Source organism: Vombatus ursinus, unplaced genomic scaffold (genome assembly GCF_900497805.2).
Source record: "Vombatus ursinus unplaced genomic scaffold, bare-nosed wombat genome assembly UNPS02011916.1, whole genome shotgun sequence".
Classification (NCBI taxonomy): Eukaryota; Metazoa; Chordata; class Mammalia; order Diprotodontia; family Vombatidae; genus Vombatus; species Vombatus ursinus.
Genome location: NW_020951694.1, coordinates 840,013 through 961,935, shown reverse-complemented (window position 1 = coordinate 961,935; position 121,923 = coordinate 840,013). Strand labels below are relative to the sequence as shown.

Genomic DNA, 121,923 nt, shown 5'->3' with positions numbered 1-121,923 from the left:
AAAAAAAAAAAAAGGCAATACCATCAGCTAATTGACTTAGCTGATTCTTTAGAAATAAATATTCAGATGTCCAGACCTATAGAATTCTGCTGCAGAGACATCCTCCACATTGGTTCCATTAGACTATGCCCTCAGAAGCCAATGTGACAGCTGGTTGCTGTTTGATTCTCCAGTAACACCCCTTTTACCCCCTTACTTGGTGATGAAAGCTGGCTCACCAATGCTCCATCAGTGGAGGAAATCACTTGTCGTTCAGTCGAGTCAGACTCTTTGTGACCCCACGGACCAAAGCACACAAGGCCCTTCTATCCTCCACTGTCTCTTGAAGTCTGTCCAAGTTCATGTTTATTGTTTCCATGATACTATATATCCATCTCATCCTCTGCCATCCCCTTTTCCTTTTGCCTTCAATCTTTTTCAATAACAGGGTATTTTCCAGTGAGTCCCATCTTCCCATTATGTAGCCAAAGTATTTAAGTTTCATCTTCAGTATTTGACCTTCCAGTGAATAGCCTCAATTAATTTCTTTAAGCATTGACTGATTTGACCTCCTTACTGTCCAAGGAACTCTCAAAAGTTTTCTGCAGCACCACAATTTGAAAGCATTAATTCTGCAGTGCTCAGCTTTCCTTATAATCCTATTCTCACAGTCATACATTGCTACTGGAAAAAAACGTATCTTTGATTAAATGGACCTTTGTTGGCAAGGTGATGTTTCTGCTTTTTAGTATGCTGTCCAGATTTGCCATAGCTTTCCTTCCAGGGAGCAAGTGTCTTATTTTCATGGCTGCAGTCACTGCAGTGATCTTTAAGCCCAAGAACATAAAATCTGACACTCCTTCCGTTTCTTCTCTCTCTTTTTGTCAGGAAGCGATGGGACCAGTTGCTAAGGTCTTAGTTTTGGGGTTTTTTTGTTTGTTTTTTGTTGTTATTGTTGTTTTTTGGGGTTTTTTGCAAGGCAATTGGGGTTAAGTGACTTGCCCAGAGTCACACAGCTAGTAAGTATTATGTGTCTGAGATCATATTTGAGCTCAGGTCCTCCTGATTCCAGGGCTGGTGCTCTATCCATTGTATCACCTAGCTGCCCCTGATCTTAGTTTTTTTGATGTTAAGCTTTGTAAACTCTCCTCTTTCATCCTCATCAAGAGCCTTCTTAATTCCTCTTCATTTTGTGCCATCACAGTGATATCCTCTGCATAACTGAGATTGTTGATATCTCTCCTAGCAACCTTAATTCCAGTTTTTTATTCATTGAGCCTGGCATTGCACATGATGTACTTGCACGTAAGTTAAATAAATAAGGTAACTATATATAATCTTGTCATACTCCTTTTCCAATCTTTGTTGTTCCATGTTCAGTTCTAACTGTTGCTTCTTGGCCTGCATACAGGTGCCTCAGGAGACAAGTAAGATGATCTAGTACTCCCATCTCTTTGAGGACTTGCCACATTTTGTTGTGATCCACACCGTCAAAGGTTGTAGTGTAGTCAATGTCGCAGAAGTAGATGTTTTTCTGGAACTTTCTTGCTTTCTCCATAATCTGACTAATGTTGGCAACTTGGTTTCTAGTTCCTCCGCCTTCTTAAAAAACCTGGTTCAAATATTGCTGCAGCCTCGCTTGCTCATTCTTAAGTGAAATGTGAAATGAATTCAATTGTTCGGTAATCTGAACATTCCTTGGTGTTGCCCTTCTTTAGGACTGGGACATAAACTGATATTTTCCAATCCAGTGGCCACTGTTGTGTTTTTCAAATTTGCTGGCATATTGAATGCAATGTTTTAACAGCATCATCTTTTAGGGTTTTAAATAGTTCAGCTAGAATTCCTATCACTTCCACTAGCCTTATTGTTAGCAATGCTTCCTAAGGTCCACTTGACTTCATTCTCCAGGCTCTAGATCAGTAACCACACCACCATGGTTATAGGTGATGTTAAGATCTTTCTTGTATAGTTCTTTTATGTATTCTGACCACCTCTTCTTAATCTCTTCTGCTTCTGTTAAATTCCTATCATTTTTGTCTCTTGTCATGCCTGTTTTTGCATGAAACTTTCCCTTGATGGCTCTACCTTTCTTGAAGAGATCTCTTGTCTTTCTCATTTTATTGTTTTCTTCTATTTATTTGCATTGTTCATTTAAGAAAACCGTCTTGTCTCTCCTTGCTATTCTCTGGAATTCTGCATTCAGTTGAGTATATCTTTCTCTTTCTCCTTTCCCTTTCACTTTCCTTCTTTCCTCAGCTATTTGTAAAGTCTCCTCAGACAGTCATTTTGTTTTCTTGCTCTTCTTTTTCTTTGGAATATTTTTTTGTTGCTCCTTCCCGTACAATATTGCAAACCTCTGTCCGTAGTTCTTCAGGCACTCTATCTACCAGATCTAATCCCTTGAATTTATTCATCACCTCCACTTCATATTCTTAAGGGATGTTATTTAAGTCATATGGTCTGAGGGTTTTCCTGACCGTCTTCAATTTAAGTCTGAATTTTGCAATAAGAAGTTCATGATCTGAGCCACAGTCAGCCCCAGGTCTTGTTTTAACTGACTGCATAATGCTTCTCCATCTTTGACTGCAAAGTATATAATCAATCTGATTTCTGTATTGATCATCTGCCAATGTCCATGTGTAGAGTTGCCTTTTGGGTTGTTGAAAAAGAGGGTTTGTTATGACCAGTGAATTGTCTTGACAAAACTCTATTAGTCTCCACCCTGCTTCCTTTTGTACTCCCGGGTCAAACTTGCCTGTTATTCCAATTATCTTTTGATTTCCTACTTTTAGCATTCCATCCTCTATGATGAATGTGACACCTTTTGTGGTACAGTAATAGGCTGTCTTACCACTCAGAGTTGGTCCCAAGCCTCTTCCTCATATCCACTCTTATTCTCCTGCCTTATGGCTCTAATTTCAATGGGATGCAGTCCCTAGAGGGGCAATTGCTATCTCAGGTTCTGTATAACCCTGTGGGTGAATTCTTTATTCCTAATGTGAAGATCTACTGGTACATTTCCCATTAACAATCAACCAGTGGACTCAATTAGCACTTAGAAAATATATTTACTCAAACAACATAATAGAAAAATAGTTACAAAGCAGGCACCCCCCCAAACAGTTCTCCTACAAATATACATAGTCCAGGGGATAAGGACAGTGGGTGCGAATTTACAAGTAAAATAGAGTTAGACTCACTTCTGGGGAACACATATGGTCAAGGCAACTAAGAACTCTGGAACTGTATGGCCTAGTTGTCCTTTCTCTGAAGAGTCCTCACAAAGTTCACTAAAGAAATAGTGTTGTTGGGGGCAGCTAGGTGGCACAGTGGATAGAACACTAGCTAGCCCTGGAGTCAGGAGGACCTGAGTTCAAATCCGGCCTCAGACACATGATAATCACTTGCTGTGTGACCCTGGGCAAGTCACTTAACCCCGATTGCCTCACCAAAAAAAAAAAAAAAAGAGATCATGTTGTTGATAGATAAATTACTCTACTGATACTGTGGCATGGCTTCCCGTGATATCACCACTACACAAGTCAATCTGTTCTGGGCAAAACTAGGCAGGTTACTCAGTTGCCAGGCTGGCTCCTCACTGGCACGGTGTCTGCAAATGAGGTCTATGTGTTAGACTACTTCACCTGGATCTTCAATGGATTTCTGCAGCTTTCATCACCCGGGGATCAGCAGGGCACTGCTGGGCTCTTTCAGCAGGAGTGCTTTTGTGCTCTCTCAAGAAAGGGCAAAGAAGGGACAGCTAGGTGGCACAATGAATAGAGCATCGCCCTGGATTCAGGAGGACCTGGGTTCAAATCTGACCTCAGACACATAACACTTACCAGCTGTGTGACACTGGACAAGTCACTTAACCCCATTACCTAGCCAAAAAAAAAGGGCAAAGACTCAACCTAAGACTGACAGAAGCTCATGAAATAACACAAAAGTGAAAGGAGCAGAACCCAGAAAACATTGTATAGAATAACAACTATATTGTTCAAAGAGGAACTAAGCTATTCTGAGCAATATGATCATTCAAATCAACTAAGAAGGATTCATGAAGGAAAATGCTATTCACCTCCAGAAAAAGAGTATATACAGTACATGTGGAAGTATGTATTGTGTGGTTCCATGAATATATCAAAGGTTGGCCTTCTCTAATGCAGAGTTGGGAGGGAAGGAGGGAGGGAGACAATTCAAAACTCAAAAATGTAGCCTCCCCCCAAAAAAGACTGGCAAAAGTTTCTCCAATTCTGCTTCCTAAGCAATAAGTTCTATCACCTCCTGGGTTTATAGTAGGAGAGGCAGAACTTCTCCAGTTCAACAATTCTTCCTCATCCTAATTTATGGTTTCCATCTAGTACCTTTCCCAAATTCCTGTTGCATTTATGAAAATAAATAACTGAGGACAAAGATAAGCAGTCAGTAATCCAGAGAGAAGTTTCTAGTTTCTGCAGGCCTTTTTGCTTCAAGCAAAGAAGCCAAATCACCTTTTACCCTTCCTAATAAGGAAAGGATGTCCTTTTTAAAACAGCTTTCCTGATTTAACGTGGGGAATCAGCATTTAAGGGAAGTTCAGTAGCACAATGGATAGAACACTGGACCAGAAGTCAGGAAGACTTGAGTTCAAACCCAGGCTCAGACACTTGCTAGCTATGTGGACACTGAGCAAGTCATTCTATCTTTGTCTGCCTCAATTTCCTCAGTTGTAAAATGAGACTCATAGTAGCACCTATCTCACAAGGTTGATGTGAAAATCAATTGAGATAATATTTGCACAGCACATAGCATAGTGCGTTGGCATAGTGCACATTGTAGGTGCTTAATAAATACTTATTCCATTTCCCTGACCTGATGTGTGTATATCAATGGAAATCATACTTATCTGGAGCAACTGAACTTCAGGGTTCTTTTTCTCCATTCCCTCAAGACTTTAGGAGGAAGCATTTGTTTTCATCTTTAGAAGGAGTGGGGAACCTGTGGCCTCGAGGCCACGTGTGGCCATCTGGGTCCTCGAGTGCAGTCCTTTCAGTGAATCCAAACTTCACAGAACAAATCCCTTTAATAAAAGGATGTGTTTTATAAAACTTGGACTCAGTCAGAAGGCCATACTCAAGGACATAGAAGGCTACATGTGGCCTCAAGGCCACAGGTTCCCCACCCCTGAATTCTACAGTAAGTAGATAAACATCTATGTGTATGTATTTATGTGTCTATCTATGCCAGTTGGCACAGTGGATAAAGCACTGGGCCTGAAGTCAGGAAGACTCATCTTCCTGAGTTCAAATCTGATCTCAGATACTTACTAGCTGTGTGACCCTGAGCAAGTCATTTAACCCTGTTTGCCTGAGTTTCCTCATCTGTAAAATAAGCTGGACAAGGAAATGACAAACCAGTCCAGAATCTTTGCCAATAAAACCCCAAATAGGGTCATGAAGAGTGTGACAAGACTGAAAAACAATCTATCTATACATGGTTACTGTGTGCAATTCTGCCAGATGTGCTATCAAGACTAGGTTCACAGGGACTGGATCTAATCTTGAGGGCCTCTCTCAAAAGGTCTCTCTCCAGTCGGATCCTGGAATCAAACTTGGCCAATTGGTATGCCTCAAGAATCAGTATTAAATATCTTCTCTGTGCCAGACACTGAGCTAGGCACTGGGGATTTGGATGCCATGATCATGCTTCCTAGGAAATGACCCTCCTCTAACTAGGAGATAATTTTTCAGAAATAGCACTCTCAAAGTGAGCAGAACCAGGAGAACATTGTGCACAGTTAACACTAACACTGTGTGATGAATAAATATAATTGACTTGGTTCTTCTCAGCAATACAATGATCCAAGGCAATTCCAAAAGATTCACAATGGAAAATGCTATCCACATCCAGAGAAACAACTGATGGAGTCTGAATGCAGATCAAAGCATACTATTTTCACTTTTGCAGGGGGCAGGAGTTTGTGGCTTTTTCCTTTTGTTCTGTTTCTTCTTTTACAATGTGACATAATACGGAAATATGTTTTACTTTATTGCACATGTATAACCTATATCAGGTTGCTTACTGTCTTGAGCAGGAAGGAAGGAGAAAAATTTGGAACTCAAAATCTTCCAATGAATGTTGAAAATTGTCTGTACATGTAATTGGAAAAAATAAAATACTATTAAAAATAAATAGTACTCTCCTTATGGAGTACTCTCTTCAGTGTTTCTGATTCTTTTACCTCTTAGCAGTCTCCTTTGCTGGCTCACCTTCACCCCATATAACCCTCTCAGTTACCAAATCTTCTCATTTTTACCTCCACAACATATCTTGTATAGGACCCCTCCTCTTTACTCATACAGGCATTGCCTCAATCTTATCTCCACCCCAGACCACCCTCCACACTGCTGCCAAAGTTATTTTCCTTAAGTGCAAATTTGACCCAATCATTTTTCTACTCAACAAACTCCTGTGCCTCCCTATGGCTTCTTGGCTAAAATAGAAACCCTTCTATTTAACCAGTTCCTCTTCCCTTTCTCATCATATTTTACTCCCTTTCTTGTTCCAGCAGAACTGGGCTCTGCCTACACATGACACTCTCATCTCCCCTCTCTGTGCCTTTGCACTGGCCATTGCTCATGCTTGGTAGTCCTTCCTTACTTCCACTCCATTGAATCTCTAACCTCCTTCAAAACTTTTACACATCATCTTTTACACAAAGTGTTTCCCAGTTTTTCAACTGATAGTATCCTTCCCCAACTACTTTGTATTTAAATATCTTGAATTATTTGCATTCCTTCTGATATATATATATGTACACACACACACACACACACACACACACACACAAACACACATACTTTTTGTTGCCTCCCCCCTCACTTCCATTAGAACATTAACTCCCTTAACCCCAATTGCCTTGGGAAAAAAAAAAAGAAAAAAGAAAAGAACATTAACTCCGTCATACTTCGTATTTGCATGCCCAGCACCTAACACAATACTTGGCATGTAGTAGATGCTCAATGAATGGTAGTTTATTGATTGATTTAACACTACCCATGGACAATCATCCTGGGCCATGTTGGATAAAGACATACAGCTTCTCCTTGCTTCTCCTCGATACTTCATCACGGTCTTGACTAGAGTGGGGTGGGGGAGTAGTAAGAAGTCCTTTTCTTGGGTTGGGAAAATCCATCTACAAGAATTCTCCTCTTGATCTGACTGGTTGAGTAGTCTGTGAGTTAAATATATTAATTCCTATGCGTTTCTGTCCAAGGCAGCCATTGATAATTGCTAGGTATAGAGAAAAGATTATGTATGCACAACTTTCTCAGTCTTCTCCCTTCCTCCCCCACTATAGTGGAAATGTTTTGCTTTGTGATCATTTGATGTTTCTCTGACTCCATTGTTTTACTTGGGGCCTATCTTGTCACTCTGACTTAAGACACAATTTCAATTTGTTGTGGAATTTTACTAGTTGGCTTGCTGAAATCCCCCACATCTTGGCCTTCACTGTGTATTCTGATAAAGTGCTATCCTTTACCCTGTTCCTTGGCAGAAGGCTATCACTGTCAAGATGGGTGGAGTTAGAACACATGGGGTGGTCTTTTACCACCCCTGCATTTAGAGATAAGACCTAAGACCATTCAGATTCTCAAGAGGAAAGGCCTCTTTTTCACTTTGAGGTCAGAGGTAAAGCCTCTTCCTAGCTCAGAAGCTAGGGAAGAATGTCCTATCTTTGGTCAGATGGTTGAGAGAGTGCCCTAGAGAAACCCTATAAACCTCCCCCACTCAAATCTCTATCCAGTGGAGCAATCACTAACGGTCCTGGGACCATTTGATCTTTTCCCCACTCTTGGCTAATGGCCAGAGATCCACTCCCCTATCCCACAGGGATCACCCAGTCCCATGTACAGAACTCCTCTAGTCTCTGTCCTCCTCCGAATGCCTGTGCCCCCCTTTAGGTCGCACGGCTGCTATGCTGCTTGCTATGTTGCGCAAACTGCTCACCAACTACCAGTGTTCGTCAACACGCCGCCAATAAAGTTCCCTGCAATGATTCCTAAATTCTGGTCCTTTCTGATAGAATCAAACTGAACCAGCTTAATGGATAACAAGTCAAGTCTGGACCACAGATACCTCCATTTATTTCATGAATCACTGACCAAAGCTGAGACCAGGTGCCCTAGTGGCTAGTAAGGCTAGGTCAATGAACTCTGTGCTTCAATGGTAGGGAAACCCTCATTCATCTCTCCCCCTTAGCTCATAAACTGTTGCCCAAACCTGGGACTGCTTAGACAGTTGCCTGATAATCTTTTTTTAAATTTTCTTTGTCACTATCATATCTTGAGCGTGGTGCTGTGATTTAGGACTCCAGCACAAGGGCTTAGGTGAGGAATCTTGTGGTCCAATGGAAGGATGTTCTCTATCCCACTAGATCCATAAATCACTGACCAAGAATGGAACTAGGACCCTCAGTAGCCACTCTGATATCCTAATGAGCATGGTGCTATGATTCACAATCAGAACAAGAATGAAGGGTCTCAACCTCCTGCTTCAGCAATAGAGAATTCCTGCTTTCTTTTTAGATCCCTAAGTATTGATCAAGGCTGTGACTAGAACCCCTGGCAGCTGTACCTTCATGGACAGGACTCTCTTTCCTCACCAAAGAAAGCAAGAGCCAGAGGCTGAAGTATATACCTTTTTCATTAGACCCTTAGATTCATAAGCTACTGACCAGGGCCAGGATAGGATTCTGGGGCCACTGTGTCCCAGTGGCAAGAAACCTATTGTGAAGTCAAGGCTTGTAGTCATTAGCAACATGTTCCAGAATCCACAAACCCTTACTAGGTCCTGGTTTAGAAAGAGAGGAAGATGAAGAGAGAGAGAGGGAAGGAGGAAGGGAGGGGGGAGGAACAGAGAGAGAGAGGTGTCTGTCCTCTTTTATAGGCCAGCCAAGAAGAGTTGTTCCTCTGATGAGTTGTGGTAGCCAACCAGTTCATTCGGGGAATGGATAGCTAGTCACTAAAATTCAGTTCCCTAACAGTCACCAAAGGGGTTTCTACTATATACTATTGCTACCTATAAACAATTCTTTCTTAAAAAATAAATTTGTTGATGTCTTTTGTTCTTCGTTGCTTAAATTTCCTCCTTTATCCTTTCACCTTCCCCTCCAAAGAGCCATCCAATATGGCAAAGTTTTGGGGGTATTTTTTTTTAAGTAAAGAAAAAGAGGAAAAAGCAAAACTGATCAAAATATATTAAAAAACCTGAAAATGGATATAATATTCTACATTCATGGAACTCCTACCTCTCTAAACTAAGGTGACTCAGTGGATACAGCACTGGGCCTGGAGTCAGGAAGACCCAAGTTCAAATTGGGCCTCAGATGCTTACTAGCTGCGTGACCCTGGGGAAATCACTTAACCTCTGCTTTAATCCACTGGAGAAAGAAATGGCAAATCATTCCGTTATCTTTGACAAGAAAAGCCCACAGACAGTACTGGCATGCTGTGATCCACAGGATCACAAAGAGTCAAACATGACCAAACAACTGAACAACAACAATCTCTTCTTTTAGGGCCAAGTATGTTCTTTGTAATTTGTAACATTAATTTTTTAAAAATTATTTTGTGGTTGTTCTTTCCATTCCCATTGTTCTAGTCATTAAGAATATTGCTTCTTGCCTCTGCTTCACTTTGCATCAATTAATGCAAATCTTTTCATGTTTCTCCATATTTATCATATTCACAATTTCTTACAGCACAGTAATATTCCATTATCACAAATTGTTTAGCCATTTCCCATCTGATGGGTATCTACTTTGTTTCCAGTTCTCCATTACTACAAAAAATGTTGCTTTAAATATGTTGGTGTATATGAGGTCATTCTTTGTTATTGGTGACCTCTGTGAGGTATATGTTTACCAGTAGGACCTCTGGATCAAAGGGTATGAACCTTTTACCCTCTTTATTTGCACAATTCCAAATTGCTTTCCATAATGGTTGTACTGAATCACAGCTTCCCCAACAACTTATTAGTGTGACTATCTTTCCACAACCCCTTCAACACAGACTATTTCCATCTTTTTTTCATCTTTATCTGCATGCAATTCTAATGTGAATATCATGTGTCATGTACCTGCACGTGCACTGTGCTATGATTATAGGTAACTGTTAAGATAACTGTGCTAACATTGTCAATTATGTGGTCTACTAATTTCTGTACACTGCATTATATGATCCAGGATATCTTAGAGACTGCAAATTTTCAGAGAGGGAAGAGGAGAGAGTACATATACTTAAAGCCAAGATCCATAGCTAATTGCTCCAGCCACACATATATAATAAAGGGAGGCATTTACAACAAAGGATTGAGGTTGGAAGGAGAACCTTGAAGCAACTCCACTTAGGGGTTTTGGTTCCTTTGTTTTCCCCTTTCAATTCATTTAAACAGAAGACCAAAAATAATATTGGGGTGAAGAAAGATGTGGGTCCTAAGACTCAGAAAACTTTTGGTAGTTCATTAAAAGAGCAGGCCCTAAAATGATACTGAATAGATATTGTTTGACAATCAGACATTAAGTAGGATTTATAAGTATTTTCTTAATCAGAAAAGGGTTTAATATAGAGAGCATTCCTTCTGAGATTCTAGGAATTCTAGGAATTTTGTGTGTGTGTGTGTGTGTTTGTTTATTTTTTTTGTTTTCAACATTTACTTCCACAAGATTTTGAGTTCCAAATTTTCACCCCATCTCGCCCCTCCCCCCACCCCAAGATGGCATGCATTCTAAATACCCCTTCCCCTGGTCTGCCTTCCCTTCTATCTCTCCCCCCCTTCTATTATCCCCTCCCCCTTCAATTTTCCTGTAGGGCAGGATGGATTTCTGTACCCCATTTCCTGTATTTCTTATTTCCTAGTTGCATGTGAAAACATTTTTTTTTAAACATGTGTTTTTAAAACTTTGGGTTCCAAATTTTCTCCTTTCCTCCCTCCCCACCCACCCTCATTGATAAGGCAAGCGACTAAATATAGGTTATATATGTGCAGTTATGCAAAACACTTCCATAGTAGACATGCTGTGAAAAACTAACTCTATTTCCCTCAATCCTATCCTGCCCACCCATTTATTCTATTCTTTCTTTTGACCCTGTCCCTCCTCAGAAGTATTTGCTTCTGATTACTCCCTTTCCCAATCTGCCCTCCTCTCTATCATTCCCCTACTCTCTTCTCCCCTTCCCCCGCTATTTTCCTGTAGGGTAAGACATTTCCACACTCAATTTAGTGTGTATGTTATTCCCTCCTTAAGTCAAATCCTATGAGAATAAGATTCACTCATTCCCTCTCACCTTCCCCCGTTTCCCCTCCACTGTAAGATCCTTTTCTTTTCTGGTTTTTTTTTTTTTTTGTGGGATAATTTACCCCATTCTACCTCTCCCTTTCTCCTTCTCCTAGTATGTTCCTCTCTCACCCCTTAATTTTATTCTCCAGATACGATCCCTTCATTTTCAGCTCACCCTGTGCCCTCTATCTATCTATATCTATATATATGTACATATAATTTTTTCCCCTCCAACTACCCTAATACTGACAAAGGTCTCATGAGTTACAAATATCATCTTTCCATGCAGGAATGTAAATAGTTCAACCTTAATAAGTCCCTTATGGTTTCTCTTTCCTGTTTACCTCTTCATGCTTCTCTTGAGTCTTGTATTTGAAAGTCAAATTTTCTATTCAGCTCTAGTCTTTTTGTCAAGAATGCTTGAAAGTTCTCTATTTCACTGAATGTTCATTTTTTCCATTGAAGGATTATACTCAGTTTTGCTAGGTAGGTGATTCTTGGCTGTAATCCTATCTCCTTTGACCTCTGGAATAGTATATTCCAAGCCTTCCGGTTCCTTAACGTAGAAGCTGCTAAATCTTGTGTTACCCTGATTGTTTCCACAATACTTGAATTGTTTCTTTCTGGCTGCTTGTAATATTTTCTACTTGACCTGGGAACTCTGGAATTTGGCTACAATATTCCTAGGAGTTTTCCTTTGGGGATCTCATTCAGGAGGAGATTGGTGGATTCTTTCAATTTCTATTTTGCCCTCTGGTTCTAAAATATCAGGACAGTTTTCCTTGATAATTTCTTGAAAGATGATGTCTAGGCTCTTTTTTTGATCATGGCTTTCAGATAGTCCTATAATTTTTAAATTCTCTCTCCTGGATCTATTTTCCAGGTCAGTTGTTTTTCCAATGAGATATTTCATATTGTTTTCTAATTTTTCATTCTTTTGGGTTTGTTTTACAGTGTCTTGGTTTCTCATAAAGACACTAGCTTCCAATTGCTCTATTCTAATTTTTAAGGAAGTATTTTCTTCAGTAATCTTTTGGACTTCCTTTTCCATTTGGCCAATTTTGCTTTTTAGGGCATTCTTCTCCTCATTGGCTTTTTGGACCTCTTTTGCCATTTGGGTTAGGCTATTTTTTAAGGTGTTATTTTCTTCAGTACTTTTTTTGGGTCTCCTTTGAGTAGGAATTTAAAAGTTTAAAAAGACTTCATGTCTAAGGCAATATTTAGCTCATTTACTGGTCTGTGTTCCAAAAGAACTTGAGACCTATGGATGAGGACTCTCCTTTTGGAGAAAAAAAACCTATCACAGCCAAGACTGAGGGCTGACAGATTTTTCTTATCAGAAAGAAAGCTGCTAAGGGATTCCACCCCATCCCCCACCCCCAGTTCAATGCCTGGGTATATAAAGGCCCCTGCTTTCTGATACAGTGGTTAGGATGCCGGACCTGAAGATCTGAGTTCAAATGTGGTCTCAAACACTTATTAGCTGGGCAAGTTATTTAACCTCTGCCTCAGTTTCCTCCTCCATAAAGTGGGAATAATAATAGTACCTGCCTCTCAGGGTTGGAAGTCAGCTAGTAAGGGGTTGAGATGTGTGTTAGTAGGATGTGAAGAAGTAGAAGAAACCAATTTAGACAAACTTTTTCTAAGAGTTTGGCTATGAAACAGAAGAAGGATACAGCTTGAAGGGTAGAAGAATTAAGTGGATTTTTTTTAAGGATGGAGAGGATGGGGGAATTTTCAGAAGCATTAAGGAAAGAGCCAGTGTATAAGAGACTGAATATGATGAGGGAATGATGATCACAAGATTGCAAAGATGATGAGAGGGGATAGGGTCAACGGCAAAGGAGGAAAAGTGGTTTTGACAAGAGTCACTTTTTCATCAGAGACTGGAACAAAGAAAGAAAAGATGAGGGCTGATGTAAAGGGTTTCAGAAATATAGAATAGAGAAGAAACCACGGGATCATAAGAACATAGATCTGGTACTAGAAGAGGCTCAGAGGCTTTCCAAGTCCAACACCGCTCCTTTATAAATCAGAAGACTGCTGGGCTTGGTGACACACATCAGCAATCTCCGTTACCAGGGATGCTGAGGCTGGCGGATCTCTTCAACTTGGTAGTGCTGAACGATAGTGGGGTTGTGCCTCCTGGGTGCTCATACCGAGCTCAACTTTCATCTGATGAGCTTATGGTGGGGAGGGGGACCTACCAGGTTGCTAACCGTTCAGGTTGGAAACAGCAGATCAAAGCTCCCCTTCTGAGTAGAGTGAATCAGGCATGTAAAGGATCTCCTGCACTTCCAGCCTGGGCAAGGTAGGGAAAAAAAAAAAACTGAGGCCCAAGAAATTAAGTGACTCGTAGAAGAGGAACCACCCGTGGATAGTCTTTATGTTCTCAGTACAGTAGGAGGTGAAGAATTTTGATGAGAGGCAGTAGAGGCAGCTTGAGGACACAAAAGAAGTTTTGGAGCAGACTATGTGGGTAAAATAGCATAGTTGACCCGGGAAAAATAGTAAGAAGGGCTATGAAACAGTGAAGGCTCAGGTGAGATTAGATAGCAGACTTCTACTTGGCCCAGTAAACATAGTGCAACCTCCTCCATCAGTTTTCAAAAGGACAGTGGGAGACAGGGGAGTTAACCAGAGTTAGGGTTCAGCAGGCCATGAATGACATAAAACAAGGGGATTCAACTAGATATCTAAGAGGCCTTTCAAATCTATGATTTCATATTTATGGATTGTACTGTATTTATGTATGGATGTACTATGGGATAGCAACTGAAATAATTTCCAACGTGAAAAATTTGTGACTCTTTCAGAGTCAGGAAACTTTGATCTAGGATGAGAGTATGGGGAAAGATCCAGGGTGAGAGCCTAAGGTAGGAGAGAAAAGGATCAATGCCATCTTTCTTTGTCTATCTCAGGTCCCAGGCCATCTATCAAGTCTTCATCCTTCAACCCACATGGAACTTTTACTGCTCACTTACTATCACTACCATACAACATAACAAAGAACTTTAGTCATCCACTGCTTTGTTATCTTTGAAATGTTTATATCTCCCCAGTTCGTGAGCTCCTTAGGTCTCTTTTTATATCCTACAGTACCTAGCCAGCTCGTGGTAAGTGCTCAGCATATGCTTCTTAGATCGAATTGAACTAAATTGAAAGGGAAAGTGCCAAAGATAACATTCTCAGAATGTAGTTCATAATGTGCTTGGGGATAGCCCTGTTTGTTTCCTCCTATTGCAAACGAAATTAAATGAAACTCTAAACCAGGAAAGGGTCCCTTGGCTAGTACAGCAACCAGGAAAGTCAACAAAAGAAAGGGTATTGGCAGCATTAGGAAGAAACCACCAGAGGGCGAACAGCAGATTGAAGATGCTGGGACAATAAGGAGGGCAGCAATGAGTCAGGACGGGCAGTGTTTGGGCGACAAAGATAAAGGAGGTTCCCCGCTTCCCCCCCCCCCAGGATCTAGGGCAGGGAACCTTGGGTCGGAGAGTCAGGGTATGGGGCCAAAAATAGGGAGGATGGAGTGGTTTATGTGACAGAAAAAGAGACAGAGACTGTGTGTATTAGAGGGATGGAGGGAAGGAAGGAGAAGCAGGGGAGAGGGAGAGAGGGAGAAAGAGGGGGGAGAGAGAGGAGAGAGAGAGAGAGAATGTGTAAATGTGATATGTCATTTTGTCTCTTAACCCAAGAGATTTCTCTGTTATGCTCATACGTGAACTTGCTGTCTGTCCTCTGGGACATTCTTTGGCTTGTCCCTGCTAAAATATACCCCAAAATGGATCTGCTTATGACCTTCTCCTCAGCTAATTCTTTCTTTGGTGAGGTAACCTGGTCTCTGAAGGGAGCTGGGGATGGGGGAGGGGCGAGGGGGGAACAGAGAAACCTGCAAAAGAAGGAAGAGTTGTACCCTGAATCTTACCCCACTCCATTCATTCTCTATGGTCTTTCTCTTCACAGCAGACATGCACCACATTCTTACCTCAGCCCCTATGGTTATTCATGTAACCCCTCACCTCCACACACACCCCCCACCCCCCCACCCCTGTGTTTCTCTCCTATGAGCTTCCTCCTCTAGTACTCACTAGGATTTCCTGAGTCCTTTCTCAGTCCTTATCTTTGTTTTCTGCAGTATTTGACTATTCACCATTCCTTTCCTTCTCTTTGAAATTACTTTTCATTAAGTTGTTATTTCTTGGTTCTTTTCCTATCTGTCTGCTCACTTCTCAACCTCCTTTGCAAGATCAGTTTTGTCCTTCTTTATGCATAGGTGTACCTCCCTCCCTCCTGGTATCTCTTCTTTTCTTTTTTTTCACCAGAGGTTCTTAACATTTTTAACATTTTAACATTTCATGGATCCCTTTAGATGTCTGGTGAAGCTCCCTTCTCTCTCTATCAACAAGCATTTCTTAAGTGCTTACTCTGTGGCGGGCACTGCTTAGTACTGGGAATACGAAGAAAGAAAAAAATATAGTCCCTGCCTTCAAAGAGCTCATAATCTAATGGGGGAGACAACATTTTCAAATATGTACATCTGTAGTATACATTGTAAATACGTTATACAGAGGGTGGGCATTAGCAATGGGGGTGACTAGGAAAGGCCCCTTACATAAGGCAGAATTTGAGCTGAGAATTGAAAGAAGCTAGGGAAGCCAGTAAATGGGGATAAATAGGGGAAACATTCTAGGCAGCCGTTGTAAAGGCTTTGCAAGGAAGAGCAAGAAGGCCAGTGCCACTGGACTGGAGAGTTTGCAGAAGGGAGAGAGGTATAAGAAGACTAGAAAGGTAGGAAGGGGTCTGGTTATGAAGGGCTTGAAAAGCCACACAGAAGATTTTGTACTTAATTTGTAAATAACAGGGAGATACTAGAATGGCTACTGTGAACCCCAAAAATCCATGAACCCCAATTTAGAAACTGAGTCAGCTCTAAGAAAGACACAAATGAAATTGGGGTGTGTGTATCCACAATTTAAATTCTCTCAAGCTGGCATGACATGCATTGCTTGGGAATTCAGTCCAAAACTGGGCCTCCCTAAGGGGGCCAGTTTAGAACTGACTTGGTTTTGGGAGTACAGCCTTATATGCCCTTCTAAGAGTAGGTGTTCCCAAGGGATGCCAATCAACTCCAGGAGGTGGGCCATATTAAAATGAGAGTCTTTCAGTACTTGACACAGGTCACTCAATCCTGGTCAAAGAGACATGAATTTCCATATCACCTGTCTTGACAATAGGGAGGAATCAACATTCTTCCAGACCTGTCTAGGCAACCTAATGAGCAGGAACAGACTCATTTGGATTACTAGAAGGACTGAACTTAGAAAGAAAGGGAGATGGGGAAGCTCTGAGTTTCCAAGGTCATGGTCTAGTTCATGCCCATGGTTACATGGGAGTCCCCCAAGGCTCTGCCCTACTTCTCTCTTCCACAATTTCACTTAGTAATCTCCTCAGCTCCCCTGGATTCAATTATCGTCTCTATGCAGGTGACTATTAGATCTATTTATCTAGTTCTAATCTCTCTCCTAACCTCCAACAAGAAAAATCATTTTTCACACTACTCAATAGTAGGATGCAATGGGGGTCAGTTTTAGGAAGATCACTCTGCTGGCTAGATCCAGTACAAATTTGGGCTAAGTAATCTCAACCTGGTTCTCACTGTAGCAAGACAATCCCTTTACAACTCCGTAATATATTCACTCACATGCAACACAGAGGCTTTTCCAAACCTTTTCATCCTTTCTCAAGCCTTCCCTAGCTCCCAGCCACTCCAATGAGAATCTTGCCTTATGTTTCACATTCATCTAGAGCTCCCTCTTCTCCCCTCCTCATTTCATATGACTCAGATGATTTCCTCCACTACCTCCTTCACTTCTGTCTCTTTGGAAGAGTTAGCCCTTCTCCTTGCCAAGGCAGCACACTTCCCCACATGGACAAATGATCCTGTTCCATGCCATCTTCTCCAGCAGATTGCCTTTTTAATATCCTCACTCTTTCACTAATCTTCAGTCTCTCCCTGTCTACTGGGTACTTCCTTGCTGCCTACAAACATGTTTATGTCTATTGAATTCTCAAGAAACCTTTACTTGATCTAGCTATCATCTTACGTCTCTCCTCTCTTTTTGTGACTAAAATCTTTAAAAACGCTATAAACAATCAGGGTCTTCATTTTTCAACTTCATCATTCAACTGAAATTGATCTTTTCAAAGTCGCCAATGATACCCTAAATGGGTACTGCCTAAGTGTGCTACCTTGTTAATGTTGTTAATCCTTATCTGATCTTGGCTTCTCTGTAGCCTTTGACCTGATCAATCACTCTATTCTCCTTACAATCTCTTTTCTTGGGGTTTTCATGACACTTCTCTTTTCTGGTTCTCCTCTTACCTGTCTGATGGTTCATTCTCGGTCTCATTTACTGGATCATCATCTAGGTCATGCCCCTGGTTACCTGAGCCTTCACCCAAGGCTTTGTCCCACTTCTCTGTACAATTTCACTTAGTAATCTCCTCAGCTCCCCTGGATTCAATTATCATCTCTTTCTAGTCCTAATCCCTTTCCTAACCTCCAGTCTTGTATCTTCAGTTTCCTATTGGATATTTTGAATTTAAACTCAACATGCCCAAAACTGAATTCATTATCTTTCCCCCCCAGGCCCTCCCTTCTTCCTAACCTCATGCTTACTGTTGAGGGTACCACCATCCTCTTAGTCACCCAGGCTCAAAGCCTAGGTGTCATTCTCAACTCCTCATTTTCTCTCTCACCCCCCAGATCCAATCTGTTGCTAAGTCTTGTCTATTCTACCTTTGCAATATCTCTCATATACACTCCCTTCTCTCCTCTAACGAGATCACCAACTTGATATAGGTCCTCATCACCTCAGGATGTGACTATTGCAATGACATTTTGGTTGGTCTTCCTGCTTTAATTCCCCATTCCAGCCTATCTTCCATTCTGCTATCAAAGTGTTCTTCCTGAAGTGCAAGTCTGACCATTTCGATAAAATGACCTCCAAGGATCAAATATAAAACTCCTCTGATTGTCTTTTAAACCCTTCATAACCTAGCCCTTTCCTACTTTTTCAATCTTCTTATACCTTACTCCCCCTCCATATACTCTACAATGCAATGACACTGGCCTCCTTCCTTTAACACACTTCATCTCTCAACTCTGCATTTTTATGGGCTGTCTCCCAAGCCTGGAATTCTCTCTCTTCAATTCTACTTTTTTGCTTCCCTACCTTTAAGTCTCAGCTAAAATCCCACATTCTGCAAGAAACCTTTCCAGATGCCTTTTAATACTAGTTATCTCCAATTTATCACAAATTTATGGTTTGCATGTTGCCTCCTACATTAGATTGTGACCTGCTTGAGGGCAGGGACTGGTTTTGCCTTTCTTTATATCCCCAGAACTTAGCACAGTGCCCGGCACATTTAATAAAGGTTTGTTGACTTAAATTCACTTTGGCTGTTGAGTGGAGGATATATTTGAGTGAAAAGATACTTGAGGTAGGGAAAACAATCAGAAAGCTATTGCAATAACCCAAGTAGCTGATGAGGGCCAGAACCAGAGTGATAGCTCTGTGAGTGGAGAGAAAAAGACATATATGAGAGATTTTGTAAAGGTAGAAACAATAAGATTTGGCAACAATTTGGATATGTCAGTTGAGTATGAGAGAGGAGTTGAAGATGACATAAGAATTGGGAACATAGGTGACTGGGATGATAGCAATATCTTTGACAGTAATAGGGAAGTTGGGAAGAGGATAGGCTTTGTAGGGAGAGATAATGAACTCAGGAGGGAAGTTAGAGCTGGATATACGCGTTGGGAATCATCTGCATAGAGATGATAATGTTTTAAAATTTTTAAAATAAAAAACCAGGAAGGGCAGCTAAGTGGCACAGTGGATAGAGCTCTGGCCTTGGAATCAGGAGGACCTGAATTCTAATGTGACCTCAGGCACTTGACACTTACTAGCTGTGTGACCCTGGACAAGTCACTTAACCCTGATTGCCTCACCAAAAAACAAAACAAAACAAACAACAACAACAACAACAAAAACCAGGATTACAAAGGAAACCAATTAAACTGAAATACAATTATCAAAATTAAAAAACAAAAAGTTAACAGACCCCAGTGAAAAACTCCCTCCTCTATACTCTCACTCTTGGTGATCTTATCAGTTTCCATGAGTTAAACTATCACCTCTATGCAGACAATTCCCAAATCTATATCTTTAACCCCAGGTTTTATCCTGAATTCCAGCCCGAACATGATCACCACATAGCTATTTTGTTCATCTCCACCTGGACATTTCATAGGCATCTCAAACTCAAATAAGTCCAAAGCAAAACTCATTATCGTTCTCCCCAAACCCACCACACCATCACTCCAGTCACACAGATTTACAATTTTGAAGTCATTCTCAAATTTCTTCTCTCCCTTACTTACATCTAGTCAGTTGCCAAATCTTGTCAACTCTACCTCAGTATTTATTTCGCATTTGTCCCCTTCTCTTCTCTTTCCAATCTATTTTATGAATGGTTTCCAAATTAACATTTCTTTTTTTATTATTATTTACTTATTTATTTTTGGCTAGACAATGGGGTTAAGTAACTCGCCCAGGGCCACACAGCTGGTAAGTGTTATGTGTCTGAGACTGGATTTGAACTCAGATTCCCCTGAATCCAGGGCGGTGCTCTGTCCACTGTGCCACCTAGCTGCCCCCAAATTAACCTTTCTAAAGCTCTGGTCAGGTCAAGTCACCCACTTGCTCAAGAATCTCTAGAGGCTCCCTCTTGCCTCCAGGATCATTTACAAAATGTCCTGTTTGATATTGAAAGCCCTTTTCAGTCTAGATCCAAACTGCCTTTCCAGGCTCACTGCACATTACTCTCCTTCACGCATTCAAGTCAAACTGGCCTACTTGCTATTCCCCATTCAGGATATTTTGTCTTTCATCCCTGCGCTTTTGTATAAATGCTGGAAATGTGCTTCCTCCTAACTTTTTTGTAGAATCTCGAGTTAAACTGCCTCCAGAATTCTGCTTGTGTCACCTCCTACAGGAAGCTTAACCCGATCCTTAGTTCCTAATACTGTACATCCTCCCAACCAGAAATGATGTCTTCTATATTTTGCCTTTAATTATCTATGTACATAATCTTCCACCTAAACAAATATAAGCTCCTTGAACATAGAGACTTTCATTTATTTTCATATCCATATTGCCCACAGTGCCTGCACATGTTTATTGATTGATTGAGGTTGGACTTTCATAAGATGAGGGATTTAGTCCTATCACTAAAAATAGGTAGTGGAAATAGTGAGTTTGTCCCACTGGTCCTATACGAACTATTGCAAACACTTACTCCTCTCATCCCCCATCCTTTCCTTGGCCCTGGTTTCTCTAGGCTTGGTCTAAGGTTTTAGAAATGTAAAAGACTGCTTTGCATATGATATTTCATAAATTTATCACAAATTTGGCTTGTACTTGACCTCCAACCAATATGTAAACTCTGAAAGAATTTCCAAATATAATTCATGCCTCATTTCCTTATTAAAATTCTTATCTACACCCCAGATTCATGTGTGTCACAAGGGAAACGTCAACATTTATATTTTAGGTATGGTTTCCATCAGAAATTTAAAGATAATAGAAGATGTTGGGTTTTATTAGTATGGTATAGAAATGTCAATGATTTTATGGATTTGTTTCATATCTTGCATTTTGTTGGAACTATTGTCTTAAGCCATTAAGCTATTGATTCTCAACTGGTCTTTATGTACTTTCCCATTTTCCCTTTTTCCCCTGTGGCCTCTGTATTTCTCTACAAGACTTCTCTGTTTTCAAGTCATATAAATATCCATTTGCCTACTTTCCTGTCAAGGTTCCTCCTCCCCATTCCACACCCCTCTGGCAACTTTTAAGCCCTATAATGTCTACATATGTTCTCTCCTTCCTTCAATTTGTATATTATTCCATGTAGCCTTTGTCCTATCAGCCCAAATATCTCTCTACCCTCCGTCTCTCCTTCATCCCTCATACTTTTCCTATTACTTTATTTCCTCTATCAGCCTTTATATAATCAGTTCTGCAATAATGCTTGTTTTGAAAATGCAAATTTGTTCCAATGCAATTGACATATCAGGGAACAATTTGAACATAATGCAAATTTCATATTTGCTCATGTGTGATTTCATCCCTGTGAAACACTATGTGAATACAGAAGACTCCATCTTTCTGAAAGGGAAACTACATGAATACATAAAATGCACATGCTTCAGATATCCTCTAGATACCTTGCTTCACTGAGTATGTTTTTCTACAAGGTTGCGTTTCGCCATTCTTTTGCATTTGTGGACTTTCCTATATTAAATGTTTTTTATTTGAGTGTTTCTCATTCCATATCCCAGACATGTCCAAGCATCCAGGTTCAAAAATGCCAAGCAATGCATGAAAAAATAAAGCTTTAAGTATTAAGGAGAAACTTGAAGTAATAAAGCATTTTGAAAGAAACAAGAGAAATATGTTATCTTTTGAGCAATAGGTATAAAAGAATTTACACTGAGGACCACACTATGAAAATAAAAGAAACATCTATGGCTAGAAGTGTTGTGCTCCAACTCTATTTTCCCCTTATTGCATGATTTTGCAAAGTGCCGTGATTTTAAGGAGTGTATACTTCATGTTATAGCAGAGCCAACTCCATTTGTCCCCATCCTTCTCAGCCCCCTCTTTATCTGTGTAACCTGTGTCCCACAACTGAAGGATCTGGGTTTGCATGAACCAGGTTTAAGTTTGAGGATCTTTTCACACAAATCTGTTTGGCTTATGCTCCAGTACAGGCACAATGTTCCCCGGGGAACATATGTATTGACTCATGTTTGGTCTCTTTGACCAAATGGAAATGGCCTTAGATCTCATGCAAACAATTGGGTTAACACAACATAAAATCTAACATGGGCTTTACTTAATTTGTCAAGAAACACAAAACAGGGTTTATGTCATAATCCTTGCATAATCAAAACAATTGTCTTTCTGTCTCCAGTGGGCTTCTACCACTCTTAGGGTTCTACACAGTCCTAAAGACTTAAAATTCTGTACTAGGATTGAGGCTCACCCAAAATATGAAAAACACTTATGATCAATAAAGAATCAGCCTTTGGTTAGAACAAAATTTACTATATATCAGATGAATTAAAAAAAAAAAAGTAGGGCAGCTAGGTGGCACAGTGGATAGAGCTCCAGCCTTGGAGTCAGAAGGATCTGAGTTCAAATATGAGGTCAGACATTTGACACTTACTAGCTATGTGACCCTGGGCAAGTCATTTAACCCTGATTGCCTCACCAAGTAAATAAATGAATGAATGAATGAATGAATGAGTGAGTGAGTGAATGAATAAATAAATAAATGTGGGGCAGCTAGGTGGCACAGTGGTAGAGCTCTGGCCCTGGAATCAGGAAGACCTGAGTTCAAATCTGAACTCAGACACTTGATACTTACTAGCTGTGTGACCCTGGGCAAGTCACTTAACCCCAATCACCTCAGCAAAAAAAAAAAAAAAGGCAAAAGTTACAATCATGCTATCAGAAAGTAAAAACAATAATTCACAACATTAAAAGAAATAAACAAGGAAGCTACATTATGCTAAAAGGAACCATACACTAATATAAATGTGAAACTTAGGTGCTCCAAATGCCTTAGCATCTAGGTTCATAAAGGAAAAATTAACTGACTTACAAAAATATATAGATAATAATACAATAGTGGCAGCACATTTTAATATCCCTCTCTTAATTTTGGAAAAATCTAACAAATATAAACAACAGGGAAAATACAGATTTGAACAAATTATTGAGAACCTAGAGATACAGAGAAACTTAAGACATTCTAAATGGTACTACTAAAGAACACATGTATTTCTCAACACCACATGGAACTTTTACAAAAAATGAATATCTATTAGGGCACAGAAATATTGCAAATCAATGTAAAAAGGCAGAAAGAGTAAACACATTCTTTATAGATCACAAGGAAATAAAAATGATAAATCAGTTGTGGGAGCACAAACAAAAGACACAGATACAAATAAAGACTTAACAATGAAATCCTAAATAATGAGTGGGTCAAAGAACAACTCACTGAAATCATAAAAAATTTCCAGAAGCCAAAATGGCAGAGTAAGCAGTAAGACACTCTCACCCTCCCTTATGGACCTTGAAAAGCCCAGAGAATACTGCTCCAGGAAAAATCCTGAAATAATGGAGCCAGCAGAAAGATGAGGTGCAGCAGTCTTTAGTTCAGGAGGCTAGGGGGAATAACAGGAAAGGTCCCTCTGTGGCTAAAGAGGACCAGTATAGGACGTGAGGCGTCCTAGCAAGCCAGTGGCAAGCCCTGCCTGAGCAAACCAGTGGGGGATCCTGAGCCCCAGGGTAGTGGAACACATAAGTGCCAACACCAGGCACACACCAGCCACCACCACCAGCTCCACCTCAGCACCAGGTAAGCTACCAGACCCCTACAGCTTCCAGCTGTGAGCACCTGAGGCCCCAACACACAAAACCAGTAACCAAGCCCCTAGCCCCCAGCACAAAAAGCGTGGGACAGTGCCCCAAGTGCCCCAGAAGCAGAGATCAACTTTAAAAGTCAGAAAAAAGGCAAACACCATGAGCAAAACGAAACAAAGAAAAACAATGACCATAGAGAAATATTATGGTGACAGGGAAAATCAAAACACAAATTCAAGAGAGGACAACATTGTCAATATACCCACATCCAAAACCTCAAAGAAGAATATGAACTGGTCTCAAGCCCAAAAAAGCCTCTTGGAAAAGCTCAAGAAGGATTTTAAAAGTCAAATAAGGGAGGTAGAAGAAAAATTTAATAATTCCTTTAAAAATATAATTGACAAAATGGGGGGGAAAAGTACACTGAAGAAAACAACTCCTTAAACAGTAGAATTGGAAGGTAGGGAGAACAATGAGAAGGTATGGGAATAGTGAATGTGAGAGGCGAGAAGGACCTGAACTAGGGTGGTGGCTATGTGAGTGGAGAGTGGAGACATATAGGAAAGATAGAAAGATAGAAACACCGAGCTTTAGCCACAGATTAGATATGCTGTAACTGCAAGTGAGAAGGGAGAGACAGCATGGAGGTTGCAAGTCTGGGTGATTGGGAGTGAATGGCTACAAATCATGGAAGACCACAATTTCCGAGGAATTAAAGCTATAAACTATCCAAATGGCAAAGGAAATGCCCAAACTGCTCTCCTGGACCTCATGATCTCCAGAAAATCATCATTCTGAAGGGTTAAATCAGCTCTCACTTCCTCAGTAACCCCTGCCCTTAGGTCCTTCCCCATTGGAGAAGATGAAAGTTGAACATTGAAGACCTCCTCCCTGATCCTCTACCATTTAAGGAGGGCTCTCGGGGAAGGCTCTCGGGGAATTCACCTCATCATTTCCCACCCAGTTTCTTTCCTAGACTTCATGATTTCCATAAACTCATTAATCTGTGAGACAAAATCAACTCTGAAACTCTCATCTACTCAAATCATTTCCCTCCCAGGCTACAGGATTTCATTGTGCCCCAGAGCTAATAAAGTCTCCCCCACTCCACTCCAAGTCCCCCACTTTTTAGCTTCTTTTATGTGAGTTGTCTCTTCCACTGGATTGAGCTTCTTGAGGGTAGGAATCATCTAATGCATTTCTTTGTATTCGCTATAATCAATCAACAAGCATTAATTAAGCATCTATTAAGTGCTAGGCACTGTGTAAATCTCTGGAATTTGAAGACAGCTGCCCTCAGGGAGCTTACAGTCTGTCGAGGAAATAACATGGACACAGACAGATATAAAATATGTCTGAAATAAATACAAGGTAACTTTGGGGGAGGAGCATAAATAACCTTGGGGATGAGGAAAATAAATACCTATGTCTCCTCTCTTCCCTTCAAAGTCTGAGCAGGCGATCCATGGTCCTCACTAATCTGGGCCATTCTGCACTGAATAAAGGAATATGGTTCCAGGTTACCATCCAGAAGTCTTTGTTTGTTTGGAATTTCTGGAACATCCTGAAGAGAAAATATTTTAGAAATAAAAGACCATCTGGTTCCCGACAATTGTGATGCCCATTCCCTCCTCCTTCCCCTTGCTCCCCCCACTCCCTACATACAACTGAATGGGCTTTTGTTTTTTTTTTTTTTTATAACAAGATACATTTTCTTTAATGGATTGGTGAATAATAAACCAATAAAAGCTCTTTGGCAGCCTCAAAAAAAAAGTAGAATTGGCCAATGGAAAAGGAGGTACAAAAGCTAACTGAAGAAAACAATTCGTTAAAAATTAGAACTGGGCAAGTGGAAGCTAATGACTCTATGAGACATCAGGAATCAGTCAAACAAAATCAAAAGAATGAAAAAAGTAGAAAAAAATGTAAAATACCTCATGGAAAAACAACTGACCTGGAAAATAGATCCAGGAGAGATAATTTAAGAATTATTGGTCTACCTGAAAGCCATGATCAAAAAAAGAGCCTGGACAGTATCTCTCAAGAAATCATCAAGGAAAACTGCCCTGAGGTCCTAGAACCAGAGGGTAAAATAGTCATCAAAAGAATCCACCAATCACCTCCTGAAAAAGAACCCAAATTGAAAACACCAAGGAATATTATAGCCAAATTCCAAAATTATTAGGTCAAGGAGAAAATACTGCAAACAGCCAGAAAGAAACAATTCAAATATCATGGAACCACAGTCAAAATTATGCAGGACCTTGCAGCTTCTATATTAAAAGATCGGAAGGCTTGGAATATGATATTACGAAGGGCAAAGGAGCTTGTATTACAACCAAGGATCAACTACCCAGTGTAACTGAGCATAATCTTTCAGGGGAGGAGATGGACATTCAATGAAATAGTAGACTTCCAGACTTTTCTGATGAAAAAACCAGAGCTCAACGGAAAATTTGATCTTCAGGTACAAGACTCCAAAGAGGGATAAAAAGGTAAACAGGAAAGAAAAAAAAAAGACATGTTATTCAATAAGGGGAAACTGTTTACATCCCTACATGAGAAGATGATACTTGTAACTTTTGAGAACTATATCTTTATTACGACATTCAGAAGGGATATACATAGACAGAGGGTGTGGGTATAAGTTGACTTTGATGTGATGATAAAAAAAAACCTAATTAAGTGGTGAAAAGGGATTGTAATGGGAGAAGTGGAAAGGAGAAGGCAGAAAAGGGTAAATTACTTAACATGAAGATGCACAAAGACATATTACAATAGAAGGAAAGAAGGGAGGGAGATAAGCATTGTTTGAACCTTACTCTCATCAGATTTGGCTCAAGGAAGGAATAACATACTCCATAGGCAGCAGAGGGGAAAGGGGAAAGAAAAGGGAAGGGGCTGACAGAAGAGGAGGCAGATTGAGGGAGGCAGTGGTCAAAAGCAAAATTCTACTGAGGAGGGAAAGGGAAAAAGGAGAGAGAAAAGCATAAACAGTGGGGTGGAGTAGGATGGAGAGAAAGACACAGATAGAAATCATAACTGTGCATGTGAATGGGATGAACTCTCCCACAAAATAGAAGTGGATAGCAGAATGGATTAAAAACCATAATCCTACAATAAGTTGTTTACAAGAAACACATTTGAAACAGAGAGATACACACAGGGTAAAGGTAAAAGGCTAGAGTAGAATATATTATGCTTCAGCTGAAGTAAAGAAAAGCAAGGGTAGCAATCCTAATCTCAGACAAAGCAAAAGCAAAACCAGATTTAATTAAAAGAGATAAGGAAGGAAACTACATCCTGCTAAAAGACACCATAGACAATGAAGTAATAGCATTACCAAACATATATACACCAATTAGTATAGCATTCAAATTCTTAGAGGAGAAGTTAAGGGAGTTACAGGAAGAAATAGACCACAAAACTATACTAGTGGGGGACCTCAACCTCCCCCTCTCTGAACTAGATAAATCTAACCACCAAATGAATAAGAAACAAGTTAAGGAGGTGAATAGAATCTTAGAAAAATTAGATATAGTAGAACCCTAGAGAAAATTGAATGGGTATAGAAAGAAATATACTTTTTCCTCAGTGGTACATGGCACCTACACAAAAATTGACCATATACTAGGGCATAAAAACCTCACAATTCAATGCAGAAAGGCAGAAATGTTAAATGCATCCTTTTCAGATCATGATACAATAAAAATTACATGTAATAAAGGGCCATGGAAAGATAGACTAAAAATTAATTGGAAACTAAATAATTTAATCCTAAAGAATGAGTGAGTCAAACAACAAATCATAGAAATAATCAATAACTTCATACAAGAGAACATTGATAATGAGACAACATACCAAAACTTATGGGATGCAGCAAAAGCAGTTCTTAGGGTAAGTTTTATATCTCTAAATGCTTATATGAATAAAATAGAGAAAGGGGAGATCAATGAATTGAGCATGCAACTAAAAAAAACAAACTGGAAAAAAAACAAATTAAAAATCCCCAATTAATACCAAATTAGAAATACTGAAAACCAAAGGAGAAGTTAGTAAAATTGAAATTAAGAAGACTATTGAACTAATAAATAAAACTAAGAGCTGGTTTTATGAAAAAAACAATAAACCAGATAAATCTTTAGTTAATTTAAGTAAATAAAAAAGAAAAAACCAAATTACCAGTATCAAAAATGAAAAGGGTGAATTCACCACCAATAAAAAAGAAATTAAAACAATAATTAGGAGGTATTTTGCCCAAGTGTGTGTGAATAAATTTGACAATCTTAGTGAAACAGATGAATATTTACAAAAATATAAATTGCCCAGATAAATAGAAGAGGAAATAAAATACTTAAATAACCCCAACTCAGAAAAAGAAATTGAACAAGCCATCAATGAATTCCCTAAGAAAAAATCGCCAGGGCCAGATGGATTTATAAGTGAATTCTATTAAACATTTAAAAAACAATTAATTCCAATACTACATAGACCATTTGGGAAAATAGGTGAAGAAGGAGTCCTACCAAATTCTTTTTATGATACAAATATGGTACTGATACCTAAACTGGAAAGAGCCAAAACAGAGAAAGAAAATTATAGACCAATTTCCTAAGGAAAATAGATACAAAAATTTTAAATAAAATATTAGCAAAAAGATTACAGCAACTTATCAAGAGAATAATACACTATAACCAGGTAGGATTTATACCAGAATTGCAGGGCTGGTTCAATGTTAGAAAAACTATCAGAATAATTAATCATATCAACAACAAAATTAACAGAAGCCATATGATTATCTCAATAGATGCAGAAAAAACTTTGACAAAATACAACACCCATTTCTATTAAAAACACTAGGAAGCATAGGAATAAATGGAGTCTTCTTTAAAATGATAAGTAACATCTACCTAAAACCATCAGGAAGCATTATATGTAATGGGGATAAGCTAGAAGCATTTCCAGTAAGATCGGAGGTGGAACGAGGATGTCCATTATCACCACAGTTATTCAATATGGTACCAGAAACATTACCTTTAGCAATAAGAGTAGAAAAAGAAATTTAAGGAATTAGAATAGGCAAAGAAGAAACAAAGCTATCACTCTTTGCAGATGATATGATGATATACTTAGAGAATTCTAGAGAATTAAGGAAAAAACCACTTGAAATAATAAACAACTTTAGCAAAGTTGCTGGATATAAAATAAACCCACATAAATCACTGGCATTTCTATCTATTACTAACAAAGCCCAAAAGCAAGAGACAGAAAGAGAAATTCCATTTAAAGTTACTGTAGACATTTGGGAGTCAACCTGCCAAAACAAATCCAGGAACTATGTGAACACAATTACAAAACACTTCACACAAATAAAGTCAGATCTAAATAATTGGAAAAACATCAGTTGCTCTTGGGTAGGCCAAGCTAATATAATAAAAATGACAATTCTACCAAATTAATTTACGTATTCAGTGCCATACCAATCAAACTACCAAAAAAATTTTTGTAGAGCTAGAAAAAAATGATAACAAAATTCATCTGGAAGAGCAAAAGATCCAGAATATCAAGGGAATTAATGAAAAGAAATGCTAGGGAAGGTGGCCTAGCCATATCAGACCTTAAGTTGTATCATAAAGCAGCAATCATCAAAACTACTTGGTACTGGCTAAGAAATAGAGTGGCAGATCAGTGGAATATGTTAGGTACACAAAACACAGTAGTCAATGAATACAGTAATCTACTGTTTGATAAACCCAAAGACTCTAGTGTCTGGGATAAGAACTCACTACTGGACAAAAACTTCTGGGAAAACTGGAAAACTGTATGGCAGAAACAAGGCATAGACCAACACTTATACCATATACCAACATAAAGTCAAACTGGGTACATGATTTAGATATAAAGGCTGACACTATAAGCAAACTGGGAGAGCAAGGAATAGTTTACCTATAAGATTTAAGGAGAACAGAAGAATTCATGACCAAACAGGAGATAGCGAACATTAGGAAAAGCAAAATGGATAACTTTGATTACATTAAATTGAAGTTTTTGCACAAACAAAGCCAATGCAACCAAGATTAGAAGGAAGGTAGAAAATTGGGAAAGAATTTTTACAACCAGTCTCTCTGATAAGGGCCTCATTTCTAAAATATATAGAGAATTAAGTCAAATTTATAAGAATACAAGTCATTCCCCAATTGATAAATGGCCAAAGGATATGAACAGGTAGTTCTCAGATGAAGAAATTAAAGCCATCTATAGTCACATGAAAAAAAAATGCTCTAAATCACTATTGATTAGAGAAATGCAAATCAAAACAACTTTGAGGTACCACATCATACCTATCAGATTGGCCGACATGACAAAACAGGAAAACGGTAAATGTTGAAGATGTGGGAAAATTGGAACACTAATGCATTGTTGGTGGAGTTGTGAAATGATCCAACCATTTTTTTCCTTTTCTTGCAGCCAAAAACAAGGTTTATTGAAGATTTGCCATATTAGCTAGACTCTTAAGGAATCTGAGCATCTATGGGCTATTGGCTAGATTCTAAGAATTAGAGCATCTTAATGGAGACAAGATGGACCTTATATACAGAAAGACTGTGAGAGGGATCTAGGAGAGGCCAAGTAGTCCATGAGATAATAGAGATACCAAAGGTGGGAAGTGGCCTGGGACCATAGGGAGGCAAGACAATGGAGGGGAGATTGGGTGTAGCCACAATGAAAGGCCAGTTGATGGGATTATAGCCTCATGGGGAAGCCAGTGATCCAATCATTTTGGAGAGTAATTTGGAACTATGCCCAAAAGGCTATAAAAATGTGCATACCCTTTGACCCAGCAATAGCACTTCTAGGGCTATATCCCAAAGAGATCATACAAATGGGAAAAGAACCCACACATACAAAAATATTCATAGCAGCTCTTTTTGTGGTGGCAAAGAATTGGGAATTGAGAGGATGCCCATCAATTGGGGAATGGCTGAACAAGTTGTGGTATATGAATGTAATGGAATACTATTGTGCTATAAGAAATGATGAACAGGCTGACTTCAGAAAAACCTAGAAAGACTTGTTCACCTGTTAGATTTATGGAGAACAAAAGAATTTATGACCAAACAGATACCAAACAAGAGATAGAGAACATTATGAAATGTGAAATGGATAATTTTGATTATATCAAATTGAAAAGTTTTTGCACAAACAAAGCCAATGCAACCAAGATTAGGAGGGTAGCAGAAAACTGGGGAAGAATTTTTACAACCAGTGTCTCTGATAAAGGCCTCATTTATCAAATATATAGAGAATTAAGTCAAATTTATAAGAATACAAGTCATTCCCCAATTGAGAAATGGTCAAAGGATATGAACAGGCACTTTTTAGATATAGAAATTAAAGCTATCTATAGTCATATGAAAAAATGCTATAAATAACTATTGATTAGAGAAATGCAAATCAAAATGACTTTGAGGTACCACATCATACCTACCAGGTTGGCTATATATGACAAAACAGGAAAATGATAAATGTTGGAGAAGATGTGGGAAAATTAGAACATTAATACATTGTTGGTAGAATTGTAAATTGATGCAACCATTCTGGAGAACAATTTGGAACTATGCCTAAAGGGCTATAAAAATGTACATTCATACCATTTGACTAAGCAATAGCATTTCTAGGGCTGTATCCCAAAGATATCATAAAAATGGAAAAAGGACCCACACGTACAAAAATATTTACAGTAGCTCTATATGTGATAGCGAAGAATTGGAAATTGAGAGGATGCCCATCAATTGGGGAATGGCTGAACAAGTTGTGGTATAGGAATGTAATGGAATACTATTGTGCTATAAGAAACGATGAGGGGGCAGCTAGGTGGCACAGTGGATAGAGCACCGGCCCTGGATTCAGGAGGATCTGAGTTCAAATCTGGCCTCAGACACATAACACTTCCTAGCTGTGTGACCCTGGGCAAGTCACTTCACCCCACTGCCTAGCAAAAAAAAAAAAGAAAGAAAGAAAGAAATGATGAGCAGGAGGACTTTAGAAAAACCTGGAAAGACTTCTATGGACTGATGTTGAATGAAGTGAGCAGAACCAGGAGAACATTGTACACAGTAACAGTCATGTTGTGTGATGACTAACTGATAGACTGTGCTCTTCCAAGCAATGCAAGGATCTAAGACATCTCCAAAAGTTTCATGATGGAAAATGCTATCCACATCCAGAGAAAGAATTATGGAGTTTGAATTGCAGATTGAAGCATACTATTTGCTCTTTTTTTTTTCTTCTGTTCTGTTCTGTTTCTTCTTTCTTGTAGTTCCTCCTGTTGGTTCTAATTCTTCTTTACAACATGACTAATGTGAAAATGTTTAGTATGAATGTATATGTAGAGCCTATATCAAATTGCACGCCGTCTTAAGAAGGGAGGGGGAGGGGGAGGGGGAGAAAATTTAAAACTCAAAAGTTTATGGATGTGAATGTTGAAAACTAAAAATAAATTAATAAAAAAATTTTTTAAATACAAAAAAAATACAAGTCATACCCCAATTGATAAATGGTCAAAGGATATGAACAGGCAGTTTTCAGATGAAGAAATTAAAGTTATCTATAGTCATATGAAAAAATGTTCTAAATCACTATTGATTAGAGAAATGCAAATCAAAATAACTCTGAGGTACCACATCACACCTATCAGATTGGCTAATATGACAAAACAGGAAAATTATAAATGCTGGAGAAGATGTGGAAAAATTGGAACACTAATGCATTATTGGTGGAGTTGTGAACTGATCCAACCATTCTGGAGAGCAATTTGGAACTATGCCTGAAGGGCTATAAAAATGTGCATACCCTTTGACCCAACAATAACACTTCTAGGTCTGTATCCCAGAGAGATCATAGAAATGGAAAAAGGACCCACATGTACAAAAATATTTATAGCAGCGCTTTTTGTGGTGGCAAAGAATTGGAAATTGAGGGGATGCCTATCAGATAAAGAGAAATCTAAATTGTAAATATTTTCAGGTTATTTTTGTTTTGTTGATGTCAATTTTGCTGATCTATTTTTTCTCTTTGTTTTGCCTTTAAAAATATTATTGTTATATAATGTGAGGGGAGGTATTGGGGGAAATTATGGTGATATAAAAGAAAGCAAAAGATATTAATATAAACTTACTTTTACAATATTGTTATATGGGGTGGCTGTCTGGGAGGGGTAAGGAAAAGGGATACTAGAGAAATCTTGGTGATGTAAAAAATACACATACCAATGTGATGTATGTGTATTATACACATACATATGAATTTTTTTTTCAAAAAATAGTTTTTCCCTTTTCCCTGACCTACACAGACCACATATATACTACAGTAGTAATAAAGGGCAAAATCAAAGTTACTCTTCAATTTTGATTGTTGCTTTGTCCCTTGATACTCCTCAGCTACGGATCTTTGTTTCTGGACTACTTCCTTTTCCAAGAAACATGTATTGTCCTCCTGAGTGTCTGGAGAGTGAAGATGAATTGCAGAATTCCTCTAGGAACTCCTCTCTTGCTCTGCTATATCACCATTACCACTCCAATGTGTATGGTCTACTATTCTTCAGCACTTAACTTGCCCAGAAACTCCTTAAAAATTTGCTATTGCTTTTTTCTGGCTCCGCGATCGCCATGGCGCCTGTGAAGAAATCTGTGATGAAGGGCGGAAAAAAAAAAAAGAAGCAAGTCCTTAAGTTTACCCTGGATTGTATCCATCCTGTGGAAGATGGGATTATGGATGCAGCTAATTTTGAGCAGTTTTTACTAGAATAAATCAAAGTGAATGGAAAGGCTGGCAACCTTGGTGGCGGAGTCATAACCATCGAGAGAAGCAAGAGTAAGATAACCGTGACATCAGAGGTGCCATTTTCTAAAAGGTATTTGAAGTACCTGACAAAGAAATACTCAAAGAAGAACAATCTTCGGGATTGGCTGCGAGTGGTGGCCAACAGCAAGGAGAGTTATGAATTACAATACTTCCAGATCAAACGGGATGAAGAGGAGAAAGAGGGGGAGGATTAAACTCTCTTGGTCTGGAAACATTTTGTATATGATCTTGAATAAAACTTGAACCAAAAAAAAAGTTGCTATTGCTTCTGTCCTCTGCCATTTATGTGGCTTTCTGGTTTGTTCCTTTCTGTTCTGGGGCCATCTGATCCTATGACGGAGCCTTGCATGACTGCAGGGTTGTACATACTTCCCCTTCAGATAATATGTCTTTGTGCTTCCAACCACTGGCCCCAATTTCCCTCTGATTATCTCAGTTCTGGCTCTCCATGTGTCTGTGTTCATTCCTTGCTCTCCTGTCCTCCTTTTTAAAGACCAAGTCCAAGGGTATAGTCCAGGTATTAATTTCATTTCTAGTGAGGACCAATGGGATGAGGCCAAATTTGTATCTTGTTAAAGTTGAACAAATGGTCCAACTCTTACTTTGCCAAGCCCTGGCTTCACACAGACAGCTCCAATTTCCAAGGATGATCTAAAAGATTCATTTTCTCTTTTTAAAATATCATTGTGTCCCCTCTCTGCCCCAAATTTTCTGCAAGAGAAATTCCAAAGATAGCTTGTATCTAGGTTCCCATGAATGTAATAGGGATCCCTGTCTCCTATATCTTACTTAAGGTAGTAAATGCATCTGAGCAGAAGATAGTCATTATTTTACTCCACAAAAAATGCAGAAAGAAAACTAGTAGTTGCCTAGTAAATAACTGGAATCTAAGAGGTGCCCATTAATTGGAAAATGGCTAAACAAATATGAATGTAATAGCATATTATTTTCTCATAAAAAATGACAAAGGGACAACTTCAGAGAAAACTAGGAATATTTGGATGAATCAAAACAGAGTAAAGTGAACAAAACCAGGAGAATAATTATACAATTACAGCATTCTAAAGAAAAATAATCTTGAAAAACTTAAGAATTATCATCATTGCAATGACCAATCATAATTCCAAAAAGTTAATGATGAAATCTGCTACCCATCTCCTGACAGAGAGGTAATGGACTCAAGGTGCAGGATGAAACTTACGTTTTTGGACATGGCCAATGTGGGAATTTGTTTTGCTTGACTACAAGAATTTTTTCTTTTTTCCAATGGGGGAGAGAAGTTAGGATTAGTGTAAAGTGAGTAACTATAGAATTGCTAAGAAAAGAAAATAGGGGTCATTTGGAAGCATTTTATTAAAATCCACAGAAGAGATCAGAAAAAGACCAGAAGGGAACATAGACAAAAGGACAGCTATGAAAATTACATGTTAAATTTATTAAATATTTAAGAGAAAAAAACAAACTGTACATAATAAAATGCATAGTTTCATGACACAGTGGATAGAATGCTGGGCCTGGAGTCAGGAAGACCTCACTGATAACTCAAAGTAGTAGCAAAGGACAACAGGGTCCTGATTTCTTGCCTGTCATAGAACCACTCTAACCTTGATTTATTTATTTTTAGTTGTCAACATTCACTTCCACAAGATTTTGAGCTCCAAATTTTCTCCCCATCTTGTTCCTCCCCCCACCCCAAGATGGCATGCATTTTGAATACTCCTTCCCCCAATCTGCCTTTCCTTCTATCTCCCCCAACCTTTTCTTATCCCCTTCCTCTTCTCTTTTCCTATAGAGCAGGATAGATTTCTATACCCCATCGCCTATATATCTTATTTTCCAGTTGCATGTGAAAACAATTTTTAACATTTGTTTTTAAAACTTTGGGTTCCAAATTTTTTCTCTTTCCCTCCCGACCCACCTTCATTGGAAGGCAAGCAACTCGATACAGGTTATACATGTGTAGTCATGAAAAACACTTCCATAGTAGTCATTTTGTAAAAAACTAACTATATTTCCCTTCATCCTATCCCACCACCCATTTATTCTATTCTCTCTTTTGACCCTGTCCCTCCTCAGAACTGTTTGCTTCTGATTAACCTCTCCCACAATCTGCCCTTCCCTCTAACATCCCCCCACTCTCTTATCCCCTTCCCGCCTATTTTCCTGTAGGGTAAGATAGATTTCCATACCCAATTGAGTGTGTATGTTATTCCCTCTTTAAGCCAAATGCCATGAGAATAAGATTCTCATTTCCTTTCACCTTTGCCCTCTTGCCCTCCACTGGAAAAGCCTTTTCTTGTCTGTTTTATGTGAGATAATTTATTCCATTCTACCTCTCCCTTTCTCCCTCTCCCAGTATAATCCTCTCACCCTTTAATTTTATTCTCCAGATATCACCCCTTCATCTTCAACTCACCCTGTGCCCTCTATCTACCTATCTATCTATATACATATAATTTTTCCCCTCCAACTACCCTAATACTGACAAAGGTCTCATGAGTTACAAATATCATCTTTCCATGCAGGAATGTAAACAGTTCAACCTTAATAAGTCCCTTATGGTTTCTCTTTCCTGTTTACCTCTTCATGCTTCTCTTGAGTCTTGTATTTGAAAGTCAAATTTTCTATTCAGCTCTAGTCTTTTTGTCAAGAATGCTTGAAAGTTCTCTATTTCACTGAATGTTCATTTTTTCCATCGAAGGATTATACTCAGTTTTGCTAGGTAGGTGATTCTTGGCTGTAATCCTATCTCCTTTGACCTCTGGAATAGTATATTCCAAGCCTTCCGGTTCCTTAACGTAGAAGCTGCTAAATCTTGTGTTACCCTGATTGTTTCCACAATACTTGAATTGTTTCTTTCTGGCTGCTTGTAATATTTTCTACTTGACCTGAGAACTCTGGAATTTGGCTACACTATTCCTAGGAGTTTTCCTTTGGGGATCTCTTTCAGGAGGTGATCAGTGGATTCTTTCAATTTCTATTTTACCCTCTGGTTCTAGAATATCAGGGCAGTTTTCCTTGATAACTTCTTGAAAGATGATGTCTAGGGTGCAGCTAGATGGCACAGTAGATGAAGCTCAGGCCTTGGAGTCAGGAGGACCTGAGTTCAAATCTGGCCTCAGACCCATGAAACTTATTAGCTGTGTGATCCTGGGCAAGTCACTTAATCTCAATTGCCTCACAAAAAAAAAATGATGTCTAGGCTCTTTTTTTGATCATGGCTTTCAGATAGTCCAATAATTTTTAAATTATCTCTCCTGGATCTATTTTTCAGGTCAGTTGTTTTTCCAATGAGATATTTCACATTGTCTTCTATTTTTTCATTCTTTTGGTTTTGTTTTAAAATGTCTTGATTTCTCATAAAGTCACTAGCTTCCATTTGCTCCATTCTAATTTTTAAGGAAATATCTTCTTCAGTGAGCCCATTTGGCCAATTCTGCTTTTTAAGGCATTCTTCTCTTCATTGGCTTTTTGGATCTCTTTTGCCATTTGGGTTAGGCTATTTTTTAAGGTGTTATTTTCTTCAGTATTTTTTTGGGTCTCCCTTAGCAAGCTGTTGACTAGTTTTTCATGATTTTCTTGCATCACTCTCATTTCTCTTCCCAGTTTTTCCTCTAATTCTCTTACTTGCTTCTCAAAATCCTTTTTGAGTTCTTCCATGGCCTGGGACTGATTCATATTTTTCTTGGAGGCTTTGGATGTAGAAGCTTTGACTTTGTTACATCACTCTCATTTCTCTTCCCAGTTTTTCCTCTAATTCTCTTACTTGCTTCTCAGAATCCTTTTTGAGTTCTTCCATGGCCTGGGACTGATTCATATTTTTCTTGGAGGCTTTGGATGTAGAAGCTTTGACTTTGTTGTCTTCTTCTGGTTATATGTTTTAATCTTCTTTGTCACCAAAGAAAGATTCTATGGTCTGAGGTTCAATTACTTGAAGTTTAAACCCTTTGTTAAGGTTGGAGTCTGCTTCCAGTATGAAGAATGTACTGTCTCAAACTTCAGGGGTTTGGGCAGCTGTTTTCACAGATACTTCTAGGGACGTGTCAATTTTCAGTTCTTCCAAGGTGGTATGATCAAGGGCAAGGTGTTTACCCCTTTCCTGGCCTGTGCTCTGGGCTATCAGTGACCATAAGCACTCTTTTCTGCCCTGGAACTATGAGGAAGATTCCCTCTCCACCACCATTACAAGCTCCACCATGCCAGCACTCCATCTTGCCCCTGGACTGCCACCCAGAACTGTGACCCAGATCCAAGCATGGGCAAAGCAAGAGATTCCTGCCTCAGCACTAGCAAAGAGATCCCTGCAATCCTCCTCTGATCAGCCATTTGATTCTCCCTCAGTCTGTGGGCTGGAAGCTCTGGAAGCAACCGCTGTCCTGGGGGCTGCACCAGGACTAGGGCTGAAACTGAAGTTCTCTCTCACTGAGGACACAGACCTTTCTTACTGACCTTCTAAGTTGTCTTTGGCGTTTGTGGGTTGAGAAGTCTGAACTGTGCTCCTCTCTCAACCCGGGGCAATAGATCTTTCCAATCAACCTCCCAGGTTGTCTTGGACTGAAAATCGGTTTCACTCTGTCTTTTTGTGGGATCTGCTGCTCTAGAATTTGTTTAGAGTCATTTTTTTACAGGTATTTGGAGGGTTTGGGGGAGAGCTCAAGCAAGTCACTGCTTTTACTCCACCATCTTGGCTCCGCCCCCAGCTCTAACCTTTTCTCCATATCCTGCAGGGCGTCTGTGGAAGATCCTCTTCTTTCACTGAGAGGGATCCTACTCAGGAACTCCACTTCTCTCTAGAAGACCAGGTGTCCAAACACTTGAACTTAGCATTATTCATGACGTAACCCCTTGAGGTTGGCTTTACCCCCCAATCATGCTTTTTTGGACTAGAAAGCTAGGTTCTAGAATCATGATATCTAGGAAATCCCCCTTCTATGACTAGAAAGCTAAATTTCAGGACTCTTAAACCCTAGGGTTTCCTGTGAGACAATCCCCTGAAGCTAAGAATGTCCAGGTTTCAATTCAAATCAATAAACTCTAAGTGCCTATTATGTAGGGCAGCTAGGTGTTACAGTGGATAGACAGGTACAGGCCTGCAGGCAGAAAACTCATGTTCCTAAATTCAAATCTGGCACAAGACACTTACTAGCTATGTGACCCTGGGCAAGTCCCTTAACCCTGTTTGTCTCAGTTTCCTCAACTGTAAAATGAGATAGAGAAGGAAATGGCAAACCACTCCAATAACTCTGCCAAGAAAACCCTAAATGGGGTTACAGAGAGTTGGATGCAACTGAAATGACTCAACTGAAACGACTCAACAACAATAGCCTACTATGTGCCAGGTCTGAAGTAAGCTGGGGATACAAAAAGAAAGTCTCTGATCTCAAAGAACTTACCATTTAATGAGGTAAGATAATACACAAAAGGAAGCTAAAATGGTCAGGGGGCCACCAGAAGGAACCCAACTCCGGAATGTTGCTCAGTGTAGTCTAAACCAAGCTTGAACTGATGATGGAAAATGAAAAGTTCCCTAGAAAGTTCTGAGCCCTCTATAAAGCAAGGCTTTGAGAGGAGTTTATTGCTCTGTCTTCCAATTGTTCTGTGGAATTAAACCTAACAGAATCTCTTATGGAAAATACTCAGAAAGTGTCCTCACATTGTTCTTGGGCCAGCACATTTTTGCTTCTATGTGATTCCGTCATTGCAAAAAATATTATCATTGCTCCATCTGCTGCCATCTCGTGGGCTGGGGAAAGTTGACTGTCTGGAATCCTCTCCAACCAAGTGGGAAAGAAAATCATGGACCAGGGCACATAACTCCCTGGTACTTCTAGCCCAAGTCAGCTCTAACAATAACACCTTCTGGGCCCAAGGGGACTGAGGAAATCTCCTTGTCCATTATGGGTATCCTCTCACTGATCCCATTAACATGGTGAGCAAACTGTTCAGTCCTGGGGGAGCTTGGGCTCCCTTGTTTCACACAGTTTGAATCTAACAGTTTGCCCCCAGGAATGATTTACTTAAAGCTTAGGTTTTGGTTCCTATTTATCATCTCCCCAAAAGATAGGATAAAAAGTTCTCTGTGTACAATATGAATCAAGCATAGGATAGGTTGGAGAAGCAAATGGTACACTACTGTAGCATCTTTGCCAAGAAAACTCCATGGACAATATTGGCATGTTATGGTCCACCAGGTCAAGAAAAGTTAGACACAACAGAAGATCGCACAACAATAATAGGATAGGGACTTATTTCTTATTCATGAAAAATGCTAAAACAGAGAGGCTGAACCAAGGTGGTGGAGTAGCAGGAAGAAGTACACCTTCCCCCCTGCCTACACCCCCCTCAAAAAACCCCTAAACAACTCTCCTTCTGACAGATCTAGAAAATGCACTAGATATAATATCGATAAGAAAAAAAGTCATGTGAGTCCTTCTTCCAGCCCAGGTCAGCACAGGGAGACAGTCAGGGACATGCAGAGACAGGGGATGGGGTCTGGCTAGGAACATGCTTCATGGAACACTCCAGTACAGGGAGAGGCTGTGTACCAGGGCCAGGGGAGATCCCAGGTCTACAACAGAGGGTCTTCAAATTTGTGTACAATATAGGTGTCACCTGGTAGTTCTGAGGCTCACTACCCAGTTCTGAGTCATAGAACTGGGGAAGGGACCAGCTCCCAGAGGTGGTGTTTCAGAGGGAGGAGCAATTGAGAAAGGAGCGAGCTCCAAAGCAAGTGGCAGCTGAGCGGTTCAGACTCAGGAGCCCGGTCTGAAAACTGAAGCGGAGAAACAAGGGCAGGAATTGTAGACCAAAAGGAAGCCAGCAGTTCTGTCACTTTGAAGCCTCGGAGCTTTCTAGCTGGTTGATAGTAGCTGAACCCAGCAGTAGTCTACTGAGAGTCGAAACAAATGAAACCAGGTGAGCCCCAGATATGTTGTTTAGATCCACACTCACACGAAAAACTTGCAGAGCTCAGATCAAGGGGGCTAGTGATCAGACTTCACTTTGGATCAGGCCACTTTGGAAATACTGAAAGCTTGCAGGTCCCTAGTTTGTGCTGTCTCTGAGATCCTAGAATAATATAACATTAAGACTCATTTTCCTGAGTTCAAATCTGCTCTCAGAAACTAACTAGCTAGGTGACCCTAGGCAAATCATTTAACTCTATTTGCATCAGTTTCCTCTTCTGTAAAAATGAGCTGCGGAAGGAAATGTAAAATCACTCTAGTATCTTTGTCAAGAAAACCCCAAATGGGGTCACAAAGAGTTGGACGTGACCAAAAATAACTGAATAATAAATACGACAAGAAAGTAAAAAAAGGACCAGCCTAGACATTCTCTGCAGAAGTGCTTAGAACCTTCGCCTAACATAAAGTATGAAGTCAGGAAAGTAGACTGAGAGAATGAGCAAACAAAAAAAGAATCCCACCATTAAAAAGCTGTTATAGTGAGAGAGTACACAAGATACCAGCTCAGAAGAGAATGAGTCCAAAACATCTATATCAAAGAAAAACACAGCTTGGTCACAAATCAACTAGAATTCTTGGAAGAGATGAAGCAAAGTTCTGATTTTTTTTATTTAAAGGAATATACATACATACATACATACACATACATACATATATATACTGGCTAGGCAATGGGGTTAAGTGACTTGCCCAGGGTCACACAGCTAGTGTTATGTGTCTAAGGCCATATTTGAACTTGGATCCTTCTGAATCCAGGGCTGGTGTTCTATCCACTGCACCACCTAGCTGCCACCTAAAATATTTTTATAAATGAAATGAAAGCACTAGAAGAAAAAAATGGAAAGAAATGAGAAAGGAAGAAAGAATTGGAAAGGGAATTAATAGCTTGACACGAAGTACAAAACCTTCCCCAAGCAATAAAACCCCTAAAAATTAGAATGTATCAAATAGAAACTAATGGTTACGAGACAGCAAGAAATATTAAAACAAAGTCAAAACACTGGGGACAAATAGAATAAAATTTAGATACTACATAGCAAAAATAACTAACTTGGAAAATAGATTGAGATGAAAAAAAAATTAAGAATTACTGCACTACATGAAAGAGGTGACCAAAAAAAACCAAGTCTAGACATCATGTTTCAAGAAATTATAAAAGAAAACTGTCCAGATCTCTTAAAACCAGAGGGCAAGGTGGAACCAGAATCTACCACTTATCGTGTGAAAAAAAAAACAAACCTCCAAATGGAAACTCGTAGGAATATTATAGTCAAAATCCAGAACTTCCAGGTCAGAGAAAAAAATACTGAAAGCAGTCAGATACCAAGGAGAAACAATTGGGATTAGCCACCAAACAAAGGATTAGGAGAACTTGGAACACAATATTCAAGAAAGCAAAAAATGATATAGGCTTATGACAAGAATAATTTACCTCGCAAAACTGAGCACATAATTCTACAGGGAAACAACTGAATCTTTAATGAAATAGAAGATGTTCAAGCATTCTTTATGGAAAGACCAGAGCTTCATAGAAACTTTGAAGTACAAACATAAAAGTAAAGAGAAACATTAAAATAGTAAATATAAGTGACTCATTAAGGATAAACTGCATACATTCTAATAAGAGGAGAAGATACATATGTCCCCTATGAACTCTGTCATTATCAGGGCTAGAAGTCATTCGGTTATGTCTTGATGATCTTTTTTTCCAGACAGTTCAAATGAGAAGCTAGAACAGAATTTATAACCGATTCTGTTGTACTTCAAGAAAATTTTAAAAATCAAGGATAAGAATTATAATCTCAGTTAAAGCAATAGCAAGAATGGAGTTAAAAAAAGCTAAACATTGAAACTACATTTTATTTAAAGGCATCATAGAAAATGAAATAATATCAATACCTAGTATATAAACTTAATGATCTTAAAAGAAGAAAGGAAAAGGAGGCAAAGAGGAATACATTGGGCTAGAGGGGGGAAGGGAGAGGAAAATTAAGGGAAATTATCTCACATAATCAGGTCTGGCAAGTAGAAGTCTATACAAGCAAGGAGGAAGATGTGGGGCAGGGGGAGGAGCTGATACTTGAACCTCATTCTCATCTGAACTGGTCAAAGGAAGGAAGAATACATATATACATTTATGCAGGGTACAGAAATACATTTCACTCATCAGGGAAATATGAGGGAAAGGGGAGAAGGAGGAGTAGATAAAAGGAGGGATTAGTCCTAAGCAAAACAAAATCTAAATAAGGATATACAAAAATATTTCAAGCTCCTTTTGTGGCGACAAAGAATTAGAAACTGGAGAAGGAGAGTGCCCTTTTATTGAGGAATAGCTAAACAAGTTATACTACATAAATATGATGGAATAATAATATGCTGTGAGGAATGATGAAGAGGGTGGTTGAGTAACCTGGGAAGACTTGTATGAACTGATACAGAGTAAAGTGAGCAGACCCAAGAGAACAATTCATACAATGTTAATAATATTGTCAAGACAAACAACTTTGAAAGATTTAGGAACTCTGATCAGCATAATTCCAGAGGACAAATGACGAAAAAACATACTATCCACCTCCTTATAGAGAGGTTAAGGCCTCAGGGTATGTAAGACATATGATATGATATGAATTAACATGGACAATGTGGAAATTTGTTTAACTTGACTGTACATGTTTGTAACAAATTTTGTTTTTGTCTTTTTTTAACTGAGAGCAGGGAGTGGAAAGGAGAGAAGGCAGACTTTTGCTAATTAAAAAATTAAAAATTAGAAAAAAAGAAATATTAAATATATAACCTTCACAAATATGTATTTGACAGAAATAAATTCAAACAAGAAGCAGTAATAATTTCTGTTATATTCACTTCAGAGGCTAATACTTAAGCCTCATCTAAACAAGACATTTTCAATTCAATTAAATTCAATTAAGAATTAGTAATCTCCTACTATATGCCAGGAATTGTGCTAAGCACTGCAGATACAAATAAGAAAAAGAAAGACATTCCTTGCTCTCAAAGAATTTACAATCAATGGGGAAAGACAATAAACAAAGGAAGCTGAAAAGATGGGTATGTATAGCCACCAGGGGGCATGATGTTCCATAGAGTGAAAACAAAGGAGAGGTGCTGATGGAAAATGGAGAGTTACCAGTAAAGTTCTGAGTCCTCTACAAAGATATGGGGAGGAGTTTATTGCTCCACCCTCTAGCCCTCCAATCAGAGGGGAAAGGCAACTGAGGGACTGGAGAAGATGTTAAATATAAACAATTGAGTCAATCAGCTTGGTGATGAGATTACAGGTGATCAGTTTATCCTGGTGAAGGCATGACGTTCTGTGGAGTGAAAATTTCACCTCAGCTTTGCATTGTTCCCTTTTCTGTAAATAAGCCAGCAAGATAGATGACATAGCTTCTACCAAAGGAGGAGCATTGAAAGCAGAATCTCTTGAACTCAGAGTGGCTTCCAAGTCTAGACACATTCACAATATTCATTCACCTATGATTAGTAAAGAATAAACACAGAAGAGGCATCCCCAAACTCAAAATCAAGTGCCTAGACAGGACATGTGCTTTAGCTGTGCTCAGAAGTTCAACATTTTTGTTAGAGTACAGTGAAGGGCAACCCCTTCTCCCAACCTCTCCTGGGAGAGCTACTTGCCACATGGAGAGTAGGGTCAGATTCATTCCCTTTTAAAAGGACCATGGAGTTATCGGCTCTTCCTGCTCATCATCTCAAAATATAAGTGTCCTTCAGTCCTGAAAAACACATGCTGGAAGCCACAGGTATCATCATCACCAAATAATAACCTAGCACACTGTTAGCTAGAATCAGGAAGGGCAGCTTTATGTATGTCATATTCACCCTTAACTTACATAGCTCTTACTGGTTCCCGGGAGGAAACTGAATGCATACATAGACTTCCTCCCACTTTCCAGAAACACAGGTCTCTGCTGCATTTGAGTTTGTTCTCTGAACAGGAACTGGACTCAACCTCTGGAACCCTGGGCTCTGAGAGATGAACTTTTACTGTATCTTGTCTGGAACCAGGCCACCATACCACTTCCTGGCTATTTCCAAACCACATTGCTCCTCCTCCCTCCTAATCTAGCTCCCTGTTCTGAGTAGTACTCCTCTATTAGAATATAAGTTCCTTGAGAGTTAGGGACTTTCCTGCTGATGTTTTTATCCTCAGTCCTTTGCCCAATGCCTGGCTATAGTGCTTGATTAATTTTGCCATTCATTCATTCAGAAGTGAAAAAGGCTGAAAAGGTCTATCTGCTTACTTTTATATGGAAGTGGGGAGAACAGCTCTTTAGCCAAAACTCTGTCCTGCTCAATCATCTTTAGCATAACCTGGAGTGTATAGGGTGTTCAAGAGAACTAGAACCTCTGAGTCCTTTTCAGGGCTGCTCATCTACCTTTGCCATCTACCTGATGCACCCAACTCTCACCTATAACAACAAGGTATGAACAGCACAAACAGCATGAACAGCAGCCACATCCCACTAAAACTTTCTTGGCAGATTTGCATAAACCAGGTTGAGGGTGACCAATGGGCCTCAAACCCATCAGTGAATTAGGGTGATGTCTATCCCAAGCACATGAAGACTTTCCCCTGGCAGAATAGGTAGATGAGAACAATTTGTTCCAATAGCCATGAAGGCAACTGAAGCAGGCACTGTGGAGCACCCAAGCGTGGTCAGACATCAAAGACACCAAGATCATCATCATCCTGTGCATCCCAGACCATCACCAGTGATCTTGACTTTTCTTGCCATTGGACTTCTGATGACTCAGGAAGACAGACTTGTGAAACTGCCTCACTTAAATCCAATACAGGAGCAAGTCAAGATATCATCCATGATGTCACTGGTCCTCTTTGAAAATGAAGAACAAACAACAGTGTAACCTCAGGCTCTGAAACTCACACAGGAGTAGTCCCTTCATTTTCTCAAGAAGGTACCAGTGGGCATACCCACTTTCTCTATACGGAGAGGCCATCAGAGCCCCAAAGACTCACTGCTTTGTAATTTCATCAAGTTGATTAGAAAGTTCACTAAATTGGTCTGGGAACTGCCTTAATCAGCACTACTCCCCTCCCCCTTCTCCTTATGGAAAATCTAATATCTCCACAGTTGGGTATCATCGACAAAACTCTTTGGATTGTTATCTTTGTAAACAATGGACTTACACCTTTGAGTTAGCCTCGACTGTGGGATTTCACTTATCAAGAGAGATTAGGAAGGTTTTGGTCCCTCCTGAGTTTAATCTCTTTGTCTATATACCTCTCCCCCCTTGGTCCCTTTACCACTCTATTTGCTGTCTGCCTCCTCTTTATCTCTGAAAAACTCAATCCCTTCTAAGAAGTAACTCTTCTTCAAGTACTTCGGCTGGGGAAGGCAAAAAGAATTAGCTTTTATATAGCACCTACTATGAGCCAGGCACATAGGTCTTTTAGAAATATCATCTCATTTGATCCTCACAACAATCCTGAGAGGTAGGTGCCAATAACTCCATTTTACAGTTGAGGAAAATGAGGCAAGAGTAACTTACTCAGCATCACAAAGCTGGTAAGTGGGTCTTCCTAACTACAGGCCCAGTGCTCCATTTACCATGGCACCTAGATGCCTCTATAATAGCTAGTTTTATATAGTGCCTACTGTTTGCCAGCATATACTCTGTGAAGTATTTTATAAACATTATTTCATTCTCCATTCACCCCCTCTGCTTCTTCACGAAGTCTATCCCCTCTTAGATCCTATCACTCACTTAATGCAATTTAACAACCATTTGTTGTGCTCTACTGGATATACAAATACAAAAACAGTCCTTGCCTTACATTTTATATTTACAATCCTTGAACTTACATTTTATGGGTGGGGGGGCAAGTTCGAGGGAGGTAAGGATACAACATGAACATAGATAAGCAAATACAAAGTATATACATGGTAAATACAAAATAATTTCGTGGTAAAGCATTAACAACTACACAGGATCAAGAAAGACCTAGAGGTGGCGCCTGAGCTGATCCTTGGAGGGAAGCTGGTGATTTGAAGAGGCAGGGAAGTGCAAGAATGGCGTTACAGGCATGGAACAGAGGTAGGAGATAGAATTCAAAAAACGAAGAACATCAAGTACATCAATTTTTGACTCCCTGTTACCTCTGTGGGAGGCAGCTAGGTGGCTCCAAGGATAGAGTGCTGGACCTGGAGTCAAGAAGACCTGAGTTTAAATCAGCCTTCAGACACTAGCTATGTGACTCTGGGCAAGTCACTTAACTTTGCCCTAATCCACTGGAGAAGAAAGTGGCAAACCACTCTAGTATCTTTGCCAAGAAAACTCCATGGACAGTATGGTCCACAGGATCACTGAGAGTTGGATACAACTGAACTAAAACATTGTTGTTGGAGTTTTCTCGGCAAAGCTACTGGAATGGTTTGCTATTTCCTTCTCCAGCTCATTTTACAGATGAAGAAACTGAGGCAAACAGGGGTAAGTGACTTGCCCAGAGTCACCCATTCTGAGGTCAAATTTGAATTCAGGTCTGACTCCAGGCCCTACACTTAACCCACTGTGCCACCAAACTGCCCATAACAACAACATTACCTCTATAAAAATGCAAAGTCTAGCATTGAAAGCCCTTCACAGTCTGGTTGAAGTCAGAAACATTTCACATTATTCCCCTTCACATACTCTACATTCTAGAAAAACTGACCTATTTGCTGTTTCCAATATACAACATTCCATCTTCTGCCTCTGTATCTTTGCCCAGACTGTCTTATGCCTGAAATGCTCTACCTCTGCCTCCTGGTATCCCTAATTCAACCTTCAAAGGTTGACCCAAGTACTACCTCCTACTGAAGGCTTTTCCTGATCTCCTCTTCTAAAGGTTAGTACCTCACCCTTCCCAAACTACTTGGATATCTATTGTTTTCCCCGGTTGAATGCAAGCTCCTAGAAGGGACTGTTTTGTATTAGTCTTTGTATCCTCTGGGCCTTGCAAATGCTTGTGGAACATTGTTGTAACTATAACGATCAAGTTTGGCCCTAAAGAGGAAAGAAATGCACTCCTCACCTCTTTTGCCCAGTTGGGGGCTATGGGTGTGAAATATTGCATATATTTTCAGTCTTCTCTGATGTATTGCTTAGTTTTGCTGAACTACACATAGTACGTGATTTGTCCTTTTTATCCTTTTTGTTACAAGGAAAATCTCTCTGGGAAGGGGGAGGGATATACTGGGAAATGAAAGGTATAAAAATAAAATATGTCAATAGAAAAATGTAAAGCACAAAAAATACAAATGAAAATAATGAACATTGAATTAAATTGACTCTCAGGTTTCAAACTTGAATGACAAGAAAGATGATGGTGATCTCAACAGAAATAAGGAAGTGTGAAGGAATATTAATGTTAGGATTAGATCATGGGTAGATTATGAATTCCATTTCAGATAAGTTGAGTTTGAGATGCTTTTGAGACATCTAGGCAGAGACGTCCAGCAAGCAGTTAGTAATATTGGATTACTCAAGAGAGAGATTAGGGTTAGATATATAGTTTAGTGATTTATCTGTGTAGAGATAATAATTGAATCTATGGGAATTCACCAAGAAATAGACTGTAGAGTAAAAAAGGAATCCAGTCCAAAACACCTAATATTAGGGGATGGGATGTGGGCAATGATCCAAGAAAGGAGACTGCAAAAACAAGGTAAGAGAACAAAAAGAGAGCAGTATGACAGAAGCCAGTGGTTAGTAGTGTCAAAAGTCTCAGAACAATTAAGTAGAATGAGGCTGAATAAAGGCCTTTGGATTTAGCAGTTGGAGAGAGCAATTTCAGTAGAGTGCTATGATTGGAAGTTGGGTTGTAAAGAGTTAAAGAGTGGAGGCAATTGAACATAAATGGCTAGTTTTAGACCCATGGCTGTGAAAAGAGGAAGATAAAGGGAGATACCTTAAGGAGGTGTCAGGATCAAGGGGAAGTTTCAGAATGGAGGAGATTTAGAAATATTTATAAACAACAGGGAAGGAGCAATTGAAAATGAGAAAGAGAACACTTAAAGGGGGCAAACAATTCACAGAGGAGAGAACTCATTTGAGGGCCTATGTAGAATGGGTAGCCTTGGCACCTCTTTCTCAAAAACCAGAGTAAAGGAGCAAAGAACATAGGATGATGCAGAAGGGTTTTTGAAGTGTAGCATAAGGTGTTCATAATATTTGATTCTAAAAAGAATAAAATCAACACATAGCAATGTAGGATTTAGTTGAAATTTGACAGTTGAGGTTAGATTAAGCACAGTTGTGTGACTTTCTCCAGAGGCATTCAGCAGCACAGGAGTATGCATTAGTGAAGAATGCTGTTAGTTGGGGAAACATAAGCTTGGGGTTTGGCAATATAGGAATGGCAAAAGAACAAAGCAAGGGATTTAAAGGTAGATGACAGCGTCTAGTTGAATTGGTCAATTCACTGTAAAGACTAGGGGAAGAACAGTTTTCAGTCACATCAAATGTTTGTACTAGAAAAACAAGGAGGTGGGAGAAACTGGATAAAAGTTTATCATAAAAAAAGAGGAATTAAAAACTCTGAATCATGAAGATATCACAGTTTGGGTGATGATATCAAGAGTAGGACTATATAGTCAATGAAATGGAGTAAAGGTATAGTTCATCTTAATTGATGTTGGGAAGCCTCTATATTGGAGGAAACATCAGCAAGTAAGCAAGAATGTATGCAGTATTTGGGTTGGCAAGGAAGATCCTGAGCCAAGTCATTCTCTCTTCCTCTCTCTAGAATCTAGTAAATGACAGCAATAAAGATCTAAAGTAGGTAATTAAAGATGGCTTGAACTTTAAAGAGAAGTTGCTGACAATAGCGGCAAGGGGAGAGTCTGGAAACTTCAGAGAGTGTGATCACTCTCTGTGTCTCCGTGTCACCGGGAGCATGAAAAAGCATCGAGTACCGTTGAGGGTTGACAGAGCTACAGAGGCTTCTAGAGTGAGCCAGGTTTCGGTTAGTTCCAAATTAAATGTACGGCTGAAGAGCGCTTGGCTAAAGGCGGAGTTTGTTAACAATGCACCTGGGATTCCTGAGGGTAAAGGAAGTTATTAATTGTGTGGGCTGAGGAAGAAAAAGGGGAGAGTATCTGGAGCTCTATCAGTACCTGAGTGAAAACATTTTCGCTGGCTGCAGTAAACATTTACTGAATCACAGGGACGGGAGACGCAAAGGCAGAAGCTGGGAGTTTGCCAGCGATAGGATGGAGGAAGAGTTAGTTGTCAGCAACCCACCCCAAATCTATTGGGTCCTGGGGGGTGACTGAGCATTCCATGGAGGGAGCAAGGGACAGCTTCGAGGGCTGGTCACTCCAAACCCAGAGGCACCAAGGACTGCAGGCAGTGGATGTCAATCTCTGGAACGAATCCGGTTCCAACTAGCATGATTAATTTAGACAACTTTTGGTGCTTGGTCAACTTTCTTCAGCTAACTGATCATGATTCTTGAGCAGCGTTACTCTAGTCCGAAGGATTTATTTTTTGTTTTTATTTTTTGCATTATCCGAAAGTAAGAGCTTCGGTGGCAGGACATTCATTCTCCAGGTCCGTAAATACCTCGTGCTCCGGTCTTCCAGGAAGCACCCCAACGTCTCTAAGCTCCACCCTGAGGTTCCCCACACCTGTTCCACGGCCCCAGTCTCCTTTCCTTCCATCTCCTGGGCACAGCTATCAAAGACCAGTCCCTGGCCCCGTTTGGAACGTGCAACCTTCCTCACGCATCCCGCCCCCGACTCCAAGAAGGCAGCGCTGAGGTGCCCAGGCGCAGGTGGCAGGGGCATGGGGACTACGGCCACGGGTCCGACGCTGGGAGGGCTGGACCCGAGAGACCGCGGAGCGAAAGGGCGTGTCGGAGGCGCGACGCGACTCCAGGAACCGCATCCACAGGTAGGGCAACGCGAGCCCACAGAACACAAGCGGCAGCTTCCTCTCTCTCTTCCGTAGCCAGGGGTAACGGAGGAACTCGCGGAGCCCCGCCCCTCACTGGGCCGGCAGGTGGCGGTTGGCGTATGACAGGTCGGTTTGATTTCCCATGGCGGGGGGAAAGGGATGGAGCGGGGAAGGAAGAGGAGAGGCGGGGGGGAGGGGAGAAAAGAACCTACCAGCCAATGAACCGGACCCACCCGAGCCACGTGACCCAGTTCGGTGGGCGGGGCCAAGGCAGGGATATAGTCCTGGGTGCGAGGGAACCGGCCTCACGTGCGAAGCCTGGGGGTGGGAGCGGTCTGGACTACCGCGTGGGCTGGGCTTGTTGGTCCTGTATTGGCTGGGGGGGCGGGGAAGAGGGAGTCTTCACGGAGCCTCTCCACAAGCTTCAGATTGGCTTGGCCGGCGGCCGCGGCGAGGAGCGGGGAGGGGGCGTGGTGCTAGGGAGAGGCTCGGGGCGCGAGGACCGGGCAGGGAGGCGGGGCGCAAGCGGGCCAGGCGAGAGTGGGAGCGCGCGGGCGGGGGGGAGGGGCCGGGGCGGCGGAGGAGGAGGAGGCGGCGGCAACGGAGGCGGTGGGGGCCGGTACCGGACCCGGACCCGGCGGGATGAGCGAGGCGGAGACGGCGGCAGCTGCCCCGGCGGCGGATGCGGCGGGGGTCGGGGTGGTGTCGCCCGGGGGTGACCTGCAGAAATCCGGCGTTGGCGGTGGCGGGATGGGAGGGGGAATGGGAGCCGCCCCCGCCCCGCCCCCCGCCGGGATCCCCGCAGCTCCGGGCCCCGCAGCCCCAGGCGCCCAGACGACTGCAGCCCCGGGGACACCCGCACCCCCCCGCCCGAAGCCAGGCGGACAAACCGGTGCTGGGTGAGGGAGCCGGGTCTGGGGGCCTGACACCTGAGGGGGCCTCGGGAGGAAGGTCTGGTTGGATGGGTAGAGCTGAGGGTGCAGGTGAATGAGGGGCCAAGGTCAGGAAGAGTCAGCAGCCAAGTGAGCCCAGGCTCGGAGGAAGGCGGAGCCCCGCCGAAGGACTAGGGCGAAGCAGCTGGGCGCAAGCGCCCCCCCCCCCCGGGGCCCTTGTCCCCAAGGTGGGGGACTCTGGAAGGGCAGGGGCAGCGATGACTGTGAGGGAGGGGCCTTGGAATTGAACGTGGTGGAGCTTAGGACCTCTGTGGAGCACCAGGTCGGGTCATTTGGAAGTTCAAAGAAGTAGAATTGGTTGGAGATAGTTCCCTGAAGCTAAGCAGGTGTGGCTGTCCTGCAGTGAGTAGTTTTAGGAGTGGGGCTGGACTTTGATGTGTGCTCAGAACTGATTTGAGCCTAACTCCATCTCTCTTCCCCTGCCCTATTCTCCCTACTTGGACCTCCCCCTGGCAGCAACCCAAGTTCTGGGCACTGTCAAATGGTTCAACGTCCGAAATGGTTATGGATTCATCAACAGGTACCTAAGGCAGGGAAGGGGTGGGGATGTCCTCTAAACTGGGCTGTGTGGTTGGAGGATCCATAACTTCATCCAGACCCTTTATTGAGGCACATGGTTGCCCCAAATGTCAGCTGAAGCGGATTTGAACGTCTTTAACCACTGCACAAATACCACGCCCTTATATGGAAGATGAAGCCTTCCCTACTCGAGCCCGGTCTTCCTATTTTATCCTACAGCAGAGGGTTAATTCTTTAGGAATCCACCAACTTGGCTGCGAGTCTGCCACACCCCCTTGGAATTGCCCAATTGCCTCTTATTTGCCGTGCCTTGGGGGCAGGATAAGTGTGAAGAGCTTTTCCTACTCTTGGAGCCCTGCCGGGAAGATCCCCACCTTCCCTTAATTTCCTCTTGGAGGTGTTCCTTTCCCCTTTTCAGTAATCTCTAGAAGGAATGATTGGCTCAGTATTAATTCTACGATACACCTTCCTTCCCATCAGGTGAAAACGGGAGGTTATCTACTCCGCCCCCTTTGAAACTTCAGTTAAGACTCTGAATGTTAAATACAAAGGAAAGTCAAAAGTGAGATCTCCCCTAGTAGGCTCTCCCCCAACATCGGCACCCTGCCCGGTTTGTCTCTCGGGAAGACCCCGAGAGACAGGCAGCCTCTTAGCAGTCTGACCTTTGGCAAGCTCAGCTGCCTTAGAGCCTGAAACATCCAGTCTTTGGGAAGGCCTAGAGATAGAGTATATTAGGATTATGGCAAGGGTAGGGGTGGACAATGGATGAGTATTTCTACTTCCTCACTTAAATCTCTCTCCAACTTGTTCTCACCAGGGTTTCCAGTCAAGTGGGAATGTCCTGACCCTGAGATCCATCCACAGACCGGGGGTCAGGGGGGGGGGGGGCAGTGGTGTAAGGGTTCCTGGCTCCTTGTCCCCCCCCCAAAAAAAACCTGTTCTGCATCTCCTGTTCCACCGCCCCCACCTTTCTCCCTCCTCCTGCAAGGAAGAAGGAAGGAGGCAGAGTGGAATTTTCCAATCACTTTGAAAGGGGGAGGAGGAACAGCTTCACCCAGCACCACCCAGTTCTTGAGTTGCCCCTGGGTGTAGAAGGTGGGGCAGAAGCAAGCAGAGAGCTGTCCCATTTCTTGGGCACCTTGGCAGGTTCAAGGTGCCTTTGCTTGTTTCCAACAAGGCTAGTTTTCCCACCTGAGTTGTAGATTTGTGCCCTTTCTCTTTCTGGCCACACCTTGAGCTGACTTTACCCTTTCCCACCTGGAGCCCCAGACAGCTGCTGATACTCTCCTAATGCCTGCAGCGACCACCCCCCCCCCCCCCAAAAAAAACAACCCCTTTGAGAAACACTGGGTAAGAAAATAACAGTTGATTGGTCAGGCAAAGGGAAGTCATATTTGGAGTATACCCTCAAAGCCTCAAACATTCTTCAGCCCCCTAATGATGCCCCTTCCCATTTCACAGGAATGACACCAAGGAGGATGTCTTTGTTCACCAGGTAAGAGTCAGGCTTGCTTCTCAGGTAGGATCAGAAGATACAAGGATCATTTCCTTTTCTGAATGTCACTTAACGAATATCTCTACTTGTTTAATTTTAACATCCTCAGAATGGGAATCTGTGCTATGGCAACCCTAAAAAGGCTATTACTATTGCCTCCAATCCCATTATGCCCTCTCTGTGACAAGTGCCTGAAATAACTATCATTAGTCACTTATAAAGCATCAAAGGCTTCTGTTAACTCACAGTAACCTGCTAGTAATGAGTAGTGTCTGTTAATAGGGATAGGGACTGGGCCTGTGATTGAATTGGAATAGAGTACTCCCTCTATCAATGTGGTTTAGTACCTTCAACTTATAATCACATTTACCTAGAGTACTGACAGGTTAAGGGACTTGCCCAGGATCACACAACCAGTATGTGTCAGAGGCTGGACTTGGGCTCAGGTCTTCTTAACTTTTGAGTCCAGCTCTCTATCCACTATTCGACACTGCCTCTCATGCCCATTGATATACCATGAATTAGTTTCTCAGGTTAGCTGCCACCTATCCAGAACATAACAGGAATATTTTAACTGGGGAGGAAAAATGACCTAAATTGAATTGATAAATTTAGGGAATAGAATGGACACCAAAGCAAACTGCCTAACTCTGAATCTTACCTTAGCTATATCTACATTCTATTGTATGTTCCATCTCTTCTCACACATTATCACATTTCTCTAATGGGAAATCCCTAAGGATGTCTGGGTGGGATGCAGGTTTCGAGGCCTTTGGTCCACTTTTGGCAAATCCTTCTCCCTGCCCCACAAATACCTGAATATGTAGTTTATTGAGCATTAAGACAATAGGTATTTTATATTAATGGGTAAAAGATATCTGTGTCTTCCTGTCTTGTCCCAGCTCTACTCACTGCTTTTTCCCCAACCAGACAGCCATTAAAAGAAACAACCCTCGGAAGTTTCTGCGCAGTGTTGGGGATGGGGAAACAGTGGAGTTTGATGTCGTGGAAGGAGAGAAGGTTTGGGGGATTCATGGAGGGGCAGGAGGACCTAGAAACATGGAAGAATAAAGGTTAAGGGAAGGGTAATCCTGGGCCTCAAAACTTCATGAGGTTATCATGTACCCTACTTTATGACCCTTCTTCCAGTCTAGAAGGTATGGGGGCTGCCTCAGTCTATTACTTCCAATCAAGAGTTGGGATGCTAAAGAAGAGGTTCTAAATTAATTTTAGTGCCCTCTGATACTAGCCCTAAGAAAAGAATAAGAAGTCAGTGATGTGTTCTGAATGGGTCATGTGGGGTGGGCAGGGGAGGAGTTGGAGTTGGGAAAGAGTTCTGATTTTTTCCATCCCAGGGTGCAGAAGCTGCTAATGTGACTGGTCCAGGGGGAGTACCAGTGAAGGGCAGTCGCTATGCCCCCAACCGACGCCGTTTTCGTAGATTTATTCCTCGGCCGCGGCCTGCTGCACCCCCACCCCTGGTGGCAGAGGCCCCTACAGGGGTAGCTGAACCAGGTAGTGAAGGGGAACGGGCCGAGGACCCCACTCAGCGACCTCGCCGACGACGCCCACCCCCCTTCTTTTACCGACGACGTTTTGTTAGGGGCCCTAGGCCCTCCAACCAGCAGCAGCCTATGGAGGTGAGAGAAGGTTTGGGTTGCTGGTGTCCCTAAAGGGCAAAGGCCTAGAAGGAGGAAGCCAAGAACTAAGTAGTGTCATGGCCCTAGGAGAAAAGTGTTGGACTAGAAGAGACCCCAGAGATCATTGCATCCTACTCCCAATGACTTTCCTGGGGTCACACAGCTAGCTAGTGTCTGAGGCAGAATTTGAACTCGGGTCCAGTGTTCTATGCACTAAACTACCTAGATGACCAGAAAGAGGAACATGGTGGGGTGTTGAGGGAGGGGAAGGGAGAAGAGAGAAGCTGCTTGGCTCTTTGTGTGGAACTTTGTGGCAGTCAGGATAAGCTAAGGATGTCTTGGTTCTAGGAAGTAGAACCTGACCCCAGCTTTATATATTTTGGAAATTCACAAACCCCAATTTTATATATCTTTAGGGTACAGATGGGGTAGAGCCCAAAGACCCAGCCCCCTTAGAAGGGGACCAGCAGCAGGGAGATGAACGGGCACCTCCACCCAGATTCCGACCCAGGTATCGAAGGTAAGCATACCTCTCCCTCTCAGCTATAATATCTAAAGATTGATTTGCATTTATCAGTGTCCATGAGCCCCTTTCCTCTTCTACAGTTACTATTGGTTTTCTTAAAAGTGGACTTTGAGCTCTAAGAAAAGCAATAAATGACTGAGATTAGGGGTAAGAAATTAGGAAGCAGCATGCCTAGCTTCTAAGGGTATAAGACTTTTAAGAGCAAGAAAGCTAGCTCAGAGGAGGGAACCAAAACTGTGGGCTTGGGCTCATGACTTGTGGCTTATTAGCAGCTGTATATCTTTTCCAAGGCAGAACCAGGTAGGCTGGAAGACCAGAGAGCTATAGTGAGGCGCGGCAGGCAGGAGAGATGTCTCGCCCTAATCTTGATAAGGTTTTTCTTCCCAACAACCCAGGCCTTTCCGTCCTCGGCCTCCTCAGCAGCCCACCACGGAAGGCGGAGATGGAGAGACCAAACCCAGCCAGGGTCCCACAGATGACTCAAGGCCAGAGCCCCAGCGCCCCCGAAATCGGCCTTACTTTCAACGTAGGAGGCAACAGCCTCCTGGTCCCCGGCAGACTGCAGCCCCTGAGGTAAGAGCTAGGGAAAATTATATGTGTGGGGGTAGGGGTTATGAAGATAGGAAGGAGAAAGCTGAAACCAGCCCTCTCCCCTGTCCTCCTCCATGCAGGCCGATAACAAAGAGCCAGTACCCCTGGGCCCACCCCCAGCAGGTGCCCCTACCCATCGGGAGACCCCAGCAGAGGCAGTCAAGCCCATGCCACCTCCTGCGGACACATCTTCCCAGCCCCGATTGGAGCCACAGCACCAGCTTGTGGATGTGAATTTCGGGCTGGTATAGGGTGGGACCCGGGGGGATAGGATTGGGGGAGTTAGGTGTAGAGTTGGGCAAGGGGGAGTAGAGAACAGTCAAGAGTGAGTTGTGGTTAGGCATTCTAGCTATATAAATACACTTCTTACTTCTAATCATTCTTTTCCCTTCAGACCTCAACCCCTGTAACCAGTGGGGACTCCCCTACCACCTTACTGGAATGATTCCAACTAGGGGGACAACTAGAGCAGCTATCTGGTTGAGTATCCCAGGGTCTGAGGTCATATAGAAAGACCAGGGGTTGGGGGCAAGGGGGTGGGAAGGAGCATCTTCAAATATTCTCTAACACCTCCCTTTTTCTCTCCGATTTGTTTCTCTTCCTTAGGTATCTGCCAGCTTTTTCCAACTGCTCCTTCCCTGTCTCCCTCCCCCCACCCCTTCAAAAAAATCCATGACATTGAAACAGCGGCCTTCACCCCATCCCCTCCTTCCCAGGACCCAGGAGGGTAGAACAACTTTTTGATTTGGTTCGACCCCACCACCCCCACCCCCAAGGGTGGAAGGAAGGGAGTACATCCTTTGTCCACTGGAGCCAGATCTCCCTTCCCCCCCCCCCCAGTTTATTTTTTGGGTCTTCTCCCTCCCCCAGCCATTTGGTGAAATGTCATGTGCCACCTGAGCCTCCAGTAAAAAAAAAAATTTGCACAGCTGTCTGTGTTTCTGCCTCTGCTCTGTTCTCAGGACCAGAAGTTAGGGTGATGAGTTAGTATTTGAGTGATCAAAGAGTGTGTTGGAATATTGGTCCAAGTGGTCTGCTTGGTGGGTGTACAAACTATTGCTATGGGGCTAGAGCATGCCCCAGGATCAAAGGAAGGCTTGTGAGAGTAGAAAGTAGGCTGGGCTAGGTATTAAAGGGACAGGCAGAGAGGATGGGGCAGACACTAGCAGAAGTCTGACATTTGTCTCAGGGTTGAGAAAGAGCCAGCTCTTAATTCTGCATCCCTTTAAAGAAGTAGCACACTTGCCTTTTATATAGTGACCTTTATATATACATTAAGTATAATCTGTTTTGGTTTTTTCTCTCTACACAAACATATAAAAATGTTCTAAGGCCCCAGTCAGCCTTTTTATTACACCAACAGATGCCTCCACTTTTTTCTTTTCTTTTTTTTTGGTCAGGAGCTCAAAGGGCTACCTGTACAAAATTCACTTCAGGGTGAGAGTGAGTTCGGGGGAGACAATGCCCCAACTTAAGTGGGAATCCACAAAGGAGAAATACCTACTGGCATATTTGGGATTCCTCAAAGGACAGAATAAAGGGAGGTATCTTCCCCAGAGTGTTCCCCACCATGTGCAGTCTCCCCAAAAGACAAAATGAAAGGAGGTATCTATTTCTTCTACAGTTCTCCCCCACTATGTGCACAGTCTTCCCAAAGGACAAAATGAAGTGAAGGGAGGTATCTTCCCTAAAACTCTCCCTACCATGTGCACAGTCTCCCCAAATGACAGAATGAGTGAAAGGAAGTACCTTCCCTAGAGCTTTCTCAGCATGAGAATTCTCCCCACTGCCTACCACCCATTTATTTGGCTTTGTCAGGTTGTTCGTGAGGGATAATCTGCCAGTATGAAGTCAAGAGGGGATGCTAAGTTAGGGTGCTAGGCCCTAGGCTTCTTCAAAGCTCTTTAGGAAGGCAGGACACCTATATTATTCTTTCCCACCTGGAAAAGTTAGTTCTAAGGGATTTCTGTTATTCCCCTTCTTTGTAGCGGGAGGAAATAGAAATTTGAGGCTGAGGATAAGGAAAGAGAGGGACCAGGGAACCCTTGTAGGTGAGGAGGTTGGGGACAGAGCCCTGCCTATATTTACACCCAAAACCCAACCACTATAGATAAATAATCCAAGAGATTCACACTAAAGGGAACGGGTTTGGGGGAGGGGGAATTCAAGCCATGAATTTTAACCCCCAATATCACCAGACCTAAGATATTCCTTCCTGCCCTTGAGAGGGTTGGAAAGGGAAACTTAAAGTGCTTTGGGGAGGAGAGTTCAATTAAGGGAGAAGAAGGGGGAAAGGTGTACTTGTCACCTTCTACCCTGCCTCTCAGTCATTCTCATCTGGTCCCAGGTATTCAAGTTCTGTGCTGGGCTTCACCTCCTGTTCCAGCAACGATGGGGTCCGTCGGAAGGCTGCAGATATCTGGTCAAATGTTCGGCCCCTCGTTTCTGGCACCTTCAAGTAGGTGAAGAGAAAGAAGCCAACCAGGAGAACAGCAAAAAGGAGGAAGACATAAGGGCCACTGGCATCCTAGAGCAAAGGTAAGGAAGAAGTAGCTAGCTTAGGAGAAGGGTGGCAGCAACCCACAGGACTACTAGCCTTAGATAGGGTGGTGGTCCTAACAGCTTGTAAGGATGTGGAAGGAGGGTTGATCTGGGCTTAACAGTAGGCTAATAGTTTATTTTAGAGAGGGGAGTATGAGTTATAGAAATGAGGATTTGAATTAAGAGCAAAGATCCATTGTTTATTTAAATACATTTAATTCAAAGAATAATTACTCATAAAAACTGCATTTCTTCTCCTTGACTTGGCTTTTTCTGAGCACTGCCCTAGTCTGGGAATCTCTCTTTGCTGTACCACTAGGCTTGATCAACAATAGGAGACCTTCAGGTAAAGGCTAGATGACTACTTGTTAGGTTATGTTGTTGAGAGGATTCTTGTTGAGGTATAAGTTGCACTAGAGAGCCTCTGAGGCCTCTCCTAACTTTAATAAATGAGAAACAGAGAAAGAAGACTATACATACATATATACATATATGTGTGTGTATATATATATATATACATATATGTGCATATATATATATATATGCACATATACGTATAAATAGGGTCAGGTGGTAGCAGGGAGGCAGGCAGGGAGGTGGAGATAACAGAACCAGAAAATAAGAGGTTAGGGTATCTCTTCCCTACATTGCAGTTAACAATCTGATGGGAAAATCTCTACCTGGATTTCACCTGTGGGGTACGGTTTGTATATGAGTTGGGGAAGGAAGGACTTACCGCCATGTACTGGAAGCTCATACCCACAATGAAATTACATGTCCAGTTGGAGAAGCCAGCCAGAGCCATGGCTGCTGGTCGGGGTCCCTGACTAAAGAGTTCAGCCACAATGAACCATGGGATAGGACCTGGGCCGATCTCAAAGAAAGCCACAAAGCCAAAGATAGCTACCATGCTGGCATAGCTCATGGTGGGAACCCGTTCCTGAAAGGCAGAGATGACAGAGACAATCCATTGACATCCTACTCCTCAAATATTTTTGTTCAGAAAAAACTACAACTTCCACTGCTGGGGTACCAGCTCCTCTAGGTCAGAAATCCCTTGGATCCTTTAGGGGAATTATAGTTCTGAAAGCCATCCCAATGAGGACTGAGGGAAATACAAGTCACAGTGACATCTGGGTCAGCCAGTTCCCTCCATAAGTAGTGAGTCTCCTAGGAGCATCTGATGATCATAATTTGGCTGCTGGGTTACATGGGGACTCTGTTCCCCAGTAGTTCCTGGGGGATCCCTGGTGGCTAGAAAGTATGAAAGTTCCAGAAGTGCTGAAAGTTGTAATGCAGACTTTTCTCAAAGCCCTGTTATACTACTTCTAACCCCCGATGAAAATGATAGATTCAAACAACCACAGGCCAAGTAACCCCACAGCTATGGAGAGATGACTGTCTCAGACACTACTTCGTTTCCTCTCTTCTGGAAAGGCCAAGGATAGCACAGGGATTGAGGAGATGATGACATCCCCTTTCTGTCTCTGAAATAGCATTGCTATATGCCCCATCCCCCTCCTTTGGGATTAGAGCTTCACGGGCATTTCCTAAGTGTGGGGACTCTCCCCAGAAGTGGACATTGACATTTCTCCACCCCTCCCCCAACCTCGCCCAAGGTCATCACCAGCAGGAGAAGAGCCACAGTCATCAAGATAGCACATCCACACATTCCAGCGAGGCCCAAGAGATGTAGTGTCCGACGCCCAGCCCGTTCCACTAGAAGTACCTGGGGGGATAAAAAAGCAAGAGGCCTTAAGTTTTGGTCCCTGAGTGGACAGTAAAATGGGAGAAGGAATGAAGGAGAAAGGGAAGAAGGTCCAGACAATGAGAGAATGGAAGAAGGAGGGAGCTACTCTCAAGCTCTACACCTTTATATGCTAGAGAGGTAGGCTCAAGGGCAAAAGATCCACCTGGCTCCCATATCAGTGCTATTACCGAGACCAAAGTGAAAGCTGTGTTGACCACGCCTGCTCCAATGGTAGCATATGCTGGCTGCCCCACCCCTGCTGACTCGAAGATGCTAGTTGAATAGTAGAAAACCTGGGTGTAGGGGAGAAGGAAATGAAAAATGAGTGAGAAGCCCTCTCCTCTACTAACCATCTTATACTGTCCTAGTTTTCTGATCCCTCTATCTAGCATGTCTCTGCAGCTATGTAGCTGCAGAATTTAATAATTCTTAGTTCTTTTTCTTTCCTGACACAAACACAAACACACACCTCCTTACTTCCCCCCACCCTCAAAGGCTTTTTGTCCAAAAGTTTTAGCTCCTCTACCATCCCCATTCCTCTTTCAAATTCATATATTCTCTAGTCTACTTGTTTCTGGTTCCATGACGAGCCATTCCCCCACCTCAAAACCCACTCCTCCATGTGTCTCTATTCCTTCACCTTTCTGTCCCTGGCCCTCTCCCCAGGGTACCTAGTCCTTGGGGTACATCCTTACAGCATTGATCCCCGACAGCTGCTGGCTGAGCTGAAGTACAATAGCAATGACCAAGGGCTGCCGATGTGTCCGGCTGCGGAGAAGCTGGAGCAAGGAAAGGGGCTGCTCCCGTTCGAGCTGGCGTTTCTCCTCCTTCAGCTCCGCTAGTGCTCCAGATACATCTGCCCATCCAGTCAGTTGCTTCAGACCTGGGAAGGGGAAAGAGGAGCTAGGGCTGGAGGATAAATTCCTGGGTCCTTAACAAAAACAGGGATTTAGGAAAAAGAGAATCAGGAAGACAGAGATGGAGGTGTAGAAACTTGAATGAGATCCTGAGGGAAAACAGTTGGAAGGTGATAGGCCAGATGCATGGGGGTTTAGATGTTTGGGTCCCTTTGTCATTGGAAAGAGGGAGAGTCTTACTTTTTCTGGCAGGTCCTTCCAGGTTACGAATGATATAAAGGTATCGGGGGCTCTCTGGACAGAAGGGCAATAGTACAAGCTGAAGGAGGGTAGGAAGCACAGTCAAGCTCATCAGCAGTGGCCACAACGTCTCTGTTCCCAGCATAGAATCCAAGCCCAGGACCTGGGGGAGGAGGGGAAAGGAGAGAGAGAGGATTTGAGATGAAACTTATTTCTCCTTCCCCTACCCCCATCCTATACCCCTAACACCACCTCTTTTCTCCTGGCCCAACCCTTCCATCTCCCTGAAACCCTCCTTTTATCTACATTTCAACCCCACCCCCCAGTAAGGACAAAAAGTAAAAACTGGTTACCTGGGCGACCAGGATGCCAGTGACTATGGCCAGCTGATTGAGGGTTCCTAAAGCTCCCCGAAGGTGAGTAGGAGCAATCTCCCCTACATACATGGGGACCAATCCTGATGTCAGCCCTGGTAAGATAGGAGAAAGGTAATAAGAGATATTTAAAATTCCATATTCACCATGCCCATACCTCCAGATTCTTAGGTTTGGGGGCAAATTCAAATTTCCCCAAATGACTGGAGAGGGGAGTTCCCAGTGGATACCTGAAAAAGCGCCAATGAGAAATCGTCCAAGAATAAGCATCTCATAAGAGGCAGCTGCCTTGGCCAAGCCCATGAGTACTCCTCCCAGAAGAGCCACACCATTATTGACCATCATGGCACGCTTCCTATAGGTGCCAGACATAGAAGCCCAGAAAGAGAGATGTGAAGTGGGAAGGGAAAGGGGTGGTGGTGGAAATTGCTCATGTTGTGACTCCATCCCCATTCTCTCCACTCCTAGCAAAATCTCTCTTTTCCCACAGTCCCCCTTACCCTCCCTTTAGCCCCTGGTACCTGCCCAACCACTGGGAGATGATGCCAATGAGGAAGGAGGAGATCATGCCACCCACAGAGAAGATGGCAACAGACAGAGACCAGAGAGTGGTGAGGGTGCCTGGGGGGATGGATCTGGGGGCCTCAGGGCCTTGACGTGCCAGCCATGTTTCATTGTAACTCTGTTCAATCACCTGAAGGGAAGGCAGTAAGTACTTGTGAATTCCCTTTAGAACCTCCACTCTTACCCCACTCTTATCCCCTATGACCTAAGAGGGACTCTCTAGCTAGCTTCCTTTACCTTCAGGAGAATCCCTTCTCTGAATGGCCTTCTGTTTTTTCAAGTTTCCCAAGTATCACATGTTCTGATTTCTGTCTCTAAAAGGGATCTTACCCCCTTTTCCAAACCTTTCAGGACAGCATCCATCTGAAACCCTCTACTCTTCCCCATGGGACCGAGGTAGCCCTCTTCAACCCCCTGTCAGTGCCAGAATATCCAGGCCCCTCACCTTCTGTGGGGCATTGATAACCCCAATGTTGTAGCCAAACTGGAGGGAGCCAAGCACAGCAGAGAATACTGCAAGGATCAGGGTTCCTGTCACCCGCTGTTGTGGAGGGTCCCCCTCCTAGATAGTGAACAGGCAACATCAAGGATCCAGAATTCTGAGCTAACCATTTTTAAGATTTTAACTTTCCACCCCCAGGCCCATAACTGGGGCACTGAATGAAGTAAACTGGGCCATATTAGGAATCTAATTCAGATCCCAGTGTAAACAGGAGGAACAGATGGAATCTACCCACCCCCACACATATGGGAACACAGAAATTCACTCTAGCCTTGAAGCAAGCCCCTCCCCCCATCCCCAGGGAAAAGCTGAAAGGCTGGACAAATGGGTTCATGACCAGGATAAAACTGGGCACAGGGTAAGAGAACTGGGGGGCTCTGTGACTAGCTTATATCAAACCTCTTGGTAGCCCAGATCCCAAAACTTCTCCAAATCCTGGTACCTTGTGCCCTCTCATCTTTTTTGCCACCCTCCCAGTAATTTATCAAGGTATAACTTATAGGCCTTTTCTACGGAAGAGGTTGAAGAGGATAGTTGTAACATGGTCATAGAGGTCACTGAAATAAGACTTAAAGAATTTCAGCTACCTCCTCTTGCAGAGCACCCCCCCCCAGTATGAGAATAAGCCAGAGATTTGCTGGGGGGGGGAGGGGGGTACCCAGAGGAGTCAGGCGGGAAGGTGGTAGTGAGGGTGGAGGTTGGCAGGGTAGATGCTGGCAGCACAGACTGTCTCCAGTGGAAACCTGAGCTGGAGGCTGGGGGAAGGGGGGGCGCTTTATGACACTCCTCTCTTCCCCCTCCCCCTATCTAACTGTGGAGCCAAAGGGAAAGTTCAGAGACCTGGAAAGAAGCCAGGTGTGTGTGTCTGTGTGAGAGTGTGTGTGTGTGTGTGTGTGTGTGTGTGTGTGTGTGTGTGTGTTGGGGGGTGGGGGTGGGGATAGGAACTCACATGGAAGAAACTAGCCAAGAGGAACAGGACAGGGCAATTACAACCCAAATACCCTGACTGGTCAAGATCCTAGATGTCCAGGCCTCCCATCCCCCAAATGACTCAGAATATGACATGCCTGGCAGTGACCCTGCATGTTCATCTCTAACTCCCCCCTCCCCCAAACACATGATGAGAGCATGGGTGTCACAGACAGTGGCATCAATCACACCAGGGACATTGACCTGGAGACAGAGAAAGACACGTACTGGTGCTCGAGCTATTCTTTTCTGATACTACCGCACGTTCCATACGTGCGGTAGTATCCATAAGACACCCCCACCCCCACCCTGCCTTCTAGATTCAGTTTTCGACAGATGCCGACCGAACCCCTCCCCTCTAATCTTCCATCTCGCAGTGGTGAAGCCCTAAAGTCACGGGATTGCTCAGCCATGGTATAAATAGCCAGAAGCCCCTACCGCCCCCTCCCCTGCACAGTACCACCCCCTTACTCACCATAGTCTCACTGTAGAGCCTGCGCTGGAGTCTCACGCTCCCCCCCCCACATACTCGGTAGGAAAAGGGGGAACCTAGAGAGAATCCCTCCCAGCCCAATTCCCAGAAAGTCAGTTTTCCCTACCTCAGACCAGATCTGCTGAAACCCCGACGGCATCTCTGGGACGAAGAGGGGTGAAACTTGGAGGTGGGGCGAGGGTCTAGGAATACCAGAAAAGAATTGGAAATAGAACTGGAAGTCCGAGGAGAAGTTGGATGAACTGGAGAGAAGTCGGGAACAAAAGGATGACTGGAGATAGACTGGTAGGAAATAGGGGAAAGGAACTGGCGAAAATTTGGAAGGAGGGAATTGGGGAAACAAGAAAAGGGAAGGTGAATGGGAGCACTAGGAGGGGAACCCGGAGTAGAGGAGCTGGAGAGGAGCGGGGGAACCGGGTATCTATCCTACCCCGGCACAGGGGAGACACCCGGCGAACCCCCCCCCACCCCACACCTAATGCTTGAGTCCCCATCCCCTCCAACAAACCACACCCCACACACGAACCACGCCTTCTCGCAACACCCATTGGCTGAGATCCCATACTCCCCTCCAAAGTCACGATCCTCCCAGGAGGGCCAAAGAAACTCCGCCTTCTTCAGAGTGCCCAAGGGGAGGAGTTTGGGGAAAGTCAAGAACCACTAAAATGAAGGGCGCTCGGTGCTGTGCCTGTCGGGTGCGGGCCATGCGGGCAGTCCAAGGAGACACACTTCCTCAGCTCCAGTCTTCCCCTCCACTCAGAAAGACCCAAAGTAACTGGGAGAAAACGGACCCGGGGAAGGAGGGGTCACGCTCTCCGTGGGCAACCATTGGTTTAGGTTTTTTTGCAAGCACGCCCCTCTTGGCTGCTGCTGGGGACCCGTCTCCTACCTCCACTCTTCACGCGCGCCCCCCGCCCCCCTGCTTGTGTGCTGGCTGGGGAAATGTACACGAGGTGGAGAGTAGAACTCTCGGGTGGGTTTTTGAAGGGAAAAGGTCTAGGTAGATGGAGTCCCTCAATGACTGTGTCCCGGGTGGAATGGACACAGCGGGGCGGAGCAGAAAAAGACGCGTGCCGGGGCGGGGTTCCTGGGTCCGGGTGTGGAGTGGCAATGGCCTGAAGTAACCCTCACTAGATATATTTTTAGCTCCTGCCTTGGGAGCGGTCAAATGTCAGGTCCCGAGTGTAACTCCTAGTCCCAGGTCGAGAAGGAGGCGGCCAGGGTAGCGGGACGGTGAATTTAAAGAGTCGTCATTGCTCCATGCTTCTCGAAGGGGGGGCTGAAGAGGTACTGCTAATTGTCTCCGCTAATCCAACGGGCAATCAGTCAATAAATATTTATTAAAAGCCTGCTTCCCTGTTATCTCCGAGTAGAGGGAAAAGCTCTGGTCCCGGAGTCAGTGGCCATGAGATCCAGTCCTGCTTATGATGCTGTGTGATGTGGGCAAATAATTTAACCTCCCTGGATCTTAGTTTCTTCATCTGTAAAATGACGGGGGGGGGGGTGTGTGTGTGTGTGGGGTTGTTAGACATCAGTAGCGTCGGAGCTATAATTTCAGGATTTTTTCCACTTATGTCTCGCTTTGGGTGTTACTTAGACCTCTCCCCTCCCGGTGCCTTTCTTTCGCTGGTTGTCTTTAGTTTTGTAGCTCTTTCCTTGTGCCGGTCACTCTGTTGGGCCCTTTCCCCAAGGGCAACTGCTTGGAGGTGGTGGCCAAGGTAGGGCGGGCGGAAGAGTGTGAGCAGCAGGAGGGACAGGTGGCTGTGGTGAGCCATCAGGTCACCATCCCGTGGGGGACATCAGAGCCGCCCTACACGTGTCACGCAGGCACTGGGGGCCTGAAAAAGTAGAGACACACTGATGTTGACAGAAATAGGCACAAAAAGGTAGACAATGACAGAGATAAAGGGTCGCCTCTAAACTGACTCAATCTATTGGCTCCTGCCTTTTCCATTCCCTGAAGCCCTAAAGCTCTTTCACCTTCGGTTCTTCAAAAGCCACTAAACATTCAGGTTGGTGGTAGCCTCCCAGTGTGGATGAGGGAAGAGATATACCCCGCGTTGGGTCACCATAGTCATGTCATTGGGGTACAGCTTGCTGACTCCCTACACCGATGGGGAGGGAGACAGAGTTGAGGGAAGGAGAATGTGTGGTGGAGAATTCTGCCTTTTAAAAAAAAAGAAAGGGAAGAAAGAAATGGGGACAGATGCAACAGCAGTGACACCTGGAGGAAAGAAGAGGAACTGAATAAGGACTTAAGGTCAGAAAGGTTAGGGGCTTGATTCTGGAGAGCCTTGAATGCCAAATAGTTTGACCCCCCATGAACTTTCTATGTGTCCTCAGTTTTCTCATCTGTGAAATGTAGAGGTAAAACTAGATTGTCTCAAAGATTTCTTCTAGCTCTGATATCCTATGGGTCTAGCCCCACAATTCTGATTGTTCTAGAATTGGGGGAGCATGAGTAGCCTCTAAACTCTATCCAGTTGCTTGGGATCCTGTGGATTTTCTCAGATTATTGTACGGAGCTGACTTTTTCTGTATACAGTGCCCTCTCCAGAGACACTCCCCAACTGGGCCCTTGATCTCCAGAGGGTTGGAATACCACTGCTTGGTTGACTATTTCTCCTAGAAAGGAGAAGAGGGAGCTTATAGCAGATGGCCTTTACTGAAATTTTTTCAGTAAGAGAGAGAGGAAAGGGATGTTTATAAGGTTTAAGGAAAGTACAGAAGGTATAACCACTGTTAGAAGTGTGATGGGAAATCAGTTCAGGAAGGATAAAAGGATTATCATAGGAACAGCACCCATTTGAAGCTAGATAATATAAATTTGTAATTAACTCCATCAGCATAGTTGTGTTACTTCTTCCTAAAGCATTTGGCAACACTGGAATAGGAATGAAGGTTGATGGTTGGGTAAATACAAGATTGGAAAGAGCCAAAAAGTTCACAGAATAGTGGGAAAGGGATTGAAGGATGGATATTTGAACTGAACAGTAATAGAGTCAAGAGTGTGAAAACAGGTGATGGACTGGAGGGGCTAGAAGTTATAGTGAGGATGGCAAGAGGATGTTTAGGAAGAGTGAGACAGAAGAAGAAATAGAAGGCCAAGAGATTATGATCAGAGAGGTTGATTTTAGAGCTCAGGAAGAAAGAAGGAAGATGGCAGAAGTCATAGGAGTTGAGTCCCATGATGCTTTGGCAGACCAGGGTGTTGCAGGATTCCATATGTATATGAAGTTCCCAAGTATAAGGAGAGAACTAGGGATGGAGAGGAAGGCTATAAACCAGGCATTGAATTATTTGATAAAGGCAAAGGTGACCTGGAAGCAGGTGGTTGACTGCAGTTTGAATCTGGAGAGAGTGATATAGTGGACCTCAAAAAAAAAAAAAAAAAAAGAGAGAGAGGTTAGTGATGGTGGCTGAGGGAAGAGTCTAGACAGTAAGTAAAGGACAAAGAAACTGAGTGGCCAGGAATTCAGGGTCTTCTGGAAGGAACCAGGCTTCATTAGTGACAGAAGATTGAGGACAAGTAGAGGCTTGTTAATGATAGGACAGGCTATACAAAGCATGCAAGGAACTGGGGAGCAAAGGAGGATAAAGACTAGGGAGGGGGATGGCTGAGCTATATGCTGATGAAAGATGAAAGAGGGATTTTATCTTATCAGATGGGGACTCTGAATCATAGGCTTAAGGGGCCAGGAGATAATTTTCTCCCAACCTCCAGGGTCCTGTGATGATAGAGAGCAGCATAACCCTGTCCTCTCACTGTCAAACCAGGGAGCAGGTGGTAAGAAGATCGGACAGGGCAGCATCTGAGTCCATAAATACCTGATAATTAGTTGCCCTAAGGGCCTACTGAACACACACAATGCCAGTTGTTTGAAACTATGTCCTGGATGAAATCTTAACAATGAGAGGCCTGATATTGGAGAACTTGATTCTATTGGTCTGAGGTGTTATTTTTCTCAAGATATTTGATGAAATGGGAAAGATTGGGTGGTACCTCTACCTGTGGCAGCAGATCTAATGACCAAAAGGCCTCCAAATTCAGTTTCTCAGAGGGGTTGTGTTGGAATTCACCCTATCTGGAGAGGGTTGAGTCTTGTGAATCCAATGATGGCAAAAGGAGGACAAGGTGCTGAGTCATGGGCCTTGGTGTCAGTGGTGGTCTCCCCTGGTCTGGGCACTCAGGGCTTACAGAGGGCTGAGGTGTTTTCCGAAACAGCACTGGCGAGCATATGGCCACCTATGAGGCCACCCCCTATTGAAAACAGAAGGTGAAAACTTGAGGCTCAGGGCTTCAGGTAGTGGGGAAAAAGAGAGACCAGTGAAGAAGATGAAGGAATGGAGAAATAAGAGAGTGCCACATCATTGGAGCTGATGAAGTAAGGGGGTTTCAGTAAGAAAAGGGTGCTTAAAATTTTTAAAGGAAGCAGAGAGGTCAAAAAGAGGAATTGAGAAATACAAGAAAAAGGAGAAGAATAGGGGAGTGGGGGGAGAGAAGGAATGATAATTCCTATGGCACTTACCTCTCAATGACTTTGGGAAGGGGGACATAGACAATTATCCCTGTTTTCCTGAGAAGGAAGCCAAAACTCATTGACATTAAGTGATGTGACTAGCAAGCACCAGGGCTAGAATTCAAACATAGATTTTCTGATTTTTAAATCGAATGTTTCTTTTCACTCTTCTACTCGTTCTACTAAGAAACAGGAGGGAGTGGTGAAAAGATGTAAGGTATATATACATATATATGTGTATGTATGCATGCATGTAAGTGTACACACATGTGTGTGTATGTGTGTATAAAAGATATTGGGAGGTAGACTTAGATGGATAAAGGAGAAAAAGGAAGACCACATGAAATTTGGGAGAAAGTATGAGAAATGGTAAGAAAAAATTAGAAGAGAGCTATAAGAAGATATGAGAAAGAAATGGGAAGAGATGAGAAAATAGAGAGATGAGGATAGTGCTAATGGTAGAAATCGGGGAAAATGAGCTGAGAGATGGGGGCGAGGGGGTCCAAGAGAAAATGAAAAAAAATTTGTGAGTTAGAAAGAATAAGTGTAAAAATAAGGGCATTATTGGGAGAAGGGGAAGATAATAAGCATTTATATATGGACAAGTTTTGTTAGGACTGTTAAGAATAAGCATTTATATAGTACCTACTCTATTGGGATTTAACACAGGCACTATGTTAAGCAATTTACAAACATTATATCATTTGATCCTCATAACAATCCTGAGAAGTAGGTGCTATTATTATCCCTATCTTAAGATAAGGAAACTGAGGCAGAGGTTAAGTGACTTACCCAGGGTCACATAGCTAGCAAGTATCTGAGATCAAATTTGAACTTGGGTCTTCCTGACTCCAGTCATAGTATTCTATTTGCTGCACTACCAACTGCCTCTATGGAATAGTATGCTATAGTGGGAAAGAGCTGGAGAAGGGAGGAGGAGAGACATGGATTGGACATGAGACAGGAAAAGAATTATTAAAGGAATCAGAAAATTGAAGGTTAGTAATGAGAAAGACTGAGAGAGAAATATAGGATGAGAGATGAAAGTCAATGAGAATAGAAGGGGAAAAGATGGGAGAAACATGGCATAGTGGAAAGAGTACTCTATGTGTATCCAATTTTAACATTAAATGTTGTAAGTTCCTTGAGAGTGGGGCTGTTTTTGTTTCTCTTTGTATCCTCCTTGCCTAGACCAGAACCTTATACATAGCAGGATCTTATATATAATAGGTGTTTAATAAGTGATGTTACCATTGCTAGATCTATATCACAAAGACATCCAAAAAAAAAAAAGGGAGAAAGATCTATTTGTACAAAAATATTTATAGCAGCTCTTTTTGTGGTAGCTAACAAATTGGAAATCAAAGGGATGCCGATCAATTGGAGAATGGCTAAACAAGCTGTGGTATATGATTGTAATGGAATATTATTGTGCTATAAGAAATGACAAATAGGTTGATTTCAGAAAAACCTGGAAAGACTTACATGAACTGATGCATAGTGAAGTGAACGGAACCAGGAGAATGTTGTACATAGTAACAGCAATATTGTTTGATGAAGAACTGTGAATGATTTAGCTATTCTCAGCAATAGAATGATCTAAGACAATCCCAAAGGACTAATGATAAAGCATACTATCCACCTCCAGAGAAAGAACTGATATTGTTTGAATGCAAACTGAAGCACGCAGTTTTTCACTTTCTTTCATTCAAGTCTTCTTGTACAAAATGACTAATATGGAAATGTTTTACATAATTGCACATGTATAATTTATATCTGATTGTTACCATCTCAGGGAGGAGGGAGGAGAGGTAGGGAGGTAGGGATAGAATGTGGAACTCAAAACTTCGAATAAAAATGTTTTTAAAAAGTGATTGTTGAATTGGATTTATAGACAAGGTTTGATTCCTTTCTCTCCCACTTTCTAATATCACCTTGGAAAAATTACTTAATGAAGATGAAGGATTTGGACTCTTGAGGACTTTCTCAGATGCAAATCCTATGATCTTAGGGGAGAGACAGAAGAATTATGGTGGAAGCAAAAGAAAACCTGGAGAGGTGGATGAGGGAGAAAGATGGCAAAGATTAAATTGTTTAAAAATAAGGAGACAAGGGGGGCAGCTAGGTGGTACAGTGGATAGAGCACTGGCCCTGGATTCAGGAGGACCTGAGTTTAAATCCGACCTCAGAAACATAACACTTACTAGCTGTGTGACCCTGGGCAAGTCACTTAACCCCATTGCCTAGCCAAATAAATAAATAAATAAATAAAATAAGGAGACAAGTATGGAAAGAAAGAAATGAGAGGAAAAGTAAAGATGAAAAGAGAGGAAATAGGAAAGAGAATTGGATTAAGGAAAGTATTTGTGTTGGAGATATGGTGAATCCCTATAGCACTTCTAATCTCTACCAAATATTCAATTACTTGTGTTCTGTATTGTGTTAATATATGTTGATTACATGTATATATCTTGTATCCCCTTACCCAACTAAATTGTGTACTCCCTGAGAACAACAGCTGTATTTTGGATCTTTAGTACAATATGTATGCACTACTGGCACTTAATATAGATGGTGCCTGTGTTACAAAAAGATTTCTAAAGTTCAACATGCTCTTTACCTTTAGGAACATTATTGTTATACATTATGGCTACAAATGTCTTTTGACCTCTTATTAGAAATAATGAGCACTGACAATGAGAATCAATCCAAGCTCATCTTAACAGCACATGCAACAAAGCTCCCTCCAGCCCCATTAATACTGGGAAGTTGAAAATGCACTCATTTATTTCCCTTTTATAGATGAAGAAACTAATTTTGAAAGAGATTAGATGACTTTTTCATGCAGCAAGTGGTAGATCCCAGGTAAGAACCCAGGTCCTTGAACTCCAAATACATTTCCATTTCTACACTACCCTACTGTGCTGTCGTACTGTTGTTATGCTAGGAATTAAGCAATGCAGTAAAATGTAAAAATTAAACTCTGGAATCCTAGAGTTAGAAGAGAGATCATTTAGTCTAGTTCCTATTTGAATTATGAATACCCTCCTAATTATAATGTCATGATAGTTTTTTGGGGGGAGGGGTATCTCAAAAGCTGGTGTTTGAAGAAAAAAAGATTTAATTCAAGGAGTTTCCTGAAAGGCTTTACAAGGTCATTGCACTATTTTCTTTTTTCATCTGATATGACTTGGAAACTTGTATATTTTCTTTTTCCATGGTAATGGTCTAGCGCTAACATCAGACATCAGGTTTATCAGACATGATTAAAGTGATTTGGGGCTTCCAAAGGGAATGAAGAGATTTTCCAGAAATAATCAGGCATGAATTGGAAGAGAGAAGAGAAAGTGAAAGATGGTATAGGTGTTGTTTTGTATGAGCATCACTATTATCAGGTATCCACTGCTGGCATAGAGGAGATCCTGGGCAGGGTACAAGTTGAAACTGAAGATTTATATAGATGATGAGGACCTTCAGAAGATGCTATTTGAATACAATATTGTGCTGGTTGCTTCAAGCCCCAGATCATCGAAGTCTTTTGAATGAGTTTCATACATTGTCCAAAAAGTTTGGCCTCACCATCCACATAAGAAAATCCAAGGAGACAGAGAATACCTATTGTCCAGAAATGCAATTTGGTACATATACCTTGGACAGGCACAAATGGACAATGAGTAGGACACAGCATTAACCACAAGAAGGAGAGCAGGTTGGACTGTCTATGGGAAATTGCAGAGCCCCTTTCATGACACAATCTTCTTCCTGAAATAAAGGTCTAGATTTCTAATATCAGTATTCTACCAGTTTTGTTGTGTGGATGCAATATATGGAATACTTCTGTCTCTGAAGAATTAAAATGGATTATCACTCAGAGAAAAATGGAGAAGTACATAACAAATAAAGAACTAAGAGGAGTCAGAATAAAGGATGTCATCAAAGAAATGTATGATTGAAAAAGAATGTGGACTGGTTATAGATGGTAATGTAGCCTAGTGGAAAGAGTGCTGGATTTGGATTTAGAGGTCCTGTGTTCAAATCCCATCTCTGTGACTTTGGCCAAGTCCTTTAATTTGCCTGGACTGAGCTCAGTTTTCTCAACTGTAAAATAAGAGGGTTGAACTAGATGGCCCCTGAAGTCTTCTCCAGTTCTGGATCTATGAACCTGTGATACCATGTGAGCTTATTCACTGTCAAGAGAAACTGGAGAAGGCCCCCAATATATAGGGCAGGGCCCCCTCTGGCAAATTTATGAGAAGGAAGTCACACTAGATGGGCGGGCTTAGATGGATTGCCATTGTTGGATATGGTAAGATCACAGACTCATTTAAATTTTAGTGTATATGTGTGAGAAAAAAAATTTGGAGGTTAACTGAACTGTGACTGGCCAAAGACAGAAGAATAAAGAGTATAATATCCTACGGATCCCCTGAGGGGGGAAAAGAAGAGGATTGTGAATAGAAGTTGGGTCAGTCAGCTACCAACCACAATCACCAGGATGGTTACACATGCCAAGGATAGCTTAGTTATTCTTCATCTGTGATAGAGGCAGGAAACTTTTGTATGGAAGGAAGGTTTAAAAATTAGGCACCTGCAATTTTAAGGAAATGATTTTACTTGTGGCATAACTCGAGACATAGGGGAGAATGAGATCAGAAGACAAAAGGCAAAAAAGGGTAAGATTGAAAGAAAGGGGAGAAAGTGAGGATGAAGATCAGAATAGGAAATGAGAAGGATAAAGTAAGAAGGAAATGATTGGTAAAGACTGGAAGAGATGAGAAGGGAACTAGAGAGAGTGAGAGAAGGAAAGATAAAGATGGGAGGAAGAGATGATGATTGAGAGACAGGAAGAAAAAGGGCAGAAATGGGGAAGAGAGAAAGCATTAGGCTGAAAGCTATCAAAAAAGAGAATAGAGAAATGGAAGAGAGAGATTAAAAGAGTGAGATGGAAATGGAAAGAAAGGTAAAAGGATGATGGAAAGAGAGACATAGTTAGCAAGATTAAGGGGAAGGGAAAAATAGGGACAGTCACCTAGGAACTAGTAATCTTGGAGTAACTTTTGATGTCTTCTTTTTCTATATATTCAATCAAATGCCAAATTCTCTTGATTCTATCTTTGAAATCTCTTTACTTTCATATCTGTTTTTCCTTTATACTGCAACCAGACTCTATCTCTTCTTGCTTAGACGATTATAATAGCCTCAAAATTGGTATTCCTTTCTCCAATTTGATGTATCTCTATAATCAGATCATTCTTTCATGCCCCAAAACTTTGGTGGTTCTCCAGTATCCAAGAAATAAAATATAAACTCCTTATCTTGGCACTGAAGTTTTTCTACAACTCCAACCTGTGCAGTCATCTCATACTTTACATTTTATATCAGTTTACACTACACCTTTCCTACTGCCTGGATGGACTTCTATCATTAGAGAGCTGCTCAATCTGATGAGATTCTTCCCTTTACAGCACAGCTCAGGACTCACCTCACCCATGACATCTTTCCAGTTAAAAATTCCTCAGATCTCTCAGAGCATTTTATCTGAACCTTTCCAATTCATTTATTGTATCCTCCTTCTTATAATAATGTTCATGCTTCTCCCCTCCATTAGATTGTAAACTCCTTGAGAGTGGGTCTGTTTCATATTTATCTTTTTTATCTTCAGCAATATGCTTGGGCATTTAATAGGTATATGTTGAATTGAAAATGAAATTGAGAGAAGAGTGAGGGGAAGACATGTGAAAGGAAGGGAAACAGATGAGAGAGAAAGGAAGACAAATGGAGAGAATGAGATTGGAGAAAGTGAGGATCGGAAGAGATCTGGAAAGAGAAATATAAGATATCTAGGTTAAGGAAACAATGGAAAGAAGAAAAATAAACAGTATATTGGAGATTGAGATGGAGAAAGACTAAGTTAGCATGGGCAGGATGATGGGGAAGAGAAATTGGGAAGAAAATTATATAAAGAATATAGGAGAGGAGAATGATGGAAAGAGATAGGAAACGAAGGGGAAAGAAGTGGTGCAAGACATGAAGAAGAAATGGAGGGGAATTGGGGAGAGGTATAGCATAGAAAGAAATGAACAAGAGATTGGGAGAGATAAGAGGGAAAAGATGGAGAGAGGAGAGATATGAAATAGGGGTGATATGGGGTAGAAATACAGACAAGAGGTAAAGAAATGAGGGAAAGATGGGAACAGAGAAAGACTGATAGGAAGATAGGTGGAAGAGATGCTTAGAGAGATGAGGAAGAAAAGATAAAGGGAAAGTTAGAGCTAAAGAGCTCTTTATAAATGTGATAAATTATTATGAAGCCAAGGGCCAGCAACATTGAAAGATGGGAACAGAATATACATGGCAGGAGTTAAGATATGATGAAGTCCAGAAATAGGAATGAATATTTAGGAGGGGAAAAGGGATTATAGTAGAAAGAATTGACATGGGGTAGAGACTGAAAGAAGGGGATGCAAGGGAGTAATGAGGGAAAGTAATACCATAATTATTTGTTAAGCTCCTATTGTGAAAAAAGGATTGTTACAAGGTACTAAGAGGTCTAGCAGTTGAAAGGAAACTCAAGAGACCATGTAGTCATTTTGCAGATAAGGAAACTGAAGGCCAGAAGGGTTGTTAAAGTGACTTACCCAAAGTCACACAGGTAGTAATGATCAGAGATGGTATTTGAACCCCACCCAGAGGCCATGCTCTTTGCCACCTACTAAGTAAGCTTTCCCCCTTCAAACAAATTTGAGCTAAAACGTGGTCCTTACCTATAATATGGAGCTTACTCTAGGTAGGGGATAAGATATGAGCATACATATATATATGAGCATATCATACATATGAGCTTTTATATACCAGATATCACCATATATCTGCTGCTATAAAAACAGGGATAGACAAAGACAGAGAAATGCAGAGCCAGAAGAGGAGGTCAGGACAGAAAGACTTGCTTGCACTAAGAGGAGCTGGTTCCCCTAAAGCCATCCCTTTCCCCACAGGGTGGCACCAGGGGCACCTCTCTGTGTCCAGGGACAATTCTCTTGGGTGCAGCTGAACTAGGCTTTAGAGCCAAACGACTGGCCAGGGGAGGCGGGGGGGGGGGGGGGGGGGGGGGAGGGGGGGGGGGGGGGGGGGGGGGGGGGGGGGGGGGGGGGAAGGGGAGGGGAAGAGGAAGGAGAGGTCAGTCAGTGTGTGGAGGGACCACAGGTGACTCAGAGGGAAAGTGGGAAGGAAAACCTCGGGTGGCCAGAAGTCCTTCCTTCCCTGAGGAGCCCCACAGACCCTCAGGTTGTCCCCTCCCTTTCAGGAGAATCAAGTTCCCTTCAGAACCTCCAGTTAAGAGGTGGCACTTCCCAGAGTTCCAGACTCCGTACTCCACTGTCTCACCTGTGCAGGTGTGTGTATGGGGGACTTCCGGTCTAGATGACTGTCCCTTTCTGTGACGTCAAGTCACCTTCTCCAGTCCCTCCTGGCCACGCCCCTGTCCCTCGCCCCTTCTACTCCCCCCCCCCCCCCCCCCGGCCCCCCCCCCCTCCCCCCCCCCCCCCCCCCCCCCCCCCCCCACTCCAGGGTCGTATAAACAGGTGCTCAAGCTGCACCTGTCCCATCCTCGGGAGAGCTTAGCTGCCATTCTGGACTGCATTGCTCTAGCACTGAATTGTAGCCCGGCGGCAATTCGAACTGACTGAAGGCTGGGGCAGCTGTGGCCCCGGTGCTTTGGCGGGGGGCTTTCTTACCGGCAGGGTGATCTGAACTAGCTACTCCAGTTGGAAGCTTCCAGAGATCCGGTACCAACCTTTGCGGGCTGGCCGGATAGGCTTGCCCACCTTTTGTTTGAGTAGGGTTGGCTGCTGCGCTAGAACGCCCCGGAGGCCCCTAAAAACAAAGCGTTGGTGTTGGGGAGTTCTACCTTCTATCCTAAAGTACCTTCCCTTTTGTCTGACCGGGGGACTGCGGGAAAGGGAGCGGCGACCTCCTTTTTTTTGTCTCCAGGTCCCTCCTCTTCACCTCCCCTTTTCACCTAGGGTCCCCAATCTGTCCCCCAGGGAGAAATCCCTTTTGTTTACTGTAGGGTGTTCAAAGAAGAAAATAATTAGAAAATTGTAAAGGTTCTGACCACAGAAGTACTTTTTCAGGGTTCTCTCAGAAAACGCCAAGTAGGGGGGTGAGTTGTACTTTCTGTAGAGTTACCCCAAAGATTTTTTTGTTTATTGTAGGATCAACTTTTTTGGGGGGTGGGGAATATGGCAAACTCAGGGCTTCAGCTGTTGGGGTTCACCATGGCCGCTCTGGGGTGGGTGGGATTGATAGCCGCCACCGCGCTCCCTCAGTGGCAGATCAGCTCCTATGCCGGAGACAACATCATTACTTCCCAAGCGTTGTACAAGGGGCTATGGATGGACTGCGTCAGCCAGAGCACCGGCCTCATCAGCTGCAAGTCGTACGACTCATTCCTCGCTCTGTCTGGTGAGGCTGGGGAGCATTGGTCACTTGGGTCCCGACGGAAGATGGTGGGAGGGAAGGGCGGGAAGTGAAGGAGTTGGGGTGAGGGTGGAGAGGATCCAGGTTCCTGGAGAGAGAGGCACAGTGGAAGAAGTTTAGAGGTCCAGGGGCTAAAGGCTCACCTGAGGTCCCTGGTTGAGGGAGGAGTTGGAGGGAAGTTGGGATGTATGTGAAGGAGACAAATGGCCGAGGTGAGGAGGAGGGAAGAAAGCTGAGGCAGGTGGGGATAGGGACATCTGAAGTGAATGAAGCCTAGATGGATCTAGAAAGAGAAGGTCGGAAGATCCTGTGTTCAAGGAGGACACTAAATTACGCGGGTTTACCAAAGGGGGAGAAATTTAATACCCTCTCCCTTTCACTTCCGATTTCTCCCCTTCCCGCTCTTCATCCTGCCCCACCCGCTATAAAACTTCTTAGAGTTCGACGTCCCTCCAGCTCCTCACCCACCGACCTCTGGTCCCAATCTCCTCTGCTTTTTTCTCTTCACTAAGTGAGAGCCTTAGAGGCCACTGAGAGGAGAGGGCCAGAAAGTAGAATGATTAGGGTGGCTTAGCGTGGGAGTTTAGGTCCTTAAGGGATTCAGAGTGCTTGTGTTTCTTTGCGCCTGAGCATGGGTGGGAGCAGAAGGAAGAACCACGGTTAGAAGTCTAACATTTCGGTCCCTTAGGCATTCGGCGAACTAGAGAGCAATGGGAAAACTGGGGGCCGGAATGCCCGAGTCTCTGCGCGACTCGGAGCCGGTTGCCACAGCCTCTAATCTTATCTTCCTGATTAGCTATAGTAACTAGCACCCGAGGTTGCTGATAGTAAGGCCGGAAGGAGGTCAAAGGGTGCGGCTCGGCACTCAGAGCCTGGGCCAGGCTGGACTTCGGGATCTTTGCAGGGGCTAGCTCTGTTTCCCGAAGCCGCTCCCCCTGAGAGTTTCGCCGAAACTTGGGCGCCCCGGGCGTTGTCCAGGAGCTGAGGTGAGGCTCCTCGGGCGGGGCGAGGCAGGGACTAAACAGGAAGGCTCAGGTGCGGGAGGAGGAAGCAGGAATGGGGGAAGAGAGAGAGCAAGGATCCGGCTACTTCTGGCTGGACCCCAGGAAGAGAGGAGAGTTTAGGGGAAGGGGGCCCAGGCCTGGTTATATGAACCAAATTGGGACCTGTGGATAGAGAGGGGTCCAGATATTGAAGTTGGGCATGAGGATTAGGTTTGCGGGATGGCTATAAGATGAGCCACTCCCGAAGGGTACAGGGGTCAGTGGGAGGGGAATAAAGACGGTTGCTCGCTATGGAGGAAGCTGGGATACCTGGATCCCGAGAGGAAATAGGTGCCTGGCCTCCTAAAGCATTCGTTCTATTCAATAAAGCGCCTTACTTGGGTGTAATAAGGTCCAATAGTGGGTCCAAGAAATACAATTACAAAAACAAATAACAGATCTTGCCTTCAAAGAATTTGCACTAGGAACCTCGGGTGGTTGCTGTGAGGAAAGTTGTAAATTAGTAAGCACTATATAAACTATAAATGTGAACTATTAACTACAACCCAACAGTGATGGGAAGGCATGTACACAGTTAAACAACGGAGAATAGGTGTGTGAATAAGAGATCCAGGTAAAGTGCTATTGAGTAGGGAGAGCTTACTTGAGTCCTTCAGGAGCCAGGATTGATGAAGGGCCTTGAAGGAAAGGAAGGTAGAGATGGGAATCCATTTCAAATTCAGTCAAGGAATAGGGGAGGAGAGCCAAAAGTCAAAGAGAGGACAAAACTAGATAAATAATCCGTCCCCTTTGGCAGACTGTATGAAGTATAATAAGACTGGAGTCAGATATCTTGCATGGAAGCAGGAATTTATTCAGTAGACAGAGAAAAATTGATGATTTTTGAGTAGACAAGAAGTGTGATCCGAGTGGGCCACTGAAAAATATTATTTTGGCCCCTCAATCAAAAATAGATTAGAGAAAGGGAAAGATTGAAAGCAGTGATTAGTAAAGAGGTAGATTATTAAATTGTCCAGGTGAGGGGTGATGAGGGGCTAAACTACAGTTGAAGCAGTGTATTCGAAGACTGGGTGGGAAAAACATTGATGGAGTAAAATTGTCAGAACTTGGCAACTGTTTGGGGGCAGGGAGGTTTTTTAGGGGAAAGGTGATGAATTTCACTTATAGTATAATTGGAGTTTGAAGTATTAGTGGAAATCCAGGTGTAACTGTCCAGTAGACAATTAGAAATGATTTGCTAGATCTCAAAGAAGCAATGAATCTAGAAAAATAATGTGGGACTCAATTAAAAGTGTGACGGTAGAGGTGACAAGGCAATGTTGTATAGAGGATTTAATGGCTTTGGAGCCATTAAGACCTGGATTCAAGATCTGCCTCTAACATGGCTGTGTAAACTTAGGCAACTCACTAAGAATGAATGCTGCAGAAAAGGTACAGGTTAGCAGATAGAATTTCCTTACCTGGGGAGTTCTCTCTACCAATAAATTATAGGACTTGTTGCTCTCCCTAACTAAAGGCAATGACAATAAGCCTTCTTCCCTTTTCCAGGTTTCATACAGGCTACCCGTGCCCTAATGGTGATATCCCTGGTTTTGAGCTTTCTGGCTATGATGGTGGCTGCCATGGGCATGAAGTGTACACGATGTGGGGGTGATGATAAGGTGAAGAAGGCTCGAATTGCCATGACAGGCGGTATAATCTTCATTGTGGCTGGTAAGCAGTCCTTGTCTCTCTCCCCATACCCTAAGACTAGGTTTCCTCTCCCTGAAGCCCCATCTCCCCTCTCCTATCCCCGCTTGCTGACAGTCTAGTAGTATTGCTTTAGATCTGGGACTTTGTCCAGGGGAAACCTGGACAAATAACCTCCTGTTTTTAGACTCTTAAGGATTTGTAAAGTGGGGTAGTAGCTTAAGGGAAGATCTCTGAATCCATTATTCCTTTCCGATCAGGTCTTGTTGCCCTCGTTGCTTGTTCCTGGTACGGCCACCAGATTGTAACAGATTTTTATGATCCAAGGGTCGCTACAAATACTAAGTAAGTATTGGACTCTATTTAGGTGCCTAGGGTCATAAATGGGAACAGGAAATCATGGGAGTGTTGCAGGAATGACAGAGTCCTTAGGGCTTATGGGTCAAGTAACTGGATACTTTTGATCATAAAACTACTCTGCCTCTCTCCACAGGTACGAATTTGGCTCTGCCATTTTCATCGGCTGGGCTGGCTCTGCCCTGGTTATCTTGGGGGGTGGGCTCCTCTCTTGTTCTTGCCCAGTTACAGAGAGCAAAGCAGGGTACCGCACCCCACGCTCCTACCCCAAGACCAATTCCGCTAAGGAGTATGTCTGAAAGAGCTGGGTTTCCTACACATCCCCCCTCACCCCAGCCCTTAAAGGTCAGGGCCTGAAATATAATTCAAGATGGGAAGGGGTGAGGAGGAGACTAGAAGAGAAATCTGAGCCAGTGGGGAAGGGGGAAGGCAGAGTTCTCCAGGCTCTTCTAACTACTACTGATGTAGTCTACTGGAAGACCAGGGGAATGGGGAAGAGGAGGTGGGGGGTAAAGGCTACAAGCTGTTCTTTTTGTATAATAATAAAGAAGTTTGTGTTTTGGACCTTGGCTATTCTCCACTGGGGCCAGACATCCGACACCTGTCCTCTCTCACTCACTTCTATCCAGCCCCTGCTATCCTTTTCCTAAGGTATTCAGCCTCTATTCCCATCTGAGGTTTTATACATTTATAAATGTCAGTTACCTTTCATACCTATCCCAGTGCTTGCCTCATTCTTATGTTGATTCAGTACCTAATTCTTTCTAAGTTCTCCTGAATTACTTTGGACCCAGTTCCAAGACTATTCCCCAACCCTAGGCTCTCATGGCTTATTCTTCACAAGGGTCAAGAGATTTAGCTCTCTCATATATATCCTCATTTTCTAGCTTTCTGCAAAAATGCATTTTTTTGGTACGAAATTTCCCACTAGACGCAGCCCATTCTACTTCTTTCCCTAGGGAGGAGTTACCCTACTGATGCAGGTCAGTGATATCTGAAAAAAGATGTAGACAAGGATGAAGGATGAAGGTAAAAAGGTATCAAGATGAGTATCTTCCAGTCCTAACAGGTCCTATGCAAATGTCAGGCAGATGCTATATGAGTCTCATCATACATAATCTGCCTTGATTCAATTAAACTTACTAAAAAGGGGGAGAAAAACAATTTAAATGGTACAGGTAGAATCTGCCATTCCGGTGAGGACAAGCCATGGAATGAGGGTGACTCTAGTGACTCCTTTTCATTACACCTACAATCCCTTCTCTTGAACTTGGTAGAGCTAATGGGAAGGGTAGTCATGGTTACCTTTCCTAGGGTTTCTGGTCAGTATTCCCTTGGCCTTCCTTGTGGTGAAGAAAGAAGAAAAGGTCCACTTTTAATAGAATAACACTTATGTATAAAGCCCTTTCAAGAGTATGTTTTCTCCATGCCACTGGTTTTCATTACTAGTTAAGAACGTACCTTTTTTTCTTCTGAGACCAGGTACTTTCCTGCCCAATAGTTAAGTTGAATATAGTGAAAAATAAAATTTATTTTCAATTGTTTCTATAGTAACAACTTCAGTTTCTTCACTCTCTGATAGAGACTGCCTTCCTTCAAAGAGACCCTAGCTCCTTTCCAGCTATAACTGTTTAAAGATACTATAATGTATTTTATGAGTCATTTCAAGGGTAATTTTAACTATATCACTTTGTGGCTTACACAGGGATTTCAGAACATGATCTACAAATTGAAGTGTTGACTGTATACTGTATAGCTGCAGGTAGTAGGTCAAGGTTAGTCAGGATTCATACATAGTCAGTCCATGAGCACCATCAGATATCCAGGTCATTGTCTGAATCTTCTAGGTAGGTAGTCATCATAATTAGACCCATAAAATATATGTATATAAGGTTGGTAGAAGAGGCTAGGGTAGGATAAAGCAAGGATTGCTGCCTAAAGAGAAAAAAAGCACAGTGTTAGAATAAAGGGATGTTCAAAACTTTACACAGGATGCTCCTCCAGGGCTATTCCTTCAGTCCCTTCTAATCTGGTAACACTTGTAATATTGTTATGGGTATGTCTTATCTCCTCAACGTGATTGGAGGAACAGTAGTTCTGCTAAAGCTTATTTTCCCCTAGTGGCCACATAATGCAACAGGTATTTAATGAACACCTGTCAGTCTGTGTTCAATCTCCACTCTATCTGGAGCTTCCCAAGAAGGTGGTGTAAGTGTTTGTTGTTATTGTGTCTCCTTTTTCCCAAGTGACCAGCCCCCGGTCGCATTCCAAGAATTCTATGGTGGTGGGAGTCGGGGGTTACAAATAGAACAATGGAACTCTCATGAAGACTTCAAACTCCTTTTCCTCAGTTCTTGCTTACCCATCTCTGAGCAGTGGTAAAGCCACTCCCCAGACATGTCATCAGCTAGGAAAGGACTTTAGTCCCTATAAAGGTTTGAGAGGTTAATCAGTAACTTTTACTCTAGGGAGCTAGGTGGTTTCAATGGAGAGTGCTGGACTTGGAATCAGGAAGACCTGAGTTCAAAGCCAGCCTCACACACTTACTAGCAGTGTGACCCTGGACAAGTCACTTAAACTCTCCCAAACTCAGTTTGCTCATCTGTAAAAGGGGGATCACAATAGCACCTACCTCACAGGGTTGTTGATCTAACATATGTAAAGAATTCTGCAAAATGTAAAAGTACTACAAATGCTAGCAATTATTAATTTAATTCCCCACTGCTTGAGACTCAGATATCCCTAACAGCCACAGTCTTACTTCCACAGTCCCAATTCTTTTTTTTGGGTAATTGGGGTTAAGTGACTTGCCCAGGGTCACGCAGCTAGTAAGTGTCATGTGTTTGGTCTGAGGCCAGATTTGAACTCAGGTCCTCCTGACTTCAGGGCCAGGGCTCTATCCACTGTGCCATCTAGCTGCCCCCCACAGTCCCAATTCTTAAGGAGCCTTACTTTTCCAAACTGAACTGGAAGGGCAGAGTCAGGACATTCCAGGCTTCCCTTTTCTTCTGGGACAAGCAGAGCTTAAAGGGCAAATCTCATGGAATCCACACCTATGGGAGCAGAGGATACTGAGAACTTGTCCCATCCTTTAGATCCTTAGTTTAACCTTCCCACCTCCAAATGCTTTAATTCTCCAACTCCTAGGATATCACCCCTTACCTATCTAGACACCAGCCTTCCTTAAGCTCTCCCTGTTCAAATGCATGAACTTGTAGAAACTGGATACATCCCACAGCAGCCCTGGGGTTGAGGGGCTTCTTCAGTAGGACTAGGAATTCCTATACCAAAGTTGGACAGGATGGAGAACTAATGAATCTAAATGAAAAGAATCAGGAAGAAAAGGATTAAAAGAACGGAAGAGAGGTACTTAGAATCAAATTGTGGCTAGCTGGTTCCACCCCCATCCCCACACTTTCTCAAATTCACTCTATTTCCTTACTTCATAACTACATAATTTCTACCTCTTCTTCCTCATCCTTTAATCCTACTCCTAACAAACACTGGACAAACAGCCTCCCAAAGGCCCACCTTTATCTTGTCACTTCAGACTAAGCCAGAATATTCAAGATACCCAAGAGACCTAACCCATGAATGTCTTCATGTAGCAGTTCTACCACACAAACTTGTCATACAATGGGAAAAGAAAGGCTGGGGGAAAGGCAAACAGGATATGAGTGAACTAAGGGCATTATGTAAAGTAGGATACATTAGGGCAAGGATTGAACTGAGAATAGGAGTAGAGAAAAACAGGGTGGACCAGGAAGAAGAGGCTAAGAGGAAAAAAGAGAAGCAACAAAAGGAATGGGAAAGGCCTGTTGTATTCAGATATATTATTTATTTTGTTAAATATTTCCCAATTACATTTAAAATTTTTAAAAACATTTTTAAAAATTTTGAATTTCAAATTTTCTCCCTCCCACCCCCAGCCCTTGAGAAGGCAAGTAATATGATATAAATTATACATGTGAAATCATGCAAAACATAAAGAAGGACCCTATTCATGGCAGGCTGATTTGGGATGAAGTATGGAAAATAAGGGAGAATGAAGGTTTCTCACCAAGATGGATATGAGGTTCCCATGGCCCAGAGACCACAGAATATGGAAGAGGAAGGAAGCTGCCAGGAGCAAGAAACAACAGATGGCCATCAAATCCAAAACAAGGGTGCGGAGGTCAGGGTCCTCTCCTCCAAGAAATGATCTCAAGGCTTCAAGGCCTCACTCCTTGCCCAGCACAAGTGGGTCTCTGAAGACATGTAGTAAAGAAGCTTACAAGGGAAGAGTAGAAAAGGACAAAAACCATTAAATTCTGAACCTAAACACTAAAAAGCATTTCAATATACAAGAACACAAAAGAATTCTTTATGAAACCCCAAATCTCCATTTAATACCTCTTGCTTAAAAAAAAGCATATAAATTCTATATATTATTTTCAAAATTGTCCTACTTATTTGTGCTTTCTGGTTTTTTTGGCATATTTTTGAAGTGTTACAATGGCCCTCTTTTGCATATTTATTGCTAACTCCCACTGCCCTCCAACTTAAAAAGCCTTAATAAATAAGCAAAAGCAAGTAAGATGAATCAATCTACACAGTGGCCATCAAAAAATGCATGTCTGTACCTTCTGTCCATCACCTCGGTCAGGAAGTGGGTAAAATATGCTTTAGTTTCTCCAGAGATATGGCTGATCACTGCTTTAATCAGAATTCTTAAACATTTCAAAGTTTTCTTTATAATCTCGTTGTCCTTGTAATGCTCAATTCACTCTACATTAGTTGATATACAAATAATAATCTTTCATAATTTATTAGAATGTAATAATATTCTCTTACATTTACGAATCACAATTTGTTCAGTCAATCCCCAATTACCTAAGAGGCAATCTAAGATACCCCCTTATATTTATCTATCCCCTTTTATTCTCTCTTTAAGGATCAGAAAGCTAATTTTGCTTGTGACTGACTATTCCCCACTCCACCTCCTATAGCCTTCCTCTTTCAACCATTTTCTTCCCCAATTCTAAGCTAGGTCTGGAGCTCCCTTATCTGTAGCCTTCCATACTTTTGTTAACCAATCAACCAACTCAAATTTAATGAGTGCCTATTAATCATCAGTACTGTGACAGATACAAAAAAGTCAGAAGAAAAAGCGGGCACTGGGAGAAACAAGCTTCTTAAATATAATTTGAATAAATACAGCACTTAAAACTAAAATTTGGGGTATTTAGTATTAATGCAATAGAAGAACAGAAAAGAGAGATCAGTGTGGGCTGGAGGCAACTTCATGTATCTGGACAGGGGTTCCAGCATGATCAAAGTCACAGAAATGGGGGAAAGGGGGAGAGAAGGGAAAGAGCATTTAGTAAGCAGGTCCTAGGCTAAGTACTTTACAAATATAATCTCATTCGATCCTTACAACAACCCTATGAAGTGCTACTACTGTCCTCACTTTACAAGTTGAGGAAACTGAGGTAGACACGAATTAATGGGAACATTGTACAATGAAAAGTATACTAATACTAAATTGAATTAAATGGAGGGCACGTGTCAGGGAGCTGTATACATAAGATGAAGCCAATTATGCACGGGGTCAAAAGATCTGGCTGGGCACCGGGAGCTTAGACTTCATTCAGTAGGTGCAATATAAGTGTTTTAGTATAGTTTGGTAGTCTGGCTTTGGCATACTGCCTTTTTTTCTTTTATTTCTGTTTCAGAGTAATTGTCAGATTCTACCTGAATCTTATTACTGCCTTTCTACTTACTTCAATCTGCTTTTTTTCCCAAATCTTCCTTCAATGAATGAACTGAGGGGGGAGGGGAAGCAATGAATGGGAGGGGCACTACTCCCTCCACTCAAGTATTGCTTCTTCTCTCACCCGCTGTGGGTATCCGAGTCCAAACCTTCTTTGAATGCTTCTTCCCATCACCTCAACCCAAGACTTCAACCTCCCTCCCTCTGCAAAAGACACAAGGTAGGCTTTCAAGAGAGTTCCTTAAGGTAGAGGGGTGAGGGAGTCCAGTCGCCTGAGTCCCCAAAGTAGCGTGGGAGAGAGGCTAGCTACTTTGACGCTCACCTCGGGGTTACTTCCTAAAACAGGCTGTAGCACTCCCACCCCAGCGAGTCGAGTCAAAGTTCCCACACCCAAACGAGAGCTCTCCTAAGTTCCAATGCCAAAGCCCCTTCCTAAACTCTGCCCCTCAAACCGAGATCACTGTGCCCGAAGTCCCAGGTTTTTCGGCCCACTTCACCACGCCTCCTACCTCTCTTCCTCATTGCTCTTTCGCCAGCACCGTTACCGCGTAGACGCCCCAGGGCGCCACTGGCCGGGAGCGGCTGAAGCATTTTTGTTTCGTACTTGGCTTCCTTCCAGCGGGCTGGTCGCGTGCTGATGGCGTCACAGAATTCGGACGCCTGCGTGGGCGGACCGATTCCCTAACCACTCCCCCCCCTTCCCTGGCCCTTTCAGAGGCCTGTCTGAGCCCGCATTGTGACGTCACCGGTTAGCTTCGGCGCCGGAGGCAGTGCCCAGGCAAGACAGGGGTCCTGATCTGACTATACAGTGATTTTTAGAAATCTGAAATGGGACTTGGTGTGGGGCGGGCCTGAAGAATGAAAACTCAAGGGTGCGAGGAAGTATTGGAGGGATCCTCGAGCCTCCTGCCGGATTGCCCACGAACGGAAGTTATTACAGGACGGAGTACAACCAAACGTAGAGACATAAGAAGTCGCCTGACTTTTCACCGCGCTGCTTTTCTTTAAGAGAGAGGGGGAGGGGTGCATCGCAGTAGGTCACGCGGAAGGACGTGAAAAGCCGTTGGGGGGCAGTTGAGGTTAGATGGTGGGAGGAGGGGCGGCGCGTGCGCACCACACTACTATATGCTAAAAAGCAAAGATTTAGGCCACAGCCTGAGAATACGTCATTCCTATAGTCCCGCGCGTTTCTCTGATTTCCGCCTCACTAAAAGTCGGCGGTGGGGTAGAGGAGGAACCAATCCCCTTCCACTGAGATCCACCTTCCGCCCCACCCCCACCCTCCCCCTCCCTCCCAGTTCCTTTCCGGGGAGTGATTTAGTACTTTTATTCAGGAGCTTGCGCAGTACAGCCGGATGGGAGGAAAGTGGGTAGATGAGTCCGGATGTAGCTTCTACCGCCATTGCTGGACGTGGGTGGGTCGCCGGAAGTGACGTCAGAAGGGAGGAGGAGGAAAGTGGGAGAGGGAGGACTCTAGGCGGTAAAATGGCGCCTGTCAGGCTCGGGGATGTGGCGGCAGAGGCAGCGGCCCTGCTTCCGAGCGGTTAAGGCATCCCCCGAGTGTGGGGGGGGGGGAGACCAGCTTCAGGCCCGCGCCTCATACTCCGTGGCTCCCCCTCCCCTCTTTCCGCTCTCTCTCTTTCTCCTTCCTCATTCCCAGCTCCGCGCGCCCTGCTCGCCCAGCCCTTCCCTTCCTCCCGCCGGCTTTCCTGCACTCAGCCACCTAGTGCGCCTGCGTCGCGGGCTTCCCTCTTCTTCCCCCCTCCCCATCTGCCCCCTTCCCTCTCCGTCCAAGGACCCTACCCTAAAATCTCTGACCCCCATTTAACGCGTATCTTCCCCCCTTCTTTTAGGGTGCTCCTCCCGCGGGTCCCTAAGGACTTGCCATACCTCTCTTATTACTCCTTGGGGATATTTCTCCCTTTTGGGGGAGACCTCCTTGAGCTGCATCCCCCCCCCCCGTGTCCTAGCTGTAGCTTTCCAGTGCTTCAACCCCGTACCTTTCCCCTCCCAACAGCGGGAGGGGGAAGGGGAGGCACTGCCCCCTGGGGGCCTGGCTGAGCCGGGCCCCGGGGCCCCCAGGGCCATCAGGGCCAGGGGCGTCGGGATGATGAGGACTCAATGTCTCCTGGGTCTGCGCACCTTCGTGGCCTTTGCTGCCAAGCTCTGGAGCTTCTGCCTGTACCTTCTTCGGAGACAGGTCCGAACGGTGAGACTGGGGTGTCAGCAAGCCGGCTGGAGCTCTCTCCCCCCCCGCTGGATTTTGGGGGGATCGGGAAAAGCAATCCGGAGTAATTGGTGGGCTACTCTCGTTGGGTCTAGGACAGGAGTTGGGTAAGCATGTATATTGTGAGATGGCCTCCACCCTTGAGCTGGTTGAGACTTTCCTTCAGTAGGGTAGGAATTTGAAGGAAGGGTACTTCATAGAGAGCCCTGTTGACAAGGCCCCGAAATTTGTTTAAGGGGTAGGACTTGTTGGTATAGGGGAGGGTTTCTATAAATAAACTAATTGTTTTCGAAGACCCTGATTTTTACCTAGGGATCTGGGTTGGTGGAGGGACTCTTCTGTGGAAATTTTGTGTATATAAGGGGTCCTTAAGTTTCGACTAACCTTTTGTAACAAGAATTGAGTCACGTTTGCAAAGGGGAGGAGCCATTGTGAAGTTAGAATTGAAGGAGACCCCTGTGGAAAAGGACCTGGAGTTTAAGCAAAAATATGAGGGTAAAGAGAGCCTCTTGCCAGAGGAGACTTAAAAAACCTTTAGGAAAAGTTTGAAGTATGAAGGTGTGTGTAGCATGACATTTTGGTGAGTCTCCTGGGTGGTAGTTTTCCTCATCTGTAAATCTTAGTTGGACTTGAGTGATACTTTGAATTGGATGTCTGCTAGTTGAAGCATGAATGATCCCTTAGTTGGAAGAACCAGAGAGAGTGTTAGCGTGTGATTGTATACATGTAAGCTGAGAGGAAGAGCCTACTGCAGCCCATTGCTTCATGGAAATATTTGGGTGAATTATCTCCGTAACTTTAAGATATAGTTTATCAGACTTTAGCTTTTTACTCCAGCTTATTTTCATCCTCATAGGAGAAAAATCCTCTAGGAAGGGCGAACTTAGGGGCACAGAGGGCAGATGTAGAAGAGTCCCTAAATTGGCCCCACAACTTTCACTGAAATTCCAAGTAAAACAACAGACTTTTAGGAATGCCCCATCCCTTGGATTTTAGGGTGTATGGACCCTTCAGTTTGAGGCCATGGGCTTAACCTTTAATTTATCTTTTTCCTGTCGCAGGGTATTGAGAGGGTTTCCAACACTATCCTTAAGGTCTGAACCCTTGAACCTCTTAAGAGAGCTAGGATTGAGAAAGAGAAGTAGGGGACAGGGAATTTGAGGTTGGGGGTTGGATTCCTGGCTCTGACAATAGCTATATGACTCCTTAGAGCAAATCACTTAACCTCTGTGCCTCAATTTCCACGTCCTGAAAATAGGGAGTATACTACCTACCTCACAGAATAGTGAAGTTATTTTCAAACAGGTGCTATATAAATGGGAACCATTACTACTTTTACTATCCCTACCTCACTAGGTCTATTCTCCTGAGATATCTTTCTACTTGACCTTGGCCTACATCCTCTTCTTCTTTCCAAACCCATGCTTCATTTTATCCCAGGTATAGGAGGAGGAATTCCAGTCTGTCTTGGTACTGGGGATAGGGACCTCCAAAATTATCTGCTGTTGGTCTATATCCCAGAGCCAAGCCAGATTCCAAAGTCCTCCCATTTCCAGGCAGCTCCCCTTCTCTTTCTATTGGCAGCTGCTTAGAGCATTTCCCTACATGCTTAGCATATGCAGTCCAAGATAGTGTAGGGTGCCCTAGCTGTCATCTGTCAACAATCATGCTGTATCCTGGGGTGGAGAGAACAGAGAATGGGGAAATATCATGGAAATGGGGGGTTAAGACACTTGGATTTTTAGAAAACACCTGTGTCAAGAAGTCTGGGTTCCTATAGGAAGTAAGATCTGGAGTCAGGTAAATAAGGACATCAATCCAAGAGGGCTTTGGGCCTCAGTAGGGTGGGGTATTTGAGCTTCTGTAGTGGAGACCTGGGTTCAAATCACACCTCAAGATTCAAACCTCACAGTAGCTGTGTGAGACAAATCACTTAACCCCTCTGAGCCTTAATTTCCTTATGTAGAGAGAGGGGCTTGATTCTTTCCAGCTCTTAATTTATGGTTCTGTGAGAACTAGGAATTAGTATAGTTCTGAGCGGGGACGGGGGGGGAAAGAGCAGAAAGTTTGAGATTGGAGAGGGAGGAGAGATGGATCTGTCTCAACTTTCCTTGGAAATTAATGTTTTAGGCTTTCTAATAACCAGTCAAATCTGCCTAAAAGATTAGGGCTTTCAGCAATTAGACTGAGCACCTAGGGAGAGTTGTCTTGGGGGCCAAGGTCCTATGTAACCCATGACTGCTAGTGATGATGGAAGTGGACAGGTGGCTGGTTAAAATAGGCTTCATGGCCCTTGGCCTGGAGAACTAAACTGACCTGACAATCTCTGAATATGCATAGGCCCAGGTGAGACACACTCTAAGGGACTGACCTTTCAATCCCCAGTTAGACCCTCATTCCCCCTCAGACCCAGGAATTCCTCCCAGTCCTCAGCTCTATACCTCAGAAGAATAGTCATTCCAACTGACCCTATTCAGGGATCAGAGACCCAAGTATCTAACTCCATTTCAGTCTACAATGATAAGACAATAATAACAGCTGCTATAAAACACCCTTGGGATATAGTGTGGGCTAGGGTAGAACTTTATGGGTGCCTGGCTCTTATTTGGAAAGGGTTTCCTCTAGTCAAAAGTCCTTATACTTCTTCTTGTTGCCTCCAGATAATTCAGTATCAGACTGTTCGATATGACATCCTTCCTCTATCCCCTGTGTCCCGAAACCGGCTTGGTGAGTACCTGGAACCTTGGGAAAGCATCAAAGATTAAAACTGAGAGTAGGATGGATGGAGCCTGAAGGTCAGCCACTAGTAAATGCCTTGGAGAAGCCAAAGGACTCTGGAACAAAGTTCTCTTCTCTCCCCCCTACCCCAACCCCCTCTGCTTCTAGCCCAGGTAAAGCGAAAGATACTAGTGCTGGATTTGGATGAAACTCTTATTCACTCCCACCATGATGGGGTCCTCAGGCCTACAGTTCGACCAGGAACACCTCCTGACTTCATCCTCAAGGTCTGAGGGTGAATGGGATGGATGTATATGCCACTACTCTGCCCTCTCCTCTCCATGCCCCCATCACCTTTTACTCTCCTTCAACTCCTTCTCCTGGGGGTTTCTGTTCCCTGTCCCTTGGGACTAGGGTAAACCTGGTGGGGCAAAAGTCTCTACAGGGAGGGGATGCTAGTAGGGCTTCCTCCCAAGCCCGTCCTTGTCCCCCCCCCCACAGGTCGTAATAGACAAACATCCTGTCCGTTTTTTTGTACATAAGAGGCCCCATGTGGACTTCTTCTTAGAAGTGGTAAGTCTTGGGGGAGTTCGAGGGGATTGGGGGGGTTGTTTTAGAAAAGAAAAAAATAATTTTCAGAATCTAGGAGCTGTAAAGGATTGGGACTATGGAGTGAGTGTTGGGATCTGGGGAGGGTGAGGATGGAGGTTAGTTGTATGTAGGAGACTTGGAGCAAAGGCAATATAGGAATGGATGGAAATGAGTAAGGGTGGTTTTATTGTGGTCTTATTCTTCAACTCCAGCCATTGCCATGAACTTCTGTTTATTTTTGAGCCTTCTATCTTTACCCTTTTGAATTTGGGGGCAGGATATTTTGATTCTCAAAAAGAATGAAAGACATAACCAGGGATTGTGGGTTTGGTACCTGCTTCATAGAGATGATGTGAGCCTCTCAGTCTGTGATAGCTTTCCATTTCCGTTCCCTTCAGGTGAGCCAGTGGTATGAGCTGGTAGTATTTACAGCAAGCATGGAAATTTACGGTTCAGCTGTGGCTGACAAGTTGGACAATAGCCGGAGCATACTTAAGAGACGATACTACAGACAGGTAAGGGGCCTGTTCTCCATTTTTTTTTTTTTTTTTTTAAGAAAATAGGGTTTGGGAGCCCAGATACTAATATCCTTGAGGGTGGGGGGAGCAGATCTATAGGTCTTCGGGCAAGGAGATAACATTGCTAATACAGCCCCTTTCATTAGGTTAAAGGGCTAGGGAGGTGGCTTCCCTCCCTTTTTCTGCAGCACCATTAGAATGTGAGAACAGCTAAAGATCTGGGGCAGGTTGGGATTTGAAGAACCACCCCCAGAGGGAGTCTGTCTCTTCTTAGCTAATGCCCTTGTCTACACCACCTCCCAGCACTGCACTTTGGAGTTGGGCAGCTACATCAAGGACCTCTCTGTGGTTCACAGTGACCTTTCCAGCATTGTGATCCTGGATAACTCCCCAGGAGCCTATAGGAGCCATCCAGGTAGGGGGGGTTAAGGGAAGCCCTAGAAATTGGCCAGGGGAGGCATGATGGGTACTATATTCAGTCACTGACTGACTTAGGGGTGTAACCTCTATAAAATTGGCAGACTTATCCTTCTCTGCTCTTCTTCTTCAGATCACTGTTGTAGGAATAAATCAGAGTGGTGTAAAAGCACTTTGGGAGAGAGGCTTTTGTTTTAATCTTGTACCAATAAGAGGTTCAAATTTATTGATCTTTTGCTTAATACAGTATGCTTACAAAGTTTGAGTCAAATTGTTCTAAATGCAATCAGGGAGGACGCTTTTAAAAAGAATACTGTGACAAATTCTTTTGTAGACTAAACTCTCCTAAATTTGTTTTACAAAGCTGCATTTTCAAATGTAGCAATTTAATTGTAATAGATCCTAATTGTCCAGTAGCTTCCTGTGATCAAACTATGATTAAACTGAGCTATAAAATATAGCTAATTTCCATATATTGAATAAAGGATATTCAGGGAAGAGGTAAATTAGAAAGACCACTGGACTTGAAATACTAGCTCTTTGTTCAAATATTTAATTGTCTAACCTCAGGTAAGTCACTTAAACTATGAGCCCTTTTTCTCATCTATGAAATAAAGCTGATAATGCATTGCCTCACAGTGTGTTTGTAAGGCAAATGCTTGGTAGTTAATAGTTTATTTTTTCAAACTTGCTCAATCTTATTTTCTTGATCCCTATTTCCAGATAATGCCATCCCAATCAAATCCTGGTTTAGTGACCCCAGTGACACAGCACTCCTCAACCTGCTCCCTATGCTGGATGCCCTCAGGTGAGAAGGCCGAGGTTGGATACTTGGGTCTGGGTACTGGAGAGGTAGCGTGGAATGAATGCTAGACTTAGAGTCAGGAAGACCTGGGTTTAAATCTCACCTCCAACACTTGTAGCTCTGTGATTACAGGCAAGTCCCTTAACCAGCCATCTGTAAAATGGGGATATCTGTAGTACTTATATCACAGGATTGTTCTGTTATGATCAAATGAGATAATTTATGTAAAGTACTTTGTAGACATTAACAACACTATATAAAATGTCTCTTGTTACTGTTCTGTTCTTGAGGAAATTAGAGACTGGAAGAAAAGGAGACCTAGGGATCCTGAATTCTTTGTCAGTGGGTGAATGTTTATGCCCTACTATTCCCTTCTTCCCCTACCCCAGGTTCACTGCCGACGTCCGCTCTGTGTTGAGCCGAAACCTTCACCAACATCGGCTCTGGTGACAGCCACTCTCCCCACCCCCCCCACCCCCCACGAACACAAATGGAGCGGGGTGGGGAGGACGGGAAAGGAGGGAGAGCCCTTGGGCTGCTTGCTCCATCCCCTGCCCATTTCTGAGGACTGCCTAGCCTGGGCCATCTACACTCCACTTGGAGGCCAGATGGACATACAAGCCCAGATACTGAAACAGCCTCACTATGTTCACACACTCCCTGGAAACTCCAGGTTGGGATACAGACTGTGGCCTGGGAGGGCCAAAACAGCCCCCATGTCAGGGGTGAAAGACTGATCAGAGGTAGGGAGAGACTGACCTGGGAGGGTCAGACAGATGCTAAACCAGCTCTGTTGTGATTTGATTTTTTTTTTTAAAAACTCTTGTAAAAAACAGATCTAATTCTTCACTGCTATTCTGAGGGGTGGGTTTGGGAGGGGAGCCCAGGGCTTCGTCCAGCCCACTGATTTCTACCCTCCCTCCCAACATATTGCCAACTCTTCCTTCTCTTCCCTTTCCCACTTGTAACAACCATCTTCTTCTGCCTCTTCCCAACCCAGGTCTTCCATCCCCATTGAACCATGCATTATAACTGAAATTGAAGCTGCCCAGGCCCCATCTCTGGGATCCTGGGAAAGACGGTGGGTGGGCCACTGATAAGGGGTATTTATTGCCCCATCCTCCCTGGAGGGTAAATACAGAGTTTTGGTGGACTAATGGAGAGGAACGGTGAAAGGGGAGAGTTTACGTTTTGCATAGTGGCGAAGAGCTGCCTGAGGGGACGCTAAGGTGCATCTGGATTAGGAAGAAAGGCTGGTCAGATTTAGAAGTGGTAGAGGGAGAGGGTGGATGTTTACAAGTGCCCTGTTCCGAATAAGAGTTAAGCAGGACAGGGTCGACACAGGGGTTCTGGGCGGGACTGCACTGACAGGCTCCTCTCAGTTCGTTCGCCCTCATTGGCTCCCTTCTACGTCAGTTTTACGCCGGATCTACTGTCACTTCCTTGTCACGTGACATCTCCCTTCCCCCACCTTTTTTATGGCGTCTCACGTATCTATAAGCCGTGTGTTGACGTAATTCGCGTCCCTTCATTCTGTCTTTTGGGACCCTAGTGCCCCACCTGCTTCAGGGTAATGCACTGTTTGCACTCCATGTTAATCCTAGGTGCCTTCCTTGTTTCCGACCTTTATATACCTTTCCCACCTTGGCACTATTTTGTTTTGAGATCAGCAAACTCCTTTGCGTAGCACCATGCTTAGTGTATCCGCTCGTCGTAATTGTCTCCATTTCCTTTCGGGATCCCTAGTGGTTAAAAAGTCTTCATCTGCTCACACTCTCATGGCGTCTGAAATCTGAAATATAGTCTGAGTCGCCTTCACCGTGCGCATCGGGACAGCGAATCCGTTGCCGTAATTTCGTAAACCCGTTCCGAAGCGGTTGCTCCAGTAGCGTAAGAGGGAGGCGAGGTGGACGGTTCTTGCGCCCGCCGCGTAGGAGACCCCGCCCCCCCCTGCGCCGTTGGCGTATACAGGGCGACTGGGCGGCTCCCAGTGGGGCCAGGGGAAGCGGGGCGGAGTTGGTGAATAGGGAAGTGGCGCAGGTCGCAGAGATCTCTCCGCCGAGTGAGTTCACCCGGCCGTCCGTCTCCGTCGCCGCTGCCCCCCGCCCCGGCCCCATCCGCCCCCCCCTCCCCCGCTCCCCCTAGCCCATCCCGGCCCGGTCCCTGGGAGGATGAAGTTCGTTTACAAGGAGGAGCACCCGTTCGAGAAGCGCCGGTCTGAAGGCGAGAAGATCCGCAAGAAATATCCCGACCGGGTCCCGGTGAGGCGGGGCGCGGCAGGGCAGGGCGGACGTTATACTCTTCCTGGCGGAGCCAGGTTGTGCATGTCGGGAGGTAGACCAGAGCTGGGGCTCCTAGGGATGCGCAGGATTTGGACTGTGGGAGGCCGGAGGCTGCGGGGCCTTCCCGGGCCCGGGAAGGGAATTCCCCCATCTGTAAAGGCAGCCCTGGAGAGCTGGGAAAGGAGTCGGGGGAGGTGTTAGTTTGTGGGTGTGGTTTAGGAGCCGAAAAAGACATCAGAGGGAATAGAGCCGAGTTTCTAAGGTGAGCTAGATATTAAGAAATTGGTGGTAGTCTGAGCTCCCGAGACTGAGTTGGTGCCAGTGTATATGAGTTGAGATCCTTACCTATTTCACACAAACATCCAGGGTTCCAGGATAGGTTGATGAACTGAGAATGGGAATCCTAGGACATCTATTCATAAAGCTCTACTTGGTTCTAAGACAGAAATTATTTTAGGTTCTAATAGGATCACTACAAGGGTTGCTGTCGAGGATTATTGACTATTGGACACCTAGGATACAGAATCTCAGAGTTAAAAGGGACCTCTGAATCCAACTTGTGCCTGCACTGAAATTCCATCTGCAATTTAACATATTTGTTACACATTTATTACTTCTGACACTTAGTCATTTAACTCTTGCTCCTTCAAAGCGAGATTCACGAACTCCTTTACATTTTTGGATTCTAATTACTGGGAAGCCTAGGGAAAAAAATGGGGTCAGAGGGTCCTTTTACTGGTAAGGCACCTTCATTCCTAGTGTCAGGGCTTCCAAGAGTGTAGCTGTTAGGGGAGGCAAAATCAGACTCCAGGAAACCTGTGGAGTGAGAGGAGGAAAGGTGGGAAAGGAAAGGCTTTACCTGGAAGGCACAGTGATACTGTCCTAATAGCCTTTTGACCTATGTACCCTCTCTTTTGCTTCCCCCAGGTGATTGTGGAAAAAGCTCCTAAGGCCCGGATAGGTGACCTGGACAAGAAGAAATACCTGGTGCCTTCTGATCTTACAGGTGGGAACTACTGAATAAGCTGATCCATGGTGGTGGCACTGATGGGTGGGGAAATGGTAGGCTGAATGTCACTTGGAGGCACAAAGTAGACAGCTCCTTTCTATGAGCCCCTGAGGCCTTACTCTGATCTCTAGTGTGACTTTAGTTTTCTACAACCCCTCCTCCCAATATTCCTTATAGTTGGTCAGTTCTACTTCTTGATCCGGAAGCGAATTCACCTCCGAGCTGAGGACGCCCTATTTTTCTTTGTCAACAATGTCATTCCACCCACCAGCGCCACCATGGGTCAGCTTTACCAGGTATGAAGAGGGGGGTAGTGGGAGAAAATCCCTGAAAGGGCTTTAAGAAAACAACTGCCTTCCTAGCTCTGGTAAAATTGCTGAGAAAGTACCAGCAGTGGTTGGGTAACTAGTTGGCTTCCCACTCAACTCTGATCCTAATCCTTAGAAGTGAATAGGAAATTTTGATTGCTGAAAGGGTGGGCAGGAAAGGTTAATTATGTCCTGTGGCTGGAGCAGCCATTAGCTATTCCTTTCCTGAGTCCTATGTCTCAGCAGCTGTTAGTAGGTAATTTTGAGCAACTTTCCTGGAGCAAGCTGGGATGTATGGGTCTCTAAGGAACTTGATCTACTCATGGGCAGATTACCTTCATGCCAACATTGTCCCCCTACCCTAGGAACATCATGAAGAAGACTTCTTTCTATACATTGCCTACAGCGACGAAAGTGTCTATGGTCTGTGAAGCTGCCTGCCACCCCTGGGTGGGGGGGCCCTTCTCTAAGAAGAGTGAGGGTTCCCCTGTCTCTTCCCCTCCTTATCACCTAACTACCCCATTCTCCGAAGTTTCTTCTCCCTGCTGGAAGACAAACACCACCACCTCTTGTCAAGGCCTGCAATTTGCAATGTTTAAGACTCTCTTTCCCTCAGCCCATTCTGGCTGGAGTTGGGGAGGGCAAGGGTAGAGGAGGCCCCCCCCAATGTCTCTATTTGATTTTTCTCTCCCTTGGATCTAAACCTTTTCTGCCTCTTCCTCTCTTCCCTCCAGCCGTCCCCCAATCTCCTCTTGGTTGTCAATTCCCATTTTCTTTTTGTCTCACTGATTGTTTTGGTTTCTGTTCCTTCCCAAACTCCCCAAGGGACTTGGGTTCTTACAATTCCTCCCCTCACCTCCACCCCCTTCATCTTCCCTCCCACGGGGTAGGGGTGGAGGGGTGGGAGTGGGCTGGGGGTGGAGAAGATCAATAAAGAAACCACCAACTTAACTGCTTTGCCTCCTGCCCATTTTCTGCTCTCCATCGTCGTGGGGCCCATGAAGGGAAAAATGGGACCATCTTCACCTGCCTCCTTCTTTATGCTCGTCACAGTGGGAAGGATGGGTCGATTCCTCTGTGTGAAATTAGTTCAAAGACAATATTGTCACTTCATATTTAACACAAGTAGTGTTAGAATATCTGTGTGTGAGAAGGGGCCCTTGCCTGTTACACCTGACCAAAGGGGAAAGCGCTCTAGCTCAAGCTAACCAAGACGAGAATCATGTCTCCCAGCAGTCTCTGCTTCCGCCTGATCGGAAGCGCCCTTGACTAGTGGTGAAGTAGCAAAGAGAGGCGGTAAGGTGGCCGGAAGCTAAGTTTCCCTCTTCCTTTCTCTTTGCGGTCCCGCCCAGCCTACAGTTCCCAACAGCCCATGCGGTCCATTTTTTCCCCCCCCAACCCCCAATCCCTTAGCTCCTCCTTTCCCCGGAGCTGGAGGAAGAGGAGAAAGCGGTGCGCCTGCGCAGTGACTAGTGCTGCTGGGAATTGTAGTAACACGGGCCTTCGCTGTCCACGTACAGCTACATAAACCAGGACTACGCACCCCGTGGTGCATTGCGCGCTGGAGGCAGAGGGCGGAGAGGAAGGGGGGAGGGGAGGAGTAGGGAGCAGGCGGCAGGCGACGCGGGGGGGGGGGGGGGGGGTCCGGTCCGGGAGTGCGGGAGGCGGCAGGATCCAGGCGGTTCAACCACAGGGGAAAGAAGAGCTTGGGAGAAGACACAGTAGCGGGACGGCACCCGAACTTGGGCTGGGGTTAGGGCTGAGACAGTCTCGGGAGGGTGGAAGACTGTAGAGGCACCGGAGACAGCACCGGGAGTCTGGGGGTGGGGGGTGGGGGGGAGGGGCGGTGCGGTGGCGATGCTGGAAGCAATGGCGGAGCCCAGCCCCGGGGGGGGGCCGGGGGACCCGGAGTTGGGGACTGGGAAACTTGGGGGGCGGGGAGCCCCGTAGGGGCCCGGGGAAGGGGGTGATGAGTTGGGATACCAGGACCGGGAAGCGGAGGCTGAAGGGACTGGAGGGAGAGGTCGGGCGTTCGGAGGGGGTGAGGGAGGGCCGGTGGACTGGGCCGGAACGGGGGACTTGGGCAGCTTGTGAGGAACGGCCTTTTGGAGCTGCTTTTCGGGCAGGGAGGGGATCTGCAATGGATCTGGGTGCAGTTTGGGGCTCCAGAATGGGAAGTGACTGCGAAACAGGATAAAATTGGGGAGTGCGGAGCCAGATAATTTGGGGGCTTGTGGATCCAGGTTATTTGGGGGGACGGCCTGGAGGAGAAAAGATGGGGAACTGCTGCGGGGGAGGGGTGCTGTGGAACTGGGTAACTGCTGGGGGGGGGTGGTTGTGGAGTCAGGGAGCTGCTGGGGGAGGGGAAGGGTGGCCGGGGAGCTGGAGCCGGGAGTTGATTGGTGGGGACTGGAAGAGCCATGAGGACCAGGAACTGGAGACTTGTCCAGGAGTTAGTAGGAAAGGGGCATTTTGGCTGGGAGAAAATGTGCTGGAGGGAGCGGCCAAAGAGGCTGGAAACGGAGGAGCTGGAGGGCCGGCCTCCCTCTTCTTCTTCTCTAACCCCCCCCCAGCTGAGAAACCAGAGGCTGGGAGAAGGTTGGGGAGAGTGGAGAGTTTTGGGGTGTGAGGTATTGTGCTTGGGGGTAGTGATAGTGTAGTGACAGAGTAGGGACAGAGTAGAAGCAGAAGATCTACAAATTAGAGAATAGGGTCTGGGGAATCATCTAATTGAGTTGGGGGAGGTGAGCCGCATGTCCAGGCCTGAGAACAAGGTCTCCTGGACTGATGATGAGCATAATAAAGCCAGACTAAACCTGAGAGCTTTGAGGAGTGTGAACAAGGGATTCTGCATGAACTGGTCTGAAAAGAGAACCCAGAGAATAGAGTAGTGGGGCACAGGACCTGATGGTGTGTGGGAGTGTCCCAACCAAAGGGTGGGGAGTGGGAGCCCAGCATGAAGGCAAAGGAGGAGCCAGAGGCCCTTGGGATCAGAAAGGGTAACAGTGGAAAGAAGTAGAGTAGAACCTGGAGAAACATCTACATGGAAGTGCAGATGCAAGCCAATGCACTCTGAGAAGCTGGGCAATGGAATAGGGAAGATTAGTTAGGAAGAAAGTGGAAGCAGAATCACTCAGGTCTTCCTGTTGTAAAACGGAGGGAGGGAAGAGAGGTCAGGTCCTTAAAGAGTAATAGTGTTGGGGGAGAGAAGCATGTACACTTTTCTAGTCCCTTGACTCAGCTCTTTTATTGATTTTTTTTCAGATCTTCCTCCGAACCTGAAGCCAGAGGCCCAGGTAGGATTTCCCTTCCTACTCCAACCTAAGCTTTCTTTAGAGAACAAGACATGAGATTCCCCTAGATCTTCCACCCCAGTTCTACCTCTCTTCAGGGGAATTTTGCTTCTGACTATTCCCTTTGAGATTGTGTCTGATTCCTTCTTTTTCTGTAGCCCCCTGAAAAACGAAGGCGAACAATTGAGGATTTCAACAAATTTTGCAGTTTTGTCTTGGCATATGCTGGCTACATTCCCTCCAGCAAAGAGGTAGGGGCAATGATCTTAGGGATGGGACATGAAGTTTGGATAAGGGGAAAGGGAGGGAAGGCTAACATAAGATTTAGGGAGATTGGTGGGGTAAAGGGGAATTCAGAGGTAGTAATGGAAATAAATCTAGAAGATTATGAAAAATAAAATGGTTAGATGAATATGGCATTGGGAGAATGGAAGGATATTGAAAATGGAGAAGTTATGGGGATTCAAGAGAATTAGAATTAATGGAGATAAGATTAATGCAGGCAGTTGGGGGTGGGGTGAATTAGGGAAATAGGACAACTGGGGAATGGTGGTTTTGTTTGTATGCCAGAAAAGTTTTTGAGGGTCTTCAGGGAACTCTTGGGATCTTGTGGAGGTAAGGTTGAAGATATCCAATGTTGCATTTAGTGTCATGAATCCTTGGTTCAAATCCTGTCCAAGATAATTATTAGCATTGATCACAGTCATCTATAAAATTGGTATGATATTTGAAATATTTACTTGAAGGAAATCTGTTTGCAAACCTTGAAAGTTCTGTGTATTGTGAATGGTTATTTTTATTACTATTATGATGATTAAGGTTAGGATAATGGATCATGGGGGGATATAGGGGTTCTAGAGACAAAAGAGATTTCATGGAGGTGTTTGGGGACTGGTTAGTTTAGAGGCTGAATTGTTGGCATTTGCAGGGAGGTAGGTGGGTTAGGTATCTGAATTGGTTGAACTTGGAGAAGTTAACTGTGCGAGAGGCCCAGGGTATTAGATGACCTGGTTGTGTTTAAGTCTGATGTGTCTGCAGGTGTGGGGAATGGAGTTGGAATTCTGTTAAAAGGGGGCACCAACACTTAATCCTCCCTTCCCACCCACCCCTAGGAAAGTGACTGGCCAGCCTCTGGCCCTAGTTCACCATTTCGGGGAGAGAGTGCTGCAGATAGTGATGGCTGGGATTCAGCCCCTTCAGACCTTCGAACCATCCAGACTTTTGTCAAAAAGGCTAAATCTTCCAAGAGGCGGGCTGCTCAAGCAGGCCCCCCTCCACCAGGGCCCACCTTTCCTCGACTGCAGGCCTCTGACAATGCTACACTGCTTGAGAAGATGAAGCTTAAGGACTCTCTCTTTGATCTGGATGGACCCAAAGTGGCACCCCCTCTGGTCCCTGCACCCCCAACACATGCCCCTCGGCCCCCTACTACCCTCACCCCTGTCATTGCTTCCCAGGAGGATCTCCCTCAACCCTCCCGAAAAAAGGACCGAAAGAACCGAAAGTTGGGACCAGGTGGGGGAGGAAGCTTTGGAGTGCTTCGGAGACCTCGGTCCGCTCCTGCAGATGGTGAGAAGAGGTCAAGAATAAAGAAGAGTAAGAAGCGAAAGTTGAAAAAGCCGGAGAGGGGGGATCGACCTCCCCCTTCTGGGCCCCCTCGGGCTCTTCCCAGTGACACAGACTCTGAAGAAGAGGAAGAGGAGGAGGAGGAAGAAGAAGATGAAATGGTAGCGGTGACAACAGCAGTAGCAGGCAGTTGTGGGGGTGAGGCCCCAGCTTCTGTACTCCCTCCACCCCCTGAGGCTCCCCGGCCCCTCGCCTCAACACCCCCAGGAGGTATCCCTACTGAGAGTGAAGCCAAGGAAGTGGGGAGCACAGAGACGAGCCAGGATGGGGATGGGAGCTCCAGTGAGGGTGAAATGCGGGTAATGGATGAGGACATCATGGTAGAATCAGGTAAGAAGGGTGTTTGAGGGAAGTATGCTGGGGAGTAGGGGTGGGAATAGAGAAGGACATATACTTTTGTCCCTGAAGGGAATGGGTTCTTTGGGGTGGGGCAGTGCTTGAAATTCTGTAGACTCTGAGTCCTCAGCAGAAACCTGATCACAACCATCCCTTCTCTCAGGCGATGACTCATGGGACTTGATCACCTGTTATTGCCAGAAGCCCTTTGCAGGGAGGCCCATGATTGAGTGCAGTTTGTGTGGAACATGGATCCATCTTTCATGTGCTAAGATTAAGAAGACCAACGTCCCTGACATATTTTACTGCCAGAAGTGCAAGGAGTTGCGGCCAGAGGCCCGTCGGTCTGGCGGTCTCTCCAAGCCTGGAGAGCCTTAGGACCCACCCCAACCTTTCCTACTTCAAGTCGGAACTCTTCACAGAGACGTCATCGCTGAGATGGGGTCCCTATGTTGCCACTGATCTCCATTGGGACTTGGAACACTGTCCCATTGTGGAGTGGGGATTCTCAAGGAAGGCTTGCTTGGGAATGAATGGGTCTTTTCCCTAAAGCCTTTAGGACTTGAATTTTGATCCATTGAACAGGAAGGTGTCCCTATTCCTAAGATTCCCTTCTTCATCCCTTCACTGTTCTGCCAGTTGACCCTGCTTACTCCCATATCCACCAGCCCAGACTTAGGGTTGGAATCAGGGTGGGGTGAGGCAGTTGTCTATACCTCTAGTGTAATATAGCATTGCCCACCCTTTTCTTCCATCATTTGTTTGGACTCTTACCTTTTATTTTCTTGAACCCTCTCTCCCATTTCTTTCCTTTTGAAAGCCTTTTGGCTCAGGTGGCCTAAAGGAACGTAACACATGGGTCTCTTGTCTTTTGTGTGGGACTGGTGATATTTGTATCATCTACCCACTTCTTTGTTTTAATAATATTGGCCAGCTGCTTGTACATACAGCGTGTTTGTAAATAAAACAAAGTGGGCTCTTTTGTGTTTATAGCCCTGTGACCCTTGTCTTTCCTTCTTGGAAGATGTGTCTGATGTAAAAAAAAGGGACAGCAGGGCTAGATCATCATGTTCTCCCCCCCCCCCCCAAAAATACTGAGACCTAGACCGTTTTCTGCTCTAAAAAATGAAAGGATTTAGATGCCCTCTAAGGTCTCCTGGGTTAGACACTTGAATGTAATTCCTTGGACCATGAGTAAGAAAGTCCCTAGAACCGGCTTTCAATGAGGGTCTGTCTCCGGGGTGGGGGGGGTGGGAGGGAATGGTGAGGATGTATGGGGACAGAGGTACAAGAAGAGGGTTGGTGGTCTGTGAAGGAAGGTGAGTTTTCTTGGTCCTTAGACTTTAGTGAGATTTTAGGGGCGGGACTCTTGAATGGGGATTGGGAGATTGGAAATGAGGGAAGAGTGAGGGGGTGGGAGTTTTAAGGGAAAGGGACGGCAGCACCGTGGGTGGGCAGAGGCTGGGGAGTCCTCACGTGACAGGGGAAGCTGAGAAGCCGGAAGTGAGGCGTACCGTATCACGTGAGGGGCGGCAGTGGGAAGTATGTGGCGCGGGGCTGGGTTGGAGGGGTGGTACTGGGAGGGAGAAGAGCCGGGAGGGCGTCCACTTTGAAGGTGCAAGCAGGGCCGGGGGGGGGGGGGAGGGAGCGAAGTGTGTCTGGGCTCCGCCCCCTTCCCCCCTCACCTAGCCTGCTTGGGTTCGGTTGGCTCGGGCCCCGCGCTCGTGTGCGCAGGCGCGGCAGCAGCGGCTGGGCTCGGTCTGGTGGGAGAGGGGAGAGGAGAGGGGAGCTTGTACGCGGGGAGGGCGACGCGGGCGAGACCATGGCAGGCAGCGGCGCCGCTGGACTCGGCGGGGCCGGCGAGACGAAGGTGATTTACCATCTGGACGAGGAGGAGACGCCGTACCTGGTCAAGATCCCGGTCCCGGCCGAGCGCATCACCTTGGGAGACTTTAAGAGCGTCCTGCAGCGCCCCGCCGGGGCCAAGTACTACTTCAAGTCAATGGACCAGGATTTCGGGTGAGCGCGGGGCCCTGGGCCCTCCCGAGCGGCCGGGAGGCGTGGCGGCGGCGGCGGCGGGGGCGGGGGCGCGGGGTCCGAGGAGCCGCTGCGCTCCTCCGGCGGGCCGAGCCCCGGCTGCGGGCAGGTCCTTTCATCTCAGTTTCCCGCTTTGTAAAACGGGATAGATGGCACTTGGGCTCCAAGAACCTTGGGGGGGGGGGGGGGGTGGGGAAAAAAAAAAGCGGGTCCCCATAGTCTTGGGGCCGTTTTGAACGATCTTAAAATTAAACCTTATTTTGCAGATGAGGAAACTGAGACACTGAGAGGTTAAGTGATTTTGCCCACAGTTACACAGAAATTAAATGTCAGAGCCAGAAATAGAAGCCAGGTCTCTAGACTTGGCCAAAGTCTAGCTCTCTTCACACTGACTTCTGGGTGTCGATGTTTGCACTACTTTTCTCACACTTATTGTCAGGATCCAACTAGATCGTTTAAAACAAAAAGTGCTATGTAAAGGTAAGCTATTATTCTGATGATGAGGATAGTGATGATAGAGGATAGATTGACTGGGCTATACTAGGGATTGTGCTAGGTGGGAGACTACACTGTGATGGAGTGAATCCTGGGGAGAGAATAGTCAACGTGGGTTAGTTTGGTCTGTGACGGAGGCTCCCTGAATATACTAAACTGAAAGGCAAATTACGGAGGATATGCATTTAGGAGACAAAGTCAGTTTGATCATTGAGGAGGTGTGGTCATAAATGCCTTTTGGATCAAAGAGATATTTAGAGGGAAAGAAGATTAAGAAATTTGGACATTGTAGGATTAGTGGGGTTTCATCTGTTTGCATTGTATGGTACCTTGTGCTGGGGAAAACAAAAAGGGAGAGTTGACATTCCTTTGGAGTTTGGGGTCAAATATAGCTTCCTTGCTGATGGGAGAGACACAGCCCCCACCCTTGGACAGTTTGATAGGGTGCTTACCTAGACACTGACAAGAAATCCAAGTGTAGGTGGTATATATTTGGAAGGATTTCTAGACATGGGTCAGAAGGTAAAAAAGAAAACATTCACTGACTGGACTGAGCTTCAGACATGAGTGCCAGCAGGTAATAGTGGAATGAAAGATGTGGGTAAATGGGATCAGTCAATACTCCCATTGGAACAAAATTAGGGAATTAGGGAGAGTTGTGGATTTGGGAAGCATGAGGGACACATCTCTGCAAAGACTTGGTGTCTGGAGAAGGCAAAGCAGGGGCAAAAGAAAGAGAGACCATATTTACCTAATGGGGGTAGACAGACCAAGCCTTGAGATTAGAAAAATAGTTTAAGGAGATTGGGTGAGCTTGGGTGGGTGACCCTTGAAGGTTAAACTAGGAGTTTCAAGTAGACACAAAAAACATTTCGAATTCCTGCCAGGTTCCTGACTTAGGTTGAAAAGGAAAGGAAAAGGAAGTAAGTGGGAAAAATTACTAGGTAGGGGGATTCCTAGAGGAAGATGAGAAGCATTGCTGTTGTCAACTTGAGAGAGTGGGGAGGGGAAATGATCATTCAAAAAGCCCCTACCTCCCCACTCCCAGCTAGGAGGGGTTCAGAAAGAAGGCTGAAATGTTCAAAGACAGAACCTTTGAAATGGCACCTAGCACTGTTGACTCTATTCCCATCTCCTTGCAGAGTGGTGAAGGAAGAGATTTCAGATGACAATGCCCGATTGCCCTGCTTCAATGGGAGGGTGGTCTCTTGGGTAAGGTGCCTTGGCCTGTGGGGGGGACCCTCGTTCTTTCACATTACCAGCCCCACCAGTTTCCTTAAAAGGAGCTCCTGCTCACCAATATGCTTTTGCCCTTGCCCCAGCCCCTGTCTAGGGGCTTTTGGACTTTCCTATTCCCCTTCCTCAAAACAACTTTTTACTCTCATAAGCCCTAGTTTACCATTCTGTATGACTCTCAAGATTCTTTTCTTGGAGCTTCCAGGTTTTGTTTTTCCAGCTTGGATCCCCGTCCAGGCTCTCCTGGGCTTCATCTTCCTCTCCCTCCCTCCTATCATTCCCCCACCAGAACTTTTACCCTGTTCTTACCTTTCCTAACAAGCCCTTTTCATCCCTGTTCTCCACCTTTGTAGCTTGTGTCCTCAGATAACCCACAGCCAGAGAATCCCCCCCCAGCTCCTGAACCTCGGGCAGAACCTTCATCTCCACCCCCACCACTGCCTCCCCTCCCTCCTGAGAGGACTAGCGGCATTGGGGATTCAAGGCCTCCATCCTTCCAGTGAGTCCTAGGGAGTCTTGTTGGTGATGGGAGTGGGAAGAAGGAAGAGAACAGATTGGGTTCTAGTTAGATTCTGGGGCTAGCTGGTCACTGTTGCTTTTAGGAGGAATCCCATCACTATTACCTCTTTCCCTGACCCCATTCCTCTTCTAGCCCTAATGTATCTAGCAGCCGAGAGAACCTGGAACCTGAGACGGAAACAGAGTCAGTAATATCACTGAGACGGGAGCGGTCTAGGAGAAGAGAGAGCATCGATCATGTTGGTGAGGGCAATCACACTCCTAAATTCTGAGAAAAGGAGGCATGGTTTGTGCAGTAAGCACATCTGGGTCTGCAAGGGGATAGGAGCAGTGAAAGGTGGAGAAGAGAGAACCAGGGAAGCTAGACTTTGGATCTCCCTGGGGTGGAAGTCCAGTCGCTTATATCCCTATATCTGACTAGGTGGAAGCCATCGGCCTAGTGGTTCTTCCCGCCTGGAGCGACACCTGGCTGGTTATGAGAGCTCCTCTACTCTACTAACTAGTGAGCTGGAGAACACCAGCCTGGGAGATTCAGATGAGGATGATACCATGAGCAGGTATGGCTTACATCTCCCTTTCCTATTCTGTCCCCACACTCCTTGCTTCCTTCCTCAACTGAAGCTGATGTGATCCCTCTTACTGCTTCCCTTAGACCCTTAATCTTTTTTTTTTTTGTCCACATTATCCCTATTAGGTTCAGTAGCTCCACAGAGCAGAGCAGTGCCTCCCGACTCCTAAAGAGACACCGTCGGAGGAGGAAACAGCGACCACCTCGACTGGAGAGGGTGATGTGGCCAGACACCTCTAAGGGAGTCTCTGAGGGAAACAAATGGGTAGAACTGGGAAGTCTCGGAGAAACTGGGTCTGCATAAGACCTGGTTGAAAATGGAAGGAGAGAAAGGAGATAGAGATAGGAATTATAGAGCTGGACACCTTAGTTCCAGAAAAGAATGAAGCTTCCTCACTGTCCTTATTTCATCCCCTCCACAGACATCATCCTTCAGCAGTGTGACGGATTCTACCATGTCTCTCAACATCATCACAGTCACACTCAACATGGGTATGGGGGCAGTTGGAAGCCTGGGACCCTAAGATGGGAGGAGGTCATGTATGGGAGGTAGATTGTTGGGCCTTAAGTAGTGGTGGTTTATTGGGGCTTGTTTATCTGAGTCTCTAGGGGATGGGGAATCAAACTGCCAAACAAAATGCCTCCACAGAAAAGTACAATTTCCTGGGCATCTCCATTGTGGGCCAAAGCAATGAACGTGGCGATGGCGGCATCTACATTGGCTCCATCATGAAGGGTGGTGCTGTGGCTGCAGATGGGCGAATTGAACCAGGGGACATGCTACTGCAGGTGTGCATAGTAGCACAGGTTTTTCCCCTTTCTTGGGGCCCTCAGCCTCCCTCTCACCTTGAGTCTCTTGACCCCTCCCCCCAGGTGAATGACATGAACTTTGAGAACATGAGTAATGACGATGCTGTACGGGTGCTGAGAGAGATTGTGCACAAGCCTGGGTGAGGCAAAGAACCAGACCTCACACTGTATCTTCTCAGCTCTTTTCCAGTGGTACTTTTCTCACCTCTGGCTCTCTTCCCCTTTCTGCCCACTTGGCCCTTCCTTCCCCCACCTCATCCCTCCTCTTCCTCCTTCCATATCCCATTCTCCTAAATTCTTCTTTTCTTCCCTTATCCATTTGTTCTAATTTGCCATTCTAACACCTCTCTCAACTGCCCTGTCCTATATTCTGTCCTTCCATGGCACTATCATCCAGCCTGCTATTGACCAGACCTTCCTCCCTCACAGCCCCATTGTGTTAACAGTGGCCAAGTGCTGGGATCCCTCGCCTCAGGCCTACTTCACACTCCCTCGAAGTGAGTTGTCTCTTGTGTTTTGGGGAGAGAGGGAGACCATAAAGACCAGTGGCTCAGGGGGACAGGGAGAACCAGGACAATCCTAGGTCTTTGAAGAGAAAGGAAGCTGAGGAATTGTGGAGTATATATAGTCAAAGGGCAGGTGGGTCAAATGCCTGGGTCTGGAAAGTGGAGTGATCCAGTTCTGATCATCTGTTGTATTCTTCATTCTTCTCCTTGGACAGATGAGCCAATCCAGCCTATTGACCCTGCTGCCTGGGTCTCTCATTCAGCAGCACTCACTGGTGCCTTCCCTGCCTACCCAGGCTCTTCCTCCATGAGTACCATAACCTCAGGCTCCTCCCTGCCTGATGGTAAGGCCCTGCTCTGTGGTGCTGTCCTCCCCAACAAGTGAAGACAAGGCCCTGATCCCAGAACTCCCTGAAGGATAGAATGGCCCTTGGCTTAGCAGGGCCACCTCGTGTTCCTCTTGACGTACTCCCTCAGCTTATTCTCTTCCTCCCAGGAAACATGGGTCCTGCCTCTTGTCCTCAGTGAGCACATTTTTTCCCCAGGGTGTGAAGGGCGTAGCCTCTCCATACACACAGACATGGCATCTGTGACCAAGGCCATGGCAGCCCCTGAGTCTGGGCTGGAGGTCCGGGACCGAATGTGGCTCAAGATAACTATCCCCAATGCCTTTCTGGGTAAGAAAGGCTAACACAAGGAGAGGGCTGAGGCCAGCTCGGGGAGTTGGGGTCCAGTCGGCCCTTTGTGATACCCTTCTGCATCCGTGTCTGCAACAGGCTCAGATGTAGTGGACTGGCTTTACCACCATGTGGAGGGGTTCCCTGAGCGTCGGGAGGCCAGGAAATATGCCAGTGGGTTGCTGAAGGCAGGCCTCATCCGGCATACCGTCAACAAGATCACCTTTTCTGAACAGTGTTATTATGTCTTCGGGGACCTCAGTGGGGGCTGTGAAAGCTGTAAGCCATTCCTTCCTTTCCCACTTCCCAACCTGGGATCCTTCAGCTCTTCCTAATTGAGAACACTGCCTCGACTTTTATCCCTCCCAAACAGACCACTCTCTCCAATTCCAGGTTGGGGGGAGATATAAACGTATAGGGCAAATAGAATGTTGCACATGGAGGCCGAGCTTTGAATTCCAGCTCTGCTAACTCAATCTTGGCTCACTGTGTGTAATTATTAGTAGGCCATAATGTTTCCTTGCTTCTAAAAATAAGATCCTTTCCAGCTCTAAATCCTGTGAAAACGGATTCTTCCCCTGTCAAAGGGGCCTTGAGAAACTTGGCCTTGCAAAACGATCCTTCTCCCTTGGTCCCAACCATACCAGTTCTAAGATGCCCAACAGCTTTCCCCAGCACAGAGGCTGAAGATCTCGGATTCCTGAACCAGGGTATTCTCTTCCTTCAGACCTTGTGAACCTGTCTCTGAATGATAACGACGGATCAAGCGGAGCTTCTGACCAAGACACGCTGGCTCCCCTGCCGGGGGCCACACCCTGGCCCCTGCTGCCTACTTTCTCCTACCAGTACCCAGCCCCACACCCCTACAGCCCCCAGCCCCCCCCCTTACCATGAGCTGTCATCCTACAGCTATGGCGGGGGCAGCGCCGGCAGCCAACAGAGTGAGGGTAAGTTGCCTAGCGAGTGGCCTCAGGGTGGCTGGGCAGGTGGAACCGAGGGAGCTAGATAACAAGTATGGACGGGACCGAAGGGGGACGTCCACAGTGTTTCTGTGAACATTCCAGCATTCCCATCCCCTCTCCCCAGGAAGCCGGAGCAGTGGGTCTACACGGAGCGATGGGGGAATGGGGCGGGCCGGGAGACCAGAAGATCGGGGCCCGGAGTCCAAGTCAGGCAGTGGCAGTGAATCGGAGCCGTCGAGCCGTGGTGGCGGCCTCCCCTGGGGCGGGGATTCCGGTGATGCCACCCCTCCTCCACCCAGGGGACTAGGTGGGGGTGGCAGCAGTCTTCGTTCTCACCCTAATCTCCATCCCTACGGACCACCCCCTGCTGTGGCCCTACCATATAATCCCATGATGGTGGTTATGATGCCTCCACCACCACCCCCAGCAGTTCAGCCTCCTGGAGCACCTCCTGTTCGTGACCTGGGCTCTGTGCCACCTGAGCTCACTGCCAGCCGACAGAGCTTCCACCTGGCCATGGGCAACCCTAGTGAGTTTTTTGTGGATGTCATGTAGGACTTTTTCTATCACTCATGTCTTGATTTTAATTTTTAGCATGTGAGTAGCCGTTCCCCCTCACATTTCTATAGCCAAGACTCACTTTTGCCATTCCTTGGACACCATCGGGTCCAACGTGTGTTTTTTGTGTTTTTTAACCCAGCCAACTACCACCAGCAGTGCCTGATCTGACCCTCTTCATAGGGTTACAGGAGATTTTATATAATAAACTTTTTTTAGGGGGGAGGGGAGAAAAAAATAAACTTTTCTTATACTTTTTGATACTTAAGAAATATATTTTTCTCAAATGAAGTAGCCCTGTGACAATCCCTCCCCATCTTCGTTGTCTTTACCCAAATGGTTAGGGAGTAGGATTGGGATGTTGTGGGTACCCTTTCCATCTGCCTTTCGAATTCAGGATCCCCAAAGCAAGGGCTCCATAGCTGCCTATATTGCTATTTATTTTAGACTTTTGTGTATAAAACCCTAAATAAAGCAATAGAGGGAAATTTCCTATTGACTGGCCATTTTCTTGGTAAAGCAAATCTCTAGCTTCAAGAAGGGAATAGGATTTGGAGAGACATCTCACACAAGATTTTCCATGTTAAAAATCTTTACTTTTTTGTGAAGGAGAAACTCACCCATTGTCAAGGCAGAAATACAAGATTTTTAAGCCCCTCCCCTAGTAAGAGGAGATAAATAGGCCTGGCCACTTCAGGTCCCTTAAAGCTATCCCCTCTCTCAAGGGCCTGGCTAGTGAAAGGTAGGGATGAAATGAGAAGCCTGGCTTTGGCCAAAGAAAAGGCACATATGGGGTAGTGTAGAAAAAGAAGTTGAGAATGCTCAGAAGCCAAGGGGGTTATTGGTAACCACACCTCCCTTTTCCACCATTGCCTGAGAGATGCCCTTAAAGTTGCGAAAGAGCTGGTGCTGTTGGGGGTCTGATTGCAGGCTAGCCATGGTCTCCCGGACCCGGGCTGCTGCCTAGAAGAAAACACAGGGATAAAGAGGGAAGGGTTATTGTTCCTTCCCTAACCCCTGTTCTCTTCCAACCCTCAGCCCTCATATACCTCTATACACCAGGTGTCACAGAGCATCTTCTCATGTTGGGCTGTGGGGTGGCCCTCACTCAGAGAACGGGAGGCCCTGAAGTGTGAGACAGATGATAAGAAAGATAGAATGGAATAGGCCCACCTTACACCATGCCCCAGACTTGGCTGGCCTCTTCTTACCTGGAAAGTACCACCGCCATGGCATAGAGGTCAATGGCGCTGTCTGCCAATCGATGCAGGAGGAATTGCTCATCTGGAGAGGAGACAGAGGGAGTCTGCTTGTGGAAAGATAAGGGCAGTTGGAGGGGATTGAGGGAATAGTTTTGGTGTCTTTCTTACTGATAATCTCCTTCTTGTACTTTATCAACTTGGCCTCTACTACTGTGGCAAATTGTTCCAGAGCTCCTACTGCCTAGAGGAGGGGGAAGAGGCATAAGGGGTGAGAGGGGCCACACATACCCCCAAATTCCCCACTGTTATCATCCCTGTACCTTAAGTTCCCTACTCACCAACTCACCACTCCGACTCAGATCTGGGTGGACAATTCCTCTCAGACTCAAGTTACTGCCTAGACCTGTCCGGCTGGAGGAGGAATACTGTAAGGCAACTTACTTTTCAAGTCCCTAGCCTCCCCCTAATTCCCTTCAGCTAAGTTCCATCTCCTTACCGCCTGAACTGCTTCCCTGCCTCTCCTAGCAGAAGGCCAGCATTTCCAAAAGGATTTTTCAAAGCCTTACCAAGACTAGTGAGTTCCTTTCCCTTGTCCTGTTTGGGATGGAGGGGAAAATATAGTAACAAGACCCTACATTCACACCACTCCACTACCTCTTCTCCCCAGATCTTCCCTCTCTCACCATACAGCCCTGAAGGGCCACAAACAGCCTCAGAATGTCATTTGTCCCTTCAAAGATCCGGAAGATACGAAGATCTCGAAGCACCTTTTCCACACCTGGTTCCTAGAGGCCAGAAAATGGGGCAGTGTCAGAACACTGTGGACCATTTCCTCCCACCTCTAGAACCACCCAATTTGTCCACAGTCAGAGCCTGGTCATGGCTTCAGGCCATCTCTACCCACAGACCCCCTAAAGGATGAGTCAGGGATGTCCACCTTCATAAAGCCCATGCCACCCATGATCTGGATACACTCATCTGTCACTGTCCATGCTGCTTCCTGAGGGTAGAGAGACAACAGAGATAGGGTCAAAGCCAGTTACACCCTACCCGTGCCCATTCTATACCTTACCCCTGCTAACCCACCTTCCACACCTATCTCAGCCCTTATACTCTAGTGGACCCTCTTTTCCCCTCCCTTCCATTGCTCCTTAACCAGCACATGTCAGGGCCTCACCGAGCCAAAGATTTTGCTGATGGCCGCCTCTATCTGGAAGTCCTTAAATCCCTGGTCCATGTTGGAGCTCACCAAGTAAGCCATAGACTGAGACAATAAGGTTGGGGGCAGGGGAGAAGAGAGTAGGTTCATCTCTGAAATCTCCCAAACCAAACAATATTTAACCCATCTACTCCCCCTTTCCCCCCAAAAATAAATAAGTCCCATTAAAAAAAGTCTTTCCCATGTCTGGGGACAAGCCAAATTATAATTCTCAGGGGGTAGTAGGCAATTTTGGACCTATATAAATCCCCATACCAGGGCTTATTGAGAATTGTACTTAACTTCCAAAGGAAGAAAACCAAGGCTCTAGTGAAAGGCACACCCCTCTTAAGTGCCTTTCTAACCCTGGAGAGGGTCACAGGGTCACCATCTCGTCAGTCTGTACATCAGAACAACCAGAATATAAATTTACAGAATCAGTGCCTCTCACCATTTCAAAAGCCAGTCTTAAATTCTTGTCCATGGCTTTCCAGAGTGTGAGGGGATCGATCCATGAAGGACAATCTCATCTACCTTTAGCCTCTCTATCCTCAGCAAATCCAGTTCTAATTCTTGGCATACTGCAGGATGCTGGTCTTAGGGTTGGCTAAGGCTGGCTAGCCCACAATGTCACAGGAAGGGAAGAGGTAGATGCCCTGAAGTCTTTGAGAGGGAGAGCCTCTCACCTCAGTAACATATTGCAGTACAGCCATTCGAGCCAGCTTCTCCTGGATTAACCCAAAGTTATGGATTTTGTCCCCAAATTGGGTGCGATTGGCAGCATGGTCCACCTGGGGCAAAGACGTAGTACATTAGAATCCTAGAGAACAATTACACATGCACACCCAAAAACATGAATCCCTGATCCTGGTCTCACCCTGGCCCTTCTCTGGACCTGTCCACTCTTATTCCTCCAAAACAGAAGATTAAGGGATGAGATCTTATGAACAGGCAGAAAATCTCTCATTATGGAGGTTAGGGTATACAGAGACCATTGGTGGCACAGTGGATAGAATACTGGACCTGGAGTCAGGAAGACCTGAATTCAAATCCAGCCTCAGATACTCATTAGCTTTGTGAACCCACGCAAGTCAGTTAACCTCTGTCTGCCTCAGTTTTCTTAACTGGAAAATAGAGATCATAATAGCATCTACCTCTCAAGGTTCTTGTGAGGATCAAATGGGATGATATTTGTAAAAGTGCTTAGCTTCCTGCCTGGCCCATGGTAGGCTGGGCAGAATTAGGAGTAGAGCACTGATAAAGGATAGGATTACAGGAAGATCCATTCAAATAAGAGCTAAAAGTGACATTTTGACAGACTTAAAGGGACAGAAAAACTTGGCCAAACTGGCAGACCATGAATGCCAGGGGACTTACTGCTTTGGCAATGATGCTCTTCATGGTGCCAGCAAGGGCAGCAGCCATGCCAAACCTTCCATTGTTGAGGATATGCATTGCCACTTTGAAGCCACCTCCAACTTCCCCCAGCACATTCTCTGTAGGCACCTGCACACCGTCAAAGTACACCTCTGCTGTGTTGGAAGCCTTGATCCCCATCTTCTTCTCACCAGGCCCGCTACATGGGTATGGAATGACAAAATGGGAAGGGACAGAGCAGAAAAAGTAGAGGCACCATCTTGTGGGGACAAGGGGCTGAACTCTGTAACTCCCAGAATGAGATTGGTGATGGCACTGGGTAAGCAACTAAGACAGCATTGGTTCTCAGCATGTTGAAGGGACAGCTCCAGCCTACCTACCCTGGTGACTTAATATTATGCTGAAACTACATCTTTCAGCATGCTTGAAAGAGACACTGGTCCTGGGTCCCCAGGTCCCATTAGGTTTTATTTTCCCAACCCTTCCCGCTGCCCCTCACCCCCAAACACTCACTTAGTGACTCCTCCAAAGCTCCTTTCTACCACAAAAGCTGTGATCTTTTCCTTCACTGCCCCACTGGATGCATCCTTCAATGGCGTCTTGGCAAACACTGTGAAGATCTCTGCCAGACCCCCATTACTGTGGAAGGGTGGAGAGGTATGGGATCAGGGTAAAGGGAGTAGAGGGAGAAATGAAATAGAGAAGAGAGAGATGCTCAAAGGGAAGAGGGGAGCCAGGCATAGCATAAAATGGGGGAGGATAGAGATACGGGGCCCAGCCAAAGAGGATGGGGTTAATCACCTGATCCAGAGCTTGCTACCATTTAGGGTATAGTACTTTCCACAGGAGCTGGGCACAGCTGTAGTTCGAATGGAAGCTGCATCAGATCCACTTGAAGGTTCTGTTAGACAAAAAGCTGCCAAGTTCTCTCCTGTCAGGAGAGGAGGAAAGAGGTCATTATGGAAAGAGGACCATGCAACCCCACTCCAAATCCCTTATCCCAAAATCCCAAATCCCAATATGCCCTTGGTCTCCAGCCCCAACCTTCAATAACTCCTTCACCAAGTGCCTCATCCTTCCATAGTCACCTTAGTTCATCCTGGCAGTCACCAATGGTTTTAGCGTTGCCGCCAAACTGCCAACAGTCCTATGTACCCTCTTCCTACCTAAAGCTCTTCCTCCAGTAATATCCAGTCTTTGACCCCTTCAAATCTCACTGACTCCCTCTTCCAACCCAAAGATGAGTCCCTGGCTGTTTGTGGTAGCTAGCTCTATGGAAGGCTATTAAAACTGATTCCAGCTGAACAAATTTTGAATCCTTCTATTGGTTTCACCTACCAGATGCGAGTTTGGGGAGATATTTCTTCTTCTGGGCATCAGTGCCAAAGAGCAGAATACCTTTGAAACCGATGGACTGGTGGGCCCCCAGAACGATGCCCACAGCAAGGTCATGCATCCCTACAATCTCCACGAGGCGGGCATACTGGTAGGAAAGTGACGAGGCTTTTGCTTAGGTTTGGTTGAGGCCGGAAACCAAAGATATATATCCTGTCCCCTCACCCCAGAGCAGTCAGGCCACAAGGGGTAGGTAGAAGATGAATCTAGGGGCAGCTAAGTGGTGCAGTGGATAGAGCACCGGCCCTGAAGTCAAAAGGACCTGAGTTCAAATCTGGTCTCAGACCAAACACTTGACACTTACTAGTTGTGTGACCCTAGGCAAGTCCCTTAACCCCAACTGCTTTAAAAAAAAAAAAAAAGATGAATCTGATTTGGCCCATACTTGTGAAAGTATGCTTAAAGCTAGTTGGAAGGGCCAGGAGGAGAGAGATGAGGCTTCTGAGAAAAATCTCAACCTGGATCTAGAGGCCTGTGGACACCTGGAAACAGTTGGGAAAAGGGATCTTAAGTCCTTCCCAGCTCAAAACCTATGATCCTATGATCTCAGCTAGAACAGAGAAAAGACTGAGATTCCAGGCTAAGAAGGAGCTTAGGAAAAAGAAGATAAGTTTAGGGCACTGAAGAGAGCAGAGAGGGAAGGGCAGCTATGGGAGGCATCTCTTCCCTCTGCTTCAGGTCATAAGCATTAGTGGACCATTTCCAGGGATCATGCTCCCTATTAACTATCCTCTCTCAGCATCTAGTCTCAAGAGGCTCAGGCCTCACGAAGCCCCTTCCCAAGGAGAGTCTTCCATTAGGAAATAAAGAAGACATATGGACAGAAAAGCTGTCTGTAAGATTGTATGGCAGTCTTTAGAGGCACAGGATAGAAGAGGTCATAGAGATATGGAAAGTAATGTAGAGATATGAAGATATTAGGGAATGAAAAGCTCTGACTTAAAGTTGGGTTAGGGATAGGGTAGAAAATCTTACCTGGGTGTTACAAAGTCCTACACCCCCCAGCTCAGAGGGTACTTGGAGCCCAAAGGCTCCCAATTCCTTTAGCCCCTGCATGGTGGAGTCCTCCACCTTTTCTAGGCTGTCATTCTTGGCAGGATCATTCACCTCCTATGTATAAGAGAGAAAACTACAAGATCACAAAATCTTAAACATTGGAGAAGGCCTCAGAAGCCATCTAGGCCAACCCAGACTTGTATACCAGAATCCCCTCAACAATACCCTTGACATACACAACATGTTGAATTTTCTACAGACTTACAAAAACAAGCTACATGTAATAATTTGCAGTTTTATGTATAAATCCTCTTTTTCTGTTCCTTATATATGGAGATATTTATGTTTGTTGACGCTTGTCAAGTTTAGTATAATGACAAATTGAAGACAGCCATTATGTGTCCCCCCTGCCCCACAAAGAAATCTCTTCTGGCAGCTAACTATCCCTATTTCCTTCAACTATATTTATGTGATATGGTTTCCTGTCCTCTTACCCCCCCCCACCATCTTTTGGCTATACTCTACCTTGTCATTGTCCTTCCTAATACACAGCATCTAGAACTAAACACTAAATTCCAAATGTGGGCTGAATTAGGGTAGAGCACAGCAGGGGTTCCCTGGTTCTGGAAGTTATGTTTCCTACTCTGTCTTATGATCAGATTTGATTTTGGCCACCATATTCCCCTGGTAACTAGTACTGAACTTGCAGTGGATTAAAGCCCTCAGATCTTTTTCATACAAACTGTTTCTAGCCATGCTTCCTTCATCCTGTCCTCATGAAGCTGACTCTTTGAACCCAACTGTGGGACGTAACAATTTTTCTCTATCAAATGTCATCCTAGACTTAGTCCTTCTTTCCAGCCTGCTGAGAACTTTTCGGATCCTCATTCTGTTATTTGAATATTGATATGTTAGGCGTACCTCCCTGATTCAGCTTATCCACATATTTGGTAAGCATGTCATCTCTGCCTTTGTGTAAATCACTAATAGAAACATGGTGGCAACCACCCTCCCCTCAACTGACCTAACCACCATCTAGCCACCCCCATCCACAGCCCTCACCTCAAAGAATCGAGACACAGGCCCCACCAGCTCTTTCAGGAACTGCATCTGCTCCTCATTCAGCACTATAAAGGTCAGAGAGTCAGTTAGATTGGACATCACTCTAAGAAAGCTGACCTTCTTCCTCTACCCACCTCCTACCAGAGGAACACAGTCTACCTGAAGGGTAAGGAAACACCTGCTCTGTAGTAAGTTGTCCTTTAAACATCCCTACCGCAAATGACTTGGACTTCTAGGACAGGAAGAAAGGGGAAATGTAAGGAAACTGAACGGAAGAAAGGGAAATATTCCCCCATTACTAGCCCCACCCCACCTACATCACTCAACTCAGGTGGTACCTACCACCTCGCTGGGGCTATCTTTGTCCTTTGCTGAGGCTGTTGAGGAAACTGAACCCATTTTGTCCAGTACCACCTACGGAGAAGGGAAGGGTGAATAAAATACTGGGAGCTGCAGGAGCAGGAATGGGGAAGGGGGTGGAGAATAGGGAATAAAGAAGCCATGGCCTCTGACAGTCCTTCTAACTCTACATCTGTGTCCCTGTGAAGGGAGAACTAGAAGATTAGAGAGTTCTAAAGGCAAGGGGGGTAGTTTCTAAGAAGGGACAGGTGGGGCAATGTAGATTCTGTAACCTTTACCCTAATTTCTCCCCCCCATGACCTTTCCCCTAATTTCACAGCCACATACAGGAGCAGGTGACTGGAAGAACAGTTTAATCCCAGCAGGCAGCCAGGGGGAGCCTCCAAGCTCTCAGCGCCCAGCCTAGCCCAGCACACCCTCCAAGCTTACCTCTGTGGCCTTGTCAGTGTAGTTCTGAGCAGACTTCACACCCAAAAGTGAACAACAGCTCTGGGGGCTGGGCAAGGGGGCAGGGCTATTAGCTTTGGGATCCCTTTACCCTATCCCCCCAAATTCCCAGCTACTACCCTTGTCCCATGCTAACTCTTCATCCCCCTCCCCCGAAGCTCCTCAGGACTAGGGACCATGAGAATGTTGGATGGAGGAGCCCTTCCTGTTGCTCTGCTCCTGTCCCACCTTCCCCAGACCCCGCTATCCCCCATCACTCACCTGGCCCTCCCCTGCCTCAGCATCTGGAGCCCCACTCTGTGAACCATTTCTGCAGCCCACATCTTAACCTCCTGCTCGGTGCCTCCTGCCTGGCCTGTGCCTCCCAAATGCAACTCCTCTCTTGACTCTGACCTTCCACTTCTCCTCCCCCTCCTGCTACATAGATTTGCCCAGCCCCTTGCCCTGCCCTACCCCTGACTCATCACCCATCATACAACTGGGGGAGGTAGGTGGGGCTTATTGCACCCAAGGCATGCTGGGATATGTGGTTCTTAGGTCCTTTCCCCATTCCCTTGGGCTCAAGTGTACCCCTTGGTCCCCTTCTCTCAGCTTTCCATTAAGGCCCAGATCTATGTCTTGCAAGGGCTGGAGAGGATGAAATGGAATGGGGAGGGATGGGGGCTGGAGAGAAGGAAAAAAGCTAAAATTAGAGGGATGTAGTTTAGATTGGAGAGAGGATATCCTAGTTGGTTGGAGATGAGAAGAGTAAATCTAGGCTTAGACAGATCTTGTCTGAGATGCTTGGTCAGATATGTTTTATTTTCAGTCCTTTGCCTTGAAACAACCCCATTCACAGGCAGACAGACAGACAAACAGACACACACACACACACACACACACACACACACACCATGGGAATTAGTAAAATTATAAGTGTGTATGTGTGCCTGCTTCAAGTATCGACTTTTCACACACCACACCTCTTCAGACATAGGAAGTCCCCATGACTTTAAGACTTGCAGTCTAAAACTCTTTGGGTTAAAAGGACCCAAGAGGTCATTTCAGCTTGGCTGCTACAAAGCTCTGAACACATCTATCTTACAGACTACTACCGTCTCCTTAGTTCATCTGTGGAGATCATCTTTTCTACTGAGAAGGATCCCCCCTCCTCCCATGGCTGGGAATTGGAGATGGAAATGAGAAGAGAGTGTCAGGAAGTGTCCATAAGCAACATCTACTCTTCACTGAGCAACCCATTTTCTTCTAGTCTTAAATTAATGTCTTTCCTGAGTCTAATCTGAATCCCTTTTGCTGTAGTCTCCATATGAGTCAGGCCTAAGGGGAAAAGTGCTAGTCATTCCTTGTTCTTTCTGCTGCAGCCTCCTCCAGAGAGGACCCTTACCTTTTACCTTCCTCTCTTCTTTTCCCCATTAAGTGGGACATCCATAATATCACAAATATATCTGATTGGGGGTTAGGTAGACTGAGAGATCACTTATAACAAGTGAGTTGGGATGCCTAAGGATTTGGGAAAGAGTAATTACATTACTTAACAATCTGGGCTGGTGGAGAAGGCAGCTTAATTTAAATCTGATGGATTAGGGAGATTAAAATGACAGAAAGAGATGCCAAGGGAACCAGGAGGTTAGAGACAGGGGTTCTGGAGGGGAGGTTTTGGAGTTCTAGGGGTCTCTAGAAGCTTGGAACATGGGATTCCTCTATAGATGACTAGGGTGAGAGGGACAGAGGGATCTAGAAGGATTGTGAAGGGATTAGCAAGTATTTCCCTAGGTCAGAGCCTGTCTCTGTTTCAGTGTCTTTATGTTTCCACCCCAATAATCCTGTCTTCATCTCTCCAGTCCCTAGATCGGCCCTTTGGCTTCTGGCTCCCCCACTCTTGCAGTGGGCACCCCACCTCCTTGCGGTGCTGCACAGTGACCTCTTCCAGGCTCTGCTGGGTGAGTAGCAGAGGGGCTAAAACTACTGGATCCCTGGGAGGGTTGATTAGGGGGAAGGGGTGATAGCGATGTTCATATTCAGAATAGTATCTAAGGAAAGCCAGAGTATGTAGAACTAGATGACTGGGCAACTCATAATTGTTCCTCATAGATATCCTGGATTATTATGAAGCTGCTGTCTGTGATAGTCTGGTAAGGGCCTTGGGGTAAGGGTCTAAATACCTTTATCCTTAAGGGAAAATCTGTCTTTGAGGGAAGTTGGGTGTGGCAACAGAAGGAAAAGAAATATTGGAATTAAACTGGGGCAAAGAAACAAGGGTTTCTCCTAGGGTAGGAGTGCAGAGCCCTGTGTCCTGGAACGTAGTAGAAGCCAGAGGTGCCATTGGCTGAATATCTGTGTTTCATCCCACACTTTTCTCTACATCCCTCTCGTATTCTTTCTACTTCTCATATTTCTGGCCCTACAGAGTCCTGGACATAATCACACTTCATCCCTGCCTCCTAAAAACCACCCCAAAGGGAAGCCAAGGCCATCAGTTCGCCCAGTGCAGGCAGCCAGGGACTCAGAATCCTCCCTCCTAATCCCTCTTTATCTCCTTCTCCTCCTCCTCCCCACACTTTTGCCTCAAGAATATTTTCAGGGTCCCCTCCCACTCACAGGTGCTCCCCACCATACCATTGCCCCTGCCAAGAAATACAGTCAGTTACATGATTTATTTTTTCCCTCTGCCTTCATCCTTTTTTTCTCAACATCTCTATGCCTCTCTCCTTGTGTCTCGGTGACTCTCTGATTGTGTCTGTTTTTCTGGCTGTCACTGTGTATCTTTCTCTCTTTGTCCTCATCTCTATGTGTGTGTCTGTGACTCTGTCTTCATCTCCGCCTTCATCTCCATCCTCATCCCCGTGTATCCGGGCTCCCCCAAGCACTGAAGGAGTTAACCTCCCTTGCTCCCCCCCCATCCCTTGCTCCCTCCCTTCCTCCCCCCTCTTCCTCTCTCCTCTCTCGCCTTCCCTTCTCAGCTCCTTGCTCCCTTGGCCGTGGCTGCTGCCTCCAACCCCCC

At 44.6% G+C, this 121,923-nt stretch overlaps 9 protein-coding genes, 1 long non-coding RNA gene and 1 pseudogene across 18 annotated transcripts; 8 read left to right on the top strand and 3 right to left on the bottom strand.

Moving 5' to 3' along the window:
* Positions 1–33,476: 33,476 nt before the first annotated feature.
* Positions 33,477–33,866, top strand: LOC114039474 (annotated as a pseudogene).
* Positions 33,867–50,692: 16,826 nt separating this feature from the next.
* Positions 50,693–51,292, top strand: LOC114039357 (glycine-rich cell wall structural protein 1.8-like). The gene has a single exon (XM_027857063.1). The coding sequence runs from the start codon at positions 50,693–50,695 to the stop codon at positions 51,290–51,292; it is 600 nt and encodes a 199-aa protein (XP_027712864.1).
* Position 51,293: 1 nt separating this feature from the next.
* On the top strand, positions 51,294–57,210 carry YBX2 (Y-box binding protein 2). Its single transcript, XM_027857197.1, is given in 11 exon segments — positions 51,294–51,434; positions 51,436–51,472; positions 51,983–52,046; positions 53,507–53,540; positions 54,471–54,560; positions 54,896–55,180; positions 55,597–55,700; positions 56,102–56,279; positions 56,378–56,527; positions 56,692–56,776; positions 56,904–57,210. Coding segments are annotated over 10 exon segments (1,104 nt in total). The 5' UTR covers positions 51,294–51,323; the 3' UTR covers positions 56,743–56,776; positions 56,904–57,210.
* Positions 57,211–57,517: 307 nt separating this feature from the next.
* Positions 57,518–65,360, bottom strand: SLC2A4 (solute carrier family 2 member 4). Of its 2 annotated transcripts, XM_027857246.1 has the most exons (12): positions 65,157–65,360; positions 64,694–64,769; positions 63,069–63,185; positions 62,581–62,753; positions 62,290–62,414; positions 62,039–62,154; positions 61,686–61,848; positions 61,284–61,471; positions 60,777–60,881; positions 60,466–60,567; positions 59,575–59,778; positions 57,518–58,824 (listed from the first exon to the last, which is right to left on the bottom strand). In XM_027857246.1, exons 2-12 carry the CDS (start codon positions 64,724–64,726, stop codon positions 58,621–58,623), a joined length of 1,530 nt encoding a protein of 509 aa, XP_027713047.1. In that variant the 5' UTR covers positions 64,727–64,769; positions 65,157–65,360; the 3' UTR covers positions 57,518–58,620. The 2 variants fall into 2 exon arrangements, with proteins under 2 accessions (XP_027713047.1, XP_027713046.1); XM_027857245.1 differs by lacking the exon at positions 65,157–65,360 and having other exon boundaries at positions 64,694–65,073.
* An 11,325-nt stretch (positions 65,361–76,685) lies between these two features.
* CLDN7 (claudin 7) lies at positions 76,686–81,199 on the top strand. The gene is made up of 4 exons (XM_027857189.1): positions 76,686–77,570; positions 80,138–80,302; positions 80,539–80,623; positions 80,772–81,199. Exons 1-4 carry the CDS (start codon positions 77,348–77,350, stop codon positions 80,932–80,934), a joined length of 636 nt encoding a protein of 211 aa, XP_027712990.1. The 5' UTR covers positions 76,686–77,347; the 3' UTR covers positions 80,935–81,199.
* A 942-nt stretch (positions 81,200–82,141) lies between these two features.
* Positions 82,142–87,026, bottom strand: LOC114039432. 5 transcript variants are annotated; one of them, XR_003568672.1, is made up of 6 exons: positions 86,897–87,026; positions 85,258–85,402; positions 84,696–84,904; positions 83,798–83,953; positions 83,588–83,688; positions 82,142–82,570 (listed from the first exon to the last, which is right to left on the bottom strand). It is a non-coding gene; the product is annotated as an uncharacterized LOC114039432 (long non-coding RNA). The 5 variants fall into 5 exon arrangements; XR_003568676.1 differs by having other exon boundaries at positions 85,258–85,344; positions 86,897–87,025; XR_003568674.1 differs by lacking the exon at positions 86,897–87,026 and adding an exon at positions 86,398–86,886.
* An 819-nt stretch (positions 87,027–87,845) lies between these two features.
* On the top strand, positions 87,846–94,498 carry CTDNEP1 (CTD nuclear envelope phosphatase 1). The gene is made up of 8 exons (XM_027857044.1): positions 87,846–88,596; positions 91,275–91,341; positions 91,501–91,619; positions 91,834–91,905; positions 92,322–92,438; positions 92,745–92,856; positions 93,582–93,666; positions 94,053–94,498. The coding sequence occupies exons 1-8, from the start codon at positions 88,495–88,497 to the stop codon at positions 94,111–94,113; spliced, it is 735 nt and encodes a 244-aa protein (XP_027712845.1). The 5' UTR covers positions 87,846–88,494; the 3' UTR covers positions 94,114–94,498.
* A 1,271-nt stretch (positions 94,499–95,769) lies between these two features.
* GABARAP (GABA type A receptor-associated protein) lies at positions 95,770–98,213 on the top strand. Its single transcript, XM_027857045.1, has 4 exons — positions 95,770–95,924; positions 96,873–96,951; positions 97,132–97,250; positions 97,628–98,213. Exons 1-4 carry the CDS (start codon positions 95,835–95,837, stop codon positions 97,691–97,693), a joined length of 354 nt encoding a protein of 117 aa, XP_027712846.1. The 5' UTR covers positions 95,770–95,834; the 3' UTR covers positions 97,694–98,213.
* An 885-nt stretch (positions 98,214–99,098) lies between these two features.
* Positions 99,099–103,518, top strand: PHF23 (PHD finger protein 23). Its single transcript, XM_027857009.1, has 5 exons — positions 99,099–99,150; positions 100,524–100,558; positions 100,714–100,806; positions 101,668–102,511; positions 102,681–103,518. Exons 1-5 carry the CDS (start codon positions 99,120–99,122, stop codon positions 102,893–102,895), a joined length of 1,218 nt encoding a protein of 405 aa, XP_027712810.1. The 5' UTR covers positions 99,099–99,119; the 3' UTR covers positions 102,896–103,518.
* An 810-nt stretch (positions 103,519–104,328) lies between these two features.
* Positions 104,329–111,377, top strand: DVL2 (dishevelled segment polarity protein 2). Its single transcript, XM_027857051.1, is given in 16 exon segments — positions 104,329–104,536; positions 106,192–106,261; positions 106,639–106,784; positions 106,938–107,047; positions 107,226–107,361; positions 107,499–107,589; positions 107,795–107,864; positions 108,022–108,161; positions 108,246–108,322; positions 108,612–108,679; positions 108,904–109,032; positions 109,234–109,365; positions 109,465–109,644; positions 110,093–110,241; positions 110,243–110,312; positions 110,452–111,377. Coding segments are annotated over 16 exon segments (2,196 nt in total). The 5' UTR covers positions 104,329–104,339; the 3' UTR covers positions 110,883–111,377.
* An 82-nt stretch (positions 111,378–111,459) lies between these two features.
* Positions 111,460–119,351, bottom strand: ACADVL (acyl-CoA dehydrogenase very long chain). 4 transcript variants are annotated; one of them, XM_027857052.1, is made up of 20 exons: positions 119,184–119,351; positions 118,905–118,971; positions 118,458–118,529; positions 118,275–118,347; positions 118,116–118,180; positions 117,033–117,167; positions 116,001–116,145; positions 115,464–115,593; positions 115,176–115,301; positions 114,663–114,861; positions 113,972–114,076; positions 113,265–113,351; positions 113,025–113,087; positions 112,771–112,872; positions 112,584–112,681; positions 112,426–112,498; positions 112,256–112,328; positions 112,097–112,169; positions 111,935–112,010; positions 111,460–111,848 (listed from the first exon to the last, which is right to left on the bottom strand). In XM_027857052.1, the coding sequence occupies exons 1-20, from the start codon at positions 119,243–119,245 to the stop codon at positions 111,708–111,710; spliced, it is 1,965 nt and encodes a 654-aa protein (XP_027712853.1). In that variant the 5' UTR covers positions 119,246–119,351; the 3' UTR covers positions 111,460–111,707. The 4 variants fall into 4 exon arrangements, with proteins under 4 accessions (XP_027712853.1, XP_027712854.1, XP_027712855.1 ...); XM_027857053.1 differs by lacking the exon at positions 112,256–112,328 and having other exon boundaries at positions 112,097–112,191; XM_027857054.1 differs by lacking the exon at positions 118,458–118,529.
* Positions 119,352–121,923: the final 2,572 nt, after the last annotated feature.

Coding starts and splice junctions, on each gene's coding strand:
- LOC114039357 (XM_027857063.1), top strand. CDS start 50,693: ATGACAGGTCGGTTTGATTTCCCATGGCGGGGGGAAAGGGATGGAGCG.
- SLC2A4 (XM_027857246.1), bottom strand. CDS start 64,726: ATGCCGTCGGGGTTTCAGCAGATCTGGTCTGAG. Junction 61,472..61,685: donor GGAAGGACCTGCCAGAAAAA/GTAAGACTCTCC, acceptor TCCCCTTCCCAG/GTCTGAAGCAACTGACTGGA. Junction 60,568..60,776: donor CAGCTTTCACTTTGGTCTCG/GTAATAGCACTG, acceptor TTATCCCCCCAG/GTACTTCTAGTGGAACGGGC.
- CLDN7 (XM_027857189.1), top strand. CDS start 77,348: ATGGCAAACTCAGGGCTTCAGCTGTTGGGGTTCACCATGGCCGCTCTG. Junction 80,303..80,538: donor TATAATCTTCATTGTGGCTG/GTAAGCAGTCCT, acceptor CTTTCCGATCAG/GTCTTGTTGCCCTCGTTGCT. Junction 80,624..80,771: donor AGGGTCGCTACAAATACTAA/GTAAGTATTGGA, acceptor CTCTCTCCACAG/GTACGAATTTGGCTCTGCCA.
- CTDNEP1 (XM_027857044.1), top strand. CDS start 88,495: ATGATGAGGACTCAATGTCTCCTGGGTCTGCGCACCTTCGTGGCCTTT. Junction 91,906..92,321: donor TGGACTTCTTCTTAGAAGTG/GTAAGTCTTGGG, acceptor CGTTCCCTTCAG/GTGAGCCAGTGGTATGAGCT. Junction 93,667..94,052: donor CCTATGCTGGATGCCCTCAG/GTGAGAAGGCCG, acceptor CCCCTACCCCAG/GTTCACTGCCGACGTCCGCT.
- GABARAP (XM_027857045.1), top strand. CDS start 95,835: ATGAAGTTCGTTTACAAGGAGGAGCACCCGTTCGAGAAGCGCCGGTCT. Junction 95,925..96,872: donor AATATCCCGACCGGGTCCCG/GTGAGGCGGGGC, acceptor TGCTTCCCCCAG/GTGATTGTGGAAAAAGCTCC. Junction 97,251..97,627: donor CCATGGGTCAGCTTTACCAG/GTATGAAGAGGG, acceptor CCCCTACCCTAG/GAACATCATGAAGAAGACTT.
- PHF23 (XM_027857009.1), top strand. CDS start 99,120: ATGCTGGAAGCAATGGCGGAGCCCAGCCCCG. Junction 100,807..101,667: donor ACATTCCCTCCAGCAAAGAG/GTAGGGGCAATG, acceptor ACCCACCCCTAG/GAAAGTGACTGGCCAGCCTC. Junction 102,512..102,680: donor GGACATCATGGTAGAATCAG/GTAAGAAGGGTG, acceptor CCCTTCTCTCAG/GCGATGACTCATGGGACTTG.
- ACADVL (XM_027857052.1), bottom strand. CDS start 119,245: ATGTGGGCTGCAGAAATGGTTCACAGAGTGGGGCTCCAGATGCTGAGG. Junction 115,594..116,000: donor TCTCCCCAAACTCGCATCTG/GTAGGTGAAACC, acceptor CTCTCCTGACAG/GAGAGAACTTGGCAGCTTTT. Junction 114,077..114,662: donor AGAGCATCATTGCCAAAGCA/GTAAGTCCCCTG, acceptor TCTTTGCCCCAG/GTGGACCATGCTGCCAATCG.